Source organism: Diabrotica virgifera, chromosome 6 (genome assembly GCF_917563875.1).
Source record: "Diabrotica virgifera virgifera chromosome 6, PGI_DIABVI_V3a".
NCBI classification, from domain to species: Eukaryota; Metazoa; Arthropoda; class Insecta; order Coleoptera; family Chrysomelidae; genus Diabrotica; species Diabrotica virgifera.
The window spans coordinates 123,541,114-123,685,292 of record NC_065448.1 but is presented as its reverse complement, the minus strand read 5'-3'; the positions used below and the strand labels follow the sequence as shown (position 1 = coordinate 123,685,292).

Sequence of the window (144,179 nt, the reverse complement as noted above, 5' to 3'; positions counted from 1 at the left end):
TATCAAGTCGTCCTAACTGCTTAACTTCTAACCCTAACCACATATTTTCAGGCCACTTGTATAAATATTTTTTTGTAAAGTCTTTTATTTATACAGTAATTTATTTATATGAAAAGATTTTTTTGCTCATATATTACAGTTCGCCCAAAGTATCTGTGCACATGACTAGCCATTCAAAATATTTCCATACAACAACACAGAACTGTGTAAGCCAAATAATAATGGAAATAAACAGTTTTTTCTCTCTATCGTCCTCAGTAGACATGTTTTTCATCGGCTGCCTAAAACTTTAAGGTCGTGTTGATATGACAGCAGAAGGAACCAATAACTAATGTTTTTAGAAAAGAGCCCACTCTCCATTTACTAATGTTATTACAGCTGTTACAGTCAAGTGCACAGATACTTTGGGCGAACTGTACGTGATCCAGTAACAACCGTGCTCGTATAAAACCTTTATAAAACCCAGGCAGTAGGCCTACAGTAGAGTCCCGCTCTTGGATAATTAATAGACCTTGTAAAACATACGTTACTACATAGTGCTTAAAGTAGTCCTTCAGAATAGTTTCCATTTTTTCTTTACATTTGTTTTTAACAGTTAAAATTGAAGTTCTTAGTTTTGTGTTATGTAATTAATCAATTATTTTTGTAGGCATAACATCCTAAACTATTTATACTTTTTCTACTACAGAAATACTTTATACTACAGAAATATTTTATTTTCAGAAAATATTAACGATGAGTGATGGGCGGAAACGATTGAGTGGTTCTGGCTACCGAAAAGAAGCTCAGAAAAAACTGGAAAAACAAAGAGAAGTAGTAGAAAAAACCGCAAAGATATCAAATTTTTTTAAGAAAAGCAACTCTCAAGATGAAAACTTAAAATGTACTCCTACCGACGACAATGTCACTCCGTGCGGTAGTGGTAGGCCTAATTATGGTCAGACTCACGTAAAAGAAGGTGATGATGCTCTTAATGACGCTGAAGCATCGATTAAGGAACCAGAGCGTCCATCCTCATCACGGTCTTCAAATGAAGATAAGGTGATACCGTATCCTTTGGATGTTAAAATTGTGGATGACCCAGCTTTGTGGGAGATAAATGACCATACTCGTGAATATGTGGTTACGAGAGGAATCAACCAAAACATAGATGAAATGGATTTATCACGGTCAAAAAGATTAATTGGAGGGCAAAATCGATATTTATCTAAGTCCCTTCTGAAAACAAAGCTGATAAACGGCAAAGAGATGAAAAGATCCTACTTGATGTATTCCGAGATCAGTGGCAAATTGTATTGTGTTCCCTGCCAATTATTTGGTGGCACAACAAAACTTGCGAAAGAAGGTTGTGATGACTGGAAGCATGGCAATGACATTTTGAAATCGCATGAAAATTCCTCTGACCACAAAACATGTGTATTGGCAATGAAAACCAGGATGTCATCAAAGGGAATACAATCACTGCTCACCAGTCAAATTGAAGACGAGCAAAACTACTAGCGCAATGTACTGAAGAGAGTGGTTGCAGTAGTTAAATCCCTAGCAGCTGCAGGTCTTCCTTTAAGAGGGCACGATGAGAAATTCGGGTAATTGTCAAACAGTGGCAATTTCATCTTGTGTCTAGAATTGATTGCCGAATTTGACCCATTCATAGCTGAGCACATCGCTAAATATGGAAATCCCGGACAGGGTCATACTTCATATTTATCCTCGACTACTTATGAAGAGTTTGTAAAACTAATGGCCCATAAAGTCGTGAAAGAAATAGTAGAAGAAGTTAAAGTAGCGAAATATTTTTCTATTATTGTAGATTCTAGCCCAGATATTACGCATACAGACCAACTCGCAATAGTCCTTCGGTATGTGTTACCTAACGGAAAGTCCGTTGAAAGATTTCTTTGTTTTCTTCCATCAGTTGGCCACAGATCAGAAGCTCTGTTTGATGCAGTTATTAAAGTTCTGGCCGAAAATGAAATTGATATTGAAAACTGTAGGGGTCAGTCATTCGATAATGCATCGAATATGTCCGGTATGTATACTGGCTTACAAGCCAGGATTCGTGAGGTTAGCCCTTCTGCCATGTATACTCCATGCTCTGCACACTCTCTTAATTTAGTTGGAGACAACGCTGCCAGCTGTTGTACAGAAAGTACTAATTTCTTCTTACTTCTTCAAAACCTTTACGTTTTTTTCACAAGCTCTACCAAGCGATGGGAAATATTGAAAGAATTATTGATGAAAAAAGAGAATGTTAGTTTAAAGAAATTATCAGACACTCGTTGGTCCGCACGTGATGATGCTTGTCAAAGCATTAACAGAGACTGGAATGAAGTAATTGAGGCACTCACCGTCATATCAAATGATGAGAATGAGAAACCTAAAACAAGATGTGAAGCTTCTGGATACCTTCAGCAAATACAACGGCTAGAAACAGCGATTCTCTCTATTTTGTGGGGAGGCTCGTTATCTAGGTTCAACCTGACAAGTAAAAAGCTACAGTCAACATACGTCGACCTATCAACTGTCGCAAAACTCTATGAGTCATTAATAGAATATGTTAACAGTATTCGAGATGAGTTTGAAATCTATGAAAATGGAGCCCTTGAGAAGGCTGGTATTGCTGAGTACGAAGACCAGACCAGAAGAAAAAAGAAACGAAAGCTTTTAGCGGGCGAAACCAGAGATAATGAAACTGAGCTCAGTGGTGGAATTGCATTTAAAACCAACACTTATCTCGTCATCGTTGACAGGCTCATATCCGAATTGACCAGAAGAAAGGAAGTGTACAGTTTGCTTAGCGCAAGATTTGATTTTTTAATCAGTGGAGCAACTATGAACAGTAATGACATAAAAGATAATGCAGCGAGGTTGAGCAAAGAATATCCTAATGATTTGCCAGATGCGGAAGAATTCGGCAATGAATGTCTACATTTCTTTGGATTCATTAAAACCATCGACAAAGAAGATCGCCCAAAGACACTCCCCACTTTTTGCGAGCTCCTTTATGATAACGATCTGCAAGATTTGTATCCATACGTTGACATTGCCCTAAGGATATTTTCTACAATGCCAGTATCTAACTGCTCGGCTGAAAGATCTTTTTCCGTACTCCGTAGGATAAAGAACAACTTGAGGTCAACAATGTCACATGATCGTTTGAATTGGTCGGCAGTTTTGTCAATCGAATCCGATATGACAAAAAAAAAATAAATTATGATGACATCATCGATTTCGTCCATGCAACGTTGTGCAAAATAAGGAGTTACTTTTATAATGTGATGTTTAGGGGAAATTGTTACAGTATTCGGTTAGGTCGTATCTGGTAGGAATATATGTATCTCTTTTGTATACTATTTGAAATGAATATTTGTTTTTTTTGATACGATTTAATGCTTAGCAAATAGGCAACTTTTTTATTGACGTATTTGGTAGGAAAATTAGGAAAACACGTCTCTTTTATTTGTTAGGCTGACTTTTTGATGTATGACCTTGTAATGAATGTGAGTTTTATTTAATACACTATAAGAATTACAACTCAATTAATTATCGTCCAGAATTTCATTTTCTCCCGTTTCCTTTTTAGTATTTTAATTTTTAATTTAATACGTGCAAATTACAAAATAATAAATTTTAGATGACCTTAATTCTAATCTAAGTACGCCTACAGTATTATTAAAATCCTAGGCAAGTAATTGTATTGAAATTCCTAAATACATCTTCTTAAATCTATTGATTAAATCCAACAGGAATTTTTCGATTAATTCATGATCTTTTTAATAATTTGCCAGTTGATAAAAATGTTGGAACATAAGTTATCATACTTTATGGTAAAAACAATAACTGCAACTATAAGAAGCGTAACTTCAATGTTGACAGTTCAACCTATGTTATTTGAGCTTATTACAAGCTTAGCGTGGCCGCCTCGCCGCCGACGCAACGTCGCGTCGGCCCATCACGGTACCGAGGTAATCCTACATGGTTCCCGGGAGGGGGTGGGGGGGCGGCAATTTGTAGATAGCCCAGGGGCGGCAAATCTTCAAATCCGCCTCTGTGAAAGTGGTCTATAAAAAACCAGGAAGGAAACGCATAGCCTTGTGGCTATGAAAGGCAAAAGAAAGATATAAAAAGTATATTGGCTAATTGGAAGAAACTCTGCATTGTCGATGCCTAATAAGTTATTACTTTATAAACAAAAATATAGGGACCGCAGACGTTCGGATACAAGTAGCGTCTCTTTGCAAAGACAATGACGTCGACTTTGCAAAGTAACAAGACACTTACTCAACACACACTTCACATTACAACTGAGTTAGTGAGCAGTTATACAATTACGTGGCTAAGGGTTCTAGTTCTAAACAAAGGCCAGAATCAGAGAGAAAAAAAACAAAAATATTAAGACCTATATGGATGCCCACTATGGGGGTGTAGGTACTAGACCAAGTAATATAACAATTATAGAAAGATTCCAGAACAAAATACTGAGAAATATTGTTCATGAGTACGAGAATATTGAGGAAATTCAGCTCCTCGATACTACTGAACTTTTGAACTAGCTTGAGTGATAGGTGATAGTAAAAAGCAGAGCATAGTGCTTGTGTGCCTGTCTATGTTAGATTAGATAAGAGACGCTATGGGGTAAGCTCTTCATTTTAAGGAACAGTAGTAATTTAGGTTAAATTAAAATTTGGTCAGTTATGACCAGATTGTAATTGTAATATACAATTCAATACAATAAATCATCATCGTAGTGATGATTATGGAAAAAATATATGACAAGATTTTGTGCAATAAAAATGTTTATATTTATCAAGGATGTATTATTTGGTATGGCCACATAGACTTCTGGTATATCGTCGGTGATGTGACAATACCTCCCTATCTGCTTTTTCATGAATTGTGTAGGAGACCAAAAAACATTTTTAGGGTCATCTCCTGTTTTCACATGTAAATTTTGACATGTTTTGTTGTAAATAGATAGTTGAATTTACTACAAAACATGTCAAAAAATATCATATAAAAACAGGAGATGACTGAAAAAAATTTTTAGTCTCTCTTAAAAAACTCATGAAAAAACAAACCGAAGGTATTATGTCACATTAGCGACTATATACAGGGAATGTCTAAAAAATATACTGTGAATGTCCAAAGAACATTTGTAGACATTCATGGAATGTTCTAGTAAGACATTCAGGGAATGTTTAAAATTCTGACAGAGGACTTTCCTGGGACATTCAGGGATTTTATTCTGCTTTTGAGGACATTCCAGGAATGTTTTCGATGTCCTGTGTGTACATTCTAGGAATATACATGGAATTTTTGGTGTTATTAGGGAAGTTGCCATTTTTTTTAGAAAATTATATCGGTTAGTAATTTGCTTAAAAATTTGACAAGAGAAATATTAGGGCCGAACTAAAAACATATAAAAGCGGACATGTGGATATAAAGGGGAAAGAAAGGCTGGAGGGTGCCAAATTTTAGTCAATCAGTAATGTATTTGCCAATATTTACAAAGAAAAATAATTTCCCGTAGCTGCCCCAACAACACAAAACATTCCAGGAATGTACTACCAAAGTTCTATTAATATTTGAATGTCCTGGGCATTCATGCAATATTCGGTGAACATCTGATTAAATTATTCCTGGAATGTTACCATAAGGCATTCTATGAACATACTACCAATGTCCAATATTTTTAGCTGCCAAATAATAAATACTATATGTTATATTGCTGGATGCTCTCTTATAATATTATAGACCTACGTATTAAAAAAAAGTATTATTAAAATTTACTGTATTGATGTTACCTACCTATTTCATTTGTTTGCAATTTAAAGATCCTGCGATATTTTCCTCAGTTTTCTTTTACAAATAAAAATAAAAATAATTTATTATTGCAACTTTTAACCTAAAAATTAAAAAGCAAACAGAAACTTGTGCAAAAACGAAGAGAGGCATTTAAAATTATAAACTGCGTTCATTTTCAAATTTGCCGCGCGTGTATCTGTGCACGTCGCGCGGTGTGTGTGTGGTATCACTTCATAATCTGAAAATTTGTGGTTGGAAATTAGTGGTTTTTTGCTATTCTTTTTTTTTTCTGCTAGTTTTCCTCTGGATCTTTTTTGTTTAAACAATTATGTAAGTATTATAAAATCCGTTTTCATTTTCCTTATCCTTTGTTTTCTTGTACCTGTGCTAGTTAAACGACGAAATCTTGGTGCATGAATAACAATAAATCTATCTAGAGTATGAAACGGATTATTTATGCATATTATTAATTGTAAATAATATTTATTTTGATTTTTAGTTGTAAAGGATAGAAAAATTACCATTCATTTCAATTTTTTTTAGAATCAGCTGAGAGATGTGGTCTACAAAAAAAACATGAAGGAAACAGAATATGCTATAGCCTTGTGGCTACGAAAGACAAAAGAAAGGTTTACAAAGTGAATGTGACACTTTTTTTTATTTAGGAATTTCAGTAAATTACGTTAAAAAATTGTATGAAGATTTTGTGCAATAAAAATGTTTATATTTATCAAGGATATATTATTTGGTATGGCCACATATATATTTTTGGTATATCCAGGGAATGTCTAAAGATATACTTTGAATGTACAAAGAACATTCGTGAAAATTCATGAAATGTTCCAATAAGACATTCAGGGAATGTTTAAAATGCTGACACAGGACTTTACTGGAATGTTCAAGGAATGTTTTTGAGCTTTTGGGTTGGATATCCTACCTATACCAATAATCAAAAAAAATAATTAAAATAATATAATTATTTTAGTTATGACAACTTTGGCATAGTTCTGATTAATATTCGTTCTATAAGAAACAAAACTGATGAATTATTTTTGTTTCTGGAGGAATTAGGATTTCCCCCGATAGTTGCGGTTACAGAGCACTGGCTTGAAGTCAACGATAGGGATGGCGGTTTTTGACAAAACACCGGTTTTCGGTTATACCGGTTTTTTGCTTACGGTTTAACCTGGCGGTTATAACCGGCCAAAAAACCGGTTTTTGGAAAAACCGGTTTTCGGTTTTTTTAATCCAATAGATTACAAAGTTACATTTACAATGCACTTTAATTTGCGATACTCCATTCGACTCGATATCAATATGATCAAAATTAGTACTATCGGAAGGACATGAATATTAATATAACTAAAATACAATTTTTAATAAAACCATTTTATTCTATTAATTAATATATTTATTTATTATTTTATTATTATTATATATTTATTGATTATTATTAAATATAATATAGCGTAAGATTCATATATACATATAATCAAATTCCCTTCTACCTATTGGTGTCGGGATATGTATATACATTGGATCGAAATAAAATTTGATTTGTGTGCATCCCAAAGATTTGTGAATTTCAGTAGTCAGATGTAGAGAACAGTAAACCAAAATTATTATTATACTACTGCTCAACAGAGAGCGCTGAAATAATTCAGGTTCTATCGTCATTGAATATATTATGAGAGTAGAATATAATATGCAATTATTGTATTCAATTAATGATGCAAATTTAATTTACCATTTAAAAATATAATCCTCTAAAATACCCACCAATTTTCCTCTCCTCCCAAACCCAAAAAAATCCCCAACCATTTCAACTTATAAAAAATTTCACATACTCTTTGAAATGGGATTAAAAAAAATAATATCAACATAAATATTTTACTTAAAAGAATTAATCTTTTATTTTTACTACCATCAAAAAAAAATTATCATGTATTACTTTTAACACGTTTGTATATTTGTAGAATAGGTACATTTTTTAACTCATTTAATACTTCCTGTATGGGTGTATCGTTTTGAAAACGTAGGGTAATTCGATATTCAGAGTCAGAGCATTATTTTTGGTAATCAGAAAAAGTCATTCACCCACTTTCAATGTCAAGAGTTAAGTGTGAAAAATAAATGATGTTTGCGTCTAATTCAACCAGATCACTTCTTATGTAAATATGATGATTACAAATACCTTTTCAAGGAAATATTATAATAAAACTTATAAATTGTTTCTGGTTGATGTGGGATTGCACTTTCAGTTTGCTTCTGTATTTATAAAATAAAATAAAATTTGAATTATGGTTTTGTTTGGAATAATTACTCGAGAATAATAATTATGATTGGGATCCAAAATAATACCTAACCTAATCCTAATCACCGTGAAAACCTAATAACCAGTTTTTACTTTAAAAAGAAAAAACCGGTTATAACCGGGACAAAAAAACAACCGGTAAAACCGGTTATTGCGAAGTAAAAACCGGTTTTAGGTTTTTCTCCTAAAATTCTACCTCTAGAAATTCTCTCTAGAAATAATGATTTTTCTGTGGTAACAAAATATGACTTTTTGTTAAGTGAATCCTTCTTTTAGTTTTCCTTAGTTTATAATAAAAATCTTAATCTTTACATTATTTGCATTTATAGATCACCTGACTCTACCGTAGAACTATTTTTTCAGAACCTGCTAAATTTGTTAGATGACCTGCCTCATAAAAGCAGGAAAATTCTATGCGGTAATTTTAACATTAATTATGCTGCTGCTTGTGCTACCCAAGTATCCCTGGCCAACATATTTGAATCGTATGGTCTCTCAATGCACGTTAATTCTCCTACAAGGATTACAAAAGCTACATCTACAATAATCGATTATATTGTCTCCGATTTCTCACCCCTTGATGTCTGCTCTACAGTTATTAATGCGGGACTTGTAACAAAAAACAAGATGACTTCTGTTGGAGTGAAAGTAAAAAGAAAGATATTAAGGAAAAAGAAATGAAAAGACTAGGTAACTAAATGTAAGCTATGGGACAAATATATGAGACATAATATGTAGAGAGATGGGCTGTAAGGAAAAGGGGGAAGTTGCTTCTTCGTTGAGAAGCCGCAGTAGGAAAAAATAAAAAAAATACTACTTTGCAGTAGTACTGAAGAAAGGGGAATTAGAAGGGATAGAAGTAGAAGTGGGAAGAGACAGAGGCAAACTGAATAGAGTTGGCTAGCAAGAGATGCAAGAAAACCACTTGACACTCAAGGATGGATACGGCTCGTTTGCATGCCTGTCGAAGAACAGTAGCTCTATATAGATAGTAATGATGACTAAAAGATGAAATAATAAAATAAGAATAATGTACTGAAACTGAATGAAGATGGATAATTGCTAAAGACGAACAAGATAAATAAATCTAACAAATCATGGGCGCCATGAAAATGATCTTCGATCATTCTCCCAGGTATCTTATACTGCTGTCAAATATTAAATATATCAAACCTGTAATAACAAACATAAAGGAATAATAAAATTCATGATATACAAAATAAATAAATATTTATTAAAATAACTACCAGATTTTTAACAATCTCTGAGTTAGACAAGCATATATCATGTAACTCTAAAATGACATAAGTTATACAAGAAGCTATATATATATTTTAAAGATAACAACAATAATGTTATCTGTTACAAACTTAAATACCTCTTAGATATATATATAGGGTACAACTCACATGAGTCTTCTACCAAATGGTTATAGTACGCCTGCTACGTACAACTAAAGGAACTGACAAAGATGAAAATACTACAAATAAATAGGCCCAAGCCTCACTAAGGGAAAATACAATAATGAAGTACGCAAGTTAAATATACAAGGAATGAAATACAAATGAAGTTGAGATAAATACCGACGATGACATAAATTAACCGAACAAATGGAATAAAGCAAATAACAATAAAATATTTGGGAAACAAGCAAGTAATATTACAAAATAAATTTACCCGAATTACATAAACCAATATCAAAGCAATAAACCTGGTATTAAAAACCTAATTTTCTCTAGGCTTATTCCTGTGCACAAGAAGTTACCGTAGACACAAAGTTTGGGAACCAAATACAATAGTATACAAATATGTCATATAAAAACAAAGGTATGCTAAATCTGAAAAAAAAATAATTAAAAACATAATGTATCAAATAAATGTCTGATATATAAAAACCATAGTTACTTAAAACACAACACTAAATGTTCCCAAAACGACTCCTAACGAGGTTGCTGCTGCATCCTCAGAAATGAGCATCAAGATGATGCGGTCCCATGCCCTCCGTAGGCCCAGGTGGCAGGACGAAAAGGAGCTGGAATGCTCCCAAAAAGCTTGTTCCCAAAAATGACTTACTCCCAATGGTGACTTGACTGTGGCTGTGGTGGTTTCCCTAGGTGGTCAAAGAAGGGGCTATGACTTCATCTTATGGTTTCTCCCAAATGGCTAAAAACATTCCCAGTTTTATTTCCCATTTTAGACATTAGCAAAAAGTAAAGGGAAGAAGAAATAATTGAGGAAACTTTTTAGAAGCATTAACATAGAAAAACCGATCATTAAAATGGAACAAAAACTAATCTCAGGTAACCTTGAACTATTTTGAGTGTGAAAACATGAACAAATAATGATGAATGTGAAATTTGAATATGATTTATCTGAGGGAATATCTGTAAAAATATATAGAATTTATAAAAATATTGGATGTTCAATAAATTTAAAACCTACAGAGAAATGACAATTATTTCCAATATTAATTGAAAATTGCATATGTTTGGTTATGTCTAACCAAAAAATATATTAATATATAATTTTCCTTGAATGAATATTCAATAATCGAAATAATCTACATAAAATCCAAATAATGAGTTGACTAAGAAATTTAACAATGAACCTAATATATCAAATGTTCCATCACAAAAAACCAGGCTATATAAAAAAATTATTATGAAAAACTAAATATTTTACCAGGTTGATTCTTATCCAGATTCCATGAGGTGTTGAGTTACACATATGTTTCCATACTCCAGGCTCCAGATAACTTTTCACTTGGAAATTAACAAAAATGATTTAAATAGTTGAAATTATCAACCCGCCATTGGTATAACCGATTCGAACCACAGCTCACAGTCAAGTAAAGAGCATTACTCTCTCATTCAGCGAGGAAGACGTCAAACTCTCACGGAACACGAATTAAATGAAAAGCAACGGTTCAACTATGTTCCGTACAGTGTGACGTCACATGAGAAGTCCTTTACGAGAAATTAAAGAATTTAAATGGGAGGTCAAAAGAAAATAATTTTAAAAATAATTAAAGCGCTAAAAATGATATTATAACGGGTGGACCGGTACAATCCCCTCCTACTCGGGAAAAAAAATTTATCAAAGAATTTTTTTTTTAAACCTCAAAATATAAGAAATAAAATTTACACTAGTCTAACAATCCACGTTGATTCGCAAGATTACCAAGGAGCATAAACTAATGATCAAGGAATAATAAACAAATATATGACTCAAATTCATACTAAAATGTTACTATGTTACTCTCTGCTACCAAATATTGACATAATATTGCTTAAAAGCCAAAACAAAACTAAATACGGTACTAACGTTCATAATAATGCTAAGTGTCGAATTGGGCACCAAACCAAAATTGAAATATCCATGGACATCAGATGTATAAAGGATATATCCAAGGACGGAACAACCAGGAAAAGGTGTGAGCCAATTCGAACCATATCACAAGTAAATATATCAAAGTGAATAAAAAAAAATCAGTAACTAAAATAAGTAAAGAATTGAACACTTAATCCAAAATTGAACTAACAATGGACACCAGATTCATAATAGTATATCCAGAGAAGAACAATCAGGAAGATTTAGGGAACAATTCTCACCAATACCAAATAATACCAATACTGAACATACCAAAGGAATCCAAAACTCAATAACCAAAATAAATGTGGAATCGGACACTTAATCCAAAGTCGAACTATCAGTGGACACCAGATTCATAAAAGGCATATCCAAAGAAGAACTACCAGGCAAATTTATGGACCAATTCACACCAATACTAAACCACATAAACAGATCAGGTCTACGTACACCCACATCCGGTAATACGAACCTATCCAACTAAATACACAAAATAAATGAAGAATCGGACACTTATCCAGAATCGGACTGTCAATGGACATCAGATTTATATAGGAGTATATCCAAAGAAGAACGATCAGGCAAATTTATGGACCAATTCTTACTAATACTAAATAAACTAAATTATTGGATCCAATGGTAACTAATACTGAACAAAATAAATAAATTAGGCTTACATACACCCTCATCCGGTAATATGAACCTATCCAAACTAAGTAATCAAAATAAGTCAGAATAAATTACTAACAGACTAAGTAACAGAGATGTAACCAAACTAAATCAAAGGTAAGATAAATACCTAAAGTGTATTGACTAGAATATTATAGAAACTACATAAACTTAATTCGTGCTGGTATTCGCGAACTATAGCATGTTGCTACAACAGATGTATGAGAATAGCCAGACACAGACAAAGTACTAATAATGTAAGAATAAGTAAGAAAGGGAAAAGAATAAATGGTGAACTAATAAGTTCTATGACACCATGATAAGTGATAGGCAAAAAAAATATGTGATAGGTGATAGGAAAAGAAAAAATAGGATAAGTGATAAGAAAAAAAAATTGACGAGAACGAGCAACAAGTTTTAAATAAAACTGCAGATTCATGCGTTCTCACATACATGGAATTATTCAGGAACTGTTCCAAAATCTAAATAACAAAACTAATGCCTAAGGAAAGAAATGGGAATATGTATACTCAAATGAACAACTCATTTGTCTAAACACCTCAAATACTAAATTAAGGGATCTACGATGTATAGGGATAGTCAACAAACAGACATACTATGAAGTATGAGACGTAATATCAACTAAACACTTCCCTATCAAATGGTAAAAATGTAACTGGAATAATTGGACTAACACTAGAATGGTTAGGACCTGTTGCAGACATTTCCTGACCAGAAATATTATGATAAGTAAACATCTGCATACTCAGCCATGAAAGACATAGATTACGAAATTTAATCGAACAGCACTGGCCAGTTACCGAACAACAACTTCGAACCCACGCATTCACAAATCAGAGTATCAACAGACTAATTCATAAGTAGAAATATGGAAGACTCAAGAATTCACATATACATCAACATTCCAAACTAATTCCAGAATCATACTGTGTAGGAACTAAGGATCTGAATTATTATAAAGCATTTAAGATATTGGAGACAAATGTCAATAGAGTAACCCAATAACAAATTAAAAAATACACCATCATTCCAAAATGGCAAATCCAATAACAAGATATAAAAATAATAAAAAATTAGTAAGTAATCAAATATTCAAAATAATATAACACATAACCTGAGATATGGTAGTGTAACATAGTTCCATCATAATATACATATTAACCAAGAGTAGGTACTTGTATGAGTTCACCTATCCAAATATATAAATATATAATACTCAACAACCCTTCTAACTTAGGGGTTAGGTGTGCAAAAACTAGACAAAAATACAAATGAAGTTCTTATTAATTGTATAATCCTACTGACAGGATTAGCAATTAATAATATTGACTCATAATAATAATTAAAATGCACCATACCTAATACCAAAAAAAAAATAAACTCATACATAAAGTACTACATAATAATTAAATTAATAAGTAATAAATAAAAGTCATCAAAACTAAGCCAAAGATGAAATCAAGCAATGTATGTGGGTACCTGCATTATCAGATGATTAAAAAAAATATTGGACTAAAATTTATAACCATACTAAAGATTGAGCTAAGCTGAAGACAAACAGAAGAAGAGATTAGCTTGAACAACACTGTTAAGGTAATCTTCTTCTGAAGATTATTCTAAAACTTAATAGAAAAAGTACCAATGTTTCCTAACTAATAAAGAATTTATATTTAAATCTCAACCTAAAGTATATATCTGATTTATAATAGCAGAAATTATATTATGGTACCCACACTGATATAATATTATTATCAAAATTAACAACCTAGAAGATGAGATGGATAATGGAACTACTTTACCATACAATAATTATAATTGTTATGTTTAACACTACCAATTAAAGAAAAAAAATAATTTGGATGACCATCTGTAATCATCCGAACCATGCGAATTCAACGTATCATGTATAGAAGCTAATGTTCTGGACTGATATTGCTTTGTGGTGTGTGCCTGTCTTACCAAACAACCCAAATATCAAAAATAACAAATATAAAATATAATCTAAAGTTTGTAAGACAAATATACATATGGAGAAAATATTAGCGACACACCAACAAATCAAAATGCCAGCAAAATATATAAGTAATCAAATCAATAAAGTAAATAAAATACCTAAATACTGCAAATAATTTCTAGTTAGGTGTAAAATATAACCATACTAGAAAAAACGTACGCATATAGTCACCGATTAATTGTACGTGCAAACATACTACCATTGGTAGAAGGAATCAAAATTTATACTAATAGAACACACTGTCAGTTATGTATACTCAGTTTAAATACACAAATAAGTTTCTAATAAAAATATAAAATCCAAACTAAGATATGAGCTGTACCACTAACTAAAAATGAGGTATCGAAAATAAACTAATCAAAAACCAAAAGCAGCATAAGTCTAACTGTTTAGTATTCGTAAAGTTTTAAAGACCAAAAATAAATCAGAAGTAACATGTATACAAAGATATCAAAAAGTTAATAAAACAGAAAATTCCAATAAAAGAAAATTGAACTAAAAGAACTACTGTCTTAGAACCAAAAACGGTTGGCACCACGCATTGGGCAGCCAGTGTAACAAAATTAAGAAAACTTCTGTTGGAGTGAAAGTAAAAAGAAAGATATAGGTACTCCAACAGAAGTAAGGAAAAACATGAGAAGACTTGGTAACTAAAAATGAAGAGAGAGTGGGGTGTGTAAAGAAAAGGGGGAAGTTGCTTCTTCGTTGAGAAGCCGCAGTAGGAAAAAATAAAAAAATACTACTTTGCAGTAGTACTGAAGAAAGGGGAATTAGAGGAAGTAGAAGTGGGAAGAGACAGAGGCAAACTGAATAGAGTTGGCTAGCAAGAGATGCAAGAAAACCACTTGACACTCAAGGATGGATACGGCTCGTTTGCTTGCCTGTCGAAGAACAGTAGCTCTATATAGATAGTAATGATGACTAAAAGATGAAATAATAAAATAAGAATAATGTACTGAAACTGAATGAAGATGGATAATTGCTAAAGACGAACAAGATAAATAAATCTAACAAATCATGGGCGCCATGAAAATGATCTTCGATCATTCTCCCAGGTATCTTATACTGCTGTCAAATATTAAATATATCAAACCTGTAATAACAAACATAAAGGAATAATAAAATTCATGATATACAAAGTAAATAAATATTTATTAAAATAACTACCAGATTTTTAACAATCTCTGAGTTAGACAAGCATATATCATGTAACTCTAAAATGACATAAGTTATACAAGAAGCTATATATATTTTAAAGATAACAACAATAATGTTATCTGTTACAAACTTAAATACCTCTTAGATATATATAGGGTACAACTCACATGAGTCTTCTACCAAATGGTTATAGTACGCCTGCTACGTACAACTAAAGGAACTGACAAAGATGAAAATACTACAAATAAATAGGCCCAAGCCTCACTAAGGGAAAATACAATAATGAAGTACGCAAGTTAAATATACAAGGAATGAAATAGAAATGAAGTTGAGATAAATACCGACGATGACATAAATTAACCGAACAAATGGAATAAAGCAAATAACAATAAAATATTTGGGAAACAAGCAAGTAATATTACAAAATAAATTTACCCGAATTACATAAACCAATATCAAAGCAATAAACCTGGTATTAAAAACCTAATTTTTTCTAGGCTTATTCCTGTGCACAAGAAGTTACCCTAGATACAAAGTTTGGGAACCAAATACAATAAGGGAAAATGATCAGAAAATGAAATATCAGTCTTTCAACTATTCCAAATACAATAGTATACAAATATGTCATATAAAAACAAAGGTATGCTAAATATGAAAAAAAAAATAATTAAAAACATAATGTATCAAATAAATGTCTGATATATAAAAACCATAGTTACTTAAAACACAACACTAAATGTTCCCAAACGACTCCTAACGAGGTTGCTGCTGCATCCTCAGAAATGAGCATCAAGATGATGCGATCCCATGCCCTCCGTAGGCCCAGGTGGCAGGACGAAAAGGAGCTGGAATGCTCCCAAAAAGCTTGTTCCCAAAAATGACTTACTCCCAATGGTGACTTGACTGTGGCTGTGGTGGTTTCCCTAGGTGGTCAAAGAAGGGGCTATGACTTCATCTTATGGTTTCTCCCAAATGGCTAAAAACATTCCCAGTTTTATTTCCCATTTTAGACATTAGCAAAAAGTAAAGGGAAGAAGAAATAATTGAGGAAACTTTTTAGAAGCATTAACATAGAAAAACCGATCATTAAAATGGAACAAAAACTAATCTCAGGTAACCTTGAACTATTTTGAGTGTGAAAACATGAACAAATAATGATGAATGTGAAATTTGAATATGATTTATCTGAGGGAATATCTGTAAAAATATATAGAATTTATAAAAATATTGGATGTTCAATAAATTTAAAACCTACAGAGAAATGATAATTATTTCCATTAATTGAAAATTGCATATGTTTGGTTATGTCTAACCAAAAAATATATTAATATATAATTTTCCTTGAATGAATATTCAATAATTCAATAATTCAATAATCGAAATAATCTACATAAAATCCAAATAATGAGTTGACTAAGAAATTTAACAATGAACCTAATATATCAAATGTTCCATCACAAAAAAACCAGGCTATATAAAAAAATTATTATGAAAAACTAAATATTTTACCGGGTTGATTCTTATCCAGATTCCATGAGGTGTTGAGTTACACATATATTTCCATACTCCAGGCTCCAGATAACTTTTCACTTGGAAATTAACAAAAATGATTTAAATAGTTGAAATTATCAACCCGCCATTGGTATAACCGATTCGAACCACAGCTCACAGTCAAGTAAAGAGCATTACTCTCTCATTCAGCGAGGAAGACGTCAAACTCTCACGGAACACGAATTAAATGAAAAGGAACGGTTCAACTATGTTCCGTACAGTGTGACGTCACATGAGAAGTCCTTTTTGAGAAATTAAAGAATTTAAATGGGAGGTCAAAAGAAAATAATTTTAAAAATAATTAAAGCGCTAAAAATGATATTATAACGGGTGGACCGTTACAGACTATCTGATCATGAAGCAGTGTATACGAAGTTTAACATCTTCAGCAGATCCTCCTCAAAAACCCGAAGTTTAGGTAGGATTTTTTCCACCGGGAATTTTCATAAATTCCAAAATTTATGCTTAACTTCTGAGTATCATTCTAGTGTTCAAGCAGTGAACATCTATTTCGAGTTTATTAGTAGCGAGTAATTATTCTGGCGATACAAAAACCAAACTCATTAACAGTTGAAGTGTAAATATTATAATTTTAATATTTTTAAATGTGAATGTGTGTGAATTTCAAAAAATGGATGATTAAGATTACATCCAAGGAGTAGCAAAAACATCTTCGCAGTATGTATAGTCATCCCAATAATATACAGGGTCATCAGAACGTACCTACATCTGGTAATGTACAATTATATCCTAATACGCAATGCAATACAAATATACAGGGTCAACCAAGCATGTTTATAACTAATACTATGCCTAATTATAATATGATACCAAACTTTAACGCACATGGTCACCGAATTTTTTATACTCCTCAAAACCAATCATTGCAACCTAACACTAACATGCCGAATCCGATAGCACCTGTCGTTCCACCAGGACCTTCAGCGTCAACACAGCACATGGATGATTTGGATTGCAGTCAATACTCCGATTATTCAATGAGTAGCAGCGATGATGAAACACAAAATCCAAACCCAGAAACAGACAAACATCCCTGGCAAAATGTTATTAAACAAAAACGAAAAAGGTATAAAAAAGCTAGCACAAATACTGATAAACAAAACACACTTACTTAAAACAAATTTGATGCTTTACATAGCCGTGATGACACAAATGAGGATACAAGCAAAAGTACATCTGAAAATATTAATACAGCAATACAATCCAGACCTCCTCCTATATACATCTACGGTGTTACTGATTATGCTGCTATGTTAACGAATTTGTCAAACGTCTTAACGGAAGAAGAATTCCACACTCGAACATTATCCGAAAACACTGTCAAAATATATCCCAAAACAGTAGATATCTACAGAAAACTAGTAAAATATTTGCGAGAAGAAGGAATAGTTCACCACACGTATCAACTAAAAGAGCAACGTGCCTACCGAGTAGTTATTAGAGGACTCCATCATTCTGTAAAAGTTAATGATATAAAACATGAGTTACAATCCAAGGGAAATAAAGTTAGAAATATAGTCAACGTCACACACAGAGTAAGTAAAGCACCTCTACCCTTATTCTTTGTAGACTTGGAGCTTCAAACTAATAATAAGGAAATATTTGATATACAATATTTACACCACACAAGAATAACGGTTGAGCCTCCTAGACCTAAGAATGGAATAGTTCAGTGTATGAGATGCCAGAGGTACGGACATTCAAAAACATACTGCACAAAACCATTCAACTGCGTAAGATGTGGGCGTGGACATGACTCAAAAACCTGCCAGAAGCCACGTAACACTCCCGCCACATGTGCTTTATGTAACGGAGGCCATCCAGCCAATTTTAAGGGCTGTTATGTATACCGAGATTTAATTAACAAGAAAACCAACAATAGGGGTACACCTCAAATCCACTAACAAAACCAAGAAACAGTATATCAAACGCCAACTATTAATACTACATTCCAAAATCATCATCCGAACGTAAAGCCGACTTATTCTGCTATATTACAAAATAATCCCAACAGGCAGTCAACAAACAATGAGAACGAAAATTTAACAGACGTCTTGAGCAGCTTCCTTAACCAATTCAGAGACATATTCAACCAGCTACTTAATCAGAACAGCATGATATTAACAATGCTCACAACTGATATTAACAAGATTGCACACTAATGGCTCATACACTTATCATAGCAGCTTGGAACTCAAATGGACTTGCAAATCATATACAGGAGATTATTGTTTTTCCGAAAATGCACAAGATTGATATACTTTTGATTTCTGAAAGTCACAGCACTGACAGAACTGTAGTCAAAATACCCAATTATGTAACATATTATGCCAATCATCCCGATGGTGGAGCTCATGCAGGATCTGCTGTAATTATTAAAAACTCTATTAAACATTATGAACTGCAGCCATATATTACAAACAAAATACAAAGTGCAAGAGTAAAGATACAAAGCACAACATGGCATATTACCATAGCTTCACTATACAGTCCCCCTCGACATAATATGATCTCAACTGAAGAATATAATGAACTTTTTGATTCTCTAGGCTCCCATTACATAATTGCTGGAGATTGGAATGCAAAACACACTACCTGGGGTTCAAGACTTATTAAAACCAAAGGAAAACATCTCCTGGAAACAGTTCAACAAAAAAATCTTAACTATTTATCAACTGGCGAGCCAACTTATTGGCCCACTGATAGAAATAAAATTCCAGACCTATTAGATTTTGCTATAATCAAAAGTATACCAATCGATCGATGTGATATTAAATCAAACTTTGACCTTAGCTCCGATCATAGTCCTATCATCATCAATGTGAGTAGTGAAATTCTGCAAAAAGTTTTCCCTCCTAGACTGTGTTCTAAACGAACTGACTGGCTAGAATTTCAAGAAATCGTAAACACCAACCTAAGTCTCAACGTAAGGCTAAAAACAGAAGAAGAAATTGAGGCAGCAGTTCACGATTTCACAAATCTGATGCAAAACGCGGCCTGGAAAGCAACACCTGTACATCATAAGAGAAAGACAGATGATGTTCCCAGATATATTAAGGAGTTGGTAACCGAGAAGCGTAGGGCACGCAGAATCTGGCAGCACACAAGAAACCCAGCGGACAAAACCAATCTCAATAGACTGACTCACAGACTACATTCAGCACTTCAAGAATCCAGAAATACATCTTTTGAATATTTCATCAAAAACCTGACTCCCAGTGATCACTCATTGTGGAGAGCGACCCAAAAAATAAAAAGACCTGTCGTAACAGCTTCTCCATTAAGACAGAACGATAATGCATGGGCTAGATCAAATGAGGAAAAAGCAAGAGTTTTTGTAGAACACCTTGAAAAAGTGTTTGCACCAATAGATTTATTCGAAGATGAAGAAATAAATAGCTATTTAGATGATCCCTGTCAACTATCACCACCTGCTGGATCAATTACTCCATCAGAAATTATGGAAGAGATAAAGAAAATCAACTCCCATATAGCCCAGGTTATGATCTAATAGTGGGAGAAATTCTCAAACATTTACCAAGAAGAGCTATCGTGTTTCTCACTACTTTATACAACCGAATTCTTCATCTTTCCTACTATCCAACGCAATGGAAATTTGCTGAAACTATCATGATCGCTAAACCTGGAAAACCACCAACAGAAGTTGCCTCTTACAGACCTATAAGCCTGCTGCCTATACTCTCTAAAATATTTGAGCGACTACTGCAAAGTAGAATAAATAGTATAACCTCCATAAATAATTTAATACCAAATCATCAATTTGGCTTTAGGGAAAAACACACCACAACTCAGCAATGCCATAGGATAGTAAATTTAATCAGAGACGGTTTAGAAAACAAGAACATTTGCACTGCAGCATTTCTAGATATTCAGCAAGCCTTTGATAAGGTTTGGCACCCAGGGTTGTTATACAAATTAAAAACAAACATGCCGAGTCAGATTTACTTACTTCTAAAATCATACCTTTCCGACAGATATTTCGATGTCAAAATGGAAAAAGATAACAGAAGCTACCAACTCATAAGGGCAGGAGTACCCCAAGGCAGTGTTTTGGGACCATTTTTGTACTTATTATACACTGCTGATATACCAACTACCAACGAAACAACTATCGCCACGTTTGCCGATGAAACAGCAATAATTGCGCTTGACCATGATCCAGTAGTGGCCTCTAACAAGCTACAAACACATTTAGATCGATTACAAAACTGGCTCCAAAAATGGAAAATCAAAGAACCACGAAAAATCGGCTCACATAACATTTACGAACAGACATGTAAATTGTCCACATGTTACAATAAACCACCAAGTTATCCCAGTGAAGGCTGAAGTCAAATATTTAGGTATTCACCTTGATCAGAAACTAACATGGAAAGCGCACATTAAAGCTAAAAAACAACAACTCCAAATAAAAACCAGACAAATGAATTGGCTTCTTGGTAGAAGATCACAATTATCCGAAGAAAACAAACTGGCACTATACAAAATAATACTAAAACCTATATGGACCTACGGGATTGAACTATGGGGATGTACGAAACCACCCAACACCAAAATCCTGCAGACATACCGATCAAAAACTTTAAGAATCATTGCAAATGCACCCTGGTATATTTCAAACTAAACATTACATGAGGACTTAAAAATACCATTCATAAAGGATGTAATAGGACTGCATGCGACCAAACATAGAAAAAGAAGTATCAATCACAACAACGAGCTGATTTCCACGCTCTCCAATCGTCCATTACCAGTTAGGAGACTCAGGAGACAGTGGCCAGAAGACTTGTGTGAGTGACATTTGTGTTAGTGAATACAGTGGTGAATAAGGTGAACCGGCACTGGCCGGCAACACCTACAAAACATTACATAACTATCAGTTTTACTTAATACTCCTTTGTACAGAGTAGATTGTAAATTTGCAAGTTTTCAAATAAAAAAAAAACTTCTGAGTGGCACTTTATTTATATAGACGTGGACTATAATTTCAGTGTTTTTCTAGATAAGCTTCTCCGCATATTCAATAAGGCAATTCCTTTAATCCCTATTAAGCCAAAGCATCGGAAACCTCGGGTTACGAAAGGTATTCGCATATCATCCAAGAATATGCGTTCACTACTATACATCAAGAAATTTACTACCAATGTTTCTGTCACTGAATATATCACGAAGTACAGGACAACATGTCTAAAACTTGTCAGATCAGCTAAAAAAGCCTATTATTAAAATCGTCTGGGAAGCTCTAAAAGTGTTGCAAAAGAAACTTGGTCTATAATAAATGATCTTCGAAATAAAACTCACACGGCTCAATCATTTTCCCTTCCAAATCCTGAAAGTCTAAACGACTACTTCGTTAATGTGAGTAAAAATATAAAATCAACTATTTTGCCGCAACAAGATCCCATTTCCTATCTCCCTAACTCAAGAAAGGTCTCGAATTCATTATTTTTAAGACCAGTCGATAACTCTGAACTGATCCAAACAATCAATGAACTGATGGACTGTCTATAAAATTTTTCTCTAATCTCACAGAAAATGTGTTGGAAATCCTCGTCTCTCTAATTAATGATTCCTTCGAAAAAGGTAAATTTCCAGAGTACCTAAAGACAGCCATTATTATTCCTCTTCATAAGGGTGGTGAAAAATCTGATGCCTGCATCTATAGACCTATTGCCTTACTACCGGTACTCTCCAAAATTATCGAGAGACTCATTAAAACTCGACTTATGTCCTTTATCGTTGATAACAACATTTTATCACAAAATCAGTTCGGCTTTTTAACAAATAATTATTGTACCACTGATGCAATGTTTTCTGTACTACATGAGGTTTACCAAGCACTAAACAATAATCTTTATACTGCCACTGTTTTCTGCGACTATGCCAAAGGTTTTGATTGTGTAAATCACGACATCTTGATTACAAAACTAAATTTCTATGGAATTCGAGGTATTTCTTTAAATTGGTTCCAATCCTACTTGAATAATAGGAAACAACTAGTTAGAGCAAATGATACTGACTCTAGTCTCAAAAACATTGTATATGGAGTACCAGAAGATTCAGTATTGGGTCCTCTTCTGTTTTTTATCTTTATAAATGACATCACTAATTTAAAAATCGATGGGAAAACTTTTCTTTTTGCTGATGATACCAGTATCACTTGGACCAACTCAACTATTACATCTCTTCATGAAACTATACCTTCGGATCTACTGACGATAAAGACCTGGTCTGACTCTAATTTACTCTCTTTTAACGTAAATAAAACAGTAGCATTATCCTATAAAAGAGCTCTTCAACCTTTGCCTCTTAATAACAGCCAGATCAGTACCGTTGATTCTGTAAAATTTCTTGGTATTTTTTTTAGACAGTAACCTCAAACGGTCCCTTCATATCGATTCGTTAAGTAAAAAACTCGCCTCAGCTTGCTATGCAATAAGATCTGTCTCAAGGGAACTCAATTTAGCATCATCTAAAATAGCATATTTTTCGTTGTTCGAGTCTCATCTTCGATATGGTCTTCCTTTTTGGGGTTCTAGTACAGCTACTCAATTTGATGTTATTTTTAAATTGCAAAAAAGAGCAATAAGATATCTGTTTATCCTCAGAAGATCTACACATTGTAGAAGTTACTTCAGAGATCACGGAATTTTAACACTTCCATCTTTATATATTCTAGAAACGGTTTGTTTAATTCGTAAGCACCTTCATGTCTTTCCAGCAAGGCCCAATCATCTTTACTCCACCAGAAATTCAAACTTTGACATTTATTTACTGATTCCATCCACTGAGTTAGTAAATAAATCTATATTATATTCCGCAAAGAAACTGTACAACCATCTCCCGTTACAACTTAAATCTGTAACATCTTTCCCAAAGTTCCGTAAAATGACAAAAGCGTATCTATCTAAAAGACCATACTATTCAATAGAAGAATTTCTTAATGAATAACTAAGAAAATTGGGTTTCATACGCAGTAGCATAAACAGTTCCTTATGTATTTTATTATATTTGTTGTAAGTGGGTTCAATTTGCAATTTATATAAATTTTGCAATAAATTGTTTTTGTCTTGGCTTTTATATCTTATATTATACTGTACATATATTGACGAATTATCTTATTTTAGTAAATTGTACTTGTTGTTATTTGTTATTGATATTATGTTTTCTTTTGACTGTATGTAAGCTTTGTCCATAAAATTGTAAAAATTTTCAGTGACAATAAAGCATATTTCTATTCTATTCTATTCTTTATAAAAGGTATAATTAATTTAAAAGTGTTTTTAGTGCTACATCACAGAACTAGAGCGTTCTTCATCGGTGCTGCTAAGAGGTTTTCATTATGCTTGCACCAAAATATAGGCGTGAAAACCTTTTAAATCTTATTAAGTTGTAGAAAATTTTTTAAATGTTTGTATAAAATTATGTGTGATGTTTAAAATATTTTTAGATTTTACACCAGGTAACGTTGGACTCCCCACAATACGAGACTGGCCATTCCAGGGGGGCAGAACCTCACATTACGGACACTAAATAGCAACTACGCCGTTTTACACACACGTTTTAGTCTATAATGCTTAGTTTTTTCGTTACATATATGAAAATGAATGAAAAAAGTGGTCTTTTTTGATTAAAAGTTAGTAAAAAACAATTACGCAGTAAAAATTTCGATTCCCACGAGATGGACCCCTTTTCTTTCGACTTCCTCCAGATAGTGCAGTTTAAAATTAGCGGCCAGCAATTTTTTGATTTTTCAAATACTGAGTTTTCGGCTTCGTTTCCTCGGGTATGTCCCAATACCAATGGTTGATATAACCTTGATGAGTATATTCGGTTCAATGTCCTAATTATCAATGTGATAACCTATTTGCTCAGGAGAGACGCTAATCTTAGGTTGATATTTTCGCAATTCACTAATGTAAATATAACTTATTTTATCTTGAATATATATTTATAAACCAGACTTGTCTAATACGTTCTATCAAGTTCTGTAGTAATAATCCATATCTATTATTTAATTTTACGGCTCTTGTGAGATAACAAACTAAAAATATTCGGGGAACAGTTTGCGTAATTATATGTATTCATATAGTATAGACATTTTTTTTTGACCAAAAGTAGGCGCTGTATTTTATGAGTGATTAAGGGAACATCCATAAACTACGTCGTAAAAATTTTGGAGTTTTTAATACCCTCCTCCTCTTCCGTCGTAAAGCGTCGTTTACAGTTGATCCCCCCCCCCTCAACCGACGTCGCAATTGCAACTCATGACCCCCCTTTTTAGAGATTTTTTAAAATTCAATGTTCCCAGCAAACAGACCGACGTGTTAATTACGTGAATTTTGGGTACATTTGTCACCAATATACGTAAATTGCTTACGTGAATTTCACGTGAAAATTTGGTTGGAATGTCACATTGAAAATACGTCTTTAAATTACGTGAATAACTCGTCTTCAATAGACGTGTTATTTACCTTAAATAGCAATAAAATTTTTCGGGAAATTCACGTTGCAAATACGTGTTGATTAACGTATCTTTTAGGGAATGTATACATTAGTATTAACGTGAAAGATACGTCCTCGGTTCACGTAAATAATTCGACCTTAATTAACTTATGAATCACGTAATTATTATCCTTATATGATATAAATAAAACAAATAAAACAAGCATATAAAGTATTAACAATGTATTTGTTTAGTAGAATTTAGAGACTTTAAAACATTTGTCTTGTATAATTATTATACAAGATAATGAACCAAAAATGGTACCGACCTAAAGACACATTAAAAAATTTGCCAACACAAAACACAACACAGGTCACTTTTTATTTCGGGGAGGACACTCCGACACTTTCTTATTTTTTCTAATTGCATCATCGGCACTTAAACTCTCGAGCAGTGAGATAAACGTTAATACGAAAGACATTATTATAAATAAACCCGCCTACAATAAAACGAGGGAAATAAAAGCTCAAAGCTCTTCACGTTTCACTTCACTTTTTGTTGTGAGAAATGTGAGAAGCTGATATTAGAGGTTATGATCATCGATTATAAAAATCGATTATCTTTAAATTACAGTTAAACTATTCTACTTACTTTAAATTAGTGTTACGTATTTTCTTTTTGTTTTTAAATTTCTTCTACTATTAACTAGTTGGTCTTACTAAAAATCTATTTCAATACCAGAATAATATAAAAAAATAATCCTATCGAAACGTATCTATTATTCGATAAATCGATTAATTTAGTTTTCGAACCAACTATGTTAGTCAGGTACCGTGGTCACGTGATAGTATTTAAAGGAGGAGAAAGGCTTGGTAGTACGTCATCACCGCGCGCGATTTGAAAATTAGACTCAATCATTTTAGCTCCTGTGATATTTTTAAAGAAAAAAATAGCAAAAATAGCTTCAGCTCAAGGTTGGATTGAAATAGTTATGCTATGAGAAATGATTTTAAAAGAGAAATTATAAACTTTTTGTTTAAATATTGGTATTATTTACATTACTTTTACGTGAAATACATCTAATTTTTCGACGTCCATAAAATACAGTGAGTGAAATTCAAGCGATACGTATTTAACCAACACCATTGTAAAATTTTATTTTCCAAAATATTTCTCAAAATTTAACCAAAGGAAATTATTTCTGTTTCGTGATTATTACGTGAAATAAACTTACCTTTGCGATGTAACCGACATTCACACCTATTATAAAAAACATGTACTATATTCGTCATTATGATTTTATATTATTCTAATGTCAAACATGTATAAAGGAAGCACTAATATATAGGTGAATGATTTGGCACTGAAATACGTTTTTTTCCCGTCATAAATCACCGAGTTATGTATTCGTTGAAATTTGCCGTAAATTTAACGTAATCATCAAGTAACTGGGCTCAAACCTGTTTGCTGGGTTATTTCTGGATTTTTTAAAGTTAGCTCTCCAAGTTTATTTACGAATGTATCCAAATCAGTATTACTATGTAGAGCATTAATATCCGCGTACTTTTTTCTCTCAATTCACTGTACAACTAATAATTAGCTTTATTGGGACAAAAGACAACACTTTTATCGGAGTTCCTATGTTTTCTTAACTGCATCACATAAATCTTAATATTTATTTTGTTTTGATTCCAATGCAATTTCTTTTATTAAGTATAAATAGATACAATGTACTAACTAAATAGAATATATTATCTTATTTCAATTCATTCTTGTAGAATTGTTTCACACAGAGTATTCAGTAAATTAGTGAACAGTTTAATATTTATTGCTTCCAGACGTTGTTCTGAAAAGAAGCGTTTGTTTAAAGACATAGATCAATGTTTTATTGTTTGTTAGTCTATATAAAACTGCTAGCAATATTATTAAGGCTGTGAGTGATAAAAACAAAATGAAAAGTATGCGATAAAAATGATATACTATTTTTTTTTAATTCTAAAATAGGATATATTTTTTATATTCGTGAACTTCGAACGACGTCGGATGTGCACTCATGGCCCCCTCCCCCTGTCGTATACCGTCGTAATAAGCAAAGTTCCCCCTCCCCCTTTTTAACGACGTAGTTTATGGATGTTCCCTAAGTTTAGAGCTATTGCCTCAGGTAAGGCTAATAGAATAATTATTAGTATATATACTTTATTACATTAATGGCTGGTATTATAAACGACAAATAAATCATCAAATAAGTATCTGTGGGTTAAATTTACTCTGCTACTAAATCGACAAGTTAATTAAACTCCGTATTATATAGTAAAACAACTAAGTAAATAACTAACCAATGAATAAAATATTTATAGACAACTATTTGTAGTTGATTAGTATAATTACAGATGGCGCTGTACAAAATATGTATAAGAATCAAGAAAAGAATTAAATAAATTAGGTTAATTTTATTTCTGTCACTTCCTAAAGTGTCAACACGTGATTTTTAAATTAGAAATATATAAATTATTATCAAAAAATGGACAAGGCTGAAAAAAACAAGAGCGAGGAAAAAATTACACAGAGCAGGAGAAAGAAAACCTTTTAAAAAATTCTAAAACAGTATTTTAATGTAATTGAAAATACACTAACAGATGGCATAAGTGTAAAATTGAAAAACGAAGTATGGGAATTTATCACCGAAGAGTTTAATGCAACGGCACAAAGTGGAATAACGAATGACAGCATTTCTTACAGCAAAATTATCTTGATTTCTAGGAACGTAGTTTAAATTTTGACCTTCTGCTTCTGCCTTATTATTGTCATCTTCACTATCATTAACCACATTATTTCTTCTTCTACATTTATTATGCCATACACAAATTGCCACTATAATTGGAATAGCTCTATTTACATTGACTCTTAGTTGTGTAGACAAACAAGGAAACCTCTCCTCTTTAAGACACCAAACATCCTTTCAATTGTTTTCCGTGTACGAATATATGCAGAATTATATTTTCTTTCAGCTGGTATTTGTGGATCATGTAAGGGTGTTAAATATATTTTCGGCATGGATAGCCACTGTCACCCAGTAAATATGTGTCACCAAACTCATTGTTTTCAAACTGAGCTCTTATCGGAGAATTATCAAATACATGACTATCGTGGGAGGAACCAGGCCATCTAGCAACTACATCCATTACATTTAAATTTGCATCACAAACCACTGTACATTTATTGAAAAATACCCCTTTCTGTTACGAAAAGTTTCAGCTGCGTTCCCACCAGGTGACTCTTTTCGAATGTGAGTGCCATCAATTGCGCCAATAACGTTTGGAAATCTGGCAATGTTGTAAAATTGTGCACAAATTTCACGTCTTTTGTGCAAAAGTCTAGGCGGTTCAATAAATCTGGGTCGCAATCTTGCAATGGTGTGGCTAACTTTATGTACAATTCTAGAAACTGTAGCCTTTGTAACATTGAAATGGTCACCAATATTAATTTAAAAAGACCCACAAGCAAAGAACCGAAGTGTAATCAGCACTTGATTTACAGATATAGATTTATTTCTAGCAGTCAGAGGTTTGATGTCGTCTTCTATCAATGTTAGAAGGTAGCGAACGGAATTTTTCGTTAATCTAAATCTACTTTTAAACTCTTCTTCAGTGTACGTGTTGATCGGATGTTGTCTGATTTTAAAAACTCGACTCCTTCGCCGTCTTATTATTTGCTCTGGTTCGGACCGGTCACTGTCAATACTAGAGACAGTTGGAGAATTAACATCTGACACTGAGGATACTGAGAATATTTCTAAATATTTAAGTATGTATTTACAAACCGAAAATGGTTATAATCCTTATAATCTGCAACTTAACCTTACTTATATTATATTTTCACAGCAGCCCAAAACACATCGAAACCGTCATTACTGTCATATTTACTTAAAATCTACTTGGTAGAAAACTAAAAAATAGTTTATTTCGCAGATTTCCTACCTGAGTTAATTTACTTTGCGTTTATAATACGCAAATAAATAGAATAAGTTGTTTTACTTTTAAACTAAATTTTACTTGTTAAGTTAAATGTTTTATAATACTGGACTTTAGTATTATAGTCTTAGTATTAGAGAGTCACACAGAGGAGAATGGAGCGGTTCATAAGGAATAACTCCGCGAGACAGAATAAAGAACGACGAGATCAGCAGAAGAAGCAAGGTGATTGACGTCATCGAAAGGATAGTCAGACCAAAATGGAGATGGACAGGACACATAACCAGAATGAGAGATGGGCGATGGGCGATAGACAGAACGGTTATTGAAATGGAGACCAAGAGATGACAAGAGAAGCATCGGTCGACAACCTACAAGATGGACTGACGGTTTAAGGCTGCTAAATAGAAACTGGATGGGAGCGGAGCAAGATAGATGGGGTTGAAAACATGAGGAAGAGGTCTATTTTCTGCTGTGGACTTTTGAGGCCGGATGATAATACCTGCTAGCTTGAACCGACGCACAGTGGTCCAAAATCCCGAAAAGATGGCCAAATATGAAAACGTTTTTTGATTTGCATGAAATTAGGCTTCCAGTAGTGCGACCGATATGTGAAACAATTGCACATTTAACGATACAAGCATATAATTTGGACCACATATACTACACATATAAAGGTTTAAATTTAGATATGAGGCCATTTCAGATTTTGCCTTTTACAAAAATGGCGGGCATTCAAAATGGCGGCTATACATATGTGTTTAATAGTATCATAACTTTTGAACGAAAAGCCCGATTTCAACCAAATTTGGTATATAGGTTCTCTTTTTGATTTATAAGATGGATTTGGTGAACCAGAAGAATCGGTTTACCAGAAGTTGTGTTTTTACTGGTTGTTTATGTAAAAATATGTTTTTTTTTCAATTTTTTCCCTCTGTATATATTAATTTTTTAAAAAGGTAATACCGCAATTGAAAAGAGCGTAAAAATATTTTGTTGAAAATATTTTGATCTTTTTAGTTATGTTAATTACCATTTAATAAATGCATAACGTATCTTCACATGTACCTATGTGTGACAGATTCGTGCAAATATTATAAGAAATATTGTGCATTTAATGGTAGAAGCATATAATTTGGACCACATGTACTAAGCACATCAAGGTTCAAATTAAGATATAAGGCCATTTTAGATTCTACCTTTTACAAAAATGGCGGGCATTCAAAATGGCGAACTATACATATGTCACTAATAGCACGATAACTTTTGAACGAAATTTCCGATTTTACCAAAATTTGGTATATATGTTCTTATTTTGATGTGTAAGACCAAGGTCTTGAACCGGAAGAATCGATTTACCAGAAGTTGTTTTTTACCGATTTTTATGTAAAAGCATGTTGTTTTTTTACCAATTCTTTCACCCTGTATATATTAATTTTTCCAAAAAGTTAATACCGACGTTAAAAATGGCGTAAAAATATTTTTTAGGAAATATTTTGAACTCTTTAGTTATGTTAATTACCAATTAATAAATGCATAACGTATTTTCACATGTACCTATTCACCCATGTGCGGCCGATTCGTGCAAATAATATAAGAATTATTGTGCATTTAATGATAAAATCATATAATTTGGACCACACACACTACACACACAAAGATTCAAATTTAGATATGAGGCCATCTCAGATTTTGTTTTTTTTTAATGGCGGGCGTTCAAAATGAATCTGCCGCACATAGGTAATAGGTACATGTGAAGATACGTTATGCATTTATTAAATGGTAATTAACATAATTAAAAATTTCAAAATCTTTCCTAAAAAATATTTTTATACTCTTTTCAATGGCGGTATTACCTTTTTGAAAAATTAATATATACAGGGTGAAAAAATTGAAAAAAAAACCAACATATTTTTACATAAGAAATAGTAAAAACACAACTTCTGGTAAACCGATTCTTCCGGTTCAGGACTTCAATCTTATCCATAAAAAAAAGAACCTGGATGCCAAATTTGGCTGAAATCGGACTTTTCGTTCAAAAGTTATCGTGCTATTAGTCACATATGTATAGCCACCAATTTGAATGCTCGCCATTTTTGTAAAAGGCAAAATCTGAGATGGTCTCATATCTAAATTTAAACTTTTGTATGTGTAGTATATGTGGTTCAAATTATATGCTTCTACTATTAAATTCACAATAATTCTTATAATATTTGCACGCATCTGCCACACATAGGTTCATGTGCAGATACGATATGCATTTATTAAATGGTAATTCACATAACTAAAAAGTTCAAAATATTTCCTAAAACATATTCTTACGCTCTTTTCAATAGTGGTATTACAATTTTGAAAAAATACTATATACAGGGTGAAAAAATTGGATATAAATTATTTACATAATATAAAATAGTTTTACATAAAAAACCAGGAAAACACAACTTCTAGTAAACCGACTCTTCCAGTTTACGACAACGATCTTGTAAATCACAAAAAGAACCTATATACTAAATTTGGTTAAAATCTGACTTTCCATTCAAAAGATATCGTGCTATTAGTCACATATGTATAGTCGCCCATTTTGAATGACCGCCATTTTTGTAAAAGGCAAAATCTGAGATGGCCTCATATCTAAATTTGAACCTCTATATGTGCAGTATATGTGGACCAAATTATATGCTTGTATCATTAAATGTGCAATTCTTAATAATATTTGCACGAATCTGCCGCACTACAGGGGTTTTTGAGGTCACTAAAAACAAATCCTAAAAAGTCTAAACTGCAAAAAACACAATGGCGGATGTAATATGGCGGATTTCTCTATTGTTAATATATTTAATACCGTCGAAATTTAATCCGAAATAAAAATGTCAAAAAACAAAATGGTGCATACAATCCGCCAATTTTTAATTTCCACGTTAAATTCGATTATTAATCATATGAAATTCAAAACTAGTTTTTACTTTATTTTTCAACAATACTGTTCCTGACCCTTGTATCTACCCTACTATCCTAAAATATTTAAAGATCTACAGATACAACAACTACCTGAATGCCGCGGCATGAATTGGTATTACCAATTGAAGCCAGAAATTCGCTCCCCCTGAGATAAGGATGAGATGCATCGAGACCAGAAAGCTGTGAAGTGAGTTAGTAGTCTCTCGGTAGCCGCCGAAGAGACAAGACGTGCAGAGTGCGGACGAGCAGCAGTAGCAGCGCAACAAGTCGAGGAGAGGGAAGTGCTTTGGTGTAACGTACTTCTTAGTACGGCTGTGAATGTAAGCACAGCAACACTAGAGCGCTCGCTCTCGCTAGACGCGAAGACGTGGAAGCAGAGGCAAAAGCCAACCTCTTGGATGTGGTGAAACTCAGGAAGTTTGATTTCATTGAATTTTCTGAGACATTGCAAACAAGGGTTGGAAAGCAGAATAAGCAATAGCGGGCTCGACGTGAGCCCGCTACGGGATACTCTCTGTGCCTCCGTTAGGAATGGGTACAGTTTAAAACACTGTGCCTCGACACTGCAAGGTGTAGTTATTTAGAATACATCTTGCAGCCCCGGCCCCTAAGGTCAGAGAGTTGAGAAAATCAAGAGGATCCCGTACCTAGTTCTGTCTAGGTACGAGAACTACCGCGCTGTTGTGCAGGGAGCCAACCCTGAAGTCGATGTGGTGTCGGGCCAATCGGCTGAAAAAAAGGCTTCTTCTAAAAGTTAGGTTACCGCTCCCAACCAAAGATGACACGAGTCAGATCTCGGTCACCCCCCAGATCCAAGGCGCTTTCCCCGCCAAGATATGCAGACTCTAAAGAGTCCCTCCTGTTACAGCACCCTGAAGAGAGCAGCGATGACCACTCGAGCGACCAGGAAGATGGAAAAGACGGTTTTACGATCCAAAATCGTAGAACAAGAAAAAAGAAAAAGAAGTCAAAAGGCAAGGACTCCACGCAGAACGTCGAGACCACCGAGAACGTCACCGAAGCCACCCAGGAAGTCGAGGATTCCCAGAACATCGAGGCCACCCAGGAAGTCGAGGACATGGACGAAGACGTCCCAGGCGCCGAAGGCGGGGGCACTACCAAACGTCAGCGGGTTGAAGAGGATGCCGCCAGCGAAGACGAGCTGACAAGGGCCAACGAAGAAATCAACCGACTCAGAACCCTGATGAAAGAATTTGCAGCAAACGTTGATGCAAACAACAAAAAATATGAAGAGGTGATCGCACAACAGAAGGCAGAGATCAAAGAGCTGAATACGGAGATTCGACGAATGAGCGAAAAGATGGATGCCAGATTCGACGAGTTGATAGCTCTCCAGAAACAACTCGCAAAGAAACCGGAGAAGAAAAACCCCGAAAAGACGGACAAAAAACCACCAGTAGAGCAGCCTGCCACCAAAAAGATGACCACCGAGCAGACTCGACCACCCAGCCAGAAGGCTACCACCTCGACGAAGGAGGCGTCCACCCAACAGAGGAAAAAGAGAAAGGAAGAGTTTCCACCCCTGGTGACACTAACCGACGAGGAAGACGCCACATGGACGTCCAACCAAGAAAAAGCCATGAAACTAGCTCCCCAGGTACAGCTACCCCTCCCCGAAGAACCAGTGCCATCCACGAGCACAGATAGGGACGCGCTTGCCGCTTCCAGTCAAACTGATACAGTGTCGATGGAAACAAACCAAAACGAAGAAGACGCCGAAGAAGCCGTGTTACCTGAAAACCAGGTAACACCATACAGAAAACCGCCTGTAATTAAGTTACAGAGTGTCAGCGAGACAGGGGCTATTCTTACCATAGCCCAGGGCAAAGGCATCATCACCACAAACAAAATCTCCAGAAGTGGCAGAGAGACGCTCATCCAGGCTAAAAGCCCGGATGACTACAGAAAGATGACAAGGATAGTGGAGGAATATGCAGAAGCATACGCCGCCAAAGAGAAAAAGAGGCTACAATGGATAGCCTTTCCACTCGACGAAGACAGGAAACCAAAATTAGTGTTACGAGGATTGCCCACGAATACCACCGAGAAGGCAATCCAAGAAGACATGGCAAACCAATATGGAATAACCTGCCACACAGCACGTAACATGTCTACGAGAGTAGGGAAAAGGAGGCCACTACCCATGTTTGTCATGACACTGGATCAGGAAGACGTGGAAAAAGCAAAGCGGGTAACGAACCTGTGCCACATGAAAGTTGTGGTAGAGGACCTACACAAGGCAGCAGGACCGACGCAGTGCTTCAACTGCCAAGGGTACCATCACGCCCAGAACTCGTGTCACAAGGACCCGAGATGTGTGAAGTGCGGCGAAGAACACCACTCAAAGCAGTGCCAGAGAGCCAGAGAAGTCAAGGCAACGTGTGCCAACTGCAATGGGAGCCACCCAGCCAACTACAGAGGATGTCCTAGGTGCCCAACCTGGGGGAGGCCTCCACCACAGAGGTCACAACAGCGACCACCACCAAACCGAAGACAGCAGGCAACCGGGGTATCCTACGCGCAAGCCACGCAGGGAGACCAACCAGCGCAGAACAACACACCGTCCAACCGACCAACCCTCCCAGACGAAGAGTACCTAGTCAGGATGGTCACAAACATCGTGACTAAGGTAGTCCAAGAGGTGATACTCAGCACCAGGCAGGCACAGAACTAATGGCAGAGAGGGGATACTTGAGGATAGGCTCCTGGAACCCGGGCGGCATAACCACAAATCAGAACATACTAGATGAACTCGCCAACAGATACGAGATGGACATCGTAGCAATTCAGGAAACAAAACTGACCAACAACTTCAACCTAAAGTTTCCTGGATACGACGTATATAGGAACGACCTCACTAGAAGATCAGGAGGAACGGCCATCCTAGTAAAGAAGGGTATTAGACACACCAGTTACACTACTCCACCACTGGTCAACATGGAAGCCACAACAATAGAAGTTAACATGAGGCAAGGCGCAATAAGGATCACATCAGCCTACGTAAGACCACAAGACCCTTTAATGGACGATGACCTAGATGCGTTCCTAAACATCGCCGAACCATCCATCATAATAGGAGACCTGAATGCAAGATCCCCCAACTGGAACGACAGAGCTACGAACAGGAATGGACGACTACTAAACAGATACATAGAAAACAACGAAGACACAATAGCAATGGGCCCAGAAGAACCTACCCACTACCCAGGAAACGCACTTCCGACACACATCGACTTAGTTGTAGCCAAAAACCTAGGACTGCAATCAGAATTAATCACGCTGGACGAAGGATCAACTGACCACCACCCCATCCTATTAGAAATCGGAACATGGGAAGAGACAAACCCGCCAAAAAGAACAAAAAAGAAAATAAAGTGGACTAACTACAAAAGGTTAGTAAGTGAAGGAATAAACATAGTGCCAGTAATAAACAATCCAGAAGAAATAGAAGGAAAAGTCCTAGAGTTCGAAAATATCATCCAAGAGGCAATTAGAAACAGCACAACAGAGGAAGATGTCGAGATATTCATGGGAAGGTTCAAAGACATACCACAAGAAACACAAGAGTTGATAAGGGAAAAAAATAGAGCAAAGAAAACAGCAAAAAGAACAAGAAACAGAGTAGATAAATCCTGGGCAAATATTTTAAATAGGGAGGTCCAAACGGCCCTAAAACTCCACCGTAGCGAAAAATGGGACAACTTTGTACAAGAGATGGAAGAACAAGACTCAAACATGAGAAATGTCTGGAAGCTCCAGAAAATGTTGAGAAGCGACAGGAAACCCATCCCCCCACTACATGGAAGATACGGCATGGTATACACCATAGAAGACAAAGCAGAGGCAATGAGGACTACACTCGAAGATGAATGCAGACTGAACTTCCACCAAGATGAAGACGACGACTTCCTGGAAGAAGTCGAAGAACAAGAAGAAGGACCAGAAGACCCAGAGGACTTCATCCCCCCAACATCACCGGAAGAAATCAATGAACATATCAAAAATAGTTCACCGAGAAAAGCGCCTGGCCTCGACGAAATAACCAACAGAGCCCTAAAATATTTGCCCAGAAAAGCTATAGTGTATTTCACAAATATTATAAACGCAATATTAAGATTCAAGACATTCCCAAACAGATGGAAAGAGGCCCGTGTCATCATGATTCCAAAACCTGGCAAGAATCACACATTCCCACAGAACTACAGGCCAATCAGCTTACTTCCAGCGATCAGCAAGATAGTGGAAAGAGTCATCCTCAGCAGACTGCAAGCGGAAACAACCCGACTAAATATCATCCCAGAGGCTCAATTCGGATTTAGAGCAGAGCACTCCAGCGAACTACAAGTCCTCAGGCTAACCGAGTACATAGCAGCCGGTTTCAATGATAAGCAGTACACTGGAGCAGCGTTCCTGGATGTAAGCAAGGCATTCGACAGAGTCTGGCACAAGGGGCTCCTATTCAAAATGCGGGATTACGGGTACAGCGGAGCGATGACGAGGCTAATCTCGTCGTACTTGGGCGGCCGGAGGTTCAGGATTCGGATAGGACAAGTCCTGTCCGAACTCGGAATCCCGGAGGCTGGAGTACCACAGGGAGCGGTCTTGTCACCCCTGCTGTACACGATATACACCGCAGATGTACCTAGAACACCAGGTACCCTCATGAGCCTCTACGCCGACGATACAGCAATAGCGGCCAAGCATAGAAACGCAGATATAGCAGTGACCAACCTACAAACTGCACTAGAAGAAATTGAAGCATGGTGTATCAAATGGAAGATAGCCATAAATTCAGAGAAAACACAAGCGGTTCTATACAAGAAAGGGAGACAGCAGCCAGAGGAACAATTGAGGGTGCAGAACAGGCCCATCGAGTGGAAAAACGAAGCCAAATACCTAGGAGTCATTATGGATAAAGGATTAACCTTCCAAAAACACGTAGAAGCCACAGTCCAGAAGGCCAACATAGCAAGAGCGAATCTAAGAGGACTCACAGGCAGAAAAAGTAAACTAACACTCAAAACAAGGTTAAGATTGATAAATAGTATAATCCTACCGGTATTAACTTATGCGTCTCTCGCATGGGGACACGTATGTAATACACACAAGAAGAAGATCCAAGCAGTCCATAACAACAGCTTGAGGGAGGCCGTCAGAGTCCCAAGATATGTAGCTGAAAGATTCCTGTTCAGAGAACTCCAACAGGTGAGAGTCACAGAAACCATGACAGACAAGGCAAGGGTCAAATTCGCAGAATTAGAACATCACCCAAATTACATACTGCGAGAGACGCTAAGATACGACGAGTTCCACCGATGGAAGCACAGACGCCCGAAACAACAAATTATAGGATAAACTAAAAGTGATAAGTGATAGTAGTGTGTTCGTAGCTCGAAACAAGTGCCGAAGATAGCGTTACCCACGAAGTCCAAGTACCACGACCACCTCCAAGGTAAGCAAATATTAGAAAATTAGAAGGGCCTTAAGCCCCCAAAAAAATTCATATAAAATAAAAAAATGGCGAAAGCCCCCAAAAAAATTAAAAAAAACCAAAAACACAAAAAAAATTAGAGCATCGAGTCATCGGGCGGGGCCCAGCAGGGCCCAACAGGGCTCAGTGGGGCTCGGCACGATGACTCGGGGCCCAAGCAAGCAATTTTTAGTACCGCGGATAAGTTATTAAGAAGATAAAGGCATAGAGCGCATCACGCTGGGCCTAGTTTTTTGCATTCGATTAGGATACCACAGTGGAATCTTATTACCCAGGGTTCCATTGTGAAGAGCATTTGGCTACGATAGTTGTGCCTCCATCGCGCATCAGCGTGCTATGGGGGGGAAAGGGATGGCCTGGGGCATTGGAGCGAGGTGGGGTGATCCCTGTATAACTCGGGTCAAAACACCTCGCCCCAATGACTTGTTACACCCGAATGTACTCCTTCGAGAGGGTGAACAAATCCCACAGGTCGGGTTAAATCAAATTGCTTGCTTGCTTGCCAGAAAGCTGTGTGCACACATCTACATCGCTCGTTCGTTCCCTAATGTTTCGAATTTAAGAAGTTATCGGTACGTGGTTTTAATTACCTTTATTATATCTCCTTTGTTTCATTTTTTGAAGTATTTACCAATCAGATTAATTTTGAATGTGTGTATTTATTGCGCCTTATATTGAGAAAGTCCACTTTCTTTCCATATTATTAGCTATCATGAGGGATAAAAAGGCATTAGCAGGTGTTGTATTAATTAGATTTTTATTGCTTGTTTTGATTTTAGCACTTGTTTCGTTCAATACCTGCTAGTAAACAAACATTGATCCATCTCACCGGGTGTGAATTATTTGTTAATTAGTTAATACACATATATTTAAATTTTAATGGTAGTTGTCGATTGCCTTAATATATTTGTTTGATTCGTCTTAATTATAACATATTCGTCGTGGTAATAATATATTCGTTTGATGTGTCGTAAAATACTTATAATATATAATTAATATAATAATTAATAATAAATAATATATTTGTTTCATATCGGGATATTAGAGAAAATTTTTTCGTTGGCATTAGGACGCCGCGTCGCGTCGGGTCGAAGCATATGTTTAACCGTGATTGTGATTAATGAGTGGGCGTGCTTAGAACAAGAATTTAGGTCGGAGGGTCGCATCTCATGGTGTATTTCAGTAGAAGTGGATATATTATTATGTATATTCAAAGTAGGTAGTTTTTGAGTTCGGGATTTAAAGATTTAATTATCGCTTATCTCCGTTTAAGAAACAAAATATTACCTTGTATTTGCATATATAGGGTGAGGCAGATAAAGGGCCTATTAGAAATATCTCGAGAACTAAAGGCAACTGGATTATGAAAATTGGAATAAGGGGGTTTTGAAGAGTGATATATTTAATGAAAATATTTTCATCTCTTTGGTACTTCCGGTTATACCGGAAGTTGCTTATAACTTCGTTTTTTTTAAATGGGACACCCTGTATATTTTTACTTTTTTGGATTCTTCTCGATTTCTTCGTTCTTAAAATATGAGGTTTTGTAACATTATACGGGGTAGGTTAAAAAATAATTACGTTTTTTTATTAATTTCGTAGCAATATTCACACCCTGTAGAATTGTAGTTATTTGACATCAAAAAATTTATTTATGTTCAAATGATTTTTAATATAGTCTACTATTGTTAACAATTATTAGTATAGATAAATTTTTAATTTTAGTATACAGGGTGGGTCGAAACACGGAATGAGTATTTTCTGAGTTTTCTTAAATGTAACACCCTATATTTTAGTATTGTAATGAAATGATATTTCATGGTACTTTTTTACTTCTTAAGTATTCCCTATACCTAACTGCTTTAATTTGTGCTTAATTGTTAATCGTACCAACAGTCTTAACTTCGTTGGTATTTTGATATCTCAAACATTATTGGCAATTTTAAGGATCAGTCTAGATTAATATGTATTTATTTCCAAAAGATTATTTGTGATTGAATATTTTCACGGCCAACCTAATACAATTTCACATATTTTGTGTTGAAATTAATGTTTAGCTTGGATCACCAATAACTTAAAAATTAAAGCAGCTGGGTATAGGGAATGCTAAAGTCCATGGAACATTGGGAATAATGCAGGGAATAAAGCATTTTTATAATCAGGTTCGGAATATGAATATTCTATGTACCATTTAATTTTTACACCATGTGGACAAATTACCCTAATTAAATAATAAGTTAATAGATATTCTACATTTTATACTTATGTATTTTGAATGGAGAATCAGTTGCTGCGTTGGCTTCTTTAAGGAGGGCATAACATCTAATATATTTCTGATACCTATCTTCTCTTATATACATAGTGAACCACTTGTATAGGGGTGTATATTGGGGTTAAGTTCTTAATAACTACAAAGTAACATTTATCCTCTGTAATTTTTGACTTTTGTTCTGGACTTGCTTCGAAATGTTGAGACTCTTCAGTTTAAGTACTTTAGGTGGCATAAAATGTATTTTTCTTCAATACCTCTCTTTTCGTTGGTATGGTAGATAGACTTTTGGTAAGGTTGCTTATTTGATTCGGTATTTCACTGATATTTGAAGAGAGCCTTTCTAATCTCAACTTAGTCTCAATTGAATTTTAGTCTTGGATTTTAACTTTAATAGTCTCATCAGAACAGCCGAAAGAACTGACGATATATTGAAAATATCATGTTCCATCTGCCGTACAAATTTTAAAACGTTTCAGAATTCAGCAGGTTATTTAGTTTATGGATCTCGTCAATTTTTTTAGTAAGATAGTCCACTTTGCCGTCATTTTTTGTTAATAAATCATAAGTCTGGATGAAAATAGGTAAATTATCACTAAGTTTTTTTATTCTTTTATGCTTTTTTAAACTTTTAAAACAGAAGCGCAACGGTAGACCGCATACTAAAGTAGCCCGTTTTATTTCTTCTAATATGATTGTGTAATTTTAATATTTTATGTTTGAAAAAATAGGAATTAATTTTAAATAATATTGTTAAATAATTTGGCTATATCGTTATTTATGGACAATAACCTGTAAAACTACATGTATATTGAAATAAAAAAAATCAATAATCTCGAAATATTTTAACCGTTGTACTCTTCTAATTTCCATCACTAAATGGAATAACAAAATAATTATTTGTCACCGCTATCCGCTAACAGTAATCACCAAGAAGTTATCAATCGACTGATTATTGAAAACAAATATTAATAAATAAAGAAATGTATTTAAAATAGTAGTTTGGGTATCCGCTTTCATTTCTTGTCATGAATTGATATTGCTTGATCTCCTTAACAATTTTTTACATCTAATGTCTCCGGTGTTATCTACAATTTGTTGTTGGTTTCAGTGTGTGTCGCAGTTGTGTCTAAATCAGTATTTAATTTAAAAAATGGATAATGAAGAAAGTGGGCTATTTACTGGAACAAAAACTCAACTTTTGGCTGCTGTATTTGGTAAGTTATATTAATTAATAACGGCATAATATAATATACATTATTATGCATCTTGATATCACACACGCAGTATTGCGTATTAGTCTCCATTTTCTGAGGTGATATAGAGGAAAGGCACCAAAATTGAGACACTTTTTTGAAAAACAAATATAAAACAGAATATTCAAAAGTTTTTAAAACATTTATTTCGAAAACTTAAATTTAATGTTTTTGCAAAAAAAAATATACCTATTTAATTTTTTTGCGACATTTAATATTAAAAATAAAAGGTCGCCTAATTTGGGATAGACAAGTATCCAAATTTGAGACAGGTACCCCAATTTGAGATAATATTCAAAAAAGCCCTTTCCTTCGCAGAAAAGACAAATAAATGTGCTGGACTTTATTTCGTCACAGTCTTCATGTGCCCACCTGCCACATTGGTAACACTTTGCCCATCGTTCTCCATATTTATCGTCGGAAAATTTTCCGGTGCAAAATAGACATTCCGCGTCGTTTTCTTCACTTTCGTCGGAAGATGAATCAGCTAATGGAAAGTCTTCGCTGCTATCTGAACTTGAACTCGAAGAAACTTTCCGTTTCCTTCTTGATGTTTTGCCTTTTGATGTCGAAGGTTGACCTACGTCTTCGTGTACTGCTATTTCTTCTTCGGACGTTTCTGTTTTTTTCTGATCTAACACTTTTTGTTGAATTGATTTTTTCTGGAGCTAATACACAATCCAAGTTTAGCTGGGGTACTAGTATTTGCTTTTTTTCTTCTGCAAACTTTGCTCTAATTCTTCTTTGTAGGGTGTTAGAGTAATTACTGAAGCCTTTCCTGATCTGGCATGTGGCTTTTTAGTGGTGTCTCTCTTGTATGTAGGGATCGGACAGATGTCTTGATGTCTTTTGGAGACAAAAGTTGTTGATAAGGTAGTGGTGGACTAGGAGTTCTATGTTCTCGCATTGGATGATTTGGTTGTTCATGGTTTGGTTCTATTATTTGTTCGTCCCTTTAGTTTTGTGTTTCCAAGTGCTCTTGAATTCCAAATTCAAAGTCCCTAAAAATATGGCGACAAATAGTGACCAGTCCAGTTTTTCGGAAACCATTGCAAGATATTTCTATCGTCGCAGCTTTGTTATACGCTTTACAAAAAATACTGGCAATGGCATAAGGCGACACAACACTCAACTGATTTTTCTCTAAGCCAGTTTTCTATTTCTTGTGCGTAGTAAGTTTTCAGCGGTGCCATAAAAGCAACATCCAACGGTTGAATTTTGTGTGTAGAATGTGGTGAGAGGCAAATAATCGTCACATGATTCTGTTTGGCCAAATCTATTAGAGCAACGTTTCTCGTATGAGAATAGTGGCCATCAAGGACGAGAAGAACAAGGGCTGCAGCTGAAGGTTTAGTAAATTTTATGAAGTGTTGTAGCCATCTAGTGAAAATATCGGCTTGTATCCAACCTGACACATGGCATTCTGCGTCTGCTCCAGTGGGAGCTCCTAGCATCAACTCTGTTTTTATATGTTTTCTAGGGAAGATTAATAGTGGTGGTATGAAAACTCCTGCAGCATTCATACATGTAATAACAGTAATCAGCTTGCCCCTTTCTGCTGAAGTAAGTGACGAAACCTGCTTCTTCCCTCTCATAGAAATGACTTTGCTATGTTTGTGCTGAACAATTGTAATACCTGTTTCGTCTACATTGAATATACGTTGTGCAGGGGTTAGTATTAAGATATTCTGGTTCATACAAGTCAAAGAACTTGGATACATTTTCATGAGTAAACGATTTTACTCGAGCAGATGACATTCTCTGAGGAGTACGCATTGAAAGCGTCGGATGCCTTTTCAGAACGAGTCTCAACCATTTCTTTCCGGCTGATTTCTTGACTCCGCTAAATGTATGTGGTATTGAGTTTCGTATTGCAAGTTGAAATGCCAGCCGTTTTATATCACGCGCTCTTAGCCCGAAATAACGTTGCTCCATAGTTAGGGCATATTCAACCAACTCATTTCCTAATTCCAAGGGAAGAATAGGTCGGCGGTCAATTGATATCCCGACGAGTTCTTCTGGAGTCTTGTCTGATTTCACATATCGTTCTAAGGTACCTTTTGGTACTCTAAAATCTTTTGAGGCGTTCAAATAGCCCATCTCTCTATTTCTTACTGTATTTACAGCCCGTATCATATCATTTGTATTCCATTTTTTATTTTTTGGTGGCATCTACAAACAAAAAAATACATAAAAATAAAATTTTTCCACGGGGTCCTAATTTGAGACACTCTCAAATTTGGAACCTACAGGTGTCTCAAATTAGGATTTTTCCGTTAAAAATAAAACAAATTTTTGTTAGTTATGTATGCTACACAATTACCGTTTAATTTTCATAAAATGTATTAAATAATATTAAACCACCAAAAAAAAAATAACTGGAGTAAATGTAATCATCTTACCTTGATGTATTTTTTACCTGATTTTACCTGATTTTATAAGTTCTGAAAAAACTTTGTGTATCGTGTAAATCAAATTATTGTCGCCAAAACAACAACGGTCACTTTTAAGCGCCAACTAAAAGCAGATCTAAGTATAACCACTAACTTCACAGAATGATCAGTTTTCAATATGTTCACTAGATGTCAACCCATCCTACACAAATATACGACGGTGTCTCAAATTAGGCGCCTGTCTCAAATTTGGTGCCTTTTCTCTAGTCCCCTTTATTATTAGTAATTGTATGCCACACCTATGCATCTCTAAATTTTATTCTGCAATCTTATATTTCCATTAATTTTATATCCTACCCCTGTCCTATATCTTATTCTCGGCATCCTTTATCTTCTTATTCCATTATTTTCTTCAATGTCGTTCTTCTAATTCAATATTCTAATCATTTTCTTCAATGTCTTTTACTATGTTCTCTCTGCTACACTTCCTCTAGTTATGTTTATTATTTACAAGCATCTTTCCCATGATTTTTGTTCTAGAATTTATTTCTTCTTGTTTGTTCATTGTGGTTGTACCTATTGGATATATTATGATTCATCACAAATTTCCAATTTGTGAATATATTTTATTTTCTATACATATTGTCCAATATTTTATTTTTCCATTCATTTCACTTCTTTGTCAAATTTATCCATTGCTTTGATCAGTTTTTATCAAGTAAAAGAATATTAAATGACATGTGTAATATCGCGTCCCCATATCTTCGTCCTCCACGAAATATTTAATAAAATCGGAGATATTAGAAGGAACAGATTGTTTAAGATTACACAATTAATTAATTTGATGTCAAAATTGAAAAATTCAAAATGGTCGGTCAAATAGGTATAGCGGAACAAAGTTTTTATAAAATAAAAACTTTTTTAGGTGTGAAGGTGGGAGCGAAGTGTGAACTCACTGTCCAACCTCTGACCTGGAACTTTCTCTCAAGGTTAAAAGTCTATTATTTAGTTCACCGAAAATAACTATTATATTTCCATCCTACCCACCTGTCCTATGACCGATTATGGCATTCCATTCCATATCCCTTATTCAATCCTATCGTTATACAAAATTTTATATAACCAAATCAGGTATATAGGAGTCCCTATTCAAAAATGATAGGCATACAAAATAGCTTCGAGAACTCAGGAACTCTTTAGTTTTCAAGGTTCAGTTTAGTCAGGTAACTACACTGAGAATGGTGAAGAAACATTCTGAGTTATAATCTTTAATGCCTCTAGACTCTAGACATATGGCATTATATTGAAATATTTATTGGACTGAATGTTATACCTCTGGAAAAACTGACGTGTGGCAAAATAAATCGTAGGATTTAAAAAAAAAATCAAATGGCCAGTAAACTCACTTGAACCAGATATAATACCGGGACCGGACAAGATTGCTACAATGCTTCTACAGAATAGAAATCACCTTCTAAAAATATTAGGTATAATAATATGATACTGCAGGCTTGCTTCGTACTGCGACACGTACTAAGAGCAAGGAGGATGATATGAATAAATCTATAAAGCTAAGTCCACAAGGCCGATAAGTCTGATGTCATTTGTTGTACTGAAGACTCTAGAAAAACTGATCGATAGGGATATTGGAGACAGTATATTGGTTAAAAGTCCAATTCATCAGGGAAAAAACGCGCATAGACGAGGGTTATCTACAGAAACGGCACAGCATTATCTTGTTTAGAGGATGGAATACGATCTGAATGAAGCATCCAGAAAAGCGATTAGATTAAAAAAAATAGACTAAATAGGTCTCTCATTCTCTCTATCATTATTTCTTCCTCTCTATTATCAGACCTGTCGTGGTGATGTCTATAAATAGTCATCTATCTTTTACGTTGATAAAATATTGTTTAAATTTATTTCATATAATAGAAAATGTTAATATGTATATTATTTTAGTCGGTTTATAACACCACCCTCCTAAGTGGGGGGGAAGGCGAAAAACAACTCTATGCCGTAGAAAATAATGTTTCAAATTAGACCAGGAAGGTTCTGTTTTTAGGTGGATGTGAGAGGTGGCATTCGGATTTTTGCGGATAAAGTTAGGTGATAACTTCATTAATAATAATTGACTTATGCTACTTCTCAAATATGCCCGGAACATTAATAAAAAAAAATAAAATATTAAAAATTTCAAAAAATTTCGTTTTTTTTTTCTACTTTCTTTGCTTATTACTTTAAAACGATTTTTTTTAAAACAAAGCTGCATAGGAATAAAACAAAGATCATTAAATTTCCTATCAGATACGATTGGTTAAAAATGTCTTAATTTAACACCCTTGCTGCACAATAGCAATAAGTATAAAATAAGGGGGCAAAGCAAGCCTGTCTTTATTCAATGTTTTTCCATCACTTAGGTTACACTTGGAACCTTCCTAATTCGCTTAGAAAATTTTTGTAATGTGCTAAAACCGTCCACCAAATTTCATTAAAATTTACTACTAGATTTTGCATAATAATTTTGAAATCTCAACTTTTTTTAAAAAATTAAAAATTTTTAAAATTTTGCACAACAAAAACTAGAACATACAAAGATTTGTCAACTTTTTACATATAAAGAAGCACTCCACCTATATAATGCACTTTACAGAATTGAAATCGGATTATTTAAACAGCCTCAGCAATGTTTTAAAGTTATAAACAATTTTTTGGCTTATAAACAAATTAGTGCTGTATCCAGGAGGGGTGCTACGGGCTCCTTTATTTAGATGGACGTACCCAAGTTTTTTTTATGTATTTTGACCCGTAGAACACGAATTTTTTGGGTAACAGTTGATCCGGATATCGATAAGATTGTTACAAACAAAGAACTTGAGGAATTACATAACATCGATTTTTCGCAAAATAAAACATTTTTTGTATTTCTTGGGTGATTCTAAGCAAAAAATGTTCTTACAAGTTTTTTCGTAGGATGCATAGTTTTCGAGATAAACGCGGTGGAGCATTCAAAAAATCGAAAAATTGCAATTTTTGAACGAGAATAACTTTTGATTAAAAAATAAAATAGGAAGTCTGCTGACAGCATTTCGTCGTACTAGAACAATACTAAGACAACTTAAAAAATATAGTTTCGAGTAAATTGAGTTTTAAATTTTCCCCATAGAAAATATGAAATAAAAATATTTTATATCAGTTTATTGCATTGTTTCTTAAATGTTATGGTGCCCTATTTGTTCTTGAGTGTGTTTAGAGTTCAACTGAAAATTTGAAATAACAAATAATGAGAATAAACTGAGATTTTGTAACATGTCCTCCTCTTACACTTTAAAAATTTTTTATATTACAATTTATCTTTGCTAAGTGCTGAAGTTGTCCTAGTATTGTATTTATTTTTTGTAATATTCTTTAAAAATATCTTTATTTTTCTTCAGCTTATCCTAGTATTTCACCAATTCTATTTTTCAACAATTAATTTTGTTACTATTATTAGCATTTAAAAATATCCCACTGTTACACTATTTTTTGACGCACTTGACCACTTTGTCTTGTTTCATTGATTTTTCAAGTTATCTTTACACAATTATTCGCAAAAAAATGCAGTAGGTATTGTAACTTTTTATTTTTTACTGAAACTTCAAGAAATAGCAAACATAATATTATTACATAAATTTATAAAATGAAATCAAATATTACGAACTGGTTAAATCTTTATACTAAAATTCCACTCAATAAACAAAAATAAATTGAAAAAAAAACTTCCGCGAACATTTTTTAATCGCTAGCTTCTTGATCTTGTTGTTGACCTTTCTTGTACGATTTTAGATTTTTAAAAAAATCGTGATGTTCAGCAGGGATATGTCGGATTAAACTTAAAAGATCTTCTTTTTTCTTAAAGGGAATTTTAGGGCGTTCCATATAAGCTGGAGCAATATTGCCAACTTCATTCATTCGAACGTTAATTTGTTTAAATGAATCGGTACCAAAGGTTTCCTTGTAGAAAATAATATTTGGGCTTTCTTTGGTCACTCGCAGTACCTTAATATTGCTCCAGAGTATTTTCTCTCCAATTGAATTTTTAGAAAAACTTGCAAAATTCATGCTAAACTTTTTCCAATCTAAAATATCAGAAAATTGAAGATTATTAACCATGTAAGGCTTTCCTGTCTTTTTGGCTAATTTTATTATCATTGCCATTTCTTGTGGAGTTGAAATAGGTCCACTCAGTAAAGCTCTTTTTTTGGCAGACTCTATACAGGAATGCATAGAGTCACCCTCATTTTGGGTATGCCCCACGATAAGGAATTTATGGCTAATTGACTCAATGTTATAATTCCTAATAACATACAAAAACATTAAGGCCATAAATCTGTTCTTGTTTTGCCCTCCGCAATTGTCTGAGTAAAATGTTACATTCTGTCCAATACAATTATTTACAAGTAAGTTGAAAACGCACGTAGCTATTTCATTACAGCCTCTACGAGCTTCGCCTTCGTGCCATAAGTAACATGTGCCATCTTTTTTTACTAGATCAAAAACAGTAAAGTTAAAGCAGTTAAGTTTACTTTTGTAATAAAAACTTGATACAGTTCCAGAAGGCAGTGGAATTACTGCTTGCAAATCAAAACAGAAAAGTGAGTTTAATTCATTATGTTCACTTGCATATTCAATGTCTTTCTTTTTTTCCTGGCGGGAGAGCTCTTTCTCGAGTTGATGTTCGTTATATTTTTCTAGCAAAACTGACTTATCGTTTGCATGGTGATATTCATCACAAAGGGTGCACAAGTATTTTTTTGGCCGGAAAAAGCTAATATTAAAGCATGTATTAAAAATATGTGCATACATGGAACTTTTTACGGATGTCTTGTTAAGTCGCTGGCATTCTGCTATGTATAAGCGATACATTTCCGCTAGAGTAAGACCACCATCAATAAATTCTTTTTGGTTGTTTGTTCGGCAATAATGTGATTCAATTCTAGCGAATGTGTTAATGTGATCAATAACTCCTTGCCTCAAGCTTTCATCAAGTTTCTTGTGATTGTTGTGTGAGCCCCTAGAATCTTGTAAAACTATTCCAACGTCATTCCTTTTTGAAATTGCAGTAGTAATTGCAGTGTTGCTTACATCTAAAGTTCTCTTGAAAAACTGTTTGCAAACTTTAATTTTTTTACCATCTATATTAAAATGGTAGGAAAAATTTAAACAACGCTTACTTCCAGGTTTCGGATTTCTATATTTTCTAGGCTTTGTTGGGCTTATGCAAGAGTTTATGAAAAACCGCTGACTGTTCTTATTTCCTATTTTATAAAAACTACAAAAAATACTTTCCCTTGCATCACTATTAATGTTTTGAGAACATTTTAGCAAGCACTTTTCTTCACAGCCTGGTTGTACTTTCTTTTCTCTTTTTTGTAAACCACCTGCTGATAGATATGGCTGCCCTGTATTGACTTTGATTTTCTTTGTATTTCTTTTCCATTTTGTCGGATCACGTAATCTTTTCTTTGGCTTTTTCTTATCGCTTAATTCTTTATTGGTTTCAATTTCAGTAGGGACCTCATCTTCTGATAGGTCCCGCTTAGAATCGGAATTTTTTTTGTTATCCTTAGTACTGGTCGACTCTAGAAGGTTTTTATTTCTTTTCTTGAAAACCTTTCTTTTCTTGGGAGTATTTTCTTTCTTTTCACTGCTGCTTTCACTGCTCTCTGATGGAAAATAATTTTTATCGGCATCGCTATCATCAAACGGAGAATCATTTTCATCGAGAGAAGTGACTTCTATGGAGTATTTCTGAATATTTGGTCTATTTCAAACAAATATTTGGCTGTCCCGTAGAAAATTGTTTTGTAATGTTGTTCCCGCGTCATCAAAAAAGGTAGCTGTTTCATATTTTCGAGGCTGGAAAATTTCTGCAGTCTGGAACAAGAATATAAAATAGATTTCACGTCACAATCAAATGATTTTCACATTAAATTAATAAAGTGTTTCACGTCAGTTAAAATAAATGAAACATATTATTAAAATTCAAAATTTCTTACCAATCCAATGTTAGCATAGTCAGTACTTTTACGGGTATAGTTGCATTCTGATAATCTCGTGCTTCCCTGCAAGTTGAAAAATTTTATTAAAATTTTATTTTTATCAAAAATATTTTGCATAAGTAGGAGGCTTTATTAAAAAAATAGAATTTTTTTTAGAAAAAAAGTGCTTTTGTTAAAATTTTATTTTTTGTCCTAATGCAATGCAATTTCTCACAATAAATATGTTAATAGAATTTAATAAGTAATAACATTATTAAACTGATCATCTCCTTGGCTGGTGAAACGCACGTATGCTAATGACTGAGTATTATTATCTTTCTCATTAGCCTAGCATCACATAAACGATGAGACAATATTGATATACTACTTACAGAATTATTTAAAAAGGTAACGAAATTACTACTTACACTATTTTCAGCATTCTTCCTTGCTAATGATGCATCAATGTTTTCAAAATTTCTGAGTATTTTTCTTGTCCGCTCAGACACCGAATACATTTTAATAAACAGAATACACTTGTTTTCCGAACGAATTTAAAAAACGACTTTTAGCATCCGCACTCTATTGCAGTCGGAGAACAACTAGTGAAAGTGAAAGTGAACAGCCTTACTGTAACTGACCGACTCATCCACGAATTCGTAGGTGAGCGTGGGGATATACTCGGACATTTACTAAAATAATCCGTATTTTTGAAGCTTAGTTAGGGAAATACAGAGACAACTTAAAAAAACAGGTTAATTTAAAAATTTCTTTGCCACACTCGGTGAAATAGTCGGACAAGTTTGCTAGTAAAATACTAAGACAACTTAAAAACACAGATATGTTAAAAAAATCATAATGCAGTTGTGGGGCTAGACTAAGACATGTGGGAATGTCCGGGTATTTCACCACAACTATGGTTAGAAAAGGCAAATATTAATCGGATAATAAAAAGGTATTTTAAAATATCTTCCTTTTAACCCAGGTATTGCCAACAAATCAAGTAGTGCAATATTAGGATATTGCTCAAAAACACCAAAAACCAGCCGATTGAACAAATCTTAGTATCTCTCCAGATAGCTTATGAAATTTTACATCAGATAGAGCAGATATCTCAAAAGTCACATATTTGAAGATATCCCAGTATTGTTCTAGTGCGACGATTTGAAAGACTAAGTCAAATTATACCGGTTTTAATTATGTGCATAGCTAAAAATTAATTTCTTTATTATTAAACAAAGCTATTTGTTTATAAACCAAAAAATTGTTTATAATTTTAAAACATTGCTGAGGCCCCTTAAATAATCCGATTTTAATTCTGTAAAGTGTATTGTATAGGTAGATTACCTCTTTATATGTAAAAAAATTAGCCAACTTCTAAATGGTCTACTTTTTGTTCAGAAAGATTTTAAAAAATTTTAACTTTTTTAAAAATATTTATATTCCAAATTTATTATGCAAAATCTATTAGGTCGATTTTATTGAAATTTGGTAGACCATTTAAGTAAGCTATAAGAATTTTCTAAGAGAATTACTAAGGTTCTAAGTGCCACCAAAGTGGTTAAGGAACATTGAATAACAACAGGCGTATTTTGCCCCCTTATTTTGTATTTATTGCTATATTGCAGAAAAGGTAATACCTTAAGACATTTTTGACCAGTCGTGTATCATACAAAATTCAATTATCTTTATTTTATTTCTTTACGATTTTGTTACAAAACAAGCCGTTTTAAAGTTATAAGCAAAGAAATCAGAAAAAATCGATGTTTTTCGAAATTTTTTAATATTTTAATTTTTTTATTAATGTTCCGGGCATAGAAGGAGCATAAGTCAATTATTATTACTGAAGGTGTCACCTAACTTTATCTGCAAAAATCCGAATGCCTCCTCTCACATCCAAAAATACACGTTTTTTTACAGATTAGTCTAAATACAATAAATGTAGCTGAGATCATTTTGACTAAAAATGTTTATTATAACTTTTTTTTTTAGAATGAACCGTTGCGTTCTCTCAGAAACTACGCTTGACGCAACCTGCGACTTTCATTTACGAATCCAAATATCAGTTACGAACGTGAAATCAATTTTTATTATTTTGATACTTATTTATTATTTTTTGATCAGAGCGTTTTATTGATAAAAATAAAAATATTAAAGGTGGTAAATGCAGCTTTCGTAATAAGTTGTTGCATTTTGCCACAATTTAAGTAAATGTCTATAAAGTTGTTAAATAAATTAACATTGCGAAGTTTTTGCAACTACAGTAGAGTTCCGCTAATCCGAACTTCGGTAATCCGAAGATCTGCTTAATCCGAAACATACTTTGTCAATAGATTTGGGAAAATAAATATGCACTTACTCTAAGAACAACTACTTTATGTATCTAAAAATAACAATATAATTTTATTTCAAGCACTTGACTGTAACAAATCTTTCAAATTATACTTTTTTTTTTAATTTGTTAACTTTCTCTGCTTTAACACATTATAGTGCCATGGTGGATATAATGCATCCACCATTTTTAAGAAAAAAATATCCCCAGTGACAGTGGTGGACATAACGTTATGCACCGTGGTGCACCAGCTTAACCAGCTTAAAATGTGGCCTTTGGGGACTGATTTTTCTTTTTGTTATACATAGTGGTACTCTATGCGTTTTAATGAAGAATTCTTCTTCCTCGAAGCTAAATTACGCCAGTGTGTCAAAAAACATGGTATCCACTGGCGCGTCGGCGGGGTGTTGCTCTACGTAGCGTAGCGCTAGATCAAACGCAGCCGCAGCGCCTGTGTGGGTTAGCCGCTGTTTGCTGTTGACATCTTCTTCTCCATCACTTGTATCAGAGAGTTCTGAAGGTTCTTCTGTAACCATTTCAATGATTTGTTGATCATCATATATCTCGTGGCCTTCATGATCAGCTCGCACCCACTTTTCTACACCATTGTTATTCTCCTCTTCACAGGCAGGAATATTTTACACAAATTTCTCTTAACAAATTGGACTCTTGAGCGTCTAGGTCTGGCATTTCTTCGTAAGTACGACTTGGCTAAATTGTTTTCCAGGAATTCCCAGGGAAAAATTTTCGCTATGGACTCCAACTTTTTGTTTTGAAAAACGGTGTCTGATCGTACATATCAGATGAATGTATTCTTCTATTAGAAGATTTATTACTTCCTTTTTATTTTCATAGGCTATTATGATTACTTGGACTCCACTGTATTTCTGATTCTCGCGAGATCAATAAAATTTATCACCTCCATGGACCGATCACTACGGAATTTCCATTGTTAGATTCCATAGTCTTCAAAACCTATAATACTTGATTCAGTCAATTTGTACTCTACGAGCTCCCTAGTGGGAAAGTTTTGGGGTAGTTCTGATTTCTTTCATTACATATGGATTTTGGGCTGCTGAATCCGAATATGAGGTTTGCGGAAAAAATTTCTTGTCGGAACATCGAAAACAACGAAAAAATCGCGATAAAATCGAAAAATTTCAGCTTTTTTCCGCTTTTTAGCTGAAATCTCGAAAACTATTAACTTTTAGTAAATTATCTACAAATATCACTATTTACTTTTTTTTCAGATGAACCGTTCGGTCTAAAGTGCAAGTTAAAAATTGCCAATTTTTAACCGTCTCGGCAAAACCCACTTTTTACATTCCAAAACTTTAGTTTTTATTAGAATGCTGTCATTTGATAAATTTCTCCTAGTTTTCTGTACAAATAATAAATGTTAGTTCATAATATGAATATGGTGTGTCTCTTCTCACAGCTTGCATGAATCCATTCCATCCTAAAATACAGAGAATGTCTCTGCTTTTCCCTTAGAACTACAGAAGATCAGGCAAAGTTAGTGTGAACATTCCCTTCGAATCTTGATTTCTGATAAACCTTGAGGTTTTGTCCTTTTAAAATGTATTAGTTGAACAGCTTTCTGACTTCCATAAACCTAAGGTGCGGGTTTAGTTTTTAGCCGAGGAATGGATTGGTTAGGAGCTATTACATGTTTTGGTGCAATACAAGAAATGCCACCCATGACGTAAAAAGTGTGGTATCCGTCGATTGTATGTCATTGTATGTTAACCCTTTCTGTCCCAACGCTGCATATATATGTTTTTGAAAAAGTGGGTCTGTATTCCCAGCCGCCGTATATATACGTTCTTGTTATGGTCTCAATTTATCAAAGCCGAAAATATGCGTTGCTTATAAAATATTAGACTCATTGCCGTAGAAATATGTCCCAATGCGGTAGAAATATGTCCGAAAATGTTAGATTATTGTTCCCAAAGCCTCAAAATGTTGGCACCTAAGACAGGTCATGCGGCCCCTTTGCCGTATATATTTATTCACATATTTTAGATACATGCTATATTGTAGCACTGGTGGCGTTTTATAGGTAGCTGCTAGAAGGTGAAGCGTTTGTAGCCATAGAAAAGACCAGAAAAAAAAAGAAGCGCATCGAGATACATGTGTGCAAGATGCGGAGTCGGCCTTTGCGTAGTGTCATGTTTTGAGGAGTACCATACAAAAGAAAACTTTTAATGTCAATTTACATTACATTATTTTTTTTAAGTTAGTTACATTTTTTCGAGTTAGTTTTGCTCTCTGATGAGTACTTTTGAAAAGAAAACGTTTAAGTTGGTTAAAAAAAACTCATTAAAAACATGTTTTGGTCATTTATTTGTTTATTTATATGCGACGTATATATAAGGCAATGGGACTCCAAGCATGAAAAAAACTTTGGGATTGAGGAACCAACACGCAAATTAAGGCCTGGCATAAAAAGGGTTAAAATCAGCGTTTTCGTAGACCTGTTGTGTAAAGCCGGGCTGGTCAATTTTCTGCGGATCGCCTGCGATTGCTGTCACTTCCAGATAAGCAAAGCGCTTGCTCAAAGTCTTTGCCGCTAGGCCCAGATAGTTGGTCTCATCATTCCTTGCAGGGTTGGCCGTTTTCTCTACAAAAAGTACGGCTCAAGAAAATAGGTTGATGTAGTTTCCTCTTTGGGGTTTTGTTCATCCTATACAGAAGCTGTTCGCCTGGAAGGGTCAGCATTTGCAGGGGGTGGAGGTAAATTCCTCACCAACCAGTAAAGACATATAATCCGACAGGTATTTTCCTCACCAAATTTAAAAGTTCCTATTAATCCGGTAGGTATTTTTCTCACCAACTCACTCAGGTAATAAACTAAAAATTTAGGTTTAATTTAAGAATGTCTGTTATGAAAGCATCCGACATCCGAATACAAGACATTAATTTCCTTACATTATAATAATAGTTTATAATATAGATAATAGGCAAGACGTATAAATTATTATTTAATATTTACTATAATAAGACAGACACTTTACAAAATCCATTCTAATCATTTGATTAGACTGATATCTTATTAATAAATTTACTATATTTTTCAATTTCAGTTTAACTTGTTTATCTTTGATACGTTTTGCAATATGCAAACTTTAAATTTTAACATACGCATCTACCTGAAATTCTTTAATTTTTTCAAAGAAAATATATGGATGGATGCGTATTATAAAACGATAAATTAAAATGCGAATGAAAAGATTCGCAAGCATTCGTAATACGAATAACAAAAGAATTTGCATCTGTCCACAAATATGGGGAGAATATGGCATTTTCGTCTATATAAGTTTTCACTAAATAATCAACATATCTATCTTAAATTTCATTTGGGGGCGTTCAAGTATTACGTAACGCAGTTTTTGAAGATTTTTGACCCCCTCCTCCCATGTAACGCGCCGTAACTTTAGGCAAGACCCCCTCCCCCCAAGGTGCGTTACGTAATACTTGAACGCTCCCTTTCCTGGTTTGCATGACATTAAATCAAACACAAAACAATCTGATACGTCTTCTGGTTTTATATGTAAGGCCAAATGTATGTTTGAGCCACTTACCCCTTTCAGACTCATTTTTATATTCTGATATTAAATCAAGAGACCAAGACATTTCTATACCAAGCTTAGTGTAGGTGAAATTTACAACCATGTATTTAAGTGTCCGGACACATTTCAATAATTGCACTCCTTTTCTAAATCTTCAAAAATTTTACTAGCATTAAACTCAATTTTGAGAGCTTTAAAAATTTTTGATTTTAACAAATAAAAAATATTGTTGTAAATTTCTGTTTTTTTGTTTGGCAGTAAACAGTATAATAAAGAAATAAAATGCCCATTAATTAGCCCATGAATAATGAATAATTGCAATGTGCCATCCATATAATAAAATTCAATGTGTCTAAAAGTCTTATATTTGTTTCACAACTCAATACAATTATCCTACTTTTGACACAGTTTATAAAGAGAAAATTTTCTCTCTTGGTTGTTTTTTTGAGCACACCCCGTCACAAATTCTTGAACCTCATCAATATTGGAAGGAAGTCGACCAGGCATCATTTTTCGTCGATAATTATATATTTTTTCTTATGTAACTGACAACAATCGTAGTAATTGTTTCAGACAAATTAGCTGCAAGTGCTTGGCGTATAATTTTTGCTGGTTTTTCAATTCTCTTGGGATTTACGTTTACAATAGTTATAAACAATTTTTCGATCTAACTTCTGACAATCTGGTTCATGATTATGTTGTCGGCTACTTCTAGATATTGTCAAAGTTGCACCAATAGTAAAAAATTTCGCACTACAAGTTGTTTTATCCTCCAGAATACTTCTTCACTTTTTAAAAGTTTCACTTTATAAAAAATAAAATTTTCAAATACCAATACCGCGTAAGGTTTACCGCTTTCACTTTCTATTAAACATTCCATTTTTGTCAAAATTCCAATTGTGACTAAAAATAAAATACTGTAATTAATTAATTAATTATTATAATCGTAGGTACCTACTGTAATTTAATAGTAGATAAATAATTCAATTGAATGCCTTTTAGTAAAATCTACCTGAAATAACCATTTTGGTCTTGGTGAGGAAAATACCTGTGGGATTATGACATACCCTTATAAACGCAGGCAAAAGATTATTTTGGTGAGGAAATTACACCCGCCGTTTGCAGGCGATCCGCAGAAAATTGACCTGCTGTGCTTTACACAGCAGATGTAGTACCATAGCGCTGATTTTAACGTACATACAATCGACGAATTGTGGAACAATGAAAAATGGCAAAATGAAAAGTCGCGGAAAATATCCCCGGGTGGTAACCCACACCTCTCTAAGAGGGAGCCCCAACGGATACGGGGGGGGGGCAATTTTGCTATAGATCTTCAGAGTCCAGTTGAAAACGTCAGCAAGGCAAAACAAAAGAAGAAACAGAGAAGAATCAAGATGGGAACATGGAATATTCAAGGATGGAACACAAAATACAGGGAACTCTTAATAGAAATCAGAAAGATGAATGTCGACATATTAACTATAAGTGAAACTAAGAAAAAGGGAAATGGCATAGAGGAAATCGGAGATATAATACACATATGGAGTGGAGTTGATAAAGATAGAAGAGCGAAAGCAGGAGTAGGAATTCTTATTAAGAAAAAGTATAAAAGGAACATCAAATCGTGGGAGCCCATAAATGAAAGAATTATAAAAGTCCATATGACCTTATTCGGTAGAGATATAGTGGTATTAGGAGTATATGGTCCAACAGATGACAGTAACATCAAGGAAAAGGAAAACTTCATGGATACGCTACAAGGTGAAATCATAAAGGTCAAAAAAAGGGAAGAAATAATCATCGCAGGAGATCTGAATGGCAGAGTTGGGAAAAAAGAAAATGACCAAACAATTGGAAGATTTGGAGAAGACGTTGGAAACGACAATGGAGAAAGACTTACAGAACTATGTGAGATGAACGGCCTCAGAATCACCAACGGCTTTTTTGAACATAAAGACATTCACAAGTACACATGGACTCAAGAAACAAGAAACCTTAAGTCGATAATAGATTACGTCATACTGAAGAAAGAAACCACAATGCGAATAAGAGACGTAAGAGTACAAAGAGGAGCAGAATGCGGCAGCGACCATAGACTACTGATAGCAAGATTAGAACTACCATGGGTACACCAAAGTGCACAGAGTAACCAAGAACCACATAAAGAATTACCAACAGAAAAAAGACTGAAGATACACTTACTTCAGGACGACTCCATAAGAAACTTGTGCCAAAGAAGATTAGATCAGAAGCTAGTGGAATTTCGTTTTGAGGAGAATATCAACAGTACATACGAACACATAAGAGAAAGCATGATACAAGCAGGTCTGGAAGCGCTAGGAGAAATATAAAATACAAGAGATAAAAATTACAAATGGGAATTCCACGAAGACACCTTAGAGAAAAAAAAAAAGAAAAAAAAAAAGAACTATACCATAAATACCTAAGCACAAAAGATCCACAAGACCTCCGTAAATATAGAGATAAGAACAGAGAAGTTGGGGCTATTACAACAAAAGAAAAAAATGAACAATGGGAAAGGTCATGTAGAAGTATAGAACAGAATATGGGAGGAACAAGAAGTTCAGAAGCCGGGAAAATTGTGAAATCATTACGAACTAACAGGAAAGAGAAAACTTTTATACAATACATACCAGACGACGAGTGGGAGAACCACTATAAAAATCTACTAATAGAGCAAAGACCAGAATTCAGCATCGATGGAGACGAACAAAAAATAATGACCACAGAGGAAGAAAAAATAGTCATAACAGACAAAGAGATGAAAGAAGCAATAAATTCCATGAAGAACAATAAAGCTTGAGGACAAGGAGGAATTGTGGCGGAACTAATCAAATACGGAACACAGAAATTAAGAAGAATGATATGCCGAATCATGGAAAGAGCAACAAATGGAGAGGACATCCCTAAACAATGGCAGGAAGCCTACATAACATCGATATACAAAAAAGGTAACAGAAAAGATTGTGAAAATTACAGGGGGATAAGCGTCATCGCTACAATGGGAAGACTGTATGGCAGGATCCTCAGGAACAAAATAGAGAAAAATATAGAAGGTAAAATCGGAGAAGAACAAGCAGGTTTTACAGCAGGGAAATCATGTCTAGATCATATCCATACAATACAACAGACAATAGAGAAAAAAAGAGCTAAGAACAAAGATGTACACATGGCGTTTATAGACCTTAGGAAGGCATACGACACCGTGCCAAGGAAAGAACTGTACAAAGCAATGACTAAAATAGGGATACCACCTAACCTTACACAAGCAATCAAAAACATGTACAGTGGAAATGAAGTCAATATAAAAATCGGAAACAAGGTAGTTGCTAACTTCAAAACAACAAAAGGATTACTACAGGGATGCCCAACGTCACCGACTCTATTTAAAATATTTTTAGAACACGCACTAACAACTTGGAAGACAAAGTGTAGGGGTAACGGAATACCGATAAGGGACGATTATCTCTACACATTGTGTTTCGCAGACGATCAGGTGGTGATGGGTCAAGATGAAGAGGATATCAGTTACATGGTAAGAAAACTAAAAGAGGAATACAAAAAGGTGGGCCTGGAAATAAATATGAAGAAAACGGAATACTTAGTAATATCGGAAGAAGACGTAAAAAACTTAGAAGTAGAAGAACAAGTTGAAATAAAAGGAACGAAGAATTTTAAATATTTGGCTTTATAATGTCGAAAAGCGGAACAACAGAAGCAGAAATAAAAAGTAGATTGGGACAAACAAGATCTTGCATCAGACAACTCCATAATGTAATCTGGAATAAAAACATCAAGGGAAAAACAAAAAGAATGATATACCAAACAATAGTAAGAAGCATCATGACATATGCCGCAGAAATTTGGGTCATAAACAAAAAACCCAAAAAAGCATTCTGGCAACCGAAATGGAATACTGGAGGAGATGCTGTGGTCTCACCAGAAGAGACAGAATAACAAATGAGGAGATAAGGAGAAGAATGCAAGTGGAAAAAGATGCCCTGCAATATATAGACGAGAGAAGACTGAAATGGTACGGCCACGTACGCAGAGCAGAAAACACTTGGATAAACAAGGTTGCAGAATGGAGCCCAAGAGGAACGAGAAGAAGAGGACGACCTGGAAGATCTTGGAAAAATGAAGTCGACGAAGCCATGTCTAAGAAAGGATTGGAAGACGGAGACTGGGAAGATCGAAAAAAATGGAAGTCCTGGCTGACGGAAGGGAAACGGCATTAGCTGTAGACAACCCTTTATATATATATATATATATATATATATATATATATATATATATATATATATGAAAATTACTAAGTTCTCGGGAAGAACCGCGTTGAGAATTTATAACTCGACGTTTCGGCACCCTTTTTGGAGCCATTATCAAGAGGGGTATGGTTCCGTTCGAGTTCGGGGTCTCAATCTGCCTACTCCCCTCACTCGTGACGTACCAGTAGTGTCTTGTTCTCTAGGAGAACGGTCAAGCGGCACTGAGGTCTCAATCTGCCTACTCCTCAGTGTCGAGTGACGACCTGTCTTCGCCTGTGTAGCTCCTTTTATACTCTCAGTGCGCGCGGGAACTGTATGCGCGGGAGAGGCCTGAGTGGGATCGACTGACGTGGGGATTCGCCGAAGCAGCGGTCGCCATGTTGCCGGCAGTCTTTTGGCGTCATCGCGTGTGTTTAGGCTGTGAGGGCGTTTTTCAATTTCGATGGCTTCACGGATGATTCTCGATTTTAAGGAGCGGACAGGGGCGATGGTTTTTGCTTTCTCGAAATCTATTTGGTGACCTGTCTGAATATGATGTTGGGCAAGGGCTGAAGTAGTGTCGGAATGTTTTACAGATATGGAATGTTCGTAGATACGGTTTTGGATTCGTCGGTTTGTCTGTCCTATGTATGTCCGTGGGCAACTGGAACAAGGTATCTCGTAGACACCATGGTCTTCATTGGGGATTTGGTCTTTTACGGATCTGACAAGATTGCACAACTTGGAGTGAGTAGTGAAGACGGTTTTGATATTTAGAGGGGTAAGAATTCTACTAATCTTGTCAGTGACACCTTTGATAAAAGGTAGAAAGATTTTGGGTTGATCGAGCGGCAAGTTTTCTTTGTTAGATGGAATGGGATTTAGATGTTTCTGAATGCTCCTATTGATTTGGGTTTTATGGTAGCCGTTTTGTAAGAGTGTTTGCCTTATTGAATTTATTTCAGATGGTCTGTGATTGTCGTCACTAAGCCTTATAGAGCGAGATAAGGCTTAGTGACGACAATCACAGACCATCTGAAATAAATTCAATAAGGCAAACACTCTTACAAAACGGCTACCATAAAACCCAAATCAATAGGAGCATTCAGAAACATCTAAATCCCATTCCATCTAATAAAGAAAACTTGCCGCTCGATCAACCCAAAATCTTTCTACCTTTTATCAAAGGTGTCACTGACAAGATTAGTAGAATTCTTACCCCTCTAAATATCAAAACCGTCTTCACTACTCACTCCAAGTTGTGCAATCTTGTCAGATCCGTAAAAGACCAAATCCCCAATGAAGACCATGGTGTCTACGAGATACCTTGTTCCAGTTGCCCACGGACATACATAGGACAGACAAACCGACGAATCCAAAACCGTATCTACGAACATTCCATATCTGTAAAACATTCCGACACTACTTCAGCCCTTGCCCAACATCATATTCAGACAGGTCACCAAATAGATTTCGAGAAAGCAAAAACCATCGCCCCTGTCCGCTCCTTAAAATCGAGAATCATCCGTGAAGCCATCGAAATTGAAAAACGCCCTCACAGCCTAAACACACGCGATGACGCCAAAAGACTGCCGGCAACATGGCGACCGCTGCTTCGGCGAATCCCCACGTCAGTCGATCCCACTCAGGCCTCTCCCGCGCATACAGTTCCCGCGCGCACTGAGAGTATAAAAGGAGCTACACAGGCGAAGACAGGTCGTCACTCGACACTGAGGAGTAGGCAGATTGAGACCTCAGTGCCGCTTGACCGTTCTCCTAGAGAACAAGACACTACTGGTACGTCACGAGTGAGGGGAGTAGGCAGATTGAGACCCCGAACTCGAACGGAACCATACCCCTCTTGATAATGGCTCCAAAAAGGGTGCCGAAACGTCGAGTTATAAATTCTCAACGCGGTTCTTCCGAGAACTTAGTAATTTTCATTTACCTGACCGCGGAAATCTTTCCGAACATATATATATATATATATATATATATATATATATATATATATATATATATATATATATATATATATATATATATATATATATATATATATATATATATATATATATGCACAGATATCAAAGTGAGGTCCTGACATTACGCGCACTTAGTGAGGACCGGTAGAAAACGTAGACATAATCGTTTCAACTCTTCATAGTGACCTTGACAAGTAAATAGCAATTAAAAAATGACGAGTATACACAAAAAAAGTTACGTATATGCGTCCCGTATTGTTCAAGTATATTGCCACCCAAGTGAGGCCATTATACGGAGCTATTAAAGTGAGACTGTATATACTTTTTCGTTATGCGCACAAAGTGAGGACAACTTTACGTGTATATTTCCTTACAGCTCATCAAGTGAGGACCATACAGTGTTGTCGATAAATATGAGATTAATCATTTCTACTGCCTTTTTCTGTATAACACAGTAAGAATTATTATTGTTTCGATGTTTCAGTCACTTGTAGTTATAAGAAGGATGTGGACTCTTTGTTCTTGCTCGTACTGTTTGTTAATTTTATAACATTTTAGTACCTAAGCATTAAATCACGGTAGCCTTATCGGAGACTAGCGTTAATAAAGAAATAGTTTTATATTTTTTAATAATTTACATTAAAGATGGATAGGAAAGAAAGAATTTTGAAAATGGCGTTAGTTGAGAACAGTAATAATCAAAATGGAGGATACAGTGATAGTTCAGTTATGTGAAATTTATATTGAACTTAACATATAAATATAAAAGCCCGACTTTTGATCTAAGGGGAACACAGTTTTTACGGTACATACATATCTGTCATTTGTCAACCCCCTCCCTTACATTTAACCCACCCCTTATTTTTAAATAGGGAATAGGGGCGTGTGCTAGCTCATTTGAAAGGATATTCAATTCTCTATCCAGTATTATTAACATTGACATAATTATCTATACAGAGTGTATTTTAGTATAGGTACTTTTCCCCCGGTCGATTTTCATTTTGAAACGACAATTTTCCAACCTTAATTTTAGTATACAAGATGATTTACTTAATTTAATTAAACTTAATGTACCTTTTTTACTGACTTAATTTTACAGTTATTCCACTAGATGGAAAATACAGTGAATATGTGCATATGTTTTATTTCGAATAATCATTTTAAAATAGTTTTAGTTTTCTATTTTCTCTGAAAATTGTTGCAAGCTTCTTGTTCTTATACTTAAAATCATGTCACTACAAATTTATACGAGACTACATATTAAGAGTATAGAAAGTATTATAATATATGACTTACATGCTTTTTTCCATTTATTGAAGATATTTCACCTTATCCTGAAACAATGCAATGTGACCAACTGTCCTCAACTAAAAACATATATCCCACTATTTTGATATTAAATGTATAGTTTGTACCAGAGGCGTGCGGTCCATGGAAGCGGGAGAAGCACCGTTTCCCTATTATACAGGGTGAGGCAGATAAAGGGCCTATTAGAAATATCTCGAGAACTAAAAGCGACAGACTCATGAAAATTGGCATGAAGGGGTTTTGAAGAGTGATCTATTTAATGAAAATATTTTCATCTATTTGCTACTTCCGGTTATATCGGAAGTTGCTTATAACTTCGTTTTTTTTAAATGGGACTCCCTGTATATTTTTACATTTTTGGATTTTACTCGAAGTCTTATTTCTCAAAATATGAGGTTTTGTATTGTTATACAGGGTAGTTTAAAAGATAATTAGGTTTTTTTTATTAATTTCGTAGCAACTTTCACACCCTGTAGAATTGGAGTAGTTGACATCAAGAACTTTATTTATAAAAAATCAAAAATGAATAACCATTTTCAATTTCGTTGCAAAACGAAAATACAGCCGAACCATATTCCAGTCCAATCAGAGAGTGCTGCAAGCACCTCTACCGGTTTCGAAACTTATTAGTCTCTCATCAGGAGGCACATATGCTGCTCTCCCTGATCCAACCGAAACAAACCCCAGCGTGCAGTCCCGAATTGCAACGAACGAAATGGCATAGATGCCCTAGCGGCAACTGCTAGAAGCACCGTTTCCCTATTATACAGCAGTTGCCGCTAGGGCATCTATGCCATTTCGTTCGTTGCAATTCGGGACTGCACGCTGGGGTTTGTTTTGGTTGGATCAGGGAGAGCAGCATATGTGCCTCCTGATGAGAGACTAATAAGTTTCGAAACCGGTAGAGGTGCTTGCAGCACTCTCTGATTGGACTGGAATATGGTTCGGCTGTATTTTCGTTTTGCAACGAAATTGAAAATGGTTATTCATTTTTGATTTACATTTACTCTGTGTGGAGTATGAAGGGAACCAGTCTCGTTGGAACTTTACCGCGCTGAGCAGATGTGACGTGAATTGTAAATTGTAGAATTCCCTCATCTTCCTTAGTCTCAGCATCCGTATGGCTTGCAAATTGTAGAAGCCTCGGAGGTGTAACCAGAGAAGGTTCCCATTGTTTTCATTCTGGTGGGATATGTTATATGCCATTAGAGTGAAAACTTAGTCTTTTGCTAGCTGTTGCCGCTAGGGCATCTATGCCATTTCGTTCGTTGCAATTCGGGACTGCACGCTGGGGTTTGTTTTGGTTGGATCAGGGAGAGCAGCATATGTGCCTCCTGATGAGAGACTAATAAGTTTCGAAACCGGTAGAGGTGCTTGCAGCACTCTCTGATTGGACTGGAATATGGTTCGGCTGTATTTTCGTTTTGCAACGAAATTGAAAATGGTTATTCATTTTTGATTTACATTTACTCTGTGTGGAGTATGAAGGGAACCAGTCTCGTTGGAACTTTACCGCGCTGAGCAGATGTGACGTGAATTGTAAATTGTAGAATTCCCTCATCTTCCTTAGTCTCAGCATCCGTATGGCTTGCAAATTGTAGAAGCCTCGGAGGTGTAACCAGAGAAGGTTCCCATTGTTTTCATTCTGGTGGGATATGTTATATGCCATTAGAGTGAAAACTTAGTCTTTTGCTAGCTGTTGCCGCTAGGGCATCTATGCCATTTCGTTCGTTGCAATTCGGGACTGCACGCTGGGGTTTGTTTTGGTTGGATCAGGGAGAGCAGCATATGTGCCTCCTGATGAGAGACTAATAAGTTTCGAAACCGGTAGAGGTGCTTGCAGCACTCTCTGATTGGACTGGAATATGGTTCGGCTGTATTTTCGTTTTGCAACGAAATTGAAAATGGTTATTCATTTTTGATTTACATTTACTCTGTGTGGAGTATGAAGGGAACCAGTCTCGTTGGAACTTTACCGCGCTGAGCAGATGTGACGTGAATTGTAAATTGTAGAATTCCCTCATCTTCCTTAGTCTCAGCATCCGTATGGCTTGCAAATTGTAGAAGCCTCGGAGGTGTAACCAGAGAAGGTTCCCATTGTTTTCATTCTGGTGGGATATGTTATATGCCATTAGAGTGAAAACTTAGTCTTTTAACTTTATTTATGTTCAAATGATTTTTAATATAGTCTACTATTAATTATTAGTATAGCTAATTGTTGAATTTTAGTATACAGAGTTGGTCGAAACTCGGAATGAGTATTTTCTGAGTTTTTTTTAAATGGAACACCTTGTATTTTAGTATTGTAATGAAATTATATTTATGTTATTTCTTTATTTCTTAAGCATTCCCTATACCTAACTGCTTTAATTTGTGCTTAATTGTTAATCGCACCAACAATCTTAACTACGTAAGTATTTTAATAGCTCAACCATTATTTAGAATTTTAACGGTCAGTCTAGATTAATATGTATTTATTTCCGAAAAATTATTTGTGACTGAATATTTTCAAGGCCAACCTAATAAAATTTCACGTTTTTTTTTGTTGCAATTAATGTTTGGTTTGAATCACCAATAACTCACAAATTAAAGCAGGTATAGGGAATGCTTATAAAATAAAAAAGTACCATAATATATAATTTCATTACAATACTAAAATACAGGGTGTTTCATTTAAGAAAACTCAGAAAATATTCATTCCGTGTTTTGACCAACCCTGTATACTAAAATTCAATATATAGCTATACTAACAATGTTTAACAATAGTAGACTATATTAGATATCATCTGAACGTAAATAGAGTTTTTGATGTCAAAGTACTATAATTCTACAGGGTGTGAAAATTGCTACGAAATTAATAAAAATACGTAATTATCTTTTAAACTACCCTGTATAATAATATAAAACCTCATATATTAAGAAAGGAGACATCGAGTACAATCCAAAAATATAAAAATATACAGGGTGTCCCATTAAAAAAAAACGAAGTTATAAGCAACTTCCGGTATAACCGGAAGTAGCAAATAGATGAAATATTTTCATTAAATAGATCACTCTTCAAAACCCCTTCATTCCAATTTTCATGATTCTGTTGCCTTTAGTTCTCGATATATTTCTAATAGGCCCTTTATAAGCCTCACCCTATATACTTCGATATAACAAAATATATTATTAACTAATATTTAATTATCAAAAATTTTCCCCAATCCCAGTAATCTACATAGTATTACCTAGGCAATAGGCATTAAAAAATATTAAAAATTAATCGCATATGAAGGAACTCAATATGCACTATGCACACAATTCAACTACATATTCGGTCCACCCCTGACAGAAGCGCATCTCAAAATCGCCGCTTGTCATGCAGTTGTCCCCTATAAAAATTGGTCAGGGTTCAATGACCGCACCCACTAGTCGCGCGAATTTTGGTACCCTGCAGAAGCGATCGTTCGATCGCCTTCCAAGAGTGGGATGCTCTGACTGTTACTGCTTCTAAGGGGTAGTCTGCTTAGGTATTTACATACATTCGCTTAAAAAATATTTCGATTTAAATTTTTTGCAGAGATTTTTCCTTTTACTGATCTTTTATTTGACATTTTACAGATGAAGTCAATTGACATTGCATTTTGTATAAGACAAATTGATGACTTTATTAATACGATAATTAAAAAACGAGAGCAGTTTAAAAATATTTGGGATAAAACTGGAAATATGGGGTTTGAACATGAAAGAAAAAGAATGAAGATTGATAATGTCGACAACAGAGAGACCTTTTGATAACATTCTACAAAAAATGAATTTTCGCTTTCAAAATTTTAACGAATTAAAATTTGTAGAATTATAGGTATAATATATTCTTATTTAATATTTCTTATTATAATTCATCAAAATTTCGCACAGAGGAATTTATTTCACTACGATTAAATAATGAAAATATTTTGATATGCCAGCTTTGCATTATAAGTTAAGTGTTGTTTATGAAACAGCTCACATTAGTGATAAAGATATACTCAGAAATCTGGCAAGGGCGGATCCAGGAAGGGGGCCAAGGGGGCCATGGCCCCCTCCGAGAAGTTAAAAAAATAGAAGTTTAAATATTTGCAGTTCAAATATTTTCAGATTTAAATACATACTTATATATGCACAAAACAGGGGATACATCTTTATGTCTCCTGAGCTATAACCGAACAAAAGCAGTAACGGAAGCTTCAAGAATAATATAGGATTTTTTGTAAATCAAAATGTTGATAGTTTTACAAAGTGCCATTTGTTAGTAAGACTTTGGCAGCCACCACTCGTATTCATTTCATATTCTGTACACACAAAAAATAAAAAAGAGATTAAGCATTACTTGGGTCACCAGCACTTAGAACAAAGGAGTTCGTACTTTCGCACATTAAAAAAGGGATTGTTTTGCAAGCATGTATTGCGTTTTATTTTTCTAATAAAACATGTGGTTACAATAAAGGGATGACAGCCCAAAGCCTTGTCACAAAACCTTTAACATATTTCGCCAAAATCATGGGCAAAGACGGAGCCATACAAAACCATAAAGTTATCGCAATCCGCAAAAGTCAGACATTAACCAGATAGACACTCAGAGGTTTAGAGAGATGCAAGAAAATAGAGATAGACTACGACCAATAATAGAGGCTATAGTGTTCTTAGGTCGACAAATTATTCCTTTAAGGGTCCATCGTGATGATGGCTTTCTGCTTCTGGAAGAAGATGCTGGACCTAGCAATGAGGGAATTGTTAAGGTTTAAACTAACATCAGGAGACAAGACTCTTAAACAATACCTATTCCCAGCATCTTCCGAGCAACATACGTTAGCAGCACCAATCAAAATCAATTGATAACATGTTGTGATGAACAAATGATTGAAAAAATAATGAATCAGGTTCAAAGTGCAAAACTTAATTAACTCTATCATATTTGACGAAACGACCGACATATCCCACGAGGAACAGTTTTTTCTAAATATGAGATACATACACAATAATAACATTCGTGAAGACTTTGTCATCAAGTTCATTCACGGCTATGAAAAGATAAAAATAATTAGTGAAAATCAAGAATGATGGGAACAAGAAGGCCTGACAGGGAAAGTATTGGGAAAAACAGTATTAATCTTGTTTAAAGAATTGCATTTGGATTGGAAAAAAATGTGTAGGAATCGTTATTGACTTTAATAATACTTTAAAAACGATAAGTTTTGAATGTCTTTATGGCACTCAATGATGTGAAAAGTGCCTTAAAACACACCATTGCAAATTTTTTTGCACTCACCAAATTTTTAAAAATAACCCCCAGACCCCCGGTCACCCCCAAAAAAAAAGTTCATGGCCCCTCCCGAAAATCGGTCCTGGATCCGCCCTTGAAATCTGGGTATTTCTTATAACTACTGGTTTAAAAAAAGTCCCTGTGTGAAGTGTCCAAGTTGTGTGAATTACATACTACCAACTATCCCAGTCACAAGTGCATCAGTTGAAAGTTTTTCAGTATTAAAATGCATTAAAAGTTTTACAAGAAATTCAACAAGCGAAGACAGACTTTACAAGTCCATTGAAAAAGACCGAATTCAACAATTATCAGAAGTTGATAGGAGAATAGAGCTCAAGTATAAATAAGTGTCATATTGTTGAAAGTTGTGTGTTGTGGAAAATGCCTCGAAATAAAAAAAAACATTTAAATAGATCTCTTCTTTAGGAAACGAAGCTCGGAGCGAGGACTTAAGGTCCGAGCAAGCAATACAGATCAATGATAGGTCACTATAGTCACTAGAAATAGCGGCAATAGAGTGCCTCACGCATTGATCGGGGTAGGATTTAGTGTGTAACTCCTTGTACCCAGGACGTCTCACATAAGCACTTTGCTGATAGAGAGCCCCTATAGCGCATCAGAGTGTTATCAGGTGGGAAGTGGCTCGACCCTCGACCCTTAAGAAAATATTTTTATATTCTTATTGAATCGCTTCCCCTTTAGAAAAAGTCACCGCACGCCACTGGTTTGTACTATAAACCGTATTGAAATAGATTGCAACATGTGTGTGTGGTTGGGATATTGACTGCGAAACCTAAGGCTTCATTCGCCTAATCATATTTGCCTTTGCTTCTTATAACAATAAATAAAATTGATTAACATTTTATATCAATATTATTAGTGTTTTTAAACAATATCAGTGTGATATATCAGTATGATAATATCAGTTTTCTAATATTATCTAGTTCCATATCCAGTTCCGAATCCAGTGGTTATATTTCTTCCGTATTGTTTAGTTTCGCTTCCAGTGATTGTATTTGTTTTCTTATTTTTTTTCAAATATTTATTTATTATTTTATTACTATATTTTTTTATTGTGCTCATAATAGATTGCAACATTGTCTATAGACATGAATGCAGTAACAATAAATAAAAAAAATCGGAGATCCACACCCCGGATTTGAAATCGAAACCTCTGCTTTACGAATCCGAATCCGAGGTCTACCCACTGGGTCACTAGGCTATCGCTCTTAGACAATATTTTTTCCTGAAACGGGGAACTTTTAAAGCCGGGTCTAGACTATGTAACAAAACATGCTAATAACAAAGTTGTACAACAAATTTGTTGTACAACTTTGTTATGTAACTTGTTATAATATAGCATGAGCATCCAGACTATATAACAAAAAACAAAACAACAACATACGCATAAATTTTGCAGCATTTTAGATGGATAGCTGGTAGGTTAGGTAGTATATAAAATTGCGTCATATAAGTATGGAGGATCTCTTCATAGCAGCGGCAGCTTGTGTAATATTGTGGAGGCGACACCGGCGTGTTAAATTAATATTTTGGGTGTGCCTTCATTAGCAGCTCGAGCAAAATATAGGTAGTGGTACAGCTCTTTTAGCTGATCTGGAAAGAGATAACATAGACCCATCGACAGGAGACATTAAATGTGATGGCAGTTTTAAAAACTTCTTAAGAATAGAAAGTTCTGATTTTGAATTTCTTATAAATGAAATCGGCCATAAAATAGGCAGGAAAGACATTTCGAGATGCAATTCCAGTAAGAGAAAGATTAACAGTTATATTATTAGCAAAGTATATTTTTTAAACTTTTTACTCATTGTTTCAGAGAGGAAGTATAACATTTCTGTAAAATTTAATTCCTCAGTATTATCTTCTGCACCTGTTCATGATTGAGTGTCACTGTCTGTTTGAATTGGTGTAGCTGGAGAAGTAGCGGATGTAGGTGTAGTGGACGGAATAGAAAGGCTCAGATGTATTGTATGATTGAGTGCCTGTTTGAGTAGCTGATGAAGCAGTCTGCATCTGTGTAGCGAATGAAGTGAATGTTACAGGTTTTATGTCTGAACACTCTGCTCTGTAGAGAATATTATTTATGTCAAATTTAGAGTTGATTTGCACCGATTTGCTGTTAAGGTTCATCGTACTGCTTTTCTTTTGTTGGCTTGAGTTATAGGCGTACGTGCATTAGTTTTAACTACAGTTTCTGTATCTATTTTTACTTCTATTTCAGTCTATTCATCGTGTTTTTTATTTGTTTTTTAAATCAATAAATGTAGCTCATCCCATAGCAATCCCATAATACTCGTTACTCACGAAATAGCTCAATTAAATGAGTAGTCAGTTCTTTCGACAATTTCATTGCGTAAATAACCCTACGTGAACAGAGCAAAGAAAAATCTAGCACAATCACTCCAGAATGAACAAGGCGATATGACTCCAACGGTTGCTGCTCGCGTACTATGCCAGAGAAATGTTTCAATAACATGTTTTTAGGTGTAGATCAGTCGCGGTGCGGTTTTATAACTTTCTTTGATGTTTACCGACATCTGTTGGATAACATAAAACATGCTATATAACCAGAAAAATGTTATACAACACTGTGTTTTAAAACTTTTTTATTTAAAATTTTGTAACAAGTTACAAAACTTTGTTATTTAACATGTTTTGTTACATAGTCTGGACCCGGCTTAACGGTAACTTCTTATAGGTAATACTATTTAATATTACAGTAATAATACTATTTATAGGTAATACTAACTACAGTTTCTGAATATTTTTAATTTGCTTTACTTTACACCAATCTGGTATTTAGAACCCAAACTACAATAATATCATATTTAAAATATATTTTAGACAATAAAATGTAGTTTACTGTAAACTTATGCAATATTAATTTTGACAATGTCAAGAAGTAATTTACAGTTGAGTCCACGAATCTTTACCCGTGCGTCATCATTTAAAGCATACGAAATAAGTCGATGATAAGTCGGAAATTTAAATTTACTAAACACAACAGCAAGTGACATTAAGTGACTTGCTGTTGCGTTTAGTAAATTTCAATTTCCGACTTATCATCGGCTTATTTCGTATGCTTTAAATGATGACGCACGGGTAAAGATTCCCGGATTCAACTGTAGGTAAGTAGGTACCTAATAAATGTCAAAATCATAGCTACGGTTGTAGAAAATCATAGCTACGGTATGCTCGATTGTAGAAAATAGTATATTGTACAACAAGTGAGAAAAAAGACATATTTCTCACCAGCGCAGAAGTTTATTGGCACGAGCTGACGCACGAGGCGAGGGCCGCAAACCAAGCGAGGGAGAAATATGTATTTTCTCATTGTACACTGTACTTTTTCTATAGATGCGGTTTTGTCAAGAGTTCAAAATTAAATAATTTAGGTGTTTTTACGTATATTATATACATAAATTGAAATAAAATACATAAATACAATAAATACAATACAATAATACCCCCTACGGAGAGGGGTGTGGGTAAATTTAAAATTTTAAATACAAATCCCGTGATATTTCGCAAAATAAACATCAGATCGAAAAACTGCAAAATACACTTATTCAATATTTTTGAAAAATCTATCGAATGGTACCAAACACGACCCCCACGGAGGTGGGGGGGGGGGGTTACTTTAAAATCTTAAATAGGAACCCCTATTTTTTTATTGCAGATTTGGATTCTTTGAGTAAAAATAAGCAACTTTTATTCGAAACATTTTTTCTAATTATGGATAGGTGGCGCTATAATCGGAGAAAACGGGTGTTCAAAATGGAAAATTAAATTAAAATATGGAAAGTCCCCACTAAAATGGAAAATTTTACTTAACTTTTTTGGTTTTCACTTTTGGTAGTGATCTGCTTGAAATCGATATTCCCAAAATCATCTAAAAATGGTTTATACTTGAGTACTTTGAGACTCTTGTATGAAATGTGAATACCGAAATACGATTAGGAATCTCCATTATGTAATTTTTAAATAATAGATACATAATTCTTAGGAAATGAAAGGTATTATACAAACGTGTTAAAAAATACTACCTACTGAAATTTTTTGATGGCAATAAATGATGAATTGGTTTATCGAATTTATTTTTAAGGTGATACAGTAGCGATGAACAGGTAGCCAAAACGCGTTCCAAGATTGAGGCTGTAATTTTGAATATTTTTTCGAGATATTTGGCACACGTATTTGTAATATAATAAAGAATGGCGGTACAGAGCCCAATTTGAAAAATATATTAATATGTGGAAATTACTCTGTAAATAAATACAATATTAAAAAAAACGAGTCTGTACCGCCATTAAGAAGAACAAAAAAATACACTTTCTTCAAATAAACTTTTTTATCAGACGCCTAGATTTTGTGTCATTTTGGAACTACTAATGAAATAAAAAATTTTAGTACATAGTTCCAAAATGACACAAAATCTAGGCATCGGATAAAAAGGTTTATTTGAAGAAAGTGTATTTTTTTTGTTCTTCTTAGTGGCGGTACAGGCTCGTTTTTTTAATATTGTATTTAATTACAGAGTAATTTCCACATATTAATATATTTTTTAAATTGGGCTCTGTACCGCCATTCTTTATTATATTACGAATACGTGTGCCACATATCTCGAAAAAATATTCAAAATTACAGCCGCAATCTTGGAACGCGTTTTCGCTACCTGTTGATCGCTACTGTTTCCTCTTAAGTAAAATATGTCATTTGGATATTTTTTTAAACTCGATAGATCCTGGAGACATGTCGGTAGATCGGTAGGATCATCACTTTTGGGAGTTTTGGGAATATCCCAATTGACAACGCAATATACACCGACGCCGTCTACAACAAGCGACGAATCAGAGATGCCAGATTGGGGCACTCTCGCCCATTTTTAGGGTAATTTGAAAGCACATGGGAAAATTTTTATAGGTTGAATTGGTTGGGGAATTTTTCGGGAGGAAAATTGAGCAAACTGAATTGCAATATAAATGTATGTAACATTATAACCTATCGAGTACCTATTTGCTTTTGATTAAAAAAACCGATAAATGGTTTTTGGAACAACCGCTTTTTTTGACCAGTTATAACCGCCAGGTTAAACCGTAAGTAAAAAACCGGTATAACCGAAAACCGGTTTTTTGTTCAACAACCGCCATCACTACCTTGGTTGTTACAAATACAGTTCGCTGGAATAAGTGTTACCCCCCTTATTAACTTATTTATTTTTAGCACATAAGAAAAACGCTCGGATAGGTCGATTTTTAAAATAATCATAGTATATTATAGCGTCAATGTTTCGAACTTTACGCGATCCCTCTTCAGGTGACAGGCATAACTTTGATTTTTTTAAATAGGAAAGTAAGTACATCATGTGACACCTCATTTAAAAGCTTTTTCTACAACCGTGTTAAAAATGCAATTTTTAACTCGCTGTCGCTCATTCTGCAAACTTTCACATGCGTGCCTTAAACGTGTACTTTTAACACTTATATCATAAATAACTATTGAAATACTGATTACAAAAATTTATATTATTTTAAGCTTTTCTGAGAGCATATGCGCAAAAATTTCGCTCGAATTATTTTTAAATGCGTTCATTTTTTTCGAATACTGAGAAAACCTTAAGTATTTTTAAAAAATTTAAACGCAGAAAGAAATATTACTGTATTATCCATGGTAGAAAGTCCTTGAGAACTTCTATAATATTCATTTTAATAAGTCACAGGGGTGAAAAAAAATAGTCTGATTTTTAATTTTAAATATATCATTCAAAAGAAACTTTTTGATCATTATAAGGGACTTTCTGCCCTCGGGAATAACGTAGTCTTCTATTTTGCGTTTAAATTTTTTAAAAATACCTATTAGGTATCTCAGGATTCGAAAAAAAATAAATGCGTTTAAAAAGAACTCGACCGAAATTTTGCGCCTACGCTCTCAAAAAGGATTAAAGTATTAAACATTTTTGTACTGTTTGAATTTATGCGACGATCCACTGTTTTTAAGATTGGTTGAACAGATGTTGCCAGTTGTATGGTCACTCACTACGTGTATCCTCACTGAGGATCTGGCTCAGTTGGTCTGTGCCCATTGAATTGGCAAGTACCTAGCATCTTCGAGCAGGGAACCATGGCACCCTTTTAGCATGTGTTCCACTTTATCCATTAACATCGACTTGTAGTCATAACATTTTAACATATTACATTATGTAAACCATATATGATGATGTTAACACTATTTACAGTGTGCTAGTTTCAAAATACTCGGCAGGATGCACTGAAGATGTTCTGTTTAGAACGAAAACGTTCTGCAATCGATGACATTTTATAGTTTTAAATAAACGATTTTATACCAGAATACATCTCGAAGTTTTTACTTCTGTATTGGTTTTTACAATAATACTTGCTAATTGCTAAATTAAACGGCAAACTTTTTATAGACATGATAAAAATGCAGCATCAGAAGAATAATAATAGATATATTTTAATTTGCACTTAGAACTTACTTAAACCCATTGAAATAAATAATTTAATCGTTTTTGTTTTAACAAATCACTACGCAACAAACGGTTTTGTTTTAACTTTTTTTTTTTTTGTTATTTCCTTTCAAATTATGAAACAGACCATCCCAAGTTTCGACTTTTTATATATTTGCAAGATTTTATATAAACTATCTGACATGACTCTGTCTGTTTTTTCAATGTGCCTCTAGTAAGTTGTCGTTCCATCGTTTTCGTAGTCTTCCCACTGATCTATTGTCTATTGGGGAACCGTCTCTCGCTGTCCTTACTACTATATTTATTTTCATTCGGCTTATGCGGTCATTCCATTATATTCTTCTGTTTCTTACCCAATTAGTAATGTTATCCACCTTGCATCTCCGTCGTATATCTGTACTTCCAGCTCTGTCCCCTAGAGACTTACCATCGATTTTTATTCATCTCCGCTGTTTCGAGCAAATTTCTCCTCTCTGTGTCGGGTCGTGTTTCTGCCGCGTATGTCATTATTGGGCTGATGACTGTTTTGTAAATTCTGCCTTTCATTTCTTTTTCCAATCAGGCAACCTGCGGCTCTGTTTGCTCTATTCACTTGATCTTCCACTTCTGTTTCGAGCATTCCGTAGCTAGATAGTGTGATGCCTAGATATTTAAACCCCACACTTGTTCTATTATCTGACCCTCCAGCTCCAATTTACATCTTATTGGATTTACTGTTATCACCATGAATTTTGTCTTTTTTGGGGAAATTAACATGTTAAATGTTCTGGCGGTTATGTTAAATTGGTGCAACATATTTATATGTTGTTAATCATCTTCACTTTGAGAGATTAGTATTGCATTGTCTGCATAGCAGATTATTTTAAGTTGTTTTTCTCCCATTTGGTATCCTTTTTTAGTTCTCACTTTTTTTTATTTTATCTATGATCAGATTGAACAATAAAGGACTCAAGGAATCCCCCTGTATTATCCCATTGCCGGCTTCAATTGGGTCGGTTAGTTCATCTTCCACTTTTACTTTTATTGTGTTATTCTGGTAGATGTTTTCGATTGTTTTAATTATTATTCTTAGAGGTACCTCTTTTGAGTATAGCAAATGAATTTCTGTTGAACTTACCTCATTATAAATATAGCGTCAGTGCATGACCTTCCCGACCTAAAACCTTGTTGTTCTTCTGCTAATGTTATAATTTCTTTCAATTTATTTGTTATCACCTTGGTTGTTAATTTTATTGTTGTGTTGAATAAGTTAATTCTTCTGTAATTCTCCAGGTCTGATTTGTCTCCTTTTTTGAAAAGAGGTATTAGGATGCTTGATCTCCATTCTTGTGGTGTTCTGTTTTGTTCTATTATTTTTTGTATTAGTTTTAATAGTTATTTAATAAGACTAAGTTTTCACTCTAATGGCATATAAAACAACATAATGCTATTCTACATCCCACCAGAATGAAAACAATGGGAACCTTCTCTGGTTACACCTCCGAGGCTTCTACAATATGCAAGCCGTACGGATGCTAAGACTAAGGAAGGTGAGGGAATCCGTATGGCTTGCATATTGTAGAAGCCTCGGAGGTGTAACCAGAGAAGGTTCCAATTGTTTTCATTCTGGTGGGATGTAGAATAGCATAATGTTTTATATGCCATTAGAGTGAAAATTTAGTCTTTTTGTAGCAGTTGCCGCTAGGGCATCTATGACATTTCGTTCGTTGCAATCCGGGACTGCACGCTGGGGTTTTGTTTTGGTTGGATCAGGGAGAGCAGCATATGTGCCTCCTGATGAGAGACTAATAAGTTTCGAAACCGGTAGATGTGCTTGCTGCACTCTCTGATTGGACTAGAATATGGTTCGGCTGTATTTTCGTTTTGCAACGAAATTGAAAATGGTTATTCATTTTTGAGTTATTTAATAGTTTAAATAACTATATAAATTATATAAGTAACTAAATGAATAAAAACAAAACAAAAATTCTAAAAAATAAACACATAAGCGTAACAACAAAGTTTCTAAAAGTACAACAAACTTTTGACCGATAGTCTCTTTAAACGGTGCTATATTCTCTAATGCGTCTAGATAAATCAAGCAGGTATAGTCACTAGTAAATCATCGCACCTGCATTTGCCACTCATCAAATAGTTTTAAAAAATATGGCATTGTAAAAAGACGGTTGACTTTCTTGACCTCTATCTTATAGGTAATAGCCTGATTTTATTCAAAAATCTGGAGTGGTATTTTGTATAACGGAATATCAAATTCTGACTGGTTTTCGTATTTTTTGTATAATTTTTCTGTGTACTATATGTTTGCGTATGTTTATTTAGTTAAGTTTGTGTATTGTGTGTTGCATATGTATTGTTTTTCCTCTTTATTCCTGTTATTCTTCTTTTTCCTCTTTATAAGCAATTCTGCTTGTTCATTTTCTGATTGATACCTCTATGGAAGGTTGTCACTCCATCTTTTGCGCGGTCGGCCGATACTTCTTCTACTGATTGGTGATTTATCTCGTGCTATTTTGACCACACGTGTCTCCCCATTCTGGTTATGTGGTTGTTCCATTCTTTTTTTCTATTTAGTGTCCATTCGTTTATACACTGTACGTTACATTGTCTTCTAATTTCTTCGCTCTTCTTTCGATCTCTCAGTATATTTCCTGTAATTCTTCTCAGTACTTTCGTCTCTGCCGTTTCCAGTAGTCTTTGTGTTGTGGCTTTATCGGGTCTTGTTTCTGATGCATATGTCATTATTGGTCTTACACTGGTTTTATAAATTCTTGACTTCATCTCAGTGTTAATATGTCGGTTTGGCCATATAGTGTTATTAAGGCATTCTGCCAATCTATTTGCTTTTTGTACTTGATTTCTTACTTCTTTGTCTAGGTCTCCGTAACTTGACAATATGTAATTCCAAGGTACTTTACTTCCATTACTTGTTCAATACTGATACCATCAATTTCTATTTTGCATCTGATTGGTTCTTTACTGATTACTATTGTTTTGGTTTTCTGAGATGAAATTGTCATATTGAATTCTTTTGCTCTTATGTTAAATGTGTGGACTAATCTTTGCAGACTATCTTCATCTTGGGCTCTCAATATTGCGTCGTCTGCGTAGCAGAGTATTTTTACTTCTTTGTTTCCCATCATATATCCTCTTCCTTTGTTTACGTTTTTGATGATTTCATCCATGAATAAATTGAAAAGCATAGGACTCAATGAGTCTCCCTGTCTTATTCCGCTGCCTATATCTATGGGTTCTGTAGGTTGTCCATCTATTCTGACTTCCATTTTGTTGTTTTGGTAGATGTTCTCAATAGTTCTTATGACATCTAGAGGGACTTCTCTATTATACAGAAGATGGATTACATACTTTAGTCTTACTCTCTCAAATGCTTTCTTTAAATAAATCAGACATAGAAATGCTGGTCTATTATACTCTAGTGATTTCTAAGTAATTTGCTTTATGACGAATATTGCATCTGTACACGATCTTTCAGCACGAAAACCCTGTTGTTCATCTGCCAAACTTATCCTCTGATTCATTACGTCTTATAAGATTTTAGTTGTAAGTTTTAGGGTAGTATTTAACAAGTTGAGACCTCTGTAGTTTTCTGGTTGCTTTTTATCTCCTTTTTTGAATAGTAGAATTAGTTCGCTCGTTCTCCATTCTTCCGGTATTTTATTGTGTTTTATGATTTTGTTAATTAATGTTGTTAATTGTTCTGTCATTGCTGCTCCACAATATTTCAGTAATTCGTTTGGTATTCCATCCTTACCTGCAGCTTTTCGAGTGTTTTTCGTACTTCCTGTACACTTATATTAACATCTTCATTTGTGGTAATTTCTGGTGTTTCCGGTTCTAGCATCATTTGTTCTTCCTCTGCATAGAGCTTTTTTTCTTTAGAGTATCCTTTTCTATGTGTTTTGGTTCTATTATTTCCTCTACCTCAGTTCTTTGACCTCTTATAAAGCGCCATATTTCCTTTTGGAGACCATAAAAACCATGTTCCATTTCTTTAGAAAAACGTTCCCAGTGATCATTTTTTATTCTTCTTACTACTGAATGTGTTTTGTTTCTTATAGTCTTATACTTATCGTATGCCTCTTGTGTTTTAGTTGACATGTATTTTAGGTAAGCTTTTTTCTTCTCTTTACATTTTTCCTTCACTTCTTTACAAAACCATGGAGTTCTTCGTCTTGGAAGCAATTTATTTTTATTAATGTTTCTTTCACCAAGAACTTCCTTGGCTGAGGCTAAGATATTAGACTTAATTTTTGCCCAGCTTTCTTCGACTCCATCACTTTCTGTTATATACATGCTACTTTTTTCCGTTAGTCCTTTTTGAAATAGGTATCTTGTGGAGTCGTCCTGTAAGCTTTCGACTTTAATCTTGGTGGTGTATTCTGCTGTTTTGTTATCACATATATGTGTTTTCATTCTGATTTTGCACAATATCAATTTATGATCGCTTCCTATTTCTGCTGATGTTAGTGCTCTTACATCCAAGATTAGAAATGGGTGTAACTCTCTATTCGACAGAATATAGTCTATCATAGATTTTTGTCCTCTAGTGTTTTCAAAAGTGTATTTGTATTGTTTTTTGTGAGGGAAAATGTATTGTTAATTCGTATTTCATTTATGCTGCAGAGGTCCGTCAGAAGGTCTCCGTTTTTATTTCTGGTATTTTCATTATATCGCTATTTTATTCCCGGAACTGTGTCATTGCCAACACGGGCATTAAAGTCACCCATAATGATTATATGTATATTCATCATTTGGGATCTCGTTTATTACAGTCTGAAGGTTGTAACGGTCACGTTACAAAATTAGCTCTTTAATTATTATTATAATTATTTTTCCTCGGTCTCCATTTAAATTCTCTAATTTCTCGTATAGGACTACTGGGGTGACGTCATACCTCGGTGATGGAACGTACTCCACCTATCGAGAATGATTTCGTTTTCTGAGAGAGTTTGACGTTTACTTTGGGGGAGAAGCGCCTCTCGTTCTTTACTTGACTGTTGGCTGTTGTGTCGAATAGAGGTACCATATAGAATGGCGGATGATTTCATCCAACTTATTTTATAACACCAAGCAATTTAAAGTAAAGTAAAAAGTTACCACCAAGGATTGTCTGGAGTGAGGAGACATGTGAGTGACAACTCCTGTTGGAGTCTAAATAGGAATCATTCGGTGAGATCTACTTTTTCATAATCATTTTTTTATGTATAGCCTTGTTTTTTGTTATGGAACATTAGATATACTTGGTTCATTTTTAAACTTTCTTAGTCAATCTATTAAGGGAAGGATGTAGATTATTTCGATCTTTATATTATCTTTATATCGATCTTTTATATTAATGTGGTTTTTGGTTTTACATAACCAAACATTTTTGAAGTCCTCAAATTAATATTGAAAATAATTACCATTTCTCTGTAGGTTTTAAATTATTCAACATCCAATATTTTATAAATTCAATATATTTTTACAGATATTTCCTCAAATAAATCATTTCAATGTCATTTGTCCATGTATTCACACCAATGAACTGTCAACACGGATGGAATGGCCCCATCCCATTTAAACAGTGAAGCGACATTGCGGCCAACATACAAGTGAGAGGTCCTAGAGAGAGACAGAGCTTGTCAGGGAAAATTTGACTTCTTCATTGGTTGGATATTATCATAATGACCAGAGTTGCCAGATGTGGTTTTATAAATCCCCCACTTAGAAACTGAAATTCCCTCAAATTGAAGCTCAAACCCCTTAAATTTAAATTTTTGACGCATTTTAATAAATTAGTAGTCAAATGTAGAGAACAGTAAACCAAAGTTATACTATTTATCAACAGAGGGCCTTGGAAATAATTCATAGGTCCTATCGTCTTCGATTATATGAGAGTATAATTATACAGTTCTACGTATATACGCAAATTTAATTTACTATGACCCCTTAAAATATCTCATAATTGTCCCTCCACAACCATTTCTGCTTAGAAAAATTCCTCTAGACGCTTTCAAATTACTCCAAAATTATGGAAAAATACCCCAAGCTGGCAACGCTGACTACCACAATAAATTTTTTGTTTAGGAAAGATGGCCATTATCTTCCCTCCTTCCCTGACTAGCGCTATCTCATCCTGGCGTCATTAAATTCACTTCTTGCCCATTCCATCGGTGTTGACAGTTCATTGATTCACACTCAAAACAGTTCAAGGTTACCTGAGATTGGTTTTTGTTCCAGTTTTAATGGTCGGTTTTTCTATACTATTGCTTCTAAAAAGTTCCTCAATTATTTCTTCTTCCCTTTACTTTTTGCTCATGTTTAAAATGAGAAATAAAACTGGGAATGTTTTTTAGCCATTTGGGAGAAACCCTACCATGAAGTCATAGACCTTATTTGACCACCTAGAGAAACCACTACAGCCACAGTCAAGTCATCATGGGAGTATGTCTAATTGGGAGCAAGCTATGGGAGCGTTCCAGCTCAGTTTTCGTCTTGGCACCTGGGCCTACAGGAGTCATGGGGTCGCACCATCCTGGTGCATCATTTTCTAGGATGCAACCGCAACCTCGTTTGGGAACATTTAGTGAGGTGTTTTAGTAACTATTGGTTTTTTTATATTTCAGACTATCTGTTAAATACACTGTTTTTTTTCCAGATTTAGGTTACCTCTGGTTTTTTTTTTGACATATTTGTATATTAGATTATTTGGTTCCCAAACTTTGTATCTACGGTAACTTCTTGTGCACAGGAATAAGCCTAGAGAAAATTAGGTTTTTAATACTTTATTATTGCTTTGATATTGGTTTATGTAATTCGGGTAAATTTATTTTTTAATATTACTAGCTTGTTTCCCAAATATTTTACTGTTATTCGCTTTATTCCATTTGTTCGGTTAATTTAGGTCATCGTCGGTATTTATCTCAACTTCATTTCTACTTTAGTCAATTGTATATTTAACTTTATTTATTCATTATTGTATTTTCCCTTAGTGAGGCTTGGCCTATTTATTTGTAGTATTTTCATCTTTGTCAGTTTCCTTTAGTTGTACGTAGCGGGCGTACTATAACCATTTGGTAGAAGACTTATGTAATTTTGGACCCTATATATATGTAAGAGGTATTTAAGTTTATAACAGATAACATTATTGTTGATATCTTAGATATAACCTCTGTATAACTTTTGTCATGTTAGAGTCACAGCATAATATGAACTTGCTTAACTCAGAGATTGTTAAAAATCTGGTAGTTAATTTTAATAAATGTTTATTTATTTTGTATATCATGAATTTTATTATTCCTTTATGTTCATTATTACAGGTTTGATATATTTGATATTTGACAGCAGTATAAGATACTTGGGAAAATGATCGAAGATCATTTTCATGGCGCCCATGATTTGTTAGATTTATTTATCTTGTTCGTCTTTAGCAATTATCCATCTTTATTCAGTTTCAGTACATTATTCTTATTTTATTATTTCATCTTTTAGTCATCATTACTATCTATATAGAGCTACTGTTCTTCGACAGGCATGCAAACGAGCCGTATCCATCCTTGAGTGTCAAGTGGTTTTCTTGCATCTCTTGCTAGCCAACTCTATTCAGTTTGCCTCTGTCTCTTCCCACTTCTACTTCTATCCCTTCTAATCCCCCTTTCTTCAGTACTACTGCACTTTAGTAGTTTTTTTTTATTTTTCCTATTGCGGCTTCTCAACGTAGAAGTCACTTCATCCTTTTCTTTACACTCACCCACTACATCTTCTTTTCAGCCACAACTATTTAGTTACTTAGTCTTTTTTTTTCTTACTTCTGTTGGAGTATATCTTTTTAAAACAAAATCAATGGGAAAGTCCCCGTAGCTGGCTGTATACCATAGTTAAAAAACCATACTGAAGTAAAAACTTCTTTTGTATATTGGTATAAAAAGTTTTATTAAAAAACATAAAAGTCCTCCAAAAGGATTTGCAAAACGTTTTCAATCTGAATCAGATCATCCTCAGTGCGTCCTGCTTCACAAAAGAAACTAGCAACTTATTTAAAAAGGTTACATCGATATAAATGGTTTACATAACAATAAAGTGATATTTGTAGCGACTCCAAGTCGATGTTACAAGATGAAATGTGCTAGGAGAGTTGCCTGCTCTTAACGAGCAGGCAACATGGTTCCCTGCTCGTTAAGAACTCGTGGTTCTTGCCAGTTCAATGGACACAGACCAACTGTTGGTCTGTGTCCATTGAACTGGCAAGAACCACGAGTTCTTAACGAGCAGGGAACCATGTTGCCCTTTGAGCACTCCTAGCACATTTCATCTTGTAACATCGACTTGGAGTCGCTACAAATATCACTTTATTGTTATGTAAACCATTTATATCGATGTAACCTTTTTAAATAAGTTGCTAGTTTCTTTTGTGAAGCAGAACGTACTGAGGATGATCTGATTCAGATTGAAAACGTTTTGCAAATCCTTTTGGAGGACTTTTATGTTTTTTAATAAAACTTTTTATACCAATATACAAAAGAAGTTTTTACTTCAGTATGGTTTTTTATATCTTTTTACTTTCACTCCAACAGAAGTTTTCTTCTTTTTGTTACACTGGCGCCCAACGTGGGCGCCAGTGCCAGCGCAATGATAAATTGTATAGTAAAGTAGTGTAACAAAAAGAAGAAAACTTCTGTTGGAGTGAAAGTAAAAAGATATACTCCAACAGAAGTAAGAAAAAAAAAAAGACTAAGTAACTAAATAGTTGTGGCTGAAAAGAAGATGTAGTGGGTGAGTGTAAAGAAAAGGATGAAGTGACTTCTACGTTGAGAAGCCGCAATAGGAAAAATAAAAAAAAAACTACTAAAGTGCAGTAGTACTGAAGAAAGGGGGATTAGAAGGGATAGAAGTAGAAGTGGGAAGAGACAGAGGCAAACTGAATAGAGTTGGCTAGCAAGAGATGCAAGAAAACCACTTGACACTCAAGGATGGATACGGCTCGTTTGCATGCCTGTCGAAGAACAGTAGCTCTATATAGATAGTAATGATGACTAAAAGATGAAATAATAAAATAAGAATAATGTACTGAAACTGAATAAAGATGGATAATTGCTAAAGACGAACAAGATAAATAAATCTAACAAATCATGGGCGCCATGAAAATGATCTTCGATCATTTTCCCAAGTATCTTATACTGCTGTCAAATATCAAATATATCAAACCTGCAATAATGAACATAAAGGAATAATAAAATTCATGATATACAAAATAAATAAACATTTATTAAAATTAACTACCAGATTTTTAACAATCTCTGAGTTAAGCAAGTTCATATTATGCTGTGACTCTAACATGACAAAAGTTATACAGAGGTTATATCTAAGATAACAACAATAATGTTATCTGTTATAAACTTAAATACCTCTTACATATATATAGGGTCCAAAATTACATAAGTCTTCTACCAAATGGTTATAGTACGCCCGCTACGTACAACTAAAGGAAACTGACAAAGATGAAAATACTACAAATAAATAGGCCAAGCCTCACTAAGGGAAAATACAATAATGAATAAATAAAGTTAAATATACAATTGACTAAAGTAGAAATGAAGTTGAGATAAATACCGACGATGACCTAAATTAACCGAACAAATGGAATAAAGCGAATAACAGTAAAATATTTGGGAAACAAGCTAGTAATATTAAAAAATAAATTTACCCGAATTACATAAACCAATATCAAAGCAATAATAAAGTATTAAAAACCTAATTTTCTCTAGGCTTATTCCTGTGCACAAGAAGTTACCGTAGATACAAAGTTTGGGAACCAAATAATCTAATATACAAATATGTCAAAAAAAAACCAGAGGTAACCTAAATCTGGAAAAAAAACAGTGTATTTAACAGATAGTCTGAAATATAAAAAAACCAATAGTTACTAAAACACCTCACTAAATGTTCCCAAACGAGGTTGCGGTTGCATCCTAGAAAATGATGCACCAGGATGGTGCGACCCCATGAATCCTGTAGGCCCAGGTGCCATGACGAAAACTGAGCTGGAACGCTCCCATAGCTTGCTCCCAATTAGACATACTCCCATGATGACTTGACTGTGGCTGTAGTGGTTTCTCTAGGTGGTCAAATAAGGTCTATGACTTCATGGTAGGGTTTCTCCCAAATGGCTAAAAAACATTCCCAGTTTTATTTCTCATTTTAAACATGAGCAAAAAGTAAAGGGAAGAAGAAATAATTGAGGAACTTTTTAGAAGCAATAGTATAGAAAAACCGACCATTAAAACTGGAACAAAAACCAATCTCAGGTAACCTTGAACTGTTTTGAGTGTGAATACATGGACAAATGACATTGAAATGATTTATTTGAGGAAATATCTGTAAAAATATATTGAATTTATAAAATATTGGATGTTGAATAATTTAAAACCTACAGAGAAATGGTAATTATTTTCAATATTAATTTGAGGACTTCAAAAATGTTTGGTTATGTAAAACCAAAAACCACATTAATATAAAAGATCGATATAAAGATAATATAAAGATCGAAATAATCTACATCCTTCCCTTAATAGATTGACTAAGAAAGTTTAAAAATGAACCAAGTATATCTAATGTTCCATAACAAAAAACAAGGCTATACATAAAAAAATGATTATGAAAAAGTAGATCTCACCGAATGATTCCTATTTAGACTCCAACAGGAGTTGTCACTCACATGTCTCCTCACTCCAGACAATCCTTGGTGGTAACTTTTTACTTTACTTTAAATTGCTTGGTGTTATAAAATAAGTTGGATGAAATCATCCGCCATTCTATATGGTACCTCTATTCGACACAACAGCCAACAGTCAAGTAAAGAACGAGAGGCGCTTCTCCCCCAAAGTAAACGTCAAACTCTCTCAGAAAACGAAATCATTCTCGATAGGTGGAGTACGTTCCATCACCGAGGTATGACGTCACCCCAGTAGTCCTATACGAGAAATTAGAGAATTTAAATGGAGACCGAGGAAAAATAATTATAATAATAATTAAAGAGCTAATTTTGTAACGTGACCGTTACAATCCCCTTCTACTCGGGAAAAAAAATTTTATCCATAAAATTTTTTTTTCTAAATATCAAAATATTAACAATTAAATTTACAATAGTCTAACAATCCACGTTGATTCGCAAGATTACCACTAAGCATAAACTAAGGTTCAAGGAAAAATAAATACATATATGACTCAAACTCATGCTAAAATGTTACTATGTTACTCTCTGTTACCAATATTAATGAATTGCTTCAAAAACCAAACAAACTAAATATTGTACTAAAGTTCATACTAATAACTAAGTGTCGAATTGGGCACTAAAACCAAAATTGAGCTATCCATGGACATCAGATTTATAAAGGATATATCCAAGGACGGAACAACCAGGAAAAGGTGTGAGCCAATTCGAACCACATCAAAAGTAAATGTACCCAAGTGAATAAAAGAAAAATCAGTAACTAAAATAAGTAAAGAATTGAACACTTTATCCAAAACTGAACTAACAATGGACACCAGATTCATAATAGTATATCCAGAGAAGGACAATCAGGAAGATTTATGGAACAACTCTCACTAATGCCAAATAATACCAATAATAAACATACCAAAGGAATCCAAAACTCAATAACCAAAATAGATGTGGAATCGGACACTTAATCCAAAGTCGAACTATCAGTGGACACCAGATTCATAAAAGGCATATCCAAAGAAGAACGACCAGGCAAATTTATGGACCAATTCACACCAATACTAAACCACATAAACAGATCAGGTCTGCGTACACCCACATCCGGTGATACGAACCTATCCAACCAAATACACAAAATAAATGAAGAATCGGACACTTATCCAGAATCGGACTATCAATTGACACCAGATTTATATAAGAGTATATCCAAAGAAAAACGATCAGGCAAATTTATGGACCAATTCTTACTAATACTAAATAAACTAAATTATTGGATCCAATGGTAACTAATACTGAACAAAATAAATAAATTAGGTCTACATACACCCTCATCCGGTAATATGAACCTATCTAAACTAAGTAATCCAAAATAAGTCAGTACAAATATTGCCAACAGACTAAGTAACAGAGAGGTAACCAAACTAAATCAAAAGTAAGATAAATACCTAAAGTGTATTGACTAAAATATTATAGAAACTTCATAACTTATTCATGCTGGTATTCACTAACTATAGCATGTTGCTACAACAGATGTATGAGAATAACCAGACTCAGATAAAGTACCAATAATGTAAGAATAAGTAAGAAAGAAAACAGAATGAATGGTGAACTTACAAGGTCTATGGCACTATGATAAATAATAGGAAGAAAAAAAATATGATAAGTGATAGGGAAAAAAAAATTGACGAGAATGAATTATTCAGGAAATATTCCAGAATCTGAATAGCAACTAATGCCTAAGGAAAGAAGTGGGAATATACTCTGATGAACAACTCATTTGTCTAAACACTCCAAATACTGACTTAACAAACCTACTGCGTATAGGGATAGTCAGCAACAGACATACTATGAAGTACGAGACATAATATAAACTAAACACTTCCCTATCAAATGGTAAAAATGTAACTGGAATAATGGGAATAACACTAGAATGGTTAGGAAATGGGCCCGTCATTTGCTGACCAGAAATATTATGATAAATAAACATCTGCATACTCAGCCATGAAAGACATAGATTACGAAATTTAATCGAACAGCACTGGCCACGTACCGAACAACAACTTCGAACCCACGTATTCACTAAATCCTAGTACACACAGACTAATTCTTAGAGGAAATAATCTGAAAGACTTAAGAATTCACACATACTTACATCAAAACTCCAAACTAATTCCAGAATCATAATGTATAGGAAATAAGGGTCTGAATTATTATAATGTACTTAAGATATCTGTGACAAATGTCAATAGAGTAACCCAATAACAAATTAACAACCACATCTTTCCAATATGGCAAATGCAATAACAAGATATAAATATGATAAAAAATTAGTAAGTAATCAAATATTCAAAATAATATAACCTGAGATATGGTAGTGCAACATAGTTCCATAATAATATCCATATTAAACAAGAGTACTTGTATGAGTTCACCTATCCAAATATATAAATACATAATAAGTTAACAACCCTACTAACTTAGGGGTTAGGTGTGCAAAACTAAACAAAAATACAAGTGAAGTTATTATTAATTGTGTAATCCTACTGACAGGATCAGCAATCAACAATATTGACTCATACTAATAATTAAAATGCATCATGTATAATACCAAAAAAAAAATAAACTCATACATAAAGTACTACATAATATTTAAACCAATAAGTAATAAATTCATAAATAAAGTCATCAACAACAAAGCCAAAGATGAAATCAAGCAATGTATGTAGGTACCTGCATTATCAGATGGAAAAAAAATTAGACTAAAATTTCTAACCATACTAAAGATTGAGTTAAGCTAAAGACAAACAGAAGAAGAGATTAGCTTGAACAACACTGTTAAGGTAATCTTCTTCTGAAGATTGTTCTATAACTTAATAGAAAAATAGAATCAATGTTTCCTAACTAATAAAGAATTTATATTTGAATCTCAACCTAAAGTATCTGATTCATATAAGCATTATATTATGGTACCCACACTGGTATAATATTACCAACATTAACAAAACTAGAAACTGAGATGGATAATGGAACTACTTTATCATACAATAATTATAATTGTTATGTTTAACACTACCAATTAAAGAAAAATAATTTGGATGACCATCTGTAATCATCCGAACCATGCGAATTCAACGTATCATGTGTAGAAGCTAATGTTGTGGACTGATTGTGCTTTGTGGTGTGTGTCTGTCTTACCAAACAACCCAAATATCAAAAATAACAAATATAAAATATAATCTAAAGTTTGTAAGACAAAGATACATATGGAGAAAATATTAGCGACACACCAACAAATCAAAATGCCAGCAAAATATATAAATAATCAAATCAATAAAGTAAATAAAATACCTAAATACTGAAAATAATTTCTAGTTAGGTGTAAAATATAACCACACTAGAAAAAAAAATATGCATATATTCAACGATTAATTGTACGCGCAAACGCACTACCATTGGTAGAAGGAATAAAAATTTAACTAATAGAACATAATGTCAGTTATGTATACTCAATCTAAATACATAAATAAGTTTCCAATAAAAATACAAAATCCAAACTAACATATGAGCTGTACCACTAAAACTAAAAATGAGGTATTGAAATAAACTAATCAAAACCAAAAGCAGCATAAGTCTACCTGTTTAGTATTCGTAAAGTTTTAAAGACCAAAAATAAATCAGAAGTAACATGTATACAAAGATATCAAAAGTTAATAAAACAGAAAATTCCAATAAAAGAAAATTGAACTAAAAGAACTACTGTCTTAGAACCAAAAACGGTTGGCACCACGCATTGGGCAGCCAGTGTAACAAAAAGAAGAAAACTTCTGTTGGAGTGAAAGTAAAAAGAAAGATATAGGTACTCCAACAGAAGGAAAAAAAAGAAACTATTTAGTAAAATAGTTTCTTTTTTTTCCTTCTGTTGGAGTACCTATATCTTTCTTTTTACTTTCACTCCAACAGAAGTTTTCTTCTTTTTGTTACAAGGTGTTCATAGAAATTTTCTCTTATGGTGGCATCCTTGTTATTCTCAGGTGCACATATCGCTATCACGTTCAGAGGTTTGACATCCAGTTTGACTTTTACACTAACTATTTTTTCGGAGATATATCGGCACTCTTGTACTTGGTGTACAAATTTTCTGTGAACTAGCAGTGCGACTCCTTCCTTAGCTCTTGTATCTTTTGCAACACCACTGTAAATAATCAGATAGTCATCCAGCATAATTTGACCCTTTCCTTTTTTGTTGGTCTCTTGTAGTGCACATATGTGTATATTTTTTTCTACAAGCTCTTTTGTGATTTCCTGCTATCTTGTGTTTAGAGATTTGACATTCCAAGTACCGATGCGAAGTATATTTTTCGTTTTCCATAAATTTGTTGTCCTTTTTCTCGCGTTGGTCGTCGTAATGAAATCATTCCTGTTCCGAGGCATATTCCTGTTTCTATGAGCTATGGTTTTAACGTCTATCAGTAGGGTGCTAACCTGGCTGTAGACCCCCTCCTCCTTTATCCGGGCTTGGGACCGGCAACAGTTCTGTCGAGCTACTCGATCACACCAAACAAAACTGCAGGCGGAGTTCATATTTAGGCATTTATTTCATATTAGTAGGTGTGGATCCCGCGTAAGAAAAAAAAGTTCATTAATAGCAAGCTGAAAATTTGTTAATAGCTTAAGGGTGTCTAGTAGGATAAACTTTGATATATGGGAACACTGGAAAAGGGGCAGTTTTAATTGTGGAACAGGTTAAAAATTTGGAACGGTCAGACCACGAAAACGGCACATTTATTTTGTCTGACAGAACAGACTTAAACTCTCCGAACAGAGATTAAACTCTTATGCAAAAATCAGACTGCTATTTATCACCTGTCATAATTCCTGTCATTTGACATATTCTACATGTTCCACTCATTAAAACGCCCATTTGGTGATAAATAGCAGTCTGATTTTTGCATGAGAGTTTAATCTCTGTTCGGAGAGTTTAAGTCTGTTCTGTCGGACAAAATACATGTGCCGTTTTCGTGGTCTGACCGTTCCAAATTTTTAACCTGTTCCACAATTAAAACTTTCCCTGTTCCAGTGTTCCCATATGTCAAAGTTTCTCCGACTATACACCCTTAAGCTATTAACAAATTTTCAGCTTGCTATTAATCAACTTTTTTTTCATACGCGGGATCCAGACCTATAGGCGTTTATTTCATATGTATTGTGTACAATGTAAATGATATTAATATCATTATAATATACGTCTCCGAATATCTATTATTCAAGTATTCTATTGTTGGGATATTCTTATTGTTGACTTCTTCTTTAAGTATTGGCAACCAAAGCATGCTACATTCTGCTGATGGGTTTGTTACACATTTTCTTCTAACTATGATGAAAGCTGACTCTTTATTTTTCTTTTATGATTATTGATGTATATTTCCGCTGTACTCTGTGCTCTTTTTTCAATCTATCTTAGATTTATCGAATTCCTTGTTTTTGATGTATGTTTAATGCTGATGTATCTTTGACACTTAGTGTTCTTCCGGTTTCTCTCAAATAGAAATTGTTACATTCACAAGGTTCTTTTTTATGGACTTCTAGCTTTCTGCCCAGTGGAGAAGGGCACTAAAGGCGCGACACCTAAGAATTATTATTTGTGTATTTTTACTTAAAGATAAGTTTCAGAGAATATTCCCAAGACCGTTAAAAGAGCTTCTGGTCTTTTAAATAAGAGTTTTATTTCGTAGCTATGATCCCAGGTATCCTTAATTTTGTAACCAAGATGGCATATTTTCTACACTCCTTCTAACCGCTTACCGTTTATTGTAATTTGGACGATTATGTTGGTGTTCTTGCTAATGATCTTTATTTTCGTCTTCTAACAATTTTGTTTTTAGGCCATATTTTACCATGTTTTTATTGGCTAAGTTGGCCATTTACTCTACCAATTTAGTGCTTCATCTTCAAGAAAAATCGCCTTTGTAGGATATTCTATTGATATTCCGGCATATACCATTAATGGTGTTCCTCGATGACTAGTAAGGGACTAATAAAAGTATACTACTGTAAATAATTTCTGAGTTTATCACAATAAGATAACTGTCAAACATGAAACAAAGTAAAGCACTCTGATATCAAACTTAATTGTTGTCCCTCATAAAATTACTACAGTACTAAAGAACGCAATGCTTTATTGAATAATTTATAATTCATAACTGCAATATGGAAAGCAATGTTTAGGGAATTAATCGCGGATACATATTATAATAGTTTTATATGTATAACATCTATACTCAGATGCAAAAAAACGCAACGGAGAAAATTTTGGTCAAATTCAAAGTATTTAATGTTATTTTAGTACGCTGTGTATAAATTTATGTATTTTAGTTTAGTATAGTCAGTTTTTTGATAAAATTTTATTTTTGACTTATTGTGCGTGGTTAATTAAAACGTGGTTTTTTATCCTAACTTTGAAACATCCTGTGGAATAATTCCGTTTGCTAATTTTTGTGAAACCTTATTTTTCAGTTACAACCATGTCTCCTAAGCATTGTGTCTTTTGTTTCAGGTCAAAATAATATGTCTTGGTTCACTTTTTAGAGCCAAATAAATTTTCCACTCACAATTTAGGGCTTTGTTAATTATGATTATTTTGGAGTTATTTTGTAATACGACCAGGTGGCTTTGGTGACTGTTATCATTATGTCATATTGACACTTACTTTTTTTTTACCTATGATTGATCATGGTCCTTAGTGTCGAAGATTGTGCGAAAGCCGTTGCTCTGGTTGAAGATGGGCGAAATTATGAATATGTGGCTAGAGTACTACACACTCATCGCTCTACCATCTATAGGGTAGTGGAACGTTTTATACGAACTGGAACAAACAAGCCTAAAGCGCGAAGCGGCAGGAAGCTCAAAACTTCCGCTTTAGATGATCATTTTATACGAGTCAACGCTTTGCGGAATCGTCATTTAACAACGGTGCAAACAAGAAATCAGCTACAGTTCGTCGAAGATTACATGAATTTGGTTTGCAAAGTTGCAGATCAGCAACTGGGCCCAAATTACTTCCACGGACAGAATGGCTAGACTAAAATTTGCCAGGGAACATTTACATTGGAATTTAGGAGAATGGAGTAATGTTCTTTTTACGGATGAGTCGAGATACTGTCTTCACTCATCAGATGGGAGAGAACGAGTATGGCGTCGAACTGGAGAGAGATTTGCGAAGTGCGCTTTCAGTCCCCGCTTTTACCATGGAGGGGGTTCGGTGATGGTATGGGCAGGAATATCCCGAAAGGCGCACACTGAATTGGTATTTATTGAGGGTTCGTTGACTGCACACCGCACCGGTATATTGAGGAAATCTTAGCGAATCACGTAGTACCCTTTTTTCAATATATCGGCGATGATTTTCTATTATTGCAAGATAATGCGCGACCCCACTCTGCAAACTGTATCACGCAATATTTGGAGGAAGTTGGTATTAATAAAATGAACTGGCCAGCGTGCTCGCCAGATCTGAACCCAATAGAGCATGTTTGGGACATGCTTGGTAGAAATATTAGAGGTCGCGAAGTAGCACCAGCCTCAATTAACGATTTTCGCTTGGCTCTAGAAGAGGAATGGCAAATCACTCAGCAAGATGATATTCGCAACCTCATAGACAGCATGAGCCGACGTGTACAGGCAGTTATAGGTGCTAGGGGAGGAAATACAAAGTATTAAGTTATTTTTTAGTAGTTTTTCTTTGTTATTTGCGTACTTAGGTTAATTTACATTTAAGTTGTTTTTTATGTTTTGTTATTGTTATCATTGTTCATTAAAACCAAGATGATGTCGTTGCTTTTAATCATTATTTAAATACAGTGCTTCTGGGATGTCGATATGACATTCCTTCGATATCAGTCACCAAAGCCCCCATCGTCGTATTACAAATTAATACAAAAGATAATGGTAATAATAGGAAAAGTCGTAAATATTTTCACATGAAACAAAAAACATAATACTTAGAAGACATGGTTGCAACCGAAAAACAAGGTTTTAAATCCGCTAACGGAATTATTCCACAGGATGTTTCAAAATTAGGATAAAAAACCACCTTTTGATTAACCCCGTATAATAAGTCAAATAAAAAATTTTATTAAAAACTCACTACACCAAATTTAAATTTATAAAAACTGAAACACTTTGAATTTGACCAAAATTTTCTCCGTTGTGTTTTTTTGCATCTGAGTGTATAAACTGTATGTCATCACAAGATGTCTTAAACTTTAGACGACAAAAACATGTTCTTGTTTCTCGTATAATATGTATAAGTTCGGGGTTTTTCGGAAAGAATGAAAAAAAATTAAACTTGCAAATCTTCTTTTTCTTCCTCCCCTTTATAAGCATTTTGCTTGTTCATTGACGGATTGGTACCTCTATGGAAGGTTGTCACTCCATCTTTTGCTCGGTCAACCGATACTTCTTCTGACAGTTGATGATTTATCTCTTGCTATTTTCAACACACGGATCTCCCCCATTCTGCTTATTCCATTATTTTTTTCTTTTTAGCGCCCATTTGTTTATACATTGTACTTCAAATTTTCTTCTAATATGTTCATTCCTCTTGTGATCTATCAGCGTATTTTCTGTAATTCTTCTCAGTACTCTCATCTCTGCTGTTTCCAGTAGTTTTTATGTTCTAGCTGTATAGGGTCTTGTTCCTGATGCAAAATGTCTTTTTTGGTCTTACACTGGCTTTATAAATTCTTAACCTCGTCTCAATGTTAATATGCCGGTTTCGCCATATTATACTGTTATAAGGTATCATTAAGAATTTATCACTTCTGATGTTTAATTTGCAATTATTACTACTCCTAATAATTGATATACCTACCTATATTTTTTTTTCAATTCATTGTTATATTATGCAGTCTATGGTCTATGTTTTGATAAACATAATACAAGTAAGACGATAACATTATAATTTAGTCTGGTCATGATACCGACTGGAGACATCAAACATATCATAAAGTGTATACAAGATAATATTTACTTGATAAAATTATACAGGTACACACGATTATATGAGTAAATTAACAGGAATTTCAAAAATTAAAACACAGACAACATTCCAAAACAGCAAAAACAACTACCTAATTATTGATATATTATGGTATGGAAGTAAAGTTTAATCCCTATCCATTTTTTAATTATTAACCATATACTTTTTTGGCAAATTTTGTCAGAACATTTGTGAGATTGTAGCTAAAAATTGTAATCTGTATTATTTTTATATTATTGGGTTTGTTTAAAATTTAAACGCTGGTGGCTACCAGCGTTTGTTTAAAAATCAAACGTGGGGTCCTACAGGGATGTATATTATCACCACTGCTGTTCAACATATTACTTACTTACTTACTTACCCTCTTCGTTCCCACTGGAACATAGGGCATCTACTGTCATTCTCCATTTTTGCCGATCTTGTGCTTTTTCTCTAACTTCTTTCCAGGTTAGGGCGACGTTTTCTGATGCTTTAATAATTGTTTTCTTCCATGTATTTATCGGCCTCCCCTGTTTCCGTTTTCCTGGAGGTTGGAATTCCAATGCTTGTTTTGTTATGTCTGTGTCTGGTTTCCGCAGAGTATGGCCTACCCATTTCCATCTTCTCTTTCTTATTTCTTTATGTATTGGTTCTTGCTTCGTTGTTTTCCATAAGTCTGAGTTTGTGATTATGTTGGGCCAAAATATTCTTAGAATTTTTCGTAACCATTTATTGATGAAGGATTGAATCTTTCCAGTGTTGTGTTTTGTTATTCTCCAAGTTTGTGATCCGTATAATAGTGGATTTACATTACTATTGAAGATTTTTACTTTGGTGTCCAGTTTTATCTCATTAGATTTCCATATATTATTTAACATATAGTATGCTGTCTGTGCTTTGTCAATTCGTGTCTGGATATCCTCCTCTGTTCCTCCTGTCGTGTTCAGTATACTTCCTAGGTAATTAACTCTTTTCATTGATTTCATCTCTTGGTTTTCTATTTGTATGCCCATTTCTCTCGGTGTGGTAATCTTCATTAATTCAGTTTTATTTATATTTATCTCCATACCCACTCCGGTATCCCTTAACTCTCTACTATTTCCCACAATTTTTTCTATGTAGGGTATCGAACGCCTTTCTAAAGTCAATGAAGTTTAGATATAGTGTATTTTGCCATTCCATACATGACTTTTTTGCTCGGAAGCCAACTTGATTTGGTCTTAATTTTTGGTCCATTTTATTTTTCATTCTATTAAGCATGAAACGGGTCATTATTTTACTCGCAACATATAAGAGGGTTATAGGTCTCCAGTTCTCGCACTTTGAGGTGTCGCCTTTTTTCGGGATAGTGATTATAATGCTTTCTGTCCATTCTTTTGTGTCATCAAAATGTGTCATTTTTTCAGTGTTTACTTTAAACAGCTAACCTACAATATCATCTGGACCTGCTGCCTTTCCCTTTTTGAGTTGTTTTCTACTCTCTATTATTTCCTCTCGGCTTAAGTTGGAGACATCAATATCTAACGGTTCCGGGTTTTCTTCTTTCTCAATATTTTCTAATGAATTCACATTGTAGTTAAACAAGTTGGTGAAATACTCCATCCATCGTCTTGCTATTTCTTTTTCTGCTGTTAATATTTGATTATCTTTATCTCTAATATGTGTGTTATGTGGTGTCCACTTCCTGGCGAGTTTCTTTGTGTTATAAAGTTTCCTCATATCATTAGTTGCTGCAGCTTGTTCGGCTTCTGTTGCTAAATTATCATAGTATATTCTTTTGCCTTTTCTTGAACTCTTCTTGACTTCGATGTCTTTTCTCTTGTATTCCTCTTTTAGTTCGTTTTTTCTATCTTCCTTTGTTCTTAATATTTTTTGTTTAATTTCTCTTCTTTGTACAATCTTGTCCCAAGTATCCTTTGAAATCCATGGTTTATTGTTCCTGAGTTTCTAAGGACGTATTCGGCTGTATCTTTGATAGCTGTTTTTAAGTTTGTCCAGGATTCTTCGATATTTTCGTTAACTACTTCTATTCTTCTTATATTATTGTATATTTTCCTTGTTTCTTCATTTTCAATCCATTGCATATTGTATCTGATCCTATTGTTATTCTTGTGCTCCTTTTTGGCAGTTAGTCTGATTTTCAGTTTTGCTCGTACTAGTGTGTGGTCTGTTAATGCATCTGCTCCCCTCTGCGATCTTACATCTAATAATGAGCTTCTCCATCTTTTTGCTGTACAAATATGATCGATATGATTTTGTGTCTTTGCGTCAGGGGATGTCCATGTTGTTTTGTGTATTCTCTTATGGGAGAAAAGGCTTCCGCCTATAACAAACCCGTTATGGGCACAGAAATCTATTAATAATTCTCCATTTTCATTTCTTGTACCTATGCCATATGTATCCATTACTGTTTCTCTATCTTTATTTGCTTCACCAATTTTAGCGTTCCAGTCTCCCATAAGTATGAAGATGTCTCTCTTATGTTTGTTCAGCAATTTATCATATTGTGATTGCAGTTGTTCATAGAATAGTTGTTGATTGGGAAGAATAGTATGATATTTCAAAAACATTAAGTTTACAGAAAAGACAATTAAAGATTGAGATGGGTTACGAGATCGGATTACTTAAGCAATACAATATTAAATATCCTTTTCATCAGAATAATTAAAACTTACAGTAATAACTGACAATATGGGTTTTACATCCAATCCATATACCACCCCCAACTCATATTTTTCATCCCCATTTTGAGTTATAATACTTTTCTTTATAAAAATTTTGTACTATTTCACAATTATAAGGTTATTAGGGACAATAAAACGGAACAGTTTAGATGTTTTATTAGAGTTTAAACAACAATTAATGAAAAAATCGCAGTTATAGTACAATACCAATATAAAAAAACAAAAAATTTGGGCTCCCATTAAAAAAAAATGAAAGTTTCTACAAGTTTCCGTTTCTACAAGCGTAAAAATCCCTATAGCATTGTGGCATAACCGCTACATTCTTTTTTCTTTTCAAAAAGAGAGAGCAGGCCAGCTTTCTTTTTTTCACTTATTCACTTTCTTCTTGTAAGCTTGTTTTAGAGTAACGTCACGTGCTGATGGAAGTCGTCGTTTGCTTTGAAGAACCTTTATGGTTTTAAATTCCTGTTCTTTGTACGACATTTTATATAGCATGTGACTAGGATTTTCTTTGGTAACTTTTAAAATGCATATTCCTGAGAGAGGGACTGACCCATCCTCTTCCGTCTTAAAAGAATCCTTTATGCCCATATCACTTGATAGTTGTTTTAGATAAAAAAAAATTTGATGACCCATTTCATGTACGTTGAATGGATTTCCATGCTTCTTTGCTTGTCTAACCAATGTTACATATTTATCTGGTACGTAAACGTTCTATAACACTATATGTTCTATAAATTGAACGTTCTAATAACAGAATGAACGTGGTCTCCCTCGTTCTGAGTACGACCACTAATTAAAAATTTATGGGTGATGGACCTAATTAGAAACTCCATAGATGTATAAAGCAAATACGAAGCGGTTCTTATTTTGTCCGAAGCAGTTGTCAGTATAAAATACAACATCTATCATTTCACTATTTTTGTCGTTCACAGACTTCAAATAATTCCAAACGCACGAACCCACTTCATTTGCACCTCTGTGAGCAAGACCTTCGTGCCACATAAAGCACATTTCGTCCGTACTTTTAAGCTCGTACAATGTTAAATTATACACACTTAATTTTGAAACATAATCATAATAAAAAGAAGACGAGTCCCCTTGTGGACATGGCAATGCTGCCTGCATATCATAAACAGCGTCAATTTTATCCGGAGAATTTTTATCCATGTCCTTCTCTTTTCTTGCCAGTTCTTGGTCTTCAATATGGTTATTGTACTATTCCTGAAGTTCTTGTTTTTCTACCTCGGAGGCATTAATAAAACCCTGGCGAAAATCACACTTATCTTTTTTTTTGGAATAAAAAAAGATAAATTAAACTCTTCTTTGAATATATTGGAGTACATAAGTAGTTTACGTTAGGTTTCCCGAGTTCTTTACAACGCTGCTCATAATCTCTGTGCAGGTCGGCAATAGTTTTTCCTCCTTCAATGTATTCTTTCTTTGATTGAGATCGGCAGTAGTGGCTCCCCATTCAAGGAATAGATCGAATATGACTACGCACTTCTTATTTCAACTCCTCAGGAACACTATGTTTTTCATGTCTACCTCGATTATCTGCCTGTATTATTCCATTTACTTCATTATTTTGTTTGCGTAAAATGGTCTCAATTACTTGAGAGTTAATGCAAAGAGTTGCCATAAAGAAGAATTTGCAAACACGAATTTTTTCTCCTCCGTATGTGAAAAAAAAATGCGTTATTAAGTATCTAGTAAGAAAAAAATATTTTAAGGAATAGAATGATAAAACGAAATTATTTCTTGGATTTGAGTGAAATTATGTTGAAGACAATGTTAACTAAAAATATCACGTTATACTTAGCGCAAAATTATATTCAAAACTATGTTAACTCAAAATGAAATAAAAATAAAATGCCCACAGGTGTACTTATTTTATTCAAGAGTATCATATTATTTGTAATCATCATACTGACCAAAATTATAATAAAAATAAATGCTTACCTGTTAAAGAAGAGTATGATATTTTGAAATGTAATTCTCTTGCTCCAAAAATATTCACTAATAAGATGCAAGCAGTGTTAATATTTTGACTTATAATAGTATTGATTAAATAAAAATGACCTAAGCTTAGCACGAACTGTAGACAACTGAGTTACCCGAGTCTTCTCCACACCGGTTGTGTGGAAGTGGGAGATGCCATACTTGGTCACAGAGCTCTCTAGTGCTTTTCGTTTAAACTGCACTTACAATACTTTTCTCCATAATAGATCCATTCATTCTGAGTAGTTTGTTGATATAAACTAAAAATGAACCATTTTTGACTTATCATACTATTCTTCCCAATCAACGAGTTCTTTCGTTGGTAGTTCTTTCTCATTGGTGGGGGCATAAACATTTATTATAGTTGTGTTCTGAAATCTTGTACTGAATCTTGCATAGATATTATTGTATCTGATATTCCTTCCCATTCTACTATCGCGTCAGTAGCTTCTCTATCTAGCATAAATCCTACACCACTCTCATAGTTTGATTAGTTTCCTTCTTTGCCAGAGTACAAAATCATTTCTTTAGAGTTTAATTTATCCTTTTTCCTTCCATCTTATTTCACTTAGCCCTAGGATCTGGATTTTGTATCTCTTAACTTCACTTGCTATTTGCAATGATTTTGTTATATCTCTCATCGTGCGGACATTCCAACATCCTATATATTTTGTTTTCCTCGTATCCATTTTTCTCGTGTCCATTGTTCTCGCTGTGTTCGTCATCGTTTTATCCGACCTGTTTCCGAGGCCAACAGTAGATGTTTCTTTAGCGATTGTGTTATTTACGTGGTAGGCTTGCTAGCCCTACGTACAACCCTCCTTCTTTTTCAGCCGGGCTTGGGACCGTCCTAGGCGGAGTTGTTCGTCCTCGGCGGAGTTCAACATATACTCTGAGTAAATTTTTCAAGAACCAGTAGATGATGTTGAAGCTGGAATTAGAATTAACGGAGAATGTATTACTAACATAAAATATAGATGACACGGTAATATTTCCTAACAGCTCTTAAGCCGTCCAGGAGTAAATAGAATCACAGCAGTAAGTCTTATATATTATATTTCAGTAAAAATTAAGAAAACAAAATGTATGATGATATCTAAGAAGAAATAGCAATTTGGACGAATCAGTGTGAACGCTCAATAAATAAAAAGACTGAAAACATACACCTATCTTGTTACGAACGTCAATAAAAATTGGGTTCATTCCCTAGAAATCAAATGTAGGATAAGGAAAGCAAGATCTGCATTTCAAAAAATGTTATTCAAATATCGTGATTTATCAATACCCATAAAAATCATGTTACTACGATGTTATATCTTCCCTATACTGTTGTACAGAGTTGAGTCGTGGACCCTCATAGATATCACCTACAAGAAGATTAAGGCTTTCGAAATGTGGCTTTATCGTCGAATCGGCTGAATATAATATGTTATACCGACCACGTTATTAACCAGGGTATTTTATTAAGAATATAAAAAGAAAAAGAGCTGTTAACCACAATGGCCCATTGGTTATTTTGTACCAACTTTGTACCAGGTGCCAAATAGATTATTCTGAACTATCGAAGTTGCGAACTATGCCTAACTTATTTTCTTGTTCGTAATCCGATCCCTACGAGAAATGCCTAACATCGAGCGTTCCATGGTTCTTATCTCTGGGTAACACAAATTTTATTTCTTATTTTCTTAGTGTTAAATTTTCTGCACTATATGTAAGACCTGGCAACACGCACTGATCAAAGACTTTTCTTTTGAGACACTGTTTCTGTTAATTGGTAGTAAATAGATTATTAAAAGTTGAGCGTTAATTTGCCAAGCAATTTTTTGCTTCATCCTTGAGCTTACATTTGGTAGGGGAGCAAAGTATGCTAATTGTGCAGTCACTCGAGACTCCAGTGGGGACTTGTCCATTTTTAATTTAATTTTCCATTTCAAACAATCGTTTTTTAAATTAACTATAGCGAAAAAAATGTCTCGAATAAAAGTTACTTATCTTTACGTAAGGAATCCAAATCTGCCATAAAAAATGGGGGCTCCCATTTAAGATTTTAAAGTAACCTCCCACCCCACCTTCGTGGGAGGTAGTGTTTGGTGCTAGTCGATAGATTTTTCAAAAATACTGAAGAAGTGTATTTTTCAATTTTTCGATCTGGTGTTCATTTCGCTAAATATCGCGGGATTCGTATTTAAAATATTAAATTTACCCTCCACCCCTCTCCGCGAGAAGTCGTGTTTGGTATCATTCGATAGATTTTTGAAAAATATTAAGTACGTATTTTTTTAGTTTTTCGATCTGTCATCAATTTCGCGAAATATTCGCTTTTTTCTTGTGAAATTTTGGGACTCTGCATTAAGAGCTATATGGTAGAGGTACATTTTCAGGGTACAAGGTTTCTCCCCATCTAATAATCTGACGCGCTCGAGTAACTGCAAAAATCCCCGATTGGGCTCCCCTACCATTTCGTGAAAGTTGTTATTAAACCATATATATAGGTATTATGAAATTTTAATCATTTTATGCCTATTGTTAGGTGTTTATTGCTGATGTAGTATTACTCCTAAGTGTTGGTATTTTCTGATTGGTAACTTCTTTCGGTATTTGTAATCAGATCTTGCTGTATTCTATTCATAAGCTTGCTACGCAATATTTGCTTCATATATTAAGATCAGATCTTTCTCATCGCAAAAAGTTTAGTGAATAAACCGCATAGGTATGGGCCATTCCACGAACATACGCCTGTTTTGGATTACTTCGACAACGAATATTTTACTGTGCAACATAAGAAGTACGAAAGTAAATGGCGCTAATAATTATTCCAATAAACAACAATGTAATTTGCAATTTACTTTCGTTCTTCTTATTTTGCACAGTAAAATATTCGTTGTCGAAGTAATCCAAAACAGGCGTATGTTCGTGGAATGGCCCATACAGTTCGAATATTAAAACGAAAAGTTCCATTAGAGTTAATTGACTAATACTAAATGTTTCTGTAGGATATAGTCAATATTGTAGATTAAGTTTAAAAAACAGTTCATCAATGAATGCCTCCTACATGTCATAACAAATTGTCAGTCCTATTACTTATTATCTATTATCTACTTAAACATTTAAGTTGAGATTGTATTGATAGATTGTAATAAAAGGATGGACAATGAAAAAAATTCCTTATTTTACTATTTGGTTCTTTAAAACCATTGATGCATCTTTTCATTGAAATTTATGTTCATTTAGTCTTGAACTTTCACCCAAGTACAGATTGTCACATTTACATGGTAGTTTATCAAAACAATTCTTTTATCTTTTTGTTTACTATTTGGTTTGCTTCTTGATAAAATAGATTTCATTATGTTGATTGTTTTAAGTGTTGTAAAGCAAGGTTGTATTTGTTCTCTATCCTTTTGAGTATTTCTGATAAGCCTTAAATAAATAACAATGGTAGTCATGTTCTTTTTGTAGTGCTTCTGGTACTTATTTCAGGATCATATTTTGTTTTGTTAGTTCGTTTCTTCTATTGTGTTAAAATTTTAAATTTAAGTAATTGGTTATTATAATTTTACGGGATTTTACTAGCAATGAACAAATGGACAGAAATATAGTTAAAATATGATAACTACTTGTTTACATTCTTCAAGGAATGACGCTTGTTGACATTGTATTTCCTAAATATAAAAATTTATTACTGATTAAATAAATTAAACAAATATTTAACAAGAAAGTACATGCTCAAAAAAATATTATTGTAATGCGATTATTCATAAATAGATTATCATATTGTTCAACTAAATTTAAAAATTGTTGAGTAGGCCTTTCGTAGCACGAAAATCATGATAGTATATGTTACCGGCCAAACCCGATTTCACGACAAACTAGTTTGGCCTAGGCCAAACTAGTTTGTCCTAAGCGCATTAGGATAAACTAGTATGGCCTATGCCAAACTAGTTTGTCCTATCTAGCGTAGGCCAAACTCGTTTATCCTGATATAAATAAACACACTTCAGGCCAAACTAGTTTATCCTGAAGTGTATGCTTTTATATCAGGATAAACTAGTTTAGCCTAGTCTAAACCAATTTAATCTAGTCAAAAGTACATAATTGATTACAGACTGGTTGCTGATTTAAACGTAATTTTAGAAGACACTATTAAGAGTTGTAAGACTTTTAAGTATTTAGGGTAAATGATAAACCGAGGTAGCACTCCCATTTTAAAAAAAAATATATTGATTTTTTAAACGTAACTTTTTTATTTTTTATCCTAGAAAGTTTGTTAAAAAATAATTTGGTAGGTTTTAATAAGATGTATAAGAATATTAATATGATATCCTTTTAAAGTCCTCAGTCGAAAAAAAGGGTGACTTTGAAAGGGTTGGCAAAGGTGGTTTTTGCATGTTATTACAAGTTTCAATTGTCAATAGCTCACTCAATTTTTGACGTAGAAGAAATTTTCGCACACCATCTTCTTGGAAATTAAAGAATCTAAAATTTTATTTTTAAATATTATTTCGTATCTCTGATGCTAATCTTTCTATTCTGAAGAAAACGGCATTTTTTACCAAACTACAAAAATTCGTTATTCGCTTTTAACGTCATTTTTTTTAACTAATCACTATAACCCGATCAAACATCTAGAACATATTAATAATACCTAAATAAAGAAGACCAAATAAGGTCAATAATTAATTTTAATTAAGGTGGTAAGTAGGGAGAAGTTTCCGATCATTTTTCGCTAAAAAAAATAGGGACTGACATTCTTTTTGTTATAAGTCACTTAATTTTTCAGCTAGAGACTATTTTTTTATTCCCACATTTTTAAATACTTTAAATTAGTTTGAACAAGTTATCCTCGAAAATGCATAGTTTTCCCGTGTTTTGACTTTGAAACTACAATATTTAGCATTTGACAAAGAATAGCTAACATATAATAAAGTATAGCTCAATTACTATTGGTTTTAAAGAAAATAAAAAAAAAACGGTTTTGTTTATTTTTTCAGAAGGTACATTTTTGTTAAGCAAAGTTGTTTTGATAAAACGAAAGCTTTTTGAGTTATTAGCAGAAAACTTGTTAAAAATATTGATTTTTTCGATCTAAAACTAACACTTTCGATAGCGAATAAATCGAAAACTATTAATTTTATCAAAAAAATGTATAGACCGTTTTTTGCTTAGATTGAATGTTTTTACCATTTTTTGCGTTCAAAATAAAATAAAAAATTTCCACCCCCAAGATGGGGTGGTAACCACCCCCATGGTAAAAGCGCCTTTCGGCCTCCTTCAGATTTTGATCCTTGGACTATCCACTACTTATTTTCAAATTGTCAAGCAAATCGATCACTTCCGTTAAAATTGCGAGGTTTTTGTCCTATTTTAAGCTTCATTACTTGGACTATACATATCTATATAAATGATACGTTTAACTTACATATGGAGATACTATCAGTTTTGCTAAAGATAGTTCTGTATATATTATGAAGACTATCTGAAATAAATTAAAAAATAGCTAGAATTTAATTTTTCTCTAATAGTAGATTTCTTAAGTAAACTTTTGGCGATAAATATATCAAAAACCAAACTCTGACCTGTAACTAGTCGCATTAGAAATTTACTAAAATTCAAAAATTTTGCGATACCATCCAGTAATAGTATAGAAATTTTAGCAATTTCCAGTGTAAAGTATTTAGGTAGATAAATGCCACCTTCAGTGGATCTTTCACGTGAAAAAATTCATTATTATTAAACTAATAGCAGTTATGATAACCAAATTCAAAATTTGCAAAAGGATCTTAACATAGGTCACCTCAAGATTATATGGTATGGGCTGGTATACGGTCTTATTTTATGTGCAATATGAGTATAACAAATAATCATATTCAAAGATTAGAAGTGACGCAAAGATGGATTCTAAAAATAATATTTAACAAAAACTATTTGTATTCGTTTGATCTTCTTTACGAAGAATAAAATTTATTCGATATTAGACAACTCTATTATGACTCATTAATTCATTCTCAATTTACAAACAAACACCAACAAGTTACTATTGCTCACTCATATTCAACAGGATACAGATTACGAAAGATCGCAACCAGTGCCACAAATTTATAAGACATCAGGACAGCGCCGTCACACATCTAGGTCCCAGACTATTTAATAAATTCTCAGTGGAACTAAAAACCTTGAATTAATTTGGATTATTTAAAAAGAAACTAAAATAATATATTTCAAGCAACCGACTTACATGTGTTTTATGGATTTTATCGTTTTATCGAAAAGGCCTTTGACCGGATCACCCATGACAAACTGATGGGTGTCTCGCAACAGGTGGGATTTGATGACGATAACTGGGATATAATTAGAGAAATAAGAATACGCATTGAAAAAGCCAGAGTCGCGATCTATAAACTGAAGAAAATTCTTATTAATAGATTTATCACGTTAAACCTAAGCGAAAGGCCACACGGGCGATAATTTACGGCACCGTAAGAGCAGTAAACCTGACGAGGCATTGGTTGACTAACTCCTATTCATCTACAATATTGGTAAGTCAACCAATGCCTCGTCAGGTTTACTGCTCTTACAGCGTCGTAAATTATCGCCCGTGTGGCCTTTTGCTTAAAATCAGATTCAGACGCCGCTACATATTCTCCATATTGCTATATAGTCTAGTAAAATAAAATTACACTACATGTAAATCAAAATGTAAATTCGTACAGGTTGAAACAAATTTTATATCAAAGTTTAGGTGGGTACAAAAGATATTTTCAAGAAAGTATCCAAATCCTACAAGGGGATCATTGTTTAAATAATTAAAAAAGGGTCATTTTTGCAAAAAAAAATTACTTTTTTAACTGCTGAGGTCATTAAATTACTAATGAAGGTCTATAGGATTGTTTTCTATAAATTTGAAGGGTAAATCTTTCACATAAGTCTTACTAAATTAAATTTGACCCCCTATTTATTTAAATAATTATACATAAACTTTAAAAACAAATTAGCAAAAAATTATTTTTAGCGTTTTAAATAAGCACTATAAAATATCTTGTTATACAGGATAAGTTGTGCTATATTATCAGTATTAAGCAAAAAAAATTGGTCGAAAAATATTTAATATTTTTTGAGATATTGAATTTGTTTATTAAATGTTACTATATTTTCAATTGCAAAAACGCGGTTGTTGCCAAAGAAATATTCACCTGTATTAAATCTTATTATTTTTATTTTTATGCATATTTTCGATAAACGTATTGATAAATTCAAATTTCAATTAAACTGCCCCCTAAAATTGCATTTGAAAATAATCCAAATTTGTTTATAATTTTTTTTTTTTTAATAACGTCGCGGTTATTAAATATTTTAAAATGCCGTTTCGATAATTGGGTTCCTGGGAATTTTTCACTAATTAACAAATTTTTTTGTCTTTTTTTCTTCTTCTTTTTTTTTCTTGGCATTGCATTACTACAGGCCCTTTTTGGGTTAAGTTTCATTAAGAATGTCGAATCTCTAAGTTGTAGATTCGAGACCTAAAAATATCAAGATTGGCCTAAAATCACTTAAATAAAATGTGGCTACTTACTGAGTTACAGGGTGTTTTATTTAAAAATTAAAAAATTATTTTTACCAAGTACTTTCAAACTAATTGACGTATCCTTATCATACTTTACAGAAAGTGTGAGTACTATACAGTCTACTAAATTGTGATAAACAAAAGTTTCTAGCTACCACCAGAGGCGTACGACAGGGGCCAGTTAATGGTTGACCCTTCCCAAATTCTACGCCACTGAGGGAATTACTATTTTTAGCGAAATTTTTCGATTCTCCAATACTTTCTATGTAAATAATATACTCTTTACTGGTAATGATTAAGTCATTAGTTTTCGAGATATTGGACGTTAAAAATGAAACGGCATAGTTATTTTGATTCATTCATTCGTTCAATTTAAACTTCCAATATCTCTCAAACTGATGACTTTATCAATACCAATAAAGTTACTTACATACAAAGTATTGGAGAATCGAAAAATTTCGCTACAATAGTAATTTACTCAGTGGCGTAGAATTTGGGAAGGGTCAATCATTCACTATCCCCTGTCGTACGCCTCTGGCACTAGCTAGAAACGTTTATTAATCACAATTTAATAGGGTGTATAATAGCCACACTTTCTGTCAAGTATGATAAGGATACGTCAAATAGTTTTAAAGTACTTGGTAACAATAATTTTTAAATTTTTAAATAAAACACCCTGTAACTCAGTAAGTAGCATTTTATTTAAAAGATTTTAGTTCAATCTTAATATTTTTAGGTCTAGAATCTACAACTCAGAGATTCGACATTCTTAATAAAATTTAACCCTAAAAGGGCCCGTAGTAATATAACTCCAAGAAGAAAAAGAAGAAGAAAAAACGACAAAAAAATTTTGTTAAGTAGTAAAAAAATCCCAGGAACCCAATGATCGAAACGGCATTTCAAAATACTTAATCCCCGCGACGTTATTAAAAAAACAAATTATAAACAAATTTGAATAATTTTCAAATGCCATTTTAGGGGAGAGTTTAACTGAAATTTGAATTTATCAATACATTTATCGGAAATATACATAAAAGTAAAAATAATAAAATCTTAAGCAGGTGAATATTTCTCTGGCAACAACCACGTTTTTGCAATTGAAAATATAGTAACATTTAAAAAACAAATTCAATATCTCAAAAATATTAAATATTTTTCGACCAATTTTTTTTTTTTTGGTTAATACTGGTAACATAGCGCAACTTAGTCTGTAAAATAAGATATTTTATAGTGCTTATTTAAAACGCTAAAAATAATTTTTTGCAAATTTGTTTTTTGAGTTTTATATATAATTATTTAAATAAATAGGGGGTCAAATTTAATTTAGTAAGTCTTATGAGAAAGATTTACTCTTCAACTTTGCAGAAAAAAATCCTATAGACCTTCATTGGTAATTGAATGACCTCAGCAGTTAAAAAAGTAATTTTTTTGCAAAATTGACCCCTTTTTAATTATTTAAACAATGATCCCCTTGTATGATTTGGATACTTTCTTGAAAATATCTTTTGTACCCACCTAAACTTTGATATAAAATTTGTTTTAACCTGTACGAATTTACATATTGACTTTTTTTTATTTTATTAGGCTAATATGGCATGGTATCCTTAGAGATACATTAATGAAAAAATTGGAAACGTACATTTTATGAATATTCTATTGTGCGTAAAGACAGGATAGATGGTACGACGGATGTCCATATTCTTGTAAAAAATAATATTAAATTCAAAGAAGTATTTATTAATAATATAGCAGATGGTATGCAAATCTGTGCAGCAGAAATTTTTGTTTCTAAAAATCTATCCATTACTTGTGTTTCTGTATATTGTCCTCCAAATATCTCAATTACTGTGCACAATCTTTCCAATCTTTTTAATAACATAAATGGTACATCAATATTTGGACGAGATTTTAATGCGCACCACGATCTATGGGGCTCATATAAAATCAATAAATCTGGAAAAAATATGGTAAATGCATTAAATCAAAATAATCTGGTAATTTTAAATAATGGGTCACCTACAAAAATATCTCGGTCGGGTCAAAACTCTTCTGTCGATTTATCACTAGTATCTCCGGACATCGCTCATAAAACTAACTGAAGGGTGGTAACAGATACGCTTGGATCGGATCATTTTTTCATTCTTATGGAACTCAATATATTGAGAGAATAGTTTAGTAACACAATACAACCAAAAACTAAATGAAACAATAGAAAAGCTAACTGGATGGAATACGAACGAACTTGCATTTTATTTTTCAGTAATAAACCGCAACTATACTAAATTTACAATCAAAATGCAATAGAAATAAACAAACCAAGACACGTTTAATGCTACTAGGAGCACTACCGAATCATAATTTACAATGTATAAACTTTGGAAATCATGATTTGGGATTTATAATGTATATGTACATTGTAAATTACGATTGGGGAGTGCTCCTAGTAGCATTTAAGGTGACTTAGTTTGTTTATTTCTATTGCATCTTGATTTTAAATTTAGTATAATAAATGTAAATTATAAATATAAATATTTATGGAAGGCATTGAATATGCCGCTGCATGTTCAATCTCAATCAATAAGCCTTTTAAAAAAGCTAAACTGCCACCCCCGCCTTGGTGGGGTAGTGACTGTGATAAAGTCATTTTTTATAGAAAAGAAGCATTCAAAAATATATCAACAACAGTAATATGGAAAATTATATACATGTTAAAGAAAAAATGGCAGCAGCAAAAAGAGTTTTTAAAGAACAAGGCTAAGGAGTACTGGGTTAACTACTGCGCTAAACTTAACAAAAATACTCCGTCTAAGGAAATATGGCAACAGGCAAAAATATACAAAGAATTTCTTCACCTGTTCACTTTTCGCTAAATGTACTAACTATGAATGGATAGACACATTTTTGCAAAATATCACCTCATGTTCAGCAGATCAGGAAGTAAAGAATTTAGTAGCTAATGCAGATGTTCAAAATGATATATTGAATTATCATTTGAAATTTACGGAACTACAATTTGCATTAAAAAAAAAACAAGAATACAGCTCTAAGTATGGACCAAGTTACATACGATATGATATGGAATTTACCAACTGTCGGTAAATTATTTCTTTTAGAAATTTTTAATTATATTTGGTGATACAACGCAGTCATTGAGGAATGGAAACATGTTGTAGTTGTACCAATCCCCAAATCACAGAAAAATCTCAACCTTGCAGAATCTTATCGGCTCATTTCCTTATTATCCTGTGTCATGAAAACTTTTGAACGGATTATTAAGCACCGGTTAGAATTTCATTTGACTAGCACTGCTTTTTTTCCTTTGGAACAATTTGGTTTTAAAAAAAGGTTTAGTACTATTGACGCAGTATCTTATTTAACAACAGGCATTCAGTTATGTTTTTCAAATAACTGTTACCTACTTAGGTGCTGCATTTCTTGATGTAAAAGGTGCCTACGATGCAATTAGTATCATTATGTATGTTAAGAGAAAAATTACTTCAGGCAGATGTTCCTCCAAGAGTGTGTAATGTTTTGTGTAATCTTCACACACAAAGAAAAGTTTATGTAAGGTCGAATAACAGTTCTATAATAGGTCCCAGACGATTATCCACACGTTTACCACAAGGTTCTGTTATCTCTCCCCTTTTGTTTAATATTTTTACAAAATAAATATTCGATGGAAATAATAATTATAATATTATAGAGTACGCTGATGGTTTTGTCATTTACAACACTAATAAAAATTAGAAGCAGGTATAACTGAGCCCACGTCACATATACAGCTAACTACTTTGAAATTTGAATCGTTAGGTTTTTCCTTTACCCCTCAAAAATCTGTTACCATCTTTACAAGACATAATCTTCCCGATATTGATAATATTAATGTAAGTGGCACACTATACCCAGTATCAAATACGGTAACTTATCTTGAAGTTATTCTTGACAAGAAGCTTAGCTGGAAACCATTTATACAAAATATCGAATCCAAGTGGTAGCGGGTAGGTACCCCTCTATGATCCCGATAGAGAGCAGACTTACTTCAGGGATTTAGCGCCCCTGCCCACGCGAGCTCCTGGTTTTTTCCTCCATTTCCTATTTAGAGGTAACCAGGCCCCAACCTCCGTATTATCCTATCCAAACCCCAAATTCCTTCCCTAATATCCCCTCCCACCCACCAACCCGTCTGGCCAGCGTGGTGGGTTATGGCCAAAACCTCCACAAATCAAAAATGTCGGTTTCAACAGATATACGGAAGATACCCCAGGTGGGTAGGAAGTTTATTCCACAGTCCCACACCGAAATAACGGTCTGCCTCGAGGATTCTGGGGGAGGCAAGTCGACATTGAAAAAGAAGAACAACAAACAACTCCATATAGCAACTTACAACATCCGTTCCATGGCAAAAGACGAAAAACTCTACGAACTAGAAGAGGAATTAGGGAATATGAATTGGGATATAATGGGACTATCAGAAGTTAAAAGAAGAGGTGAAGGGTATGTAGACTTACACTCAGGCAACAGGCTCTATTATAAAGGCAATGAAGACTATACATACGGTGGAGTAGGTTTCTTAATCAACAAGAAGAGAAAATCACAAATTCAAATAATTGACAGCATCTCAGACAGGGTTACATACATGATTTTAAAACTAAATCCAAAAACCAAATTAAAGATTGTGCAAGTTTATGCTCCAACTGAAAAGGCAACTGATGAAGAAATAAATACTTTTTACGAAGATCTTAAAAAAGCTATAGACACCAACAGAGAATCCAAAATAATAATAATGGGAGATTTTAACGCCAAAATTGGAAGTAAGATTGAAGACTCTGAAAGCAAGATTGGAAATTTTGGATTCGGCACAAGAAACACAAGGGGAGAAAAACTTATGGAATTTCTGGAACAAGAAAACATGTATATTATGAATACCTTCTACAAAAAGAAACCTAACAGAAAGTGGACATGGGTTGCACCTAACGGAACCACCAAAAATGAAATAGACTATTTTCTCTCAAACAACAAAAGAATATTCGAAGACGTAACAACAATAAACAACGTAACAACGGGTAGTGACCATCGTATAGTTAGAGCAAAAATAAATATTAACATGAAAGAAGAGAGGAAAAGATTATTTAAAAAAACAACGCGAATAGATGCCTTTAAAGTAAAAACAAATGAAGAGCAATTCCGAGAGGTCTTAGCGGATAAGTTCAAATATGATCCTTCACATAATCAAGATGAAATTGACGAAATTAACAAAAACATCAATAAGAACCTTCTCGAAGCCGGACTACAGGTCGCAAAGAAAACAAGTACTAAAGAAGACAAAATAAGCAACGAAACTAAACAACTAATGACGGAAAGACGACAACTACTAACGCAAAACAAACGCCATACTCAAGAATACATAGAACTTAATAAAACAATTAGAAAAGAACTAAAACGCGACTTAAAAAATGGAACGAGAACATAATAGAGCGAGTCATTGAAAACAACAGAGGCTTAAAATGTCTAAGACCCGCATTGGGTGTTCAAAAAATCATTAAAATTAAAGACGCCAATAGTAAGGAAGAGAAGGACAAATATAAAATAACAAAAATAGTCGAAGACTTCTACAAAAGCTTGTACAGCTCGCAAAGCCAGCCTAATGAATCAACAAAGGAGAACGTCAAAAGAAAAATAAAAAACGTGGGATCAGAAGTACTACCAAATATAAAGGGATTCGAAATAGAAAGAGCTTTAAAAGAACTAAAAAATAATAAAGCTCCAGGACAGGACGGTATAATTGCCGAGCTCTTGAAAACAAGCAAGACAGTAACAATCCCTATACTAACAGAGCTATTTAATAAATGTCTCCATAATAGCAAGATCCCTAAAGACTGGAACGAAAGTCTAGTAATACTTTTACACAAAAAAGGGGACAAATGTGACCTACAGAATTATAGACCGATATCGTTGCTCAGTCAAGTATACAAACTATTCATGAGAATTATTAACAACCGGTTGACCTACAAAATGGACAATTACCAACCAGTGGAACAGGCTGGCTTCCGCAAAGGATATAGTACATCAGATCATCTGCTGACAATGAGAACATTGATAGAGAAGGCAAATGAATACCAACTACCCGTATTTCTTGCCTTCGTAGACTATGAAAAGGCGTTTGATAGTATCGAGATGTGGGCCATAGAACAAGCTATTAATAATTGTAGAATAGATTCGAGATATAGACAACTAATACATAATATATATGAAAATGCAACTATGATAGTACAACTAGACGAAAATACAAATCCCATCCCTATTAAGAGAGGCGTGAGACAAGGAGACGTAATATCGCCAAAGCTTTTCAACCTAGCACTAGAGGACGTCTTCAAAACGACAAATTGGTCAACCTATGGCATTAACGTTAATGGCAAGAAGCTAAATCACCTCAGATTCGCTGACGACATTGTGATTATAGCGAGCTCATTCGAGGAACTGCAAATTATGATAGAGGAACTCGCAGGCAGCTCCCAATACGTCGGTCTAAAAATGAACATGAAGAAATGACAAACACAGATGACCCCAGACGCATAACTATAAATGGCAGTGAGATAGAAAAAGTCCAGGAATATATCTACCTAGGCCAATTCCTGAAACTTGACAAAGAAAACCAAAGTGCGGAAATTAATAGGAGAGCAAGACTAGCATGGGCAGGATTTGGAAAACTTGGTTGGATACTTAAGAACCGCAAAATACCTCAATATTTGAGGACCAAAGTGTTCAACCAGTGCATCCTTCCTATCATGACATATGGGTGTCAAACCTGGACCCTAACCAAGGCAAATATGAATAAACTAGCTACAACAGAAAGAGCTATGGAAAGAGCAATGTTAGGTATACGACTGTCAGATAAAAAGTGGAGCGACTGGGTAAGATCAAAAACAAAAGTCGAGGACATAACAACAAAAGTTGCCAAACTTAAATGGAGCTTTGCAGGCCACACTGTTAGACAAAAAGACCAACGTTGGAATGCCACGATACAACATTGGAGACCTTACCAAAGTAAACGACCGAGAGGAAGACCACAGATGAGATGGGTTGATGATATTAAAAGAGTAGCCGGAACGAATTGGAAATATGTTGCTCAGGATAGAGACCGATGGAAGGAGTTGGGAGAGGCCTATGTCCAAACGTGGACGATAGAAGGCTAAGAAGAAGAAGAAGATCGAATCCAAATGTTTCAAAGGTATAATTTTTTTAAAATTCGTAAGAAGGACTTGGCGCGGAGCAGATCCACAATCGTGTTTAACTTTCTACAAAGCCTTTATTAAGCCATCCTGGATTACGGATGAACGTTGTATGGATCAGCCAGTCCTTACACCCTAAAACGATTGAAAATAATTCAAAATACTTCCCTAAGACTCTGTTTGGGTGCAATATGTTCAACGCCTCTGGAACCACTTCGGATTGAAACACTAGAACCACCATTATTTTTGCGGAGAGAATGGTTGTCAGAAAAATTTATTATCAAGTTTTCTTTTAAATACCCTACTCTGTTACATAAAATAACTGTATTAAATAACCACAATTTAACAAACAAATATTTGTCAAAAAAACCTTCTCCTCCATTATGTATGGCTTTTAGAAATACAAGTCCTCACAATACTGCTTTAAAAAGACCTATTTCAGTCGATAAATCTGAATTATTTGATATGTTGGAACCAACAGAAATTAATATTCCTGTACACCATGAAAATTTGTTGATAAGTAAAAATACTTTAAGTGCTTGCATAGCAAATCTGCCAGATTTTCTGGAAATATATACCGACACATCAAAACAAAATGACGGTACGGGGTGTGCATTCTATATACCATCAACAAACGTTCAAGAAAAATTCAAACTAAATAACAGTGCTTCCATTTTTTCTGCAGAAGCGATTGGTATTATAAAGCCTGCGAGTATATCGAAAAAAGCAAGTTAAAAAATACTTATTTTGAGTGACTCCTTATCGGTTCTTAAATGCATCGCTAACCCAATTAATGTGGTGGCTACTGATTTATATCCTTTTAATAGAGAGTTAAAATTAAAAATTCATAAATTAAGAAAAAGTCAATACGAATTAAAATTCACTTGGGTAAAAGATCGTATAGGACTTCGTGGAAATGAAGTTGTAGATTCCTTAGCCAAAGAAAGCATCACAACTGGACAGTAGGTATATGGAAAATAATTTAGGAGCTCAAGAATATTTAACGATATCTAAAAGTAATTTTAAGGAAACATGGGAAATGCATTGGAAAAAATATTGCTGCAATTGCCTCACACGATACACACTGTTACATTCAAGTATTCCGACAGTGTTGTGGCAACAAGAGTATGATTTTACAAGGAATGATATTGTGACCATTTGTGGGCTTAAATTCGGACATGCAAGCTTTCCTCAACATTTATATAGAATCGGTGTAGTCAATACCGGACTTTGTGAAACCTGCAATGTGGTGAGCGACTTAGATCACATTTTTTATGCTTGCAGTAGATTTGAAATACAAAGACAGGAATTTATTAATAGTTTATTACTGCAAAACTTATAACGACCCCCTGTCAATCTACTCCATTTACTATCATTAAATATAATGTATCAGGTATACAAAATTATTCTTAAGTTTATTAAAATGTGTAACATAAAACTTTAGTGTAAGTGTTAAGCTCGTTACCTCTGTTATATCGCCAAATGCCCTTTCTGTCTGTGGGTCACCTTGAATGGCCCCTAGGTGCGAAAAATAATCCTAGTTCCTCTCCTCATCGTAATTCTTCATTTAATGTCCAGAATAATAGTGTAGTTAGTTTAGTTAAAATAGGTTACACATTTCCTACTGGCTAAATGGGCACTTGAGCCCAAAGGCCAAAAAAAAACTGACACTTGAAACCAATATATTTTATTCATTCATTTATAGTATACTTTTAGATACTGTTTAATAATAACTAAATATTTGTAATTATTTTTAGGTACTCTTTTTGCAATTTCCGATGGAATGACTTACGGATGGACTGCCCCTATTATTCCATACCTCATAAGTCCAGAGAGTCACATTAAAACTACAAAGTTTGAAGCAGAGTGGTTAGAGTCCTGTTTAATGATCGGCTCTTTTCTAGGATTACCAATCACCATTTATCTGGTTGATAAAATAGGAAGGAAAAAATCTTTATTACTTGCTGCAGTATTGTCACTTATTTCATGGATAATAATAGCTTTTGCCGGAAATATGGTGCTTTTATTTGTAGCTCGATTTATTTTTGGTGTGACGGCGAATACATCTTTTGTAGCAGCTCCAATATATGTTGCAGAAATCGCTGATCACAAGATACGAGGATTTTTGTCCAGTATTATTTATTTAAATATGCTTTTCGGACTCATATTAGTTTATAGTGTTGGTCCCTATCTACCCTTTTTTGTTGCACCATTAATAGGTGTCACTGTTTTATTTATCGAGCTATTGGTTTTTCCTTTTATGCCGGAGACACCATATTATTTGTTACATACCAATCAAAAAGATGAAGGTAAAAAGTCATTGGAGTTTTTTAGGCCAGGAAGGAACATAGATCGAGAGTTGGCAGACATAACTAAAGCTGTAGCACGTCAAACTACAGAACAAGGAAGATTACTTGATCTATTTTCAGTAAAAGCAAATCGAAAAGCGATTACGATTATGGCAATTTTGGATGCCGGGCAACATTTGTGTGCTATAAGTGTTATATTAATGAATTTACATGTGATTTTAGAAGCTGCTGGGTCTATTTATATAAATTCATCTACAGCAGCAATAATTTTTGCTTTTTTCATGTTTGTGGCTGCATACGTATCCTCACTACAAGTTGACAAATACGGAAGAAGACGTCTTTTAATTGTATCTCTCTTGACAACAGCTCTTTGTTTAGGCGCACTAGCGATATACTTTCATTTAAAGCTTTTGGGATACGATGTGACAGGTGCCAGTTGGCTTCCTATTGTAGCTGTAATGTTATATGCTCTATGCTTTAAAGTGGGAATGGGAATTGTACCAATTGTATTGACCGCTGAGATATTCTCTACAAAAATGAAAGCTATGGGAATGGCCATTTCTGATTTAATGTATGTAACCGGATCTATTGTCAGTCTACAGATTTACCAGTGGTTAACTCATTCGTATGGATTACACATACCGTTTTATTTATTTACTATTTGTAGTATTGTTATATGTATATTTACTTATGTATATATTCCCGAGACAAAAGGCAAGACTTTGGAAGAAATTCAGTATTTGTTAAAAGATGAACCAATGCCTCCTCACAAAAGTGACTCATTGGTTAATTTGATTTCTAATGGTTCCAAATCTTATAGCACATTTTAAATATTTATATAATTTTCTTTAAATGAGTGATGATAGTGTATATATGATTGTGATATTGTGTCAAAAATAATCTTCATCTACGTAAAAAATGTTGCTTGTAATTTTCATAGTGTTATAACATTTTGTATAAGTTACCATTTTTGTGTGAGAATCCATTATAACCCCTAATTGAAATTTTATTTAATGTGTAATTTGTAATATATTTTTTTATTTATTTTACCAGTCTTTTTTTAAATTTTTCTCCTTTCTTTATGTGTCAATTTTGATAGTTTTTACAATTAACCACATTTTCAAAATCATGAATATCGAAACTTGCTGCCTCACACATTCAAGACACGGCATTTGAATCTCACTAAACTCGAATAGGGGATCTGTGATCTAAATGACGTTTCTTATTATTGCATTGTCAAAAAATTCGTGGGATATTCTGGTTAGGATATCTTCATGGGTATCCCGGTGGAATAGCCCACTAGAATATCCCTCTAGATATTTGCCTGTTGCAAATTGACAGTACCACCCTATAATGTAGATATTTGGGTGGTATATTCGTTTGGATACCCCACACCGTATACCATTAATATTTCTTACTGTTGCAAGTTGACTGTTTCACTATATAACATGGATACTTTGGCGGGATATCCCTTTGGACATCCCATATCGCATACCAATGTTGAATCTACAAATTTAGCACTAAATATAGACATTTGGCATAAACGGTATGGTCATTTGAATTATGGTCCTATTTTAAAAATTAAACATTTAAATATAATTAATGGTTAACCAAACCAAAGATTGATAAAATTTGTGATGTTTGTGTACAATCGAAACAAAAATGTTTTCCATATAATTCAAAAATACCTAGAAGTACTAAAGTTCTTGAATTAGTTCATACAGATGTAATGGATATTGTATGTATATCAAAACGTTTGTTAATAATTTTTCTAGGTTTGCCATGGTATATACTTTAAGAAGTAAGGACGAAGTTTACAATTGTTTTAAAGATTATACAGCGAAAGTGACATCATTATTTTGTAATAAACCTATTTCAAAATTAAAATGTGACAATGGACATGAGTATTGTTCTAATGCGATTTTAAAGTTTTGCTCTGAAAAGAGAATTCAAATATCTCACACTCCACCCTACACTTCTCAAATGAGTGGAGTTCAAGAACGAATGAATCAAACGTTAATGCATAAAGCAATAAACAAATGTTTTTGGGAAGATGCAGTTCTCATGGTAGCATATATAAAAAACAGAACCCAATCTTGCTTAATACAGGATAAAAGTCCTTCTGAATTGTGGTTTGGTAAAAACCAAATATCTCTAATATGCGAATTTTTGGGTGCATAGCATATGCCAGAGTATCAGATGCCTTGAGGAAGAAACTTGATAACAAAGGAGTAATATGCAGACTTATTGGTTATACTGAGAATGGTTATAAGTTACGGCAAGACGAATAAAACAAGTTAATTCACAGTAGAAATGTAGTATTTGATGAAAATAATTTTATGAATAAAAAAGAAAAAGGTCTGAGGAGAAACAAAGAAAAAGAAGATCAAAAAAATTATGACATACAAGATAATCAAGTCGACTAAAGAGAAATACAAACTGAAGTTGGAGGTAAAGAAAGGAAGTTTGACAGTGAAGTAAAAACGAAGAAGATAATAAAAAGGATAATGAAGGATTGTCTTCTGGAAGTACTCAAAATGGCAGACAACAAAGAGTAAGAAAATTACCTAGAGAATATGACATTTATGAATTAGACGCAGCAAAGGATGATAAAGAGTTGGATATAAGTTGTTTGGCACTACTCAGTAAACTAACAAATTCACCGAAATCCTACTCAGAAGCAAAAGAAAGTTCAGAATGGAGTTCATGGAAACAGGCAATTGAAGATGAGTTGGAAGCACTGAAAAATAATAATACTTGGGAATTAGTTGAAAAGACATAATATAATTAAAAGGCAATTAGTAATAGATTAGGTTTTCGATTAAAGGAAAATGATGTTGGTGAGCTTGTCTACAAAGCCCGATTAGTTGAACGGGGCTTTGACCAAAGTAATTTTAATGATTTTTACAAATACACCCTCTTGTAGCAAAGTTGTCTACATTAAGAATAATATTGTCTATCTGTAATCACTACAATCTACTATTGTTGCAAGTAAATGTGTAAAATGCTTTCCTGAATCGTTCTCTAAAAAAAACCTTTACGAAAATACATGCGGGTCGTAAAGTTTCAAAAAAGGATCAAAATAAAGTGTGCTTATTGAATGGGGCAATCTATGGTCTCAAGCAATCCCAAAAGGCATGGAACGAAAAATTTAATGAATTTAAAAATGAAACGTTCACAACGTTTAATGAAACGTTCAAAAACAGACTACTGTTTATATAGTTTTATTAATAAAGGTATAATATGTTACTTACTTCTTGATGTAGATGACATTCTGATGGCATGTAATATATTTTTGAATCATTTGAAAAAAAATTGTGTGAATCTTTTAAAATGAACAAAATAAGCAGTCAATTTAACTTTTTGGGAATAAGAATTAATAGACATTTTGAAAACAGGATCATAACTCTTGACCAAATACCTGCAATTGAAAATCTTGCTAAGCGATATACGTTATGTTGCAGACAGGAAAAAAACACCGATTGAAAAGAATTTGAGCTTACTGAGAAATTCTGATTGTAATCTTAATACTAATTTACCATACAAAGAACTACTGTTAGGTAGTCTTATGTACATAATAATGGGTACATACTAGACCCGATATTTGTTTCAGCATTAGATATTTTGGGAGATTTCAAGATAGTGCTACTAAGAACATTTTAAGCATGTGTAAGAGTACTGAAATATTTGAAATCTAGTATTAATAAATTTTAAGTTGCACTTTTATCATTTAGAAGATCTTTCTTCTTTTGAGTTAGTTGGTTACACTGATGCTGATTGGGTTAATGACTTAAGTGATAGCAAATCCATTAGTGGATATTGTTTTAAACTTTTTAATAATCTAATTTCAAAGTAACAAAATAATAAATATTGGTACTTATTATTCTTATTCTAAAAATTATTCGTATTCCGATTAACTGACGTTGTAGTTAAAATTGAATAAGTTCAATTAATTCCAATAAAGATCAATCAGTTATTCATAACCAAGTGTTAAATAAATTTGTTTGGACTGAGCATTTACTACTGACAATCAAGTTAATAAACACTCTGGCAGATATCATTAAGAGACTGGGGACAAGGTTTTTTCACATAAGCGTATGTGTCTAGAATATCGTAAACTCCTTGAAGGAACACTAAAAAAAATCCACGAGGAAAATAAAATTCCTGTAGCTGGCTGTATACCATAAATCACAAAAAAATTACTGGATTCTTTATAAAAGGTATATTTCAAAGACACTAATAAGGGTTACATCATATTAACAAAACGTTTTCGCATTAAAAAATCAATCATCAGTGTTAAAAGTCCTAAAATAATATGTAGGTACTACTTAATTAATTAAGGAAAAAAGTTTTAAAATGTTAACTAAGGTTAAAAATTGCCGGAGGTTATACTTACATGCGTGAGCCACCAAAATGTTATGGGTAAAAGCCCTTTAAATGTTAAAAATTATTAAATGGTACTGCATATTATTGTTAATAATGATATTAGATGTTGCAAATATTCCTGGATATTACCCAGGGTAACACAGGACTCTGACCCACGTGGATGTAATGTGAACGGGAAATGAACCTCACATATTGAGAGTTGAATGTCAACTAAAGGTAAAGGAAGTTTAGAAGTATATCAAAGACAAGCTGTCAATGTAAGGTTATGAACTGTTGTATTGTTACTTCTGCCAAAGAATATAAAGTTTATATTGATATTGAAAATAAAACAGTATTAAATATCCATATATTGGGGTTAAAAATTATTCGAACCTTAATGTAAAAAACTGTGAAATATACAATGATTAAATAGATGGAAAGAAAGACATGATATTTAGGTTACAGGTAGTTATGAAGTCAACATTACTTGTAGTTATTAGGAGCATAATGTGGAAACAATATACTTAGAATTGAGGCGCTCAGATGCTCAGAGCAACAGTGGTCTAACCCCAAACACGAAGTGTTCAGATAAATGCAATCTTTGCATTCGTATTTCCATTACGCTCATGGGATGACGCAACAAATTATGTAGCCCCATTTAGCTAAATATAGAGGTAGGTTATGTAGACCCTTCTTAATCACAAGATTTAATGTTCCTGCTTTTATTGATATATTTATCTAAAAATGCTCAATTGTTGGGTTAAGCCACTGTTGCTCTGAGCGCCTCAATTATTATTAATGCCTTTTACGTTGAAACGACTAGAACATCAAAATTTGTTTAATGTGTACATTGTTCATAAATCTACAATTCTAAGACATTGATTAGAGTGTGAGTGTTTTGGTGATTGATAATTTGATCTAATTTAAGTGCAAGTGAACTCAACAAAAAAAAATTATTTGTTATGTGTGAATTAGAATGAGACTAAAACCACTTGATTGGACTGAGAACCCAATTGATTCAACTTCAAATTATCTGAAAATAAATGGGTGAAAAAAGAAAAAGGGTGAAGGATCAGGGTGGTCGGGTGTGAAGAAAATCAATAACGTAGAAGCAGTGGCGGTTTCTCCATAAGTGCACATGTGCACGTGAACCCCCAAAATTATTTTCACACCAACATTCATATATATGTAATATTAAATTTATCATTCTATAAATAACATTTTAATCTAACTATACAGTAATTGAAATTCGAAATAACAGATCCAAGAAGTTTATAAGTACCTATCTAATAGGTAATATTTAATTATTTTTATTCTATTTCAAAGGAGAAAGTTCACGGATGCGAGGCCTTAGACAGAACCCCGCATTCACCGCTCTCACAGTGGTTCATATCCCAATGACTTTTCATACGACTCACCACCCACCCCGCTACCCGCTATAGCCCACAAGTTTAGATGGCCACAGGATCACAAGTTGGATGTGATCTTATGGCATGATCTTTGGTGTTTTCAACGTGCACGGCACACGTATGTTTAAATTTTGCTTTCGTGAAGTTCGAATTTCGGAACTATATTAAAAATGGAAGGATTTGTGGACATAAATGTTAGCGTGGAATATTTAAAATCAATTAAATTTTCTTCATTATATTTAGAAGAAAAATTAAAAATGCCGAAACCAAATTTGTTAATTAAGAATGTACCAAAGTGAAAACGTCGGGATTATAAATGATTATTTAAAATGGATATTTGTGTAAAAACTTACAAATTGTGTAGGTGTGAAGCACATATTTGGAGAAGAGGAAGCATAATGAATAAAATAGAAGATACGATTTTAACTATCCAGTTGGAATTCCAGATTGGAATTCTCCAATTATGTACTTGTTACGATGCCAGTGACAACTGCAGAAACAGAACGATGTCTCTCTGCATTGAAACGTATCGAAACTTTCCTTAGAATAGCTATGGGCCAGGATCGATTCACTGCACTCGCAATGTTTTCAATAAAAAAAAAATGATTCAAGAAATTCCAAATTTTACTGAATTTGTTTGTGAACAATTTACCAAAAAAATAACAGGCGACTGACTTTCGTTACAAAACTTGCTTGTAACATTTAAACACTAAATTATAATTTTAAGTCAATAAAATACATTATTTATTGTAATTTTTAATAAGGTCCTTTGATATTTAAAATTTGAAGACACTCAAAAACCTTTACCTACGGAAATAGGGTCTCAAGGTCTTTTTATATGTAACATTATGTGTGCACCCCCAATATTTTACACCAGGCGCCGCCACTGCGTAGAAGATATAATGGATTTTTTAACGTTGAAAAATATCTGGATCCCTAGAAACAATATCTACCTATGTGTGTTTTGTACGATACTAAGTTATTGATTAAGAATGAGGAGTGAAGTATATAAAGGGAGAAGTAGGGATGGGAAAAACCTACCGGTTTTAACCTAAAAGCAGTTTTTTTACTTCGCAATAACCGGTTTTACCGGTTGTTTTTTTGTCCCGGTTATAACCGATTTTTTATTTTTAAAGTAAAAACCGGTTATTAGGTTTTTACGGTGATTAGGATTAGGTTAGGTATTATTTTGGATCCCAATTATAATTATTATTCTCAAGTAATTATTCCAAACAGCACCATAATTCAAATTTTATTTTATAAATACAGAAGCAAAGTGCAAACTGACATCAGCCAGAAACAATTAAGCTTTATTATAATATTTCCTTGAAAAGGTATTTGTAATCATAATATTTACATAAAAAGTGATCTGGTTGAAGTAGACGCAAACATAATCTATTTTTCACACTTGGCTCTTGACATTGAAAGTGGGTGAATGACTTTTTCTGATTACCAAAAATAATGTTCTGACTATGAATATCGAATTACCGATTACGAATACGAATCTCCAAGGATTTCCCTACGTTTTCAAAACGATACACCCATACAGGAAGTATTAAATGAGTTAAAATGTACCTATTATACAAATATGCAAACGTGTTAAAAGAAAGACATGATCATTTTTTTTGATGGTAGCAAAAATAAAAGATAAATTGCATTATCAAATTTATTTTTAAGTAAAATATTTATGTTGATATTATTTTTTTTAATCCCATTTGAAAGAGTCTGGGAAATGAAATGGTTGGGTTAAATTGTATATTATGGATTACATACTTATTTATATTATTATATTATGTATTTATTTAATAATAATCAATAAATATATAATAATAATAAACTAATAAATAAATATAATAATTAATAGAATAAAATGGTTTTAATAAAAATTATGTTTTATTTACATTGATATTGATGTTCTTTCGATAGTACAAATTTTGATCATATTGATATCGAGTATCGAGTCGGGTGGAGTATCGCAAACTAAAGTGCATTGTAAATGTAACATTGTCACCTATTGGATTAAAAAACCGAAAACCGGTTTTTGAAAAAACCGGCTTTTTGGCCGGTTATAACCGCCAGCTTAAACCGGAAGCAAAAAAAACCGGTATAACCGAAAACCGGTGTTTTGTCAAAAACCGCCATCCCTAGGGAGAAGGTGGATGACAAAGTATATTGTGATGTTGGACCATGAATGATGGACAGTGTGTTCTGTTGCGATTGTTATGAGTGAAACGTTGTCTTATCTATAAGCTATCATATGGATAAAAGAAGAGGAGGCCAGATGGATTGAAGATCAATTCTTAGAATTGTGGTGGTGTGCCGAGAGTACTGTAGAAGTGAAATAATAAGAATGCGGAAAGATGAAATCTGAATAAGATAATATGCTTGTAAGCTATGTGTGAGAAATAGGATGTTGCTTATCGAAAATTTGTATTGGAATAGAAAAGTAGATGATAGTCATTGATGATGAAGCAAAGAAGATGAGAGGATGTAGATTATATGGGTTATGAAAAAAGTTGACGATATAGAGGTTGGAAATCTCGATTAAAAGACACATGGCGGTTAACACAATTGGGACTTCTTTGACTTTCTTTAACTATTTCTAAGTCCTCATACAGGTACAATTTCAGGAAGTTTTTTTGAGGAACATTATGTAACAGTGAGACATCTTCTGAGATGTTGAGAGTATGTTGGTTTGTAAGAGATGTTGTGAGAAAGTTGAAGTGAACAAAAAAAATTTGGCTGTATTTTTTTACTTTAATAGCTGATTTTTTTTTATTCTCGATTTATTGTTTGTGTTGAAACCAAATCTGATCTTAGTTATTTGTTTCATCCAGAGTTTCTGAGCAACTTGCTTGTATAATAAATCGATTTTTAAATACAGCACCTAGGGACTTACAGTTTTCTGCATTATGTTCAGGATGATGTGAGGAAAAAGTTTACTATTCAAAAATGGATGGAAATTCATAAATGCACTTAAGTGCATAAAGTGAACCCAAAAGTGCATGAACATGTCAAAATCAGTATACTAAGGACAACCAAATTTTGTTATTCGGGCGTTTTTTGGGGTCACTGAACACAAATACGCCATCAAGACTGACCCCCGGAACACCTGGTGCCCAAGCTCGCTGCTAAGACAGGTCATCTTCTGGAGTTTTGAGGGTTTTCAGCATTAAATTGATGCAAATGGATAACTCGTGGGGGGTTTATGAGGTCGCTAAACACGAACATACCATCAGAATAGACACCCGGAGTACCTGGTGACCAATATCACTGCAAGGGACGTCATCTTCTAAAGTTTCGAGAGTTTTCGGCATGTAATTATTGCAAATGGATTACAATATGGTTTTTGAAGTCGCTAAATACGAATATCTAGCCAGAAGCGACCGACGGTGCACCTGGTACCCAGTGCCACTGCAAGGGAAATCATATTCTGAAGTTTCGAGGGTTTTCGGCATTTAATTGACGAAAATAGATTACTGGAGGGTTTTTCAGGTTGCTTAATACGATTATGCCATCAGAACCGACTCCCGGAACACCAGGTGCCCAAAGACATTGCAAGGGACGTCTTATTCTAGAGTTTCGAGAGTCTTTGGTACTACATTGATGCAAATGGATTACTCATAACTGTTTGGGGTTGCTGAATGCGAATACGCCATCATATCTGACCAAGGGAGCACCTGGTGCCTAAGGCAGGTCATCTTCTGGAGATTCAAAAGTTTTCGGTACTGAATTCATGCAAACGGAATATTCTTGAGTTTTTCGGGATTATAAACATTAATGTGCTATCAGACACGACCTACGGAGCACATTGTGCCTAAGTTACGTTATCTTCTGAAGTTTCGAGAGTTTTCGGCATTAAATTGATGCAAACGGATTACTTATAGGATTTTGGGGTTTCTAAACACGAATACGCCATAGGAACAGACACCTGGGTACCTGGTGCCTAAGACATATCATCTTATGGAGTTTAGAGAAATGCAATACTAAATGAATGCACACTCTTAATGAGTACTCTTAGGTGTGGTTTCCTGAGTTGCTGAGTAGAATTATGACGTGTATGAAATTCTGTGGATTTTCTGGTATCCTGGGCTGATACAAATAAAAAGGAATATAATAATTAATACTCTTTAATTAATACTCTTAGGCACCACGTGCACCACGTGCTCCAGTCTCTATTCTGATGGGGTATTTGTATTCAGCATCACCAAAAACCTATGAGTAATCCATTTGCATCAATGTAGTACCGAAGACACTCAAAACTTCAGAAGATGACACCTTTGCAGTGATCCTGGGCGCTAGGTGCACCGAAGGTCGGTTCTGATAACATATTCTTATGTAGCGACCTCAAAAACCGTATAGTAATCCAATTGCATAAGTTAAATACCAATAACCCTGGAAACTCCAGAAGATAACATCCTTTGCAGTGACCCTGGGCACCACGTGCTCCGGGGGTCTCTTTTGACGGTACATTCCTGTTTAGCGATCTCAAAATTCCTCTACTTATCCATTTGCACAAATTTAATGCCGAAAACCCCCGAAACTCCAAAAGATGACGTACCTTAGTAGTGACCCTGGCCACCAGGAACTCTGGAAATAAATTCTGGTGGCATATTCATGTTTAGCGAACTAAAATATCCATAAGTAATCCATTTGCATCAATTTAATGTCAAAAACCATCGAAACTCCAGAAGATAACGTTCCTTGCAGTGATTTTGGGCACCAGCTGATCCGGGGGGTTGATTCTGATGGCGTATTCATGTTCAGTGACCCCAAAAGCCCCCCGAGTAACAAAATTTGGTTCTTAGTATACTGATTTTAACATGTTTTTGCACTTTTGGATGTATTTTATGCACTTTAAAGTGCCACCAATTTTTATACATTTCCACCCATTTTTGAATAGTAGACTTTAGGCACCACGTTCTCCCGTCTATATTCTGATGAGGTATTCGTATCAGCATCACCAGAAACCTATGAGTAATCCGTTGCATCAATGTACTACCGAAGACCCTCAAAACTTCAGAAGATGACGCCCCTTGCAGTGACCATGGGCGCCAGGTGCACCGAGGGTCGGTTCTGATAACATATTCGTGTGTAGCGGCTTCAGAAACCCTCTAGTAATGCATTTGCATAGATTAAATACCAATAACCCTCGAAACTCCAGAATGTAACATCCTTTGCAGTGACCCTGGGCATCAGGTGCTCCGGGGGTCTGTTTTGATGGCATATTCGTGTTTAGCGATCTCAAAATTCCTCTATCCATTTGCACAAATTTAATGCCGAAAACCCCGAAACTCAAAAAGATGATGTACCTTAGTAGTAACCCTGGCCACCAGAGACTCTGGAAGTCAATTCTGGTGGCATATTTATGATTAGCGAACTTAAATATCCATGAGTAATCCGTTTGCATCAATTTAATGCCGAAAACCATCGAATCTCCGGAAGATAACGTTCCTTGCAGTGATCTTGGGCATCAGCTGATCCGGGGGGTCAGTTCTGATGGCGTATCTATTCGTGTTTAATGGCCCCAAAAACTCCCCGAGTGACAAAATTTGGTTCTTAGTATACTGATTTTAACATGTTTATGCACTATTGGATGTATTTTATGCACTTTAACATCCATTTTGATCCATTTCCATTCATTTTTTAATAGTAGACTTTTTTCCTGACGTCATCCTGTCCATAATGCAAAAAACGGCAAGTCTCTAGGTGCTGCATTTAAAAATCGATTTATTTTGAGCTAAATTCCCTCGTTAGGTAGGTATATGCTAAAATTTATAAAATGCTATGTTAAATTACAATCATGGTTTTTATTTACAGTAGGTTACATGAAATAATAGTTAAGTTTAATAATGATATAGTATAATGATAATGTTTGCATTTAACACCAAACTTGTTCATCAGACACGGAATATCTGAGCAGTACACTAAATCACTTTCTCGTTCAAAAAAATATCAAAAACTGCTGCTCTTCCTATTATACACCTATATGCTGATTCAAACTGCCAACAATTTCTTTTCGTTTAGTCTAGACCTCAATTTAATTTAATTTTCTCTTGTTACCCAAGATTCCTAACCTAGTCATTAAACTCTATCTGCGTTAACAGTTTAGGCTCTATATTTTCTGTAGTACATTGTAACTCTTCATCAGCTTGACTAGGCGTAGCGAAGACTTGCGAACTTTTCCATAAATACTTGTATAATAACAGAAAGTTCCTTCTTCGAACAGATTACGCTGCTCTAAAATGGCTCATACAATTCCGTAATCCAGAGGGCCAGATGGTAAGATAGTTAGAATGATTAGAAGAATATTTTTTTATATATGTAACCCCTCATAGATTTTGCAATCTGCCGGAAGGACAATAAACGTTTACTTTGACAACTGTGAGATTAACATGTGGAGTATCACTCCAGTGAGTGATCTCCTTTAAAGAACTAGCTAAATTTAAAGTTAGTGTTTTTTGACAATGAGAGTACTTAATGGTGTCTATATGTCCTTAGAAGCTAAAACTTATCTGAGTCCTGTAGACAGGTCGGCAGGCAGCAGGCGTCCAAGTCTACGCACTTCGTTGACATCTGGCACGTTTAGGCGGACAAGAATATGATTACGAGATCGAACACAAGGCTGGAAAAGTTTATTCAAATGTTGACGCTCTTTCGCGATGACCATGCAGTGCAAATTGTGATCACTATGCTAAATTAGAGGAACGATTTTGCCCTGTGAGACGAACCAACTTCATTAATGATGAATGTCAGCTACAACAGTTACAAGATGTCCATGCAGATGATCCATATATAAAAAGAGTATGAGATTTGATGCGCCAAGGTAAGAGACCTTCTTGGGAAGACATTAGTGCATGTAGTTCAGAAGTAAAGGTCTACCGGAGCCAATGGAATTGCCTGATACTAAATGATCTTCTGTACAGAATCTTTGAGAACGTTAATGGTTTTGAATTTAAACTTTAATTAATTGTACCTAAAAGTAAAATGTCAGAAGTACTGCGTCAGTTGCATGACGGTGCATCAGATGGACACTTTTGTATTACGAAGACTCTGCAAAAGGTTCAAGGGATCAAATCCAATCAAATAAACTTTATTCCAAATGTTCAAGAAGATGGATAGAAGCAATTAGAATTGCGAGGTCTGGATCCATTTTAAGCTTGAATGATTGTACTATGTATAATTGACGCAATATTTATGATAATTCACTTTTAGGCGAAATCAGCTGTAGCCTAGATACAACTAATCAGAGATTAATGGAGATATGTGTTGCATTGTTGGGAGATTTTATTGGTTCCAATAAGGTTACCTGCTATTCTAGATTCTCTCTCTTCAATATTGGCCCCCCGGAGGGAGTGTAGTGTTCGACGTGATGTCGTGTATTGTCTGTCTCCAAAGATCTCTGTCTCTGGTCATTTGGGAAGTCTGACTTTCTAGGGTTCCTTAGTGTTACCTTGGTAAGTCTACATCCTGGCTCTTCTTCTCATATTTTTACGGTTTGTGCGTGGTAGTGACATTTGGCAATGTCCGCAATTGTTTTAGTTGACAAAGAGAAAAATATTACCAGGTTCTAAGACCACTATGGCCTACTGCCTTTCTAGCTAGCTGGTTAGCAATGCGGTTTCCTTTATTTTCATTGTCTTTTAACCCACCTCAGGATGATGTTACCATCCGAAAGACACTCCATTACTGGCCTTGATATGACACATGGTCTATTTAGGGTTAGTAGCGCTTGTCGGCTGTCTGTGCAGGTTATTGTGGTTTTACCGGCTATAGCTTTCCGGATTATCTCTTTTGCGGCTATGAAGATATCAGCCAGTTCAGTCTGAACTAGGCTGGCATATTTGCCCATAATACATTTTATATTAAGGTTCAGTAATCTGGAGTATATCCCGCATTCTCAACCTTCTTCCATTTTGGACCCATCGGTAATACATATATTTCATACGAATTTGCCACGTTTGACTCCCTGTGTTGTCTTTTTTCAATTTTGTAGGGTTGTCGAAGACAAACGTAGGTTTAATTGAGTCACCTACATGGCCGGCATGTAGCAGGAGTAGTGCCTCCATCTCAATTGTCCGATTCCTACATCAATCCTGCTGATTGCAATCGCATCATCATCATCAGCGCCACCTCTTTGATATTGTCTAAAAGGGTAATGCCAATGAGCAATTCCATTTCAGCAGTTGGTGTTGTTTTCATGGCAACTGTTATATTTAGGCAAGCCATCCGCTGAGTATGGTTTAGTTTGTTGATACATAGCTGTTGCCTGTGGCACTTTTGGTACCCAAGGAGTATCTCTGTAAGTTAGTAGTGGTCTAGTGACAGTAGTATATATACAGGTGACCTTGAGCGAAAGGCCAAAAGTACGCCCGATCGTTCGCTGATACTCTTCATAGTCAATATATTATTAGCCTAGTCAATATATTATTAGAATAGTCTTTTAGCTCTATTATATAAGTGAGAGTTGAATCTTAACTTCCTGTTAAGGGTAATACCAAGTTATGTCACCTGTTAAGAGAAGTTTAGACTGCAGTTTAGAATCCTTGGGGTTACTAAGCCCGTGATCCTTATTTTTCTAGTGAAGAGGACCATCTCTGTCCTCTTTGGATTTATAAACAGTGGGTGTTCCTTACAGCATTTTTCTATTAATCTGAATCTCTTACAAAGTGTGTTCTCAAACTTACCGCTTTGCAAGACAGCTTCTTGTAGAAAGCGTTCTTGCTGAGTTGGCCAACAAGGGTATCCAAACAGAGGAGGGGTGATAACACTCCCTCTTGACATCCCCTCATGACCATGCCACTAATCGAAACACGTATTTTACATTTCATACTGAATATCCATTCGCCCACGGCCAGGGGGACATACCTGACATTGAACTGTTGAGTAATGGTTGGAAATGTTGTTCTATAAAACGCTTACTCAATGTCTATGTATATACCCTAGGGTGTATTCTTTATTATTCAGCAATCTTTCAATTATTGCCACTACTTGATGCAGTGCAGAATCGATAGATTTTCCCGAAGTAGGTATATGAGTGTTGATCTGGGTAAAATGGGTTTTGAACCAGAACTTCATATCTTATGAACATATCTTATATAACTTCATATCCTTTCACATAGCCATTTCATTGCTTTCAAGAGAAAGGTGTTAGGCTAATTAGTCCAAAAGCCTTTGATAGGGTGTAGTCGATCCTACTTGGTCTTGGTATGAAGACGACACACTTACCTCTCTCCAATTTCTATATATATATATATATATATATATATATATATATATATATATATATATATATATATATATATATATATATATTTCAGAGCCAAAGAGGGTCTAGACATTCCCACAAGGTGCAGCAAAAGGATATCCAGTCCCCACCATAGTAGGGCTGGATATATGCCGTCGGGCCCTGGTGACTTTAAAGGGGTGAACTACAATATAACCCATTTTACCTTTTCTTCACTACTCAATATTCTGGCAAGATGCCAGTCATTTGGTGTGGGTATGATTATTTCGTCCATCCAGTTCGGTTCTATTGAAACATAAACGGGTAGAGCCGGTAGAAACGAGGAAGTTTGTTTTCATCAGGATCTTAGCACTTTCGTAAAGGTTGGAAGTTTTATTTTCATCTTCTTTCATTAGTATGCCGATACTCCGACGTGGATCTTTTGAGAGCGCTTTGTAGCCCAGAAGCCAGAATCTTCTATTTTCTCACAGTAGGCCCTCCAAGCAGCTCTTTGTATTTGTCTGCAGATTTTCTTAAACTCTCTGAGATTTGATTGATAAATATCCAAATCCTCTTTGAGTTTGGTGCGTTTTACTCTATTAAAAGCTGTTATTGCTCTTTTTCTAAGGTGTTCTGGTTCAGTGCACCACCCAAGAATTGGTTTTGTGTCTTTTATGGATCATCCTTATCGAACAGGTTTTTTTTAGAAGCATAGCCTATTTCGTTTTGGATAGATACCGTCTAGGTTTCCAATTCTGTATTAGTTCCCGGAGTTAAGGCCTTTTCATTCCGCAAAGCATGTTCTAAGATTCGGTTGTAGAGTTCTATATTCTCCTTCGTTGTTATCTCTGCTTCCCCAGCAAATAATAAGGTTACAATATCTGGGACATGTAAGGTGAGAGTTCGAATAGCAGCTAATAATTAGTTCTAATTTCTGGCTAAGACAATGGTCTACGAGATTTTCCATCTCCTTCTTTGTCGGTGGTAGGGTGGCTGTACTTGAAGGTAGGCAGACAGATGCTAGTATCAACTCTCTACTTTTTCCCTTTCCCCGTGGGCATTTTACTTTAACCGCACTTACATCTGAGGTGCAAAACTGCACCAGGGTAAGGCACATTTTTTCCTAGAAACATATCGTGGGCTTACTGCAAAAATCCGTTAAGTCCGTAATTGTTTGTTTCGAGAAAATTAACTTTTAATGTTTACTCTGTTTTAATGTCTCATTAAAACTAAACTATTAATTTCTTATGATTATTATTTGAAAAAAATTAAAGTTTGAAAGTTGATATATTTCGGCAATACATATTTTGCTCACAATATTATTATTGTTTATAGAGGATGCTAAAAAACAAAAAAAATATAGGACTTAGATGATTTTGGCAGAATAAAAATAGCAAAAATGTATTTAATAGTTTAATCTTAAACTAACACAATACAAATTTTATAGCATGTATTAACAAATTCCTTCAGTCTTCAATATCTTCATCACTGTTGGTTGAGGAAGGAACTTCGTCTACAGCTGATTTCGATGTTGGCAAAGATTTGTACCAACCGTGAAATTCTTCTGGGATGTCTCCTTTACGACACAGTTGCAGCAGGCTATTTTTCTTCCTCCCTGTTATTGGAATTATTTTTGAATATAAATTTTGAAGGGTTATTTCTTCAAAAGAGTTTGGGGGAGTTTTACCAAATACTTGAATTACTTTGAACTCTGAAGTATGGTCATACCTATACTGAATTACTCCTGGTTTGTTTTTTTCATATTTTAGACACTTGATTTTTAGCCAATTTACTATGCTTCCTTCTGTATTTTTGTTCCTGTTTTTTATTAACTTTGTTGATAAATCTGTAAGGTCTCTGAAATCTGAAAAATTCATCTGTCGAACATTATAGCCCGTACTTTTTTTGTTTCGGACACGTCTTGATCTTGCGATTCTAAAAATATTAAACCAATCCTGAATGGTATAAACTGGGACGTATTTCTTTGCTTTCTCTATAGCACTGTGCATGCTGTCCACCTCCATAAAGGTATGGCCACTTTCGAGGAACTTGTGCTCTATGATTTCTAGGTTTGAAGTTTGGACCAAATATAAAAATAGTGCTGCAACATTTTGGTTGCGGTTTTGTCCGCCACAGGTATCAGAATACAAACAGAGCTGCTTTATTTCAGGATTCATTTGGTTAATATAGTTAAGTAAGCAACTACCTACTTCTGAACTGCCTCTTTTTCCTTGTAACTCTGTCCATCCATAGCAAAAGGCATCATTTGGTTCACGTAGCTCATAAATGGTAAAATTATACATGCATACTTTAAGACTGTAATACATAGAACTGACGTCACTCGAAGGTATTTGTAACACTGATTGCAAATCAAAGGTGCAACACATAAATTCTTTATGCTGCTGACATTTCTCCTTATCATCTGCTTTCGCATTCATACACTCTTCCTTCCGCATAATGTGTTGTACATAGTCATTTTCTAACAGCTGCTTCTCCGGGCCCACTTTTAAGGAATTATATTTAGTGCAAAGCTGGCATTGATCTTTTTTTGGCTTATAGAACGACAAGTTATAATCGGTACAAAAAATCCTCCTATAAGTAATTTCGCTTACATGTTTTACATTTTCATTTAAACATTCTTGTTTATATAAATTGTTCATTTTCGTAATGCTAAGTTGAGGGTCGAGGTACAAACGTTTAGTTTCTTTTCTGGAGTAATGAGATTCCATGGTAGGAAACTTTTCTATATGACTTTTCACTCTTTCTATACTTTCTTGGACTGTCTTGTTGTGTGGAGTCTTCTTACCTCTATTGTCTTTTCCAACAAACATTTTTCCCTCTCCCTTGCCTTTATACGCAGTATCAATCATATCGGCCGAAATGCATAAAGTTTTAAGAAAAAAGCTTTTACATACCCGGATTTTCTGCACATCATTATTTAAATAGTAAATTTTTGTATCGGTTCTTTCTTTCCTTGAACTCTCTGTTCGCACTCTTCTCCTTAACGGTGGTATACTTTCTGTTGTTCCTAGAAGAAACTCTTTTTGCTTCGAATATTCACTATGCCAAAAGTTGTGACAAAGTGATTTTCTAAGTTCTTCTGAAAAATGTGCATTGCACTGGAACCGGCATTTTTCGCAGTTTGATACCTTTGGTGCCTTAGATTCAATTTTTTGTTTTTTCTTTATATTTCTTTTCCATTTTGAAGGTTCAGCTTTCTTCCATCGACCTCTTTTTTGCGTAATTTCTGTATCTGCTAATTGTTCATTTATTAAATTTTCTTCCATGCCTGCCTCAATACTTGAGACATTTTCTTTATCAGTACTTTCACTGTCTGATGAAGGTTCGTAATGTGGATCTTGAATTGAACAATCCGAGTCAAAATCTTGTACTTCAGGAATCGTAATGATATCTTTAGTAAGCACTGAGGAAATCGAACAACTTGGACCAGCAATAATGTTTGGATCATCTTTTGTTGTTGAAGTAGAACCAAAACCAGGGGAATTGTCTGAAACAACAGAATATTATAAATTTAACATCCTACGAGTTCCAAAAGTATACCGATAGAACATTATCTAAGCTTTTACTTAGCTTCTAGCTAAAGTAATTGCCTACTAAATTGGTAGGTATTCATTGATAATAATAATTAGTATACTTACTTGGACAACTTGAACCAGCAATAATGTTTGAATCATCTTTTGTTGTTGAAGTAGAACCAAAACAAGGGGAATTATCTGAAACAACAGAATTATAAATTTAACATCCTATAAGTTCTAAAAGTATACTAATAAAACATTATCAAAGCTTTTACTTAGCTTCTAGCTACAGTAATTGAGTAGGTACTAAATTGGTAGGTCCTATTCATTGATAATAATAATTAGTTACAAATATCAGCAAGAAAATATCATGTACTCTGTTTAATAGATCTTTTAAAATAAAAATACATAATTTTAATCAAACCCACTCTTAGGAAAATTAAAAATAATATTAGAATCCACTACTAAATACATACCCAAATTATGATTCTCATCTTCTAATGCCATTAACACTAATTTTTCACATCTACTTTTGCCACTTGTCATCATTTTATTCACTAAAAAACTATAAAACTTAGCAAAGTAACACGTGAGGTTTATTCGTTAAAATTAATATTTAACACAAAATAGTCTGCCAAAACAAGTTAGGTGTACTTTTGTGATTATTGCTGCATAAGCTATTCCCCGAAAAACATTGTGATAAACAGCAGAAATCGTTTAAAATGCCTTAACGGTTTTTAGCTGTATTGCATTGCGTCATTTTGTTAAATATATTTCTGCAACATCGGCTATATGCTCTTAACGGATTTTTGTAGTAGCTTTTGCATTCTAGGTCGCTATTATTTTACAATGTGAACCTTTTAAATAAACATAAAGGATTTTTGTAGAAGAATTTTTTTTTATTATAACAAATAATAAAAGTAAGATCCATTTAAAGCAACTTAAAGTATATTGCTTGTATAAGATTGTGTTATAAGGTAGTTAGTATATTTTGGTCACATTAAGTATTAATGTTTAGATCAGTGCTTTCACTAAACGGGTTTTACCAGTCGATAGTTTCTCTCTTTCTACTACTCTCTATGAACAAACCCGAAAAATGACCAAACATGGACTTAACGGATTTTTGCAGTAAGCCCACGATATACGACTGTTATTGGCGGTTGGTTGCCTAATAAGCTAAAAATTTGACCATTTAGACTACTAAAACCATTTATTTTAGTCTTACTTAACCAACGTTATTGAATTATTGCTATTGCATCCTCCTCCGACATCCAGTCGGCGACAGAGTGTCGCCATTACCACCTTTTTGCGTTGGAGATTGCATTGAATAATTTTTACCTTTTTCCGACGTCCTTTTCTATAGCTGAGGTGACGTACGGTTCTTTTAGGCGTTCATTGCCTCCTAGTTTTAGGTGGCGGCAGCCTCTGTCGTTTTGGCGCTTCGTCTGCATGGTTCATCGCCACCATCTGATGGTCGTCACCCTTCTGTGAGACTTATGGATTTTGATTTTTACCTTATGATGGAGAGTGCACCATCTCGCAACTGACAAGTCTGTATTTTGCACTATTAGCCTCCGCAGCACTATTTCTGGGTCATCGGAGGTGGTAGTGACATCCTCCGAGATCCATAGAGATGCTTTGGTAATTTTCGAAAGCTTATCCTGACTGAAAACAGCCAGTGATGCTTCCTCCCACAGTTTTGAGGTCAGCTATAATCTTTTCCATCCCAGCAAGTGCCACATCGTCATCGCAGATTATTCTGATAATCTCACTCTGGGTGGCAAGTTTAGAGTATCTACCTATCAACCAATATATATTTTGTAATAGACTAAGTTTTTAATCCAATGGCATATAAAACAACATAATGTTATTCTACATACATCCCACCAGACTTACTGTTTTCAGTCTTTTCACCATTGGATTGAAAATCTAGTGATAATCTCACTAGGGTTCTTCTTCTTCTTCACGTGCCATATCAGAATTATTCGACGTTGGCGATCACCATTGCGAAGGCTTCTCGATCTTCTGCAATATGGAATAGTTGTCCTGCATTTGATATCTGAGTCCATTCACGAATGTTTTTGAACCAAGAAACTTGTTTTCTTCCTACACCTCTACGGCCCTCTATTTTGCCTTTAAGGATCAGTTGGAATATTTTATATCGACTTCCCCTCACTATATGTCCCAGATAAGACATTTTTTGACGTTTAACAGTCTTTAGCAGTTCTCTATCTTTGTTGACCTTCCTTAGTACTTCTTCATTAGTTTTTCTTGCTGTCCAGGGTATCTTCAGCATCCGTCTATGAATCCACATTTCCAATGCTTCAAATCTGTTCATAATCGATACTTTTAGCGTCCACACTTCTGCACCATACAAAAGTATGTACCAAACATAGCACTTGACCATTCTTTGTCTTAGTTCTAAACTGAGATGATTATTGCAGAGAAATGACATCATTTTCGTAAAAGTGGTTTTAGTCATTGCTATTCTACATTTTATCTCTATGTCTGGATCTAGTTGGTCCGTTATCACAGTTCCCAGATATGTCATTTTGTGAACTTTCTCAACTTGGATTCCGTTTAATTGAAGCTTTGCATCGGGATGTGGGTCACGACTAAACACTAAAAATTTGGTTTTATTTGAGTTTATTTTAATGCCCATTTCCTCTCCTACCTCGTGAATACGATCAAGCAGAATTTGGAGACCTTCAATATTATCTGACAGAATTGTCTGACGCCTCGTTGTATGGAGATTTCATCGGTGTAGTTATCTCAAATTTTGACCGTAGCAGTTTGATTCCAGTACAAATTTTTAATGACACGAATATCTTTGTCATCTATTCCGATATTTTTTAGTATTTGCATTAATTTTACATGCTGTATTTTATCGAATGCCTTTTCGAAGTCTACGAAACATACAAATACATCTTTTCTTTGATCACGGCATTTTTGTAATAGAATGTTAAGCGCAAAAAGTGCCTCCGTGGTACCCATAGCATTTCTAAAACCAAATTGGGTATCTTCGAGATCTTCTTCGCATTTGCGTCTAATTCTGTTGTGAAGTATTCTTAGGAAAATTTTAAGAGTGTGGCTCATTAGGCTAATTAATCGATATTCTGAGCATTTTCTCGCATTGTGTTTTTTAGGTATTGCGACAAAGATGGATTTGAGCCAATCTGTGGGAATCACTCCGGTGTTATATATTGAATTAAAAAGTCTTACTACTACTTTTATGTTACCATCCTCTATTATTAATTATTTATATGGGAAATAAGCCACAATTAAAATGAAAAAAATAATTTTATTAACGTTTCGACGCCCAAATCGGGTGCCGTTGTCAAAATACAAAATATTACTAAAATAAACTAAAGTGTTGTTGATAATAATAAATAATTAATCATAAAAATGCCACAAGGAAATAGCTTCAGAACAACATCCTCTATTAGTTTCAGCAACACAGTTGCTGTATCATCTGGACCACAAGCTTTCTGGGTCGTCAGTACAGTTTTGGTAGAATTCGGTAATATTATTCCTATCATCTTCAAACAACTCTGATATATACAGTTGCCATTCTTTTCTTATTTCGTGCTCATTTACAATAATTTTGTTATTATTGCCAACGAGCACAGAGGGAACTCGTTTTTTAAATATGTTACTTATTTCTTTTAGTTTTTTGTGCACATTAAACAAGTCGTGTCTAGGTATCACATGCTCCATTTCGTCGCACCTTTCTCTCATCCATTTTTCTTTGGCTAATTTGATCTCCTTTTTTATTCTTCTCTGCAGGTGTCTATATTCTGTTTTATTAGATTTGATCAGTCGTCGTTGTTCCATTAATTTCAAGATTTCGTCTGGCATCCATTTATTTTTCTTGATTAAGTTTTTTCTACAATCATTGTTTGTGGAGATTTCGTTAACTTCATTTTTAAATTCACTCCATATTTCTTCTGGATCTTCTAGTTGTTCTCCGATGTTTTTATTCTATTGTTAAATTCTTTTTTAATGTTATGTTTTATGTTTATATCGTCAAAGCTAAGTACATTGGTTTTTGGTTTTTGTCGCTGAATTCGTTTTAACCTTAGTTCAGTATCTGCTACAAGTGGTTGATGATCAGATCCAATATCTGCCCCAGGAAATGTAGTGACTTTTTTGACGGCATTTCGGAAACGTTCATTTACAAGTATATAGTCTATTTGATTTAAAAATGAATAACCATTTTCAATTTCGTTGCAAAACGAAAATACAGCCGAACCATATTCTGGTCCAATCAGAGAGTGCTGCAGGCAGCTCTACCGGTTTCGAAACTTATTATTCTCTCATCAGGAGGCACATATGCTGCTCTCCCTGATCCAACCAAAACAAACCCCAGCGTGCGGTCCCGGATTGCAACGAACGAAATGGCATAGATGCCCTAGCTGCAACTGCTAGCAAAAAGACTAAGTTTTCACTCTAATGGAATATAAAACAACATAATGCTATTCTACATCCCACCAGAATGAAAACAACGGGAACCTTCTCTGGTTACACCTCCGAGGCTTCTACAATTTGCAAGCCATACGGATGCTGAGACTAAGGAAGATGAGGGAATTCTACAATTTACAATTCACGTCCCATCTGCTCAGCGCGGTAAAGTTCCAACGAGAATGGTTCCCTTCATAATCCACACAGAGTAAATGTAAATCAAAAGTGAATAACCATTTTCAATTTCGTTGCAAAACGAAAATACAGCCGAACCATATTCTGGTCCAATCAGAGAGTACTGCAAGCACCTCTACCGGTTTCGAAACTTATTAGTCTCTCATCAGGAGGCACATATGCTGCTCTCCCTGATCCAACCTAAACAAACCCCAGCGTGCAGTCCCGGATTGCAACGAACGAAATGGCATACATGCCCTAGCGGCAACTGCTAGCAAAAATACTAAGTTCTCACTCTAATGGAATATAAAAAACATAATGCTATTCTACATCCCACCAGAATGAAAACAATGGGAACCTTCTCTGGTTACACCTCCGAGGCTTCTACAATTTGCAAGCCATACGGATGCTGAGACTAAGGAAGATGAGGGAATTCTACAATTTACAATTCACGTCCCATCTGCTCAGCGCGGTAAAGTTCCAACGAGAATGGTTCCCTTCATACTCCACACAGAGTAAATGTAAATCAAAAGTGAATAACCATTTTCAATTTCGTTGCAAAACGAAAATACAGCCGAACCATATTCTTGTCCAATCAGAGAGTGCTGCAAGCACCTCTACCGGTTTCGACACTTATTAGCCTCTCATCAGGAGGCACATATGCTGCTCTCCCTGATCCAACCAAAACAAACCCCAGCGTGCAGTCCCGGATTGCAACGAACGAAATGGTAGAGGTGCTTGCAGCACTCTCTGATTGGACCAGAATATGGTTCGGCTGTATTTTCGTTTTGCAACGAAATTGAAAATGGATCATTTTTGATTTACATTTACTCTGTGTGGAGTATGAAGGGAACCATTCTCGTTGGAACTTTACCGCGCTGAGCAGATGGGACGTGAATTGTAAATTGTAGAATTCCCTCATCTTCCTTAGTCTCAGCATCCGTATGGCTTGCAAATTGTAGAAGCCTTGGAGGTGTAACCAGAGAAGGTTCCCATTCTTTTCATTCTGGTGGGATGTAGAATAGCATTATGTTGTTTTATATTCCATTAGAGTGAAAACTTAGTCTTTTTGCTAGCAGTTGCCGCTAGGGCATCTATGCCATTTCGTTCGTTGCAATCCGGGACTGCACGCTGGGGTTTGTTTTGGTTGGATCAGGGAGAGCAGCATATGTGCCTCCTGATGAGAGACTAATAAGTTTCGAAACCGGTGGAGGTGCTTGCAGCACTCTCTGATTGGACGAGAATATGGTTCGGCTGTATTTTCGTTTTGCAACGAAATTGAAAATGGTTATTCATTTTTGATTTACATTTACTCTGTGTGGAGTATGAAGGGAACCATTCTCGTTGGAACTTTACCGCGCTGAGCAGATGGGACGTGAATTGTAAATTGTAGAATTCCCTCATCTTCCTTAGTCTCAGCATCCGTATGGCTTGCAAATTGTAGAAACCAGAGAAGGTTCCCATTGTTTTCATTCTGGTGGGATGTAGAATAGCATTATGTTGTTTTATATTCCATTAGAGTGAAAACTTAGTCTTCTTCTATTTGATTTCTTGAAGACTCAGGGTTACTGCTAGTATCAAATGGGGCTTTCCAAGTGTATAGTCGTCGTTTGGGTAGTTTATACCAGGTGTTTGCAATGATCATATCGTTTTCTTTACAAAATTCATACAATCTCTGTCCTCGATCGTTAGGTTGCCCAAGATCATAAGGACCTACAGTCTGACCTCGTCGACCTTCTCCAATTTTTGCATTGAAGTCGCCTATAATATATAAAATTTCGTGTTTATTAAGTTTCTGCAAGATGTCTTGGATCTGATCTGATCACTAGAGTAAGTTTACGATTTAAATTTAAAAGTGGGCGCTTTTGCTTGACTGCTGGAGGTGGGAAAGATTGCTCTGTCCAATTCCTCCATCAGGCTACGTTTGATAAGGTTTTCCCGATCAACAGTAACCTTGCCGTACGGGTTTACCTTATCTATGATAGAGACCCGGCGGGCCGGGTCTCTATCCTTCTCTATAGAAGGGGTGTACGGCGGTTTCCGGGAGGTTATAGAAAGAGCAGTGGCATTTCCACCGCTGCGTACCTACCTTCTCGTGCTTTTGCGGCGTGCCCTCCCTGGAAGTGCTTGGGTGAAGGAGATTGACACTGGGGGCTGTAGATTCCTCTGTAGTTCCTAACCTCTTTTGGAGGAGGAACTTTTGACAGCCTCTGATGCGGGCCCCTTCAACTTTGCTTTTGGAAGAGGCTGAAGAGGGATGAGTGGCTCCCGCAAGTGCATTTCCCATCTCCTCTCTGGCCTTCCTCCTTGTTTTACGTTGGCGCCACAAGGTCTATGGTGCTTTGGTCGAGGCTCCCCTTGAGCCAAAACTTGAGGTGAACATTGTTGTCCATCCTCAACTGCAGCTTCTGTCTGTGGTAAACCTTTTAGTCCAGCCTCGGGATTTGGTTCTGTTTTTCTCATTTGAGTCCGTGATGTTCCCACCACTAGCTAGGGATAGATTGATCACTCCTGGCACAGCCTCGCATTACCAGAGGAAGGCTATATGCAATGGGGTTTTGCCTGGTACCCCAAGGGGATCCATATACCCTGTGGAAATGCAGCCATCGGCACTATTAACATCCACCTTAGATTGAATAGATTTGGGTAGGCTGTTTCTTGGTCGCTGAGGAAGTTCGTCAATTTTTAGTCTTCAGATTGCCTAGAAGCGATTGCTAGATAATCCAGAAAATTAAATAGGGACAGGAACTGATCTAGCAAGGTCGTTTCACATCCTTTCATACTTCCCATTAATTAGACCTAGCCCGTTTATACAGGGTACTTTCAATAAGCGGTTCGTATTTTTATACGACTTTATTTAATATACATATAATATTTAAACCATACGACCGTCAATTTAAATTTCAAGTATTCAACTGGTGAATGCAGAGGTTTAATCGGTCATGAAAGTTGGCACAAAAAAAAACTAGAAGTCAGCTACTTCACTGATTTTTTGAATACGTTTCGCTTTATTGTTTTAAAGCATCATCAGTTCACTACAATAAAAAAGTTGACAATGTTTATATAAGTACATCTAACCTGTTATAATATACTTACAAGAAAAATATGTAGTTTATTATTTGATGTTATAATATAAATTGTAGATTTACTCAACATAGAAATAAACTCAAAGAAACATTAATGAGAACCGTGCACTAATAATGTTCATAATAAACTCGATAATCCAGCGATTTAAATTTGACGGCATTAAGTTAATTTAAAACAGGCGTTAAGTTCAGTAACTGTTCTCACTTTTGTAAATAAACATCTCAATGAAGCCAGCCGTCAAATTTAAATCGCTGGATTATCGAGTTTATTATGAACATTATTAGTGCACGGTTCTCATTAATGTTTCTTTGAGTTTATTTCTATGCTGAGTAAATCTATAATTTATATTATAACATCAAATAATAAACTACATATTGATCTTGTAAGTATATTATAACAGGTTAGATGTACTTATATAAACATTGTCAACTTTTTTATTGTAGTGAACTGATGATGCTTTAAAACAATAAAGCGAAACGTATTCAAAAAATCAATGAAGTAGCTGACTTCTAGTTTTTTTGTGTCAACTTTCATGACCGATTAAACCTCTGCACTCACCAGTTGAATACTTGAAATATAATATTTAATATACGTATATAACTGTACAAACTGAATTTATCTTATAGTCCTAAAAATGCACATCCTTATATTTTGAATACAAAAATACCAGCCATGTTCTTGAACGTTCCCGAAAAGCGGAACCGCTCATCCCTAGTACTGCGTAGGCGAACTTTCTGTAGAAATCCCTTCTTCGCTTGTTCGCTGAGTCATTCTTCCAGATGTCTCCGTACGTAACTGGACCCTGTTATTTGCAGTCGGTAAATCGTCACACTGTTCCCTTCTTAAGATCTGAGCATCCCGATAAGCATCTATAGATGAAGGCTCAGGATGACGAAATCCACAGGATTCTCCAGATCTGCGTACACCCCTCAAGAAAAAGTAACAGTCTACTGTGTTTGAAGGGTACGAGATCTTCGGGTTAATGCAACACACAGTAATTCGTATGCCGGTATTGATGAATATAGTATCAAGCATGCTTCTAACAATCTTCCAATCCAGATTTTCTACTGCCCATTAATGGCCTATTTTTGGTAAAGCCAAATTTTTGATGTCATAATTACACACGATTTTCTTCAAATTCGTTAAAGCACGCCATATGTTCTCGAAGCTTTGCGTGTCCGTATAAGACTTCCTGGTCACCATATACAGCAAAGATCGAGGACCATCTTTCAATCGCAGTATTCTTCTAATTTTAGGCTGCTGATTTCTTAATTCGTCCAGGCGGCCGAACTTTCTATTGAATACGGACGAGATTCCTTTAGTCATCTCGAGGTCTTGGGCAACACAGTGGACTGGAGAGACGTCTTCTGGAACACTAAACA

At 34.4% G+C, this 144,179-nt stretch overlaps 2 protein-coding genes across 2 annotated transcripts in view; both read left to right on the top strand.

Moving 5' to 3' along the window:
* Positions 1-5,077, top strand: part of LOC126885992 (zinc finger MYM-type protein 1-like) — a 5,337-nt gene extending 260 nt beyond the window's left edge. Inside the window, exon 2 of the mRNA XM_050652830.1 lies at positions 724-5,077. Coding sequence (XP_050508787.1) covers positions 1,741-3,210 — 1,470 coding nt within the window. The 5' untranslated portion in view covers positions 724-1,740 and the 3' untranslated portion in view covers positions 3,211-5,077. The remainder of the gene's footprint in view (positions 1-723) is intronic.
* Positions 5,078-41,089: 36,012 nt separating this feature from the next.
* Positions 41,090-117,588, top strand: LOC114338670 (facilitated trehalose transporter Tret1-like). The gene is made up of 2 exons (XM_028289274.2): positions 41,090-41,316; positions 115,988-117,588. The coding sequence occupies exons 1-2, from the start codon at positions 41,253-41,255 to the stop codon at positions 117,367-117,369; spliced, it is 1,446 nt and encodes a 481-aa protein (XP_028145075.1). The 5' UTR covers positions 41,090-41,252; the 3' UTR covers positions 117,370-117,588.
* The last annotated feature ends 26,591 nt before the right edge of the window (positions 117,589-144,179 follow it).

What these genes read in the sequence shown, in the direction of transcription:
- LOC114338670 (XM_028289274.2), top strand. Translation starts at nt 41,253, where the DNA reads ATGGATAATGAAGAAAGTGGGCTATTTACTGGAACAAAAACTCAACTT. An exon ending in ACTTTTGGCTGCTGTATTTG is followed by an intron (nt 41,317 to 115,987) that starts GTAAGTTATATT and finishes AATTATTTTTAG; the next exon opens with GTACTCTTTTTGCAATTTCC.